The sequence below is a fragment of the Camellia sinensis genome, chromosome 3 (genome assembly GCF_055761805.1).
Source record: "Camellia sinensis isolate YWXY chromosome 3, ASM5576180v1, whole genome shotgun sequence".
NCBI lineage: Eukaryota > Viridiplantae > Streptophyta > Magnoliopsida > Ericales > Theaceae > Camellia > Camellia sinensis.
Genome location: NC_138963.1, coordinates 125,991,434 through 126,122,345, shown reverse-complemented (window position 1 = coordinate 126,122,345; position 130,912 = coordinate 125,991,434). Strand labels below are relative to the sequence as shown.

The 130,912-nt window shown below is 33.5% G+C and overlaps 1 protein-coding gene and 1 long non-coding RNA gene across 15 annotated transcripts; one reads left to right on the top strand and one right to left on the bottom strand.

The window, feature by feature from the left end:
* The first annotated feature begins 36,036 nt into the window (after nt 1-36,036).
* Nucleotides 36,037-106,940, top strand: LOC114302126 (calcium-transporting ATPase 10, plasma membrane-type). 14 transcript variants are annotated; one of them, XM_082920690.1, is made up of 37 exons: nt 36,037-36,284; nt 43,062-43,134; nt 52,323-52,389; nt 60,890-61,074; nt 74,345-74,458; nt 74,540-74,579; nt 77,830-77,939; nt 78,055-78,186; nt 78,329-78,418; nt 80,580-80,649; nt 81,677-81,747; nt 81,852-81,935; nt 82,025-82,102; nt 82,188-82,259; nt 86,275-86,358; nt 86,450-86,532; nt 86,631-86,739; nt 86,825-86,880; nt 87,596-87,638; nt 87,746-87,829; nt 88,412-88,549; nt 93,282-93,347; nt 93,440-93,538; nt 95,687-95,797; nt 96,090-96,257; nt 97,429-97,488; nt 99,532-99,696; nt 99,820-99,936; nt 100,678-100,776; nt 103,605-103,742; nt 103,837-103,937; nt 105,105-105,150; nt 105,271-105,405; nt 105,767-105,874; nt 105,956-106,047; nt 106,412-106,497; nt 106,600-106,940. In XM_082920690.1, the coding sequence occupies exons 4-37, from the start codon at nt 60,910-60,912 to the stop codon at nt 106,632-106,634; spliced, it is 3,249 nt and encodes a 1,082-aa protein (XP_082776816.1). In that variant the 5' UTR covers nt 36,037-36,284; nt 43,062-43,134; nt 52,323-52,389; nt 60,890-60,909; the 3' UTR covers nt 106,635-106,940. The 14 variants fall into 14 exon arrangements, with proteins under 14 accessions (XP_082776816.1, XP_028102902.2, XP_082776814.1 ...); XM_028247101.2 differs by having other exon boundaries at nt 77,824-77,939; XM_082920688.1 differs by having other exon boundaries at nt 60,822-61,074.
* A 21,610-nt stretch (nt 106,941-128,550) lies between these two features.
* Nucleotides 128,551-129,074, bottom strand: LOC145822766 (uncharacterized). Its single transcript, XR_014364470.1, has 2 exons — nt 128,982-129,074; nt 128,551-128,888 (listed from the first exon to the last, which is right to left on the bottom strand). It is a non-coding gene; the product is annotated as an uncharacterized LOC145822766 (long non-coding RNA).
* Between the last annotated feature and the right edge of the window lie 1,838 nt (nt 129,075-130,912).

Below are 130,912 nucleotides of genomic sequence, written 5' to 3'. Positions count from 1 at the left end.
CGATAAAAGTACATTCTTTATTTTACCTAATTACTTTAGCTATGGTGTTCTCCAAGCACACTCTTTATTTTAGCTAATCATTCAAACTAACTAACTTAATTTTTAAAACAAAAAATACTAATTGCTAATATTTTACTAATATAAATTTGCAATAATAATAAATTTGTCCATACAAACATACCAAACCCGTAGAATGAGGAGAAAAAAAAATACAAAATACAAAATAAGTTATTCTGAATTCATCAAACAAAATTAAAAGAACACAAAATTGCTACATACACATATACATATATAAAATATATAAAATCTCAAATCCAAGACACAAATATACAAAAATCCAAGATATATACATACATACATATTTATTTGGAGAGTCTCTTGAGCTCTTCAATTGTAGCCACCAAAAAAGTAAGATGGTAAAGTAACTAGCCCAATAGTCAGCTCATTGGAACTCAAAATTAGAGTTATATTGGCTAAAATACCTAACAAATATTTTTTAACTATCCCCTTAGAGATGCTCTATATTCATTCTACTAGTCAAACAATGACATTTTTTTGATGTAGGCAGATGTTTAATGAGGGAGTAAGTCAATCAATTTTGGCTAGTAGAGAAAGTGGAGCTGGTAAAACAGAAAGCACAAAAATGCTTGTTATACAGACTGTGGAGCAGCAAGTTCTAGAGATATTGTAAAATTTTAGTTTATTTGTTAAGGTGTAACATTGAAGGTGATGCTTCTAATTTTGAATTCGACAATGCAATGACTTTGCTTAGAAATTTAGCTTTCATTTTGTATTTATTTTTAATTTATCATTACCTCTTTGTTTGTTGGCAGTCCAATCATGTTCAAGAAGCAATTTGGTACTGCAAAGACTCTCAGCAAAGCAACAATAATTTAAGGTGGCCCCCTCGGAGTGGGTACAATGGATAGGATAGGACTCAATAAACAACAATGATTCATCCCACTAAAAACATCACCACTAATAGCACTAATGCATTAAAAAAATAAAAAATAAATAAAAAAATACAACTCCAAGACCAAAACATCACATCATTACTGGCGGGACCCACTGCCACCTAATTAGTGGGAGCACTAATTAGTGCTCCCAAGCATTATTCCTCAATAAAAAATGCTTTAACCCATGCTCGAGTCCCCATTGTCCCTCCGTGTGGTGCCCTTGCGTCCCCCTGTTCCAGGCCTTGCCTAGGGTTGGGGTCTGGCTAAAGCTTGAGCCACCCCTTTTCTTGTACCCAAAGATAATAATTTAAGGTGGAAAGCCTTCTATTCAAAAAATCCCAAAACACCATGTTTGGTTCCAGTTTTTTAAAAATACTTTTCAAAAAATTTTATTTTTTTATTTTTTGTATTTTTTTGTTTTTTACTGAATTTTTTTAATATTTTAAGCAATTTTTTTAATTTTTAGGACACACCTAACATAAATACCCTTAAAAATTATAATTTTCATAAAAAAAAACTTTAAAAAATTTACTAAATACCAAAAATATAAAAATATATATATATAATTCAGTATATTTTTCGTATTTTTGTGTATTTATTAATTGTTTAAAATATTTTTTCACAAATTTTACTTTTTAGATATATCTAAGTAAAGTGCATATAAAAAAAGTAAAAAGAAAAATGCTTAAAATTTAAAAAATATTCACTAAAAGCAAAAAAACACGAAAAACAAAAAATTAAATTTTCAAAAAACTAAATTCAAAATAAATTCAAAAAATTAAAACCAAACAACTTAACTATTCAATAAATACTACGGTTTTTCATTTTTTTTTTTTTTTTTTGGGTTATAGATTGATGTCGGCAGAGGCATGTGGACATTTATATATATATATATATATATATATAAAAGACATTTGTATTTGAATATTTTGTTATTTAGATTTTCTTTTCTTTTCTTTGGATTTAATTGTATAGTTGGATTGTATTATATTATATATTAAGCGGTGTTTGGGAAGGAAATTTTTTGATTTTTTTTTTGTTTTTTTCACTAAAAGACAAATTGGTTACAAAATAAAAAAAAAACAAATCAAACCAAAATATCACATCAAATCTCATAATCATTTCACTTTTTCTCTCACAAACATCACATCCAACCACAAAATAATCCAATTATCTTCCCAAACACAAATTTTTTTTTCTCCAACTACAATTAAAAAAACTTACAAAAAAAACTCACTTCACAAACACCTACAGTTGAATTTTTATTTTCTTTGGAATTTGAGGTTGATATAGTTAAACTTTGAGATGGTTGAGGATAGAATGACAACATGTGTATTACATGACACAGGTTGTTGAAAATATATTTTGAATCGTTGAGAATTATAGATAGATGTATTATTATCTATATGAACAAATTACAAACTGTGGGCAAAAAAAATTTCTGAATAATTCACAATTGAATGGATAGATATAATTATGAATGGGACTTTTTGGTGACTAAAAATAACTAAATTTTGATTTTTACCTACTAAATTTTTAATCACCCTACTGAATTTTTACTCTTCACAGGTGAAAAATTAATTATTTGGTTACTAAAGTTTTTTGTCACCAATTGTAACAATAAATGCCGACCAAATATTTTAGTCACTAAAAGTTAAAAAATGTATTTAACTTTTAATAAATATATGACAACTAAATTTAAAATATATGGCGTTATACTTTAGCTACTTAAAATATTTTAGTCGGCAAATCTCATGCCTTCGAAGCGCTGCTAACAAACATGGCGACTAATGTTTTTAGTAGGCAAAAAATTTTGGCAACCAAAATAATACTTTTAGCGAGGCCTTATTTGGGAACAGGCTTTTTTAGTAATTTTTTTATTTTTTGGTTAAAATATGATGTAAAAAAAATTAGTATGTTTGTGATGGCTTTTTGATTTTTTACGAAAAGATGTGCAAAAAGTAGAGTACAAAAAGTGGAAAAAAAAATCTTTGATTTTTTAATATAAGTTGTTGGCTTTTTAATTTTTTTGTGACTTTATGACTAAAAAAATAACTTGCCAAACGAGGCAATGTAACATGGTGTGAATTCAACCAAGAAAAAGAAAGGAACCAACGTAGTCACCACGCAGCCCAAAACAGGAACAAACCATCAACCAATCCACCCCAAAAGTCACCACACAACAGGAAGAATGAAAGATCAGCAGCTCCACTCCAACTGTACAGTAGCATCACTGTTCAAGATGCTGGAAACTCCAAAAGTAACCAAGCAATTGTGCAAATTGGGTCAACACTCATGCAATTAACTACTGTCACACAGTCGCAAAAAATGTTCTCTCCAAAACACTTCAAATCAGCCTAAATTTTGTTATTACAAACCCCTTAGACATTGAATAGTATGCACAAATATTGGCATAAGTTGTCATCCATAACGCCACTTGAACCTTATTAACTATCCCAGCCTCCTCACTCCAAGCCATTAAAAACCTTATCATTCCTAGTTTTCCACATTGTCCAAATAATAGTAAAAGGGATAGCCTCCCAAACAAGTTTCTTTACACCTTTTTTTTTTTAACTGAACCATACCACCAGCAAAGTAACTGCTTAAAGTTTGGAGGAGTGACTCACTCTAAATTCCATCCTCTGAGACAATCACACCACACATTCATGAATACTCACACTAAATACAAAAGAATGAGAAGAATTATTTGACTTACCAATCAATGAGGTAGAGGCCATATATATATAATATATTCATCATACACTTTAGGAAATAATATCACAAGGTAAGATTCCTCTTTAGGAAACAATATACACTCAGTAAGATTCCTATAATCAAAATAATTCATATTCTAATTTCCATGTTAAAACATAATATTTTGATTTCTATATTCAACACTCCCCCTCAAACTGGCGTGAAAATATTCAACAAACGTAGATTGTGAATGGAAGACTGGAGCAAAGTTGGTCCCACAGATTTTGTGAACATATCTGCCAACTACTAAGAAGAAGAGACAAAGGATGGACAGCACAATGCCAGTTTGAAACTTTTCTCAAATAAAATATATGTCAACCTTGATATACTTGGTACGCTCATGAAATACAGAATTAGAGGATAACATAATGGCAGATTTATTATCACAAATAAAAAGGAAGGAATAATCTCCTCAAAACCCAACTCTGCTAGAATAGAACGAATCCAAAGAATCTCACATGTCCCATGTGCTATAGCCCGATACTCAGATTTTGCAGAAGATCTAGAAACCACCACTTGCTTCCTATTTTTCCATAAGATAAGATGATCACCGTAGAAAGTACGTAAGCCAAAAGTGGAATGTCGATCAGTCCTAGATCCTGCATAATTGTATCGGTGAAACAAGAGAGCCCAGATTGGAGACCAGCTATAAAGGACAATCCCAAGCCATGAGAAGTTTTTAAATACCTCAAAATATGATGAACCGTGTCAAGGTGCTCTTTATGAGGTGCATGTAAACACTAACTGCAAATGTCAAATTAGGTCTAGTATTGGTCAAATACATGAGACGTCCAACAAGACGTTGATACATGTCTGAGTCATCCAGCAACTCGCCAGACACTGATATGAGTTTGACATTAGGATCCATAAGAGTAGAAGCGGGTTTACACACTAACATATCAGTATCCTAAAGCAAGTCAATGGTGTACTTTCTTTGAGATAAGGAGATTCCTCCCTTGAGCGAACCACCTCAATTCCCAGAAAATATTTGAGGCATCCCAAATCCTTAATATCTAAAGTTTAGCCCAAGTCCTTCTTTACTTGACCAATACCGACAGAGTCATCACATGTGAGAATAATATCATCCATATAAACTAACAAGACTATACACTGACCTGTAGAATTTCAGCGAATGAAACAAGTGTGATCGGAGTGCCACTGAACAAAGCCCATAGATATAATAACAAAACTGAAGCGACCACACCATACTCGTGGAGACTATTGCAAACCATACAAGGATTTGCGTAACCGACACACTTTACCCAAATACTTCCCCTCATCTTGAAAACCAGGTAGAGGAGCCATATAAATTGTCTCAAGAAAGATCTCCATGGACAAAATGCATTCTTGACATCAAGCTGATTAAAAGGCCAAGAATGAGATGCTGCAAGGGAAATAAAGAGACATACAAAAGTAAGCTTGGCGACAGGGGCAAAAGTGGCACCAAAATCCTTACCAGGAATCTGTATAAAACCTTTGGCCACCAAACGGGCTTGGTAACGGTCAACTGAGCCATCAATGAGGTACTTTATAATGAACACCCAATTGCAACCAATTGTGCTTTCTCCAGGAGGTAAAGGTACAAGATCCCAAGTGTGATTCTATTCTAAGGTCGCCATCTCAGTCTGCATAGCCACTACCCATTTGGGATTTTGAAAGACTGCACATACAGAACGAGGAATAGACTCCGACTCAAGCTTGCCAAGAAAAGAACGGTAAGAAAGGGAAACCTTGTCATAGGAAAGATACTAAGAAATAAGATGATCAGTACTACTCAAATAACTCAAACGATTTGGAAGATGTGGATCCCGATGTGGGTTATAATGAGGATGTGAATGAGAAGCTAAAGGAAAAGAGTTACCTGACCCAGAGATCAGAGAGGCGGCATGGGGGGCTGAGTACGTGGGTGATAGGAGTATACTTGCAATAGAGAAGGAAATAAAGGTTGAGAATGGGGAGGGGGACAACCTCATTCTCAACCTCGTCCAAAATGGTCACTGGGCGAACAGTGGGAGTAACAGGAGGAGAAGCCTACAAAGAAAGTTTAGTACCAAAAGAACAGAAGATCCTCACAAAACGTAATATTTAAAGTGTGGTGAAAGTGATGAGACACAAAGTCATAACACCTATACCCTTTGGACATGGAAGAGTACCTTAAGAAGATATAATGAAAAGATTTGTCAGCTAACTTTCTGTAAGTGAGACTCCGATTTTGAACAAAACAGGTACACCCAAAGACACGAGGTAAAAGTGGAAACAGAGTGATGGTGTGCATAAGGGCAAGAAACGAAGTGAGTCCATGCAATACATGACTAAAGGTCCTATTAATGAGGTAAACAGTAGTAAGGACAGCCATATGCGAATAAGACTTGAGAACACCCATACCTCGAAGAAGACACCGAACAACAAACATAATATGACGATTTTTGCATTCAGCAACACAATTTTGTTCAGGAGTCCAAGTACAAGTAAGTTGTTGAAAAATACTAGTTTGATTAAGATAGGAACGAAATGCATTAGAAATATATTCCCCAGCATTATCAGAACGGATAGTCCTAACAATTGCATGAAACTGAATTTTAACCATCTGTAAAAATTGGACAAAAATGGAAAAGACATCAGACTTACAACGAATTAGACAAACCCAAGTGTACCTAGTGTGATCATCAATAAACGTCACATAATATCTATGACCAGAAAAAGCAGTGACAGGGAAAAGGCCCAGACATCATAATGTATAAGATCAAAAGCATTAGGAGCACAAGTCATATGAAGGATATAGCTAGTATGGGTATGCTTAGACAACTCACAAACCACACAGTGAAACTTAGAATCTTTGCAAGCTTTATTAAATGAAGGAAAAAGTTAACATAAACACAGAAAATTAACATGACCCATACGATGGTGCCATAATTCTAATGTTTGACTATTAAAAACACAAGACATGGAAGCAGGCAAAACAGAGGCTTGAAAACTAGCTAAAGAAGAAGAGGTAGGCTCGTCCAGTGGATCCCCAAAGTAGTACAACCGGTCACGCTCATAGCCCTTGCCAAAAATCATCTTCGAACTCAGGTCTTGTAAAAGGCAAGAGGAGGGTAAGAAGACGATAGCACAATTAAATTGTTTGGCAAGACGACTAACATATAAGAGATTATATGCAAAATTTGAAACGTGTAAAATCGATGATAAAGTAATGGCAGGGTATAAAGACACTACACCCTTATGACGAACAAGGGATAACGAACCATCAGTAAGACATACAGATTGGGCAATAGTAGTAGGGACTAGCGAAGAAAGAAAGGAAAACTCACCCATCATATGATCATTAGCCCCAGAATCTAGAACCCATAAGGGACTAGTAGATCGAACATGGAATACAGTAGAAGTACCTATTGCAAGGGTGGCATAGTAGTAGATGATGGGCCAAGAGAACTGATAGTAAGAGATCCAAAAAAATTTCCATTCAACACCACACTCGTAATACGATAAACAGGAGTGTGATGAGAAAGATAAAAATCAAAACTAACTGGAACAAGCTTGGTGGGTACATCAGCAAAAGATAAATCAATCATTGTGGAAGAAGAGGTGTTGAAAAACACACAAAGATAGCAACACAGTCCAAGAAAAAATAGAAGCCGGAAAAAACTCAACGTCTTATCTAAATAGATGTTATTGAATAAACCCGATAGCCCAAATGAATAAAAGGCAGTCGGTGGTGATGGGTGGTTGAGAGAAAGACGATTAGGGAGGCTCTGATACCAAAAAGAATGAAGAGAATTATTTAGCTTACCAATCAATGAGGTAGAGGCCACGTATATATAATATATTCATGATACACTTTAGGAAACAATATACACAAGGTAAGATTCCTCTTTAGGAAACAATATACACAAGGAAATATTCCTATAAGGAAACAATATACACAAAGTAAGATTCCTATAATCAAAATAATTCATATTCTAATTTCCATATTCAAACATAATATTTTGATTTATATATTCAACAAATACAATTACATGGCAAACCCTTTTGTGATTTGATAGACCTTAAGTTACAACTTATTATAAAAATATATGCTCTTTGCTCATTTTACAATATCATTGTGCAAGACAAATAAATTTTTGAAAAAAATAAATGAAGAAGAAGAAGACAAATGATCTCATACAATTTTTTCAGTTATTATTGTTATTACATATGAACATATTTTTGGGCATGATGTTGGGCTAAGTAAGGTGTTTCTAAATTCTAATTATGCATAACTTACAAGTTTGAGTGAGTTTTGGTTGTGTTGGGAGAGTGGAGCACAACTTATTGTAGCCCTAATTTAACATGAGTAAATTATGATCAAATTACCCATAAGTCCTAATATAAAGATTTGTATTCCATTTAGTCGCACAACGTCTTGTGTAGACTTAAAGTCCTAAGATTCCTTCTTTCTTCTCTTTCTCTTTTTGATATACACTTATCGATGACGGACAATCACTATCGATTGGGGTGTACCGGCAACCACCGACCACCGACTCCTTTCTTCTACTTCACCGATAACGAATGAGATAAGTTTTCGGCAATATTCTTGACTTAGATCTACTCAAATCTACTCAGATCTGGCCAAAATCACAAGACAAGACTCACCAGAATATTTAGATTTAGCATATTTGAGTAGATCTACATCAGATCTAGCTAGATCTAAACAAAAAAATAGTTGTCAGCCAGAGTACAATCCTCTCTCTATGTCTATCTTTCTCCTTCGATCTTTCAGTTTTTCTTCTTTTTCTCTGCTGCACACTTTTCTTTTCCTGTTTTGATAAAAAAAAAAAAAATCAAATTCTGAACAAATATTTTTTGAGTTTTAGTTACAAATGGTGAAAACTGCAAAATTTTATAGTTTCATTTTTTTCAAGTGTTGAAATGAATCATGCTTTAAAACTGTTAAATTTTTGCAGTTTCATAACATTCCATTATTGTTGTTTCTTGTTGTTACTTTTTTTTTTCCCTTTCCGTTTGCTAATATTAGCAAATTTTTCTATGTTTTTTCACTCAAATTTCTCCATTTATTTATTTTTTTTAGAAAATATTATGGACATTTCAGTGAGTCTCCAGTGATGTTCAGAACACTCCGATGATACTCCAGCGAATTATTGACAGTACTCTGACGACTTCTCAGCAATATTGAATATTCTAGCAAGCCTTTAGGGACTGTTTGACGAATGTCTGACATAGGTCAGACGGTGGTAAGATGTGTAACATCCTTAAATTTTTTATAATAAAAAAAAATTAAATAAGATTTTTTGCATCAATTAAAAATATATGTGGCTAATTGGTACAAGTGTTTTTTTTTGAGATTAGATGAGTTTTGAACTATGCAAAGACGACCTGCAGGTCAATGCCACCTACTTATAGAAAATTATCAAATATGTTTGGAATAATATGTAGGTCTATGGAGTCCGTATCCTCTGTAGTGTTTCCTTGTGATAGTAGTGCACCAAAATGATGTCGTTTCGATGCCCAAAAAAAAAAAAAATAGAGATCAACAACAGAAAGGAAGAGTCGCTCCTAACCCCACCAACCACTCTTATCTACCTCAATCTTGCCATCACAATGCCCTCTATTCCCTTCCCTCGTACCAACACCAACCCCTTATCCCCAGTCACATAAAGTGGCTTCTATTTTTACCCACAATTCACTACTGCAAAGTCACCCCTTCTCTTCTTCACCCCTTCCCTTCTTTCTTTTTCTCTTATTCTCTATTGTATCAGATCATTCAACCTCTACAGACTCAAATAGTAAGAACTCAACCCATCACTACCTCTCCACCCACTAAATCCGAACCCAGATTCAAAACCCCAAAACAGAGACCCATCAATTTTTCAACAAATCCAATTTGAAGAAAACGATTCAGAATAAGTCTGCGTTTGCACATTTATCATTACTCTTATGCTCTATTTGGTTTACTAGAATAAGTTGGAATGAAATGGAATGACTGTTCCTTAAGCTCTCCTATGAAATGATCATTCCATCATAATGGTGAATGATGATTGCATTTTTATTGTATTTTTATTTATTTTTATTTATTTTTTTAGTTGATTAAACACATGAATGAATATTTTGATGGAATAATTATTTAATTCCACTCAATTCCAATGAATCAAACACTAACTTAGAATGAATAATATTTAGAAAAAGTCCAGCAAATAAGGGTATATTCTCTGTGTATTTGATGATTGAAGGCCCAAAATATAATTAACAAAACAAAAAAGATTTGAGGATTGAAGATTTGAAGTTTCAAAGATTTATGGAGTCAATAATGGTTAAGATCTATGGGAGTAGGGTGGAAAAGAGTGAGGATTTGGGTTCAAAGTAGGATTTGTGTTGAATATAATTCCTAAGATTTTGAAAAGGAATAAGATAATAAAATAAATAGAGAGATGGGTTGTAATGGTGATTGTCATAGGATCTAAGGAAAAGAAATGAGGTGCTGCCGGTGAATCCCTAATCCATCATTATTCTGGTTTTTTCTCATTTTATCGAGCAATTATTCATCGGAGAATGGTCCGCCGAGTTGAGGGCAACTCCTCTGTCGAACTCTGCTATTTCATTTTTTTATTTTTTTAGCATTAAAACGACAACATTTTGGTACACTACAGGAAAGCACTACAGATGATCCGGACTCATTGTGTATGTGGTATTTTCGACAAATTATTTTTTTCCTCCTAATTACCTAATAAAAGTGAATCAATGGCCCTGTTTGGGAACTTAACTATCTTAGTTGACTTTTTGACTATTTAGCAATTTTAACCTGGCTAAAAAAAATTATATTTGAGATGATAATTGATTTTTTTTATAGTTGATTTGATGGTTGTGAGAGAAACTATGAGATGATTATAATTTTAATGTGACATTTTATCTTGTTAATTATTTTAATATTTTTTATTTTTATTGACTATTTTAACCAAATTTTTGTAAGAATGGTTTTGGAAAAAATGGTTTTTCTTAAACTTTGATTTATTTTTTAAGTGGGACCATGCGCAAAATGGTTTTTCTTAAACTTTGATTTATTTTTTAAGTGGCACCCATGCGCCATGGTTGGCGGGTATTGGTGGTAGTGCATTCTATGCCACGTTGTGATTCACGTAATATATTTGGTTGTTCAAAACCATTATCGGGTGAATGGAAAATTGAGGCCAAAGTAAGCTCCATGAAAATGGTGTTTTGGTGGGTTTCCCAAAACTAGAGAAAGGAAAGCTTGTACCACATTGCTTGGCTAGGCTAGCATTGTTGGGTTTATAAGCCTTGGGTTTATAACTTGGGGAGGGCCCCAAGAGGTATCCAAGTTTTGTGGAAAGGTGAGGTAATGGGCAAAGTGGGTTAGACCCATTGGACCCAAAACAAACACACGCGCGCGCGCTGCCACCACTGTTAGTCCGATTGGTCGGTTGGGCTTGGGCGCGGGTGCATGATGTGAGGTTGGATTGGGCTTGTCTGGACCAATGCTTATCTTTTTGGGCCAAAAATATTTGAATTTTATTTTTTTCAAAATTAAATTCTTACCATTTGGAATTTGAATTTCGGTTTGAAATTCAAATTTAATTTCAAATTGACCCCAACATATTGAAACATTGGCAGTTTGGTCCACACACCTATCTAGATTTTCTTCTAACCGAACATGTCTGTTACCTGTTCAAAGTTCAACCTAAACAGGTTCTATCTGTCCAAACAAGATTCTATCTATTCAATATTGTCCCGAACAGGTTTCTTACCTGTTGAAACCTATTCTGAAAAGCCACCAGTTCTCCTAAAAATAGTTAGTCCCTCATTTGGATTTTGCACTCAATTATTTTCATTCTTGTTTCTGCTATTGCTCTCTGCATTTTGATGCGTTTATTTTCTGTAAGAAAGAGTATAAACACAAAGTGTGTTCGTTGTTGAAACAATTTGGTAGTACTGCTACTATTTGTTGTAGATCATTTCATCCTGGTAGATAGACATCCATAATCTGTGAGCAACCTAGAGATGACGAATCTGTCTTAAGGAGACAGTGTAAAACACTGGACTTGATCATCCTCAGAAAATATTTTCGGTAAGTATTTTCTTATTCTTATTTTGTTTCCTTCCTCCTACTCTATTTCCAATTTCTATTTGGTTTCTATAATTAAACAGATTTTGGAAAATCTTTCTTTTAAATTTATTCTTTTTGTGATCTGTTTGTTGTTGAGTACACAAATAGAAATTTAATTAATACAGTGAAGATTGTCTAATAATTTTAAGACATATTTGTTTCTTTTAATAAGTCTTCATTGTATTAATAAATTCGTTTTATAAACTTGTTTTATTTGAATCTAGTAAAATAATTTTTTGGTTTTTGTAACAAGAAAATTATTGTGTCATGTTTTATTTTTTTGGTTTTAGTAACTAGAAAAGTAAAATTATTTTGTGTTATAACTTATTTTCTGGTTTTAGTAACTAGAAAATTAATTTATGTTTTGGTTTTGGCTTTTTTGATTTTTGTAATCAGATATTATGGCTTCTACAATTGAAAGTAGTACTCCAAATCTGATTGTAACAACAACTTCGGTCCCTATCCAAAACCATGTTCAAGCTCCAATAAGTCATGGAGAAAAATCAAAAAAATTTAATGGCACAGAGTTTAAGAGATGGTAGCAGAAAATGTTGTTCTATCTTACAACTCTTAATCTTGCATAGTTTCTCCATGAAGAGTCTCTAATATTGAAAGAGGGTGAAAGTGATCAGCAAATTGTTGCCGCTGTGGACGCCTAGAAACATTCTGATTTTCTGTGCATAAATTACATCCTCAATGGCCTAAACAACATGCTGTATAATGTTTACAGTCCTTTGAAAACGACAAAAGAATTGTAGGATTCTTTAGAGAAGAAAATATAAGACAGAGAATGCCGGCACAAAAAAAATTGTTGTTGGTAAATTTTTAGATTTTGTTATAGAAGACTCCCAAACGGTAATTTCTCAAGTTCAAAGTTTTCAATTAATTTTGCATGATATTCATGTTGAAGGTATGTCTCTTAGTCGCTGTATTAGTGGAAAAATTACCACCTACTTAGAAAGATTTAAAAAATTATTTAAAACATAAACGCAAAGAGAAGACCATGGATGAACTTATTATAAGATTGAGAATTGAGGGAGATAACCATAAGGCTGAAAAGAGAAATGGTAAAAATCCCAGTAAGTCCAAGGCTACTATAGTGGAATAAGTGCCCAAACCACATAACAAAAAGAGGAAGTTTACTGGAGATGATCCTAAACAAGGCGACAACAATGGCAATAAAAAGTTCAAAGGAAAATGCTATAACTTTGGCAAGACCAAACATCGTTCCTCTGATTGTCCCCGCCCTAAGAAAGATCGCAGAAGTACAAGCAAAAAGACCACCAATCGAAGCCAATGTGACAGAAATTGATTATATTTCTGACGGGGTAAATGACATCAATCTCTCTACTGTGGTGTCTGAGGCTAATTTGGTTGGAAATCCCAAAGAGTGATGGGTCGACACTGGGGAAACTCGGCACATTTGCGCGGACAAAAAGATGTTCACTACTTATAATAAGGCTGCAAATGGTGAACAACTATTCATGAAAAATTCGTCTACTTCTGTTGTGGCTGGACAAGGGAAAGTTATCTTGAAGATGACATCGAGGAAGGAACTTACCCTCAACAACGTGCTGCATATTCTAGACATCCGGCAGAATTTAGTTTCTGGTTCTTTATTAAGTAAAAATAGTTTTAGACTTGTATTTGAATCTGATAAGTTTGTATTAACAAATAGTGGTATATATGTGGGTAAGGGATACATGAGCGATGGTCTTTTCAAGTTGAATGTAATGACTGTTGTACCAAAATCTATTATTAATAAGAGTAACACATCTTTTGCTTACATTCTTGAGTCAAATTTATGGCATGGTAGATTAGGACATGTGAATTTTGATGCTTTGCGTAGACTAAGTAGTTTGGATTATATACCAAAGTTTGAAATTAATCCTAATCACAAATGTGAGATATGTGTAGAAGCAAAACTAACTAAGACTCTATTTAAATCGGTTTAAAGAAAAATCGAACCTCTATAATTAATTCATATTGATATGTGCGATCTTAAATTTGTTCAAACTAGAGGAGGCAAAAAGTATTTCCTAACATTTATCAATGATTGCACAAAATATTGTTATGTATATTTATTTAGAAGTAAAGATGAAGCTTTAGAAATGTTTAAGCTCTATAAAATTGAAGTTGAAAATCAACTTGGTAAAACCATTAAAATAGTTAGAAGTGATAGGGGTGGTGAATATGATGCACCTTTAAATGAATTTTGTGCACAACATGGCATTATTCACCAAACTACAGCACCCTATTCTCCATAGCAAAATGGAATTGCTGAAAATAATAATAGAACCCTTAAAGAAATGATGAATGTCATGTTACTAAGTTTAGGCTTACCATGGAACTTGTTGGGGGGGGCAATTTTGTCTGCTAATTATGTCCTCAATAGGATACCTCATAAGAAAACTAATAGCACTCCTTATGAATTATGAAAAAATCGACCACCTTCCTACAAATACTTAAAAGTGTGTAGGTGTTTGGAAAAGGTAGAAGTTCTTATTCTGAAAAAGACTAAGATAGGATCAAAAACAATGGATTGTGTGTTTATTGGTTATGCGCATAATAGTAGTGCATATCGGTTTCTGACTTATAAATAAAAAATACCTTATATACATGTGAACACTATTATAGAGTCAAGGAATACTGTATTTTTTGAACATGTTTTTCCTTACAAGAAATGACAGGAATTAAGTTCACAGAAAAGAACTTATAATTATACACAAAGTCAAGAGACTAATGACAATCAAACGCAAGAGACTAGTAATGATCTCGACCGACAGGATTTAATTAATAATGAATCAAGACGAAGTAAAAGAGCAAGACTATCAAAATCCTTTGATCCAGATTTTCTAACATACCTGTTAGAAAATGAGCCTCAGAGCTTTGAGGAAGCAATGTCAGGTCCTGGCGCACCTTTGTAAGAGGATGTTAATAATAAAATTGAATCCATTATGCAAAATCATACTTGGGAATTGGTGGATCTTCCACCCGATTCTAAACCTCTTAGGTATAAACGGATATTCATGAGAAAAATGAAGGTAAATGGGTCAATAAACAAGTATAAAGCAAGACTTGTGGTAAAATGTTACAAACAAAATGAAGGTATGCACTATTTTGACATATATTTCCCTGTGACAAGAATAACATCCATCTGCATGCTTTTTGCTATAGCAGCGTTGTATAATTTAGAGATACATCAAATGGATGTTAAGACAGCTTTCTTAAACGGTGATCTAAATGAAGAGATCTATATGAAGCAACCCGAAGGGACTGTAGTGCCAGGGCAAGAAAAAAAAGTTTGTCGGCTTGTAAAATCTTTTTATAGATTGAAACATACTCCTAAGCAATGGTATGAAAAATTTGATCATGCTATGCTTACTAACGGGTTTAAGATAAATGAATGTAACAAGTGCGTCTATGTTAAAAACACTAACAAAGGTTATGTCATCATTTGTCTTTATGTAGATGACATGCTTATCATTGGAAACAGTCAAAACATGATCAAATCAACCAAACAAATGTTGAACAAAATATTTGATATGAAAGATATGGGAGTCGCAGATATTATATTAGGAATGAAAATTACTAAAACATCTGATGGATATACATTATCACAATCTCATTATATTGAGAAAATTCTTGGTAAATATATCAAGGATGATGTGAATATAGCAAGAACACCCATAGACATCAGCTTTTATTTATCGAAAAATAAAGGTGATGCTATGTCTCGGTTAAAATACTCCCAAATCATTGGAAGCCTAATGTACCTAATGAATTGTACTCATCCTGATATACCTTATGCAGTTAGTAAATTGAGTAGGTACACTAGTAACCTCGGAGAAGATCATTAGAAATCGATCATTCGGGTTCTTAGATATCTAAGATTTACACGTGATTATGGTTTAAACTCAATATCCCACAGTATTGGAAGGTTATTGTGATGCCAATTAGATATCCAATACTAAAGATTCAAACTCCACTAGTGGATATGTCTTTACTCTGGGGGGCGCTGTTGTTTCTTGAAAATCCACGAAACAAATATGCATCGCACGATCCACAATGGAATCCGAGTTCATTGCTTTAGACAAAGCAGATAAAGAAATAGAATGGCTTCGCCACTTCTTAGAAGACATTCTAATGTGGCCAAAACTTGTGCAAGCTATTTGCATTCATTATGACAGCCAATTTGCAATAGGTATAGCACAGAGTCATATGTATAATGGTAAGTCATGACATATTCGTCTTCGACATAATACCGTAAGGCAATTTCTCTCAAGTGGAATAATCTCAATAGATTATACAAAATTTAAAGAGAATATTGCAGATCCGTTAATGAAAGGTTTGACAAAAGAGCAAGTGTATAGTTCATCGAAGGGGATGGAATTAAAGCCTGTTACATAAGAGTCATCATAATGGTATCCCGACTTAGATGACTGGAGATCCCAAGAACTAAGTTCAAAGGGACAACGAAGTTATGTGTGGCTCGCCAAAAATCACCAAAGGATTAAAATTCCCTACCAATTCTTATGGTGAGAGTGATATCTGCAACATATGTTGTATGTAGGGGTTTAATGATAAGCTTTTCTTTTAATGATTACTTATATCTTGATTTAGGCATAAAAATCAAAACGAGTATAAGAGATACTACAATAAGAAATACCTATATGAGTGTCGAACTGGGTCCGCTTCTATGAGAATAAAGAGGCTAAATTCTTTGGAAGCACTCATGAACAACCAGGAGCATTTAAGGCCAAAATGAACATAATAGTGAAAACCATGATGTGTTAGAAAATATTTTATGTGAAACCTATTGTCTTGGCTTACACTAACAGTTGAACAATTCAAGGCATCACATCCATTGGTTAGCTAGTAAGTCCAATAGGTTATCATTAGGGAAGGTTCAAGGCCGAAAGCTACCTATCCTGATGCAAGATATTTTCGATTTATACTCTCTCAGCAAATTCTGCATGTTGTTGTATTTGCATTGTCATCAAATTCCATTCATGTGGGGATTATAAGAATGGTTTTGGAAAAAATGGTTTTTCTTAAACTTTGGTCAATTTTTCAAGTGGGACCCTTGTGTAGACATCCCATTTTTGACCGACCTTAAGACTCAGACGTCATCGTCTGTGCACTCAGTGATTGTGCATGTTTGTGCTCGTTTTGAGTTTTTGGGGCCTTTGGCTGAGCACCTTGTCTCGGGACTTTTTAACTGTCTCCTCTTGGCCTAGTTTTTGGACTATGCCTCGTTGCCTTTGCCTAGAGGGAGACAAGGGCCTGTAGGCCACTTTTTGTAGCCGTAGGCTACCTTTCCTTCTCGTAGGCCACTTGTAGTGGGCCGTAGACTAGTTTTCGGGGCTTCCGACTAAGTGCCTTGCCTTGCGGACTCTTCTCTTTCTTCCTTTTGGTTTGTTTTTGAACCAAACCTTATTACCCTTTGCCTGGAGGGTGGAATAGGGACATAGACCAGTTTTTCCCCTGTAGACCACTTTTCTTCCCTGCCAGCCACTTTTGGTGGTCGGTTAGCTAGGGTGGGTGGTTTGTGGACCACCTAAGGTGGTCGGCAGCCTGCCATCACCTTCTACTCTCTCTGTAGACCCTCTTTCTCCCTTACCGACCAGTTTTATTCCCTGTAGGCCACTTTTGGTGGTCGGTTGACTAGGAGAGGTGGTCGGTCGACCACTTTAACTGGTCGGCGGCCTTTCTGCACTTTCTGCAGATATTGTGGGTGCTAGCTATGCCAGTTGGTGAGCACAAATTGCATCCTCCATACACGTGTATGGAGGGATTGCACCAAGCTTTTAACTTCTTCAAGAAGCTTGAAGCTTAGAATTCTATAAGAGGGAGGCTCTCTCTCCCTTTTCCAGGTTGACAAAATTTCCAGAGCTGAAGTTTACTATTTCTATATATTCCTCTCTCTATATATATATATATTTGTGCCTTAAAGTGCATTTTCTTCACATTTGTGCACACAACCTCCTAGCCAAACACTCTTACCTTGTTGCTGAGGTGCTGAAGGGTCTTGTGGGAGCTTCAAAAAGCTAGTTTTGAGCTCAAGAAGTTGCTATTATTGTTGTTCTTCAAGGGTGAGTCATATTCCCCCTTTTAAGCTTTATTTTGATTGCATATTTGGCCATCTTTGCATACTACTTTTGGCTTAACTTTCAACTACAAAAACCTTTGTTTTGAAGTGTTTAAAAAGGTTGTTTGAGTTAGGGGTGTCTCTCACTCTTTTGTGCCTTATTTGCTTTGCTTTGTGCTACCTTTTAAAGCTCTTGAAACTATCTCTATTTGGCCTTCCTACCACTGAATTCCAGGGGAATCTCAGTGGTGGAAATGTGGTTTTGAGGTCCCATATGGGTGGGGGTTGTCCTCCCCTCCTCTTCTCTTGTTTGCATGTGTTAATGGCTCATCATAGGAACATGTGTTTCTACTTCTTAGTGGCTTTGTTTAGGCTCATTTTTGTGACTTTTCAGACCTGCCATAACTCTTTTTCTAGCTGTCTTGGTTGTCTCTTGCATGCTTCACACACTTATAGTGCAATCTTGCATGCTAGCCTAGCCCACTTGATGTTTTGGTCTATCATTTTAGCATGTTTTGGCTTTGCTCCAGCAAGCTTTTACTCATGTTTTGCAATGCATAAGCTCTTTTTAAGTGGTTTTGGTCATGCATGCCTTACTTTGTATAGCCATGGTGTAATCTTGCTCACTAGCTTTGAGTTTCAAAGTCTCTAGTATGCTTTACTTGAGTTGTTTGCATGCTTTGGCCTCATCTCTCACATGATTTCAGTGCATGTAGTGTAGACATACTCTCACATGTTTCACTCTTTCAATGCTTTCGGAGAGTTGTGCCTTATGCTTCACTTATGAGCCAATTTGTATGCATGCTTGCCTAAGCTTTTGGGCTACCATCTCAGCATGTTTTTGGTGTTATTTTTCCATGTTATAACTCTGATTTTTGTTGGTGAAGTCACCTCATGCTTGGTTTTGGTATGTGTAGTGTAATCTCACTCATTGGCCTTGCATGCGTCATGCTTTATGCCTCCCATTCTAGCATGTGTTAGCTCTACTCCATGCGTGTTTTGGCATTGTTTTGACCTGCCTTAGAACTGTTTTGAGTCATCTTGGCCCTTTGGGGCTTGCTTGATATGGCTATGGTGAAAGTACCTTAGTTGGTCTTGAGTTTTGAGCATCCTACTATGCTATATTTGTGATGGTTGCATGTTTGGGCATCGTTTAACATGCTATTTCAGAGCATGTATGTGTGTCATGTTCTCACTTCTTTCATTCCTTGAGAGCTTTTGAGAGTTGTGTCTTTGTGCATTGTTAATGAGCCATCATATGAGCATGTTCTCCTTGTGTTGCATGCCTTGATCTTAGCATATTTCAGCCACTGTTTTGGCATGTTCGACCTATGTCCGGGTTTAGTTCGACCATTTGAGATTGATAGTGCATGCGTCATGTGTAGTATGTTTCATTAGCTTTGATTGCCTTAGCTTTTAAACATGCCATGCATGCATTGCTTACATGATAGAGTCTTGTGCATGTCACTTTAGCATTGAAGGTTGATTATCTTGTTTGCATTGCATGTGTTTGGATTGGACGTTAATCAAAACACGAGGAATGTCGCACGTTTCATACTCAAAGTGATGAAGCGTGTAGCGTTTCTCGATCGCCGACCCTCTTGATCAAGCATGATAGAGGTAGAGGCCCTTATGTGTTATTTGTGTGCATTCATTGACATTGACTTGTGCAAACTTGGCTTCTCGGCCATCGTGCATTGCGATGCTCGGTTGGTGGCCCGAGAGTTGAGTACCGCACTCCCTTGAGCTTGAGAAATGATAGGGAGGGTGGTTGTGCACACATATCTTGCAAATACACTGTTGTGCCCCTTGTTGTTCTCTGCTGCAACAAAGCTGGAGTTTGTAAAATCCACTGGTCGACCGACCAGTAGGAGTGGTCGACCGGCCACTTTTACTGGTCTACAACTAGTTTTTCTAGTCTACAACCCCCTTTTCTGGTCAGCAGCCCACCAAGAGGTCCCCATGTTGGAACAGAAGCAATCTGGAAGTCAGTACACTTTTCAGAGATCAAATCAAATGCAAACAGAGGCAATTATGGGCAATGCAATGGATTTCGAGCGAGACAATCGAGCATGCATGCACCCCTCGCCCCGAGGACCTCTTTTAACTACTTTAGCTGCTTTACTTAGTTAGCTAATTCGTCGGTTTTGTACTTAATTAGTTAACGTGCTTAATTAATTGATTTGTTTTGTAATAATTAGTTTAATTAGCGTAGCTAGTTAGCTTATTATTCGGACCCTCCGTAGAGAGGGTACAATGTTGTAATAAGTGTGCGTGAGTGTGATGCATGTCTTCCAACCCTACGTCTTTCTCCCTTTTATTTACCAGCTTTTGATGGTTAGTTTTAGGGCATGTTTCAATTAGCATGCTTATGTTTTGCATGCGTGCATCATTCATTTGTCTTGCATGCACCGGGCTCGGCGCATCATTCAAACTGCATTGTATTTCAATACACTTTCTTGAATACGTGTTTCAAAGCATGTTATCAAGTGTTGCATCCATATGCCATCTTAGATAGTCGAGCCCACTTAGTTATATTTTTGCATGTGTTACATTAGGCATCTTAACATAGCTAGGATCATGCATAATTTCTAACTAGCTTCTATTTTGGCTCGGAGTACACTGTGAGTATTTACGCTTTAGCATCCTTGCATGTGTGTAAGTGACTGCCATGATAGCATGCTTGCCATGAGGCTGTTTGTTTAAGTGTTTAACTGCATAAATGCCTGTGGGTGAAGGCTTTATTGTTTGAATTGGAACAATTCATCGAAATGTGAGTTTTAAGCCCACTTGAAGTGACAAATCATCATGTTTTAAGCCCACTTGAGGGTGGCAAATCGGCGCTTTAGCCTACTTGCGAATAGCACTTTCAAACCATTTTCTAAAACAAACATGAGATGTTTTGTTCCAAATTAAGTGATTTAGTCTATACTTGTATGTTGTGCACATCACATAGTAAGTTAGATTAATAACCGGAATAAGAACACATGTGTTTTCAAAACAACATATCATGATTAGTAGAGGCCGATCCTTTGATCGGGCGAGCGTGGGTGCTCATTTCATAACCTTCCCTCCTTGTACCCACGTTCCCGAGCCGAGGCAACTTTGGTGATTACGGACACGTGGCCTTTGGCACGAGTCAGAGTTTCCTAAATTTTCCAAAAACAAAATATTTAAGTGGCGACTCTGTAATCTGGTAAAACAGTCAATGTTTGGCACTTCTTAATTGAAATCGATTTTCCAAAACGATTTTTCGGATTTGGACTCTTTGGTGATTTATCAGTCTTACATTGCACTTTGTGAGACTAGATATAGAACCGTGACAAAAGTCCGAACTGTAGTAACTAGAACCAAATTCGCGCCCTCTTCGAAATGAGGGGCGCGCAGAGCGAGTTCGGGGTGGTCTACACCATGCGCAAAATGGTTTTTTTTAAACTTTGGTCTATTTTTTAAGTGGGACCCATGCGCCGAGGTTGGCGGGTATTGGTAGTAATGCGTTCTATGCCGCGTTGTGATTCACGTAGTATATTTGGTTGTTCAAAACTATTATCGGATAAATGGGGAATTGAAGCCAAAGTAAGCTCCATGAAAATGGTGTTTTGGTGGGTTTCCCAAAATTGAAGGAAGGAAAGCTTGTCCCACATTGCTTGGCTGGGCTGACATTGTTGGGTTTATAAGCCTTGGGTTTACAACTTGGGAATGGCCTAAGGGGTACCCAAGTTTTGTGGAATTGTGAGATTATAGGCAAAGTGGGCTAGATCCATTGGACCCAAAACAAACACGCGCGCGCGCGCATCGCTGCAGCCATCTATCCGATCGGTCAGGCGGGCTAGGCTGGGTTTGGGCGCGGGTACGTGATGTGAGGTTGGGTTAGACTTGTCCGGCCCAATGCATATCTTTTTAGGCTAAAAGCATTTAAATTTTATCTTTTCCTAAAATTAAATTCTTACCATTTGAAATTTGAATTTTAGTTTAATTTTGAATTGACCCTAACATATTGAAACATTGGCAATTTGGTCCAACACACCTGTCTAGATTTTCTTCCGACCGAACAGGTCTGTTATTTGTTCAAAATTTAACTTGAACAGGTTCTATCTGTTCGAAGAGGTTTTACTTGTTCAATACTATCCTGAACAGGTTTTTTACCTGTTGAAACCTATTTTGAAAAGCCACCAGTTCTCCTATAAATAGTCAGTCCCTCATTTGGATTTTGCACTCAATTATTTTCGTTCTTGTTTCTACTATTGCTCTCTGCATTTTGCTGCATTTATTTTCTGTAAGAAAGAGTATAAACACAAAGTGTGTTCATTGTGCGAACAATTGGTAGTGCTGCTACTATTCGTTATAGATCATTTCATCTTGGGAGATAGACGTCCATAATTTGTGAGCACCCTAGAGAGGACGAATCTATCTTAAGGAGACAGTGTAAAACACTGAACTTGATCATCCTCAGAAAATATTTTCGTTAAGTATTTTCCTATTCTTATTTTGTTTCCTTCCTCCTACTCTATTTCCAATTTCTGCTTGGTTTTTGTAATTAAACAAATTTTGAAAAATATTTCTTTTAAATTTATTCTTTTGGTGTTCTGTTTGTTGTGGAGTACAAACAAAAATTTAATTAATATAGTGAAAATTGTTTAACAATTTTGGCATTCCAAACAGAGCCAGACTGTCTCACGGGTAAATTAGGTGAATAATTTGATATTTCACATGGACAATATTAAACGAGTAAATAACTACTCTTTATTTAACACTATGTTTGGTTGGGAGATTTGGGAAGCGATTTGAAAAGGAAAAGAGAAAATATATGAAATTAGGTGAAATGTAGGTATATTTTATTTATATTTCACCTAAATTTTCTATTTTTCTATCGTAATCTCTTCCCAAATTACCCAACCAAACACAACGTAAAGGTTCTCAAACTAACTTATAATATAAAAAGTGTAAGGATTACTAGACAGAGATTTAGAATCTTGTATTTTTTTTATTTTACTAATAATTTAATAAACAAGTCCGATCCATCTATAGCTAATTTTGTAGAGTAATTTGTAAAATAACATTTTGATTGATCAACTGTATTCACTTGGATATCAATGGATAAACTTACGGTAAGATTTGTGAAACCAGTTAACTGGGTTGTTGGATGCAATTCATTGCTTATAATTTATTTATGTTGATAGTTTGTATCAAATTGTTTGGTGCAATTTCTATGTATAATTTATTAAATATAAATAACTTATGGGTTTGACTACTTCGTCAATTTGGTCATCTTAACTTGATAGTGTATTTAGGCTTGGTAGACCCATTTTGAAATCTATTTTCGTAATCTGAATCATTTATTTTTCAAGACTCATTGAGTAAAATTATTAATGGAAAAAATAAAGATGATCGAACATTATTAACTATATTTTTTAATCAAATTTGCATTAAAACATGGATGGTTATTGTTTAAAATAAATAATAAAAAAAAAATTGTTAAAAAGTTCAATCTAAAAAGGGTACAAGGCATTACGTCAAATAGATATTTTTTATTAATAAGAGGTTCACCATTTGCGAAATAGTTTGGTGAGAAATCATTTTGTTGGTTTTGAAGGACATTTTGTTTTCAATTTTACCCCTTAATTTATCTACTAACTTTTTCTTTTAGTCGTTCACTTTTTTTATTATCTGGTCAAATTTATATCTATCTATTCAAATTTTTTTGACTATATGTTCAAATTTATATCTATCTATTGAATTTTTTTCCCCATCTGTTCAATTTTTTCCCTATCTATTCAAAATCTATGAATTTCTCTCTCTATCTGTTTAAAATCTATCTCTATCTGTTTAAAATCTGGTGGTGGTATTATTTTTTTATCTATTGCAATCATCAACGACAACAAAGAGTAAATAGAAATCTATTTGTTTCTCTCTCTATCAGTTTCAAAAAAATTGAACAAAATTTGTTTATCTCAACCTATCTGTTAAATTTTTTGAATGGATCTCAAATTTTATATGTGTAATTTTTAGCTGCTGTAACAAACTACAAAACAAAATCCCAATCAATTCAAATCCATTTACATCCAAACGTGACGTGGAAGAAGCCTACATGTTTATGCTGTTGTTCATACTACCAACCATGTACTTGAGGTCCTTGGTTTTGGTACTAAGAACCTCACTGTTGGTCGTTCCAAGCTTTGCAGGATTACCTTAGGATACGGCCGTCGCGCACAGTGACGATCCACCGTGACCCCATCGAGGTCTGCTTATGTTGGGACTAGATCTACAATCGTGTTTTCAACACCGCCATGGTTCTTGCGCTAATCTTTGGGCAACGGCAACGACAACGACAACGGATCTGTAGATTTGAGGAGAGAGAGTAAGTCAAACATTATATTCCTCATCGTCATCGACGACCGTTAATGCTCTCGAAGTCGTCATTAGAGATGAGAGCTTAAAGATCAAATATTTGAACACCTCCGGCATACATATACGCACCTCTGATGTTGCTCAAATCTGATGTCACCACCCAGAAGAGATGAGAGAAAGAGAGAGAAAAATGCAGGCTCTTGGCTCTTACGGAGGATGAGATCGCCGCCCGCCGGCGCCATTGATGGATCCTACTGGTGTCGATGAGATGGGTTGATTTTCTTCCAGATCTATACTGTACAGATCCCAATTTTTGTAATTTCTTTTCAAACCCTAACCTTGAGATTATTCAATTGAGACCCTGCATTCTCAACTTATCACAAATTTAACCCTAAAACCAAAAAAACATCGCGGACAAATCAGTACAAACCCTTATCGATCCCAAAAGCTTAGTAATCAATTCTGACACTCTAGTATTAATTATTTAACTCTTTAATTATAGATTAATCTCTCGAAATCCTGATTTTCGATTTTCACCATTTTCGTGCGGTTATTCACTTTTTAATTCAAAGCGAGATGATACAAACTGAATTATTTTTTCTATCATTATTTTAATTAATTCTACATCTAGAATAGATATTTAATTAAACTCATGCCCTCACACTTTATTAAAATTTCACTTTAGCCCCAAATCATTCTTTATATTTATATATATATAATAAGTACAATCCATTATTATAATAATTTTTTCACCAAAATATCTACAATATATATGTATATATATATGATTTTATACACGAAAATAAATTGAAAAATCTCTCAAAATCACCCCCCACATGGCTGGCCATATAGATATAGGTGTATTGATGTGTGCTTTTAGGAACAACTAGCTTGAATTCAGGAAGATTTTTTACAAAGACCATTGATTCTTGGAGCCTTGCCTTATACCACCTCCCAATCTAGTTCTAACCTAGCTAAATGAGAACTAGATCATGTTTCAAACCATAATTAACTCTCTTGAGTAACCTATATTCCATTACTCCCCAACTAAATCAAAAACTTTTCCATTCCATCACAACCAAGGATATTTAGGACCTTTTACCATATTTTTACTGTAAATAGACCACCCCACTCCTTGCATATTCTACACACTTAAACCCATATACACACTATATTTCAGTAGGGGAGAGAGAGAGAGAGAGAGCTTTGGAAGGAGGAGGAAGAAAAAGTGAGCAAGTTTGCACAACACCGCCCTTAGGCAAACGAGTAAACCACAACACAACCTTCTCTTTTATTTTCTTATTCAAATACATGATCTTAGAGGTTTAATGTATCATTTTCATATGTGTATTCATATTATTCTTGTTTGAATAAAATAATTTGAGTCTTGCTCCTTTCTTACTTGTATTTTCACTTAATGGGAGTAAAACTATCTTTTTCTACCCACTTCTCACATGATTTCCAAAAGCATATGTTCATTCTAAAAATATGAGTTATTTATATACTATTTAGCATGTTTTCATCATAAGAGAAGTGAAAAATTACCCGTGGTTGCCCTCTTTTTCTATTACTCTTCGTATTTTAAGCTTTGCGCTAGAAAAATTAGTATTTTCAGCCCACATTAAAAAATTCTAGAAAAATGTAGAAAAATCCTATTGTCTCATTTCTATACCAAATCTTTCCTTAAAGTGTTATCTTTCAAGTAAAAATGATTTTTTTGAAAAAGAGTGAGTGGTTTAAGAGAAAATTTGATTTTTGTAACAGTTGACAAATTTGGACAGTACTGGAGTATTTCTTAAGTAACTAAAAATTTAGAAAAGATATACCATTTTCAAAAGATGATCTAGAAATTAGATAAAATTCTCTACAAACCATAGAAAGGCCGAGTTCAGAAGAAGAAAAAAAATCTGGAAATGTCTCTTAGATTGTGATCTTTAAGATTGTATCTAATTTGTAAATTTATGTTTGTTGATGATTTCATACTTTTAATTTCATGAATGTACTTCTTATCACTTATTTAGGCCTTCGTGTGATTTTTACATTGTTATGTCTATATTTGTTTACCATTGTGCTTTGATGATGCTCATAAGTGTATAGAAATTATTGTTTCAATAACTTGTTATAACATTAACTTAAAATATCTAACTCAACAAAAAACTTAATAGGGGCGGTATTGAGTTTTCGATCACTTTAATAATTTTTTGAGATAATGTTGTATGGATTGATGGAATGCATTCCCTAATTAAAGATAAAAGTCTTACACAAGTTGTGTCACGACACTTGAGTTGGCTTAGGTTTTAAATGTGGTTCTTTATGTCAGTCGTACGGTGGTCTTGCTGAACACAAATAAGAATGCTTGTGGCACAGATGAGAATTCTTGTGGCAAATTGTGTGACGACCCCGACCTTCGTATTATTTTTACATATTATTTTGTTGAGTATAATTGCATGATTATGTGTTTATTTGATATTTATCTGTTTATTTGTGATTTATCTGTTTAAATACTGACTTAGAATTCAAAATTGAAGGCCCAAACGGATTCAAAAACCAAAATTGATTAATTCAATAGGCTAGTTGGAATATCTAGAATCATATGGTAAATTTAATTAAAATTTGATTTGAATCAAAATAATTAGAATAAATTAATTATAATTGATTCACTTAAGCCCAATTGATTAATCTTAATCACATGTAATTAGTGAAGCCTTAATCAACCTATATATTGAACTAATTAAGCTTAAGACTTCATTTCGACAACACTTTGAGCTAAAAATTTGAGTTAGAGAGTGAGAGCTCAACACTTGTAGAGAGAGAGAAGAGGAATTCAAGGGAGTTTGAAGGAGTTTAACTAATCTAAGGCCAAAATCAAGCTCTAGGTAAGATCTTTACCCTTTATTCATGAGAATAATTCATGTAAGCAGATGAATTCACCAAGTTGTAGGGCTATTTGCATGAATTTGGAAGAAAAGAGTTAGAATCACTATGAATACGGTGAATTAGTGAATTGTGTACATACATGTATAAATCTTCATCTTCTAACTTGGTTTTCTCCAAATTCATACATGCATAAGACTTACATGAGTTATTTCTTAAGGTTCTTCATGGTTTTGCACTCAACATCTCATATAAATATGCTTTGTAGAGAGAAGAGTTGAGTTTTCTACATGCATGTCAAGAACATGGTATTTTGAGCTTTGTTTTGAAGAACTAAAAGAGGATTTTAGATCATGGTTTCATAATTTCCAACAAGTCATGTTTTATAAAGTGTTTCTAAGCTTTTGAGACCAACCATGCAAGCTTGGAACAAGAAAAGAATGATTTTGAACTTCAAACACAAATCTGGAAAACCCAAAATTCTTCCAGTTCGTTCGAGCGAAGGATCCTTCACTCGAGTGAAAAACGAAGGCATTCAGTACTTTTACTAACATTTGGCCGTTGGATCGAGCGACCAAGTGTGTGCTCAAGCGAACTTACTTTTGTTTAGCACTTGGCTCGAGCGGCCATCGAGCGTAAATTTTGAGCATCTAGTATTTTTGCAGACAGGCCACACCGCTCGAGCAACCAAATGTGCACTCAAGCGAAGACCCTATTTTTACCAATTTTGACTAACACTTGTAAGTGCATAATTGCATCCTCATGCCCATTTAGGCATTCTTTTGCATCATTTGAACATCCTTAATCATGGGATAAGGTAGAAACACACATAAGAGAATCAAATTAATATGCGCTACTTGTTTCAAACATGTGTTCAATGTATATTGTGCAGGTGAACGTCCGAAGCCTAGCGTCGATCTAACCCACTGTGAGTAATGTCTTTATAAAGCTATGTTCAAAATGTATTTGGACATTGTTCGAGATTGGTGTTTTAAATCCTATTTTGTTATTTATGAATGAATGTTCTTTTTGAAATGTATTCGTGGCATTCTTTAATGAGGCCCTCTATCACGACTCTAACCCGTCGCTAGAGGTTTAAGTGGTGACCAGCTAGTAATCCTAGATTACCTCTAGCCTCACAGACAAATCTAATATATAATAATAATAATAATAATAAAAGAGCACTGCGGAAGCAATATTAAAATATAGGGTTAATTACATCAATTGTCCTATTTTTCTCAAAATTCCAGTTTGGTCCTTATTCTTTGAATTTTGTCAATTTGATCCTTGAACTTTCTTATTTGTTCCAATTTGATCCTTACAACCTTTCTAAGGTTTTGGTTATTATACTCTTTCCCCTTAAGTTATGATGTATTATAAAATTGTTTGTTTGTTTGTTTGTTTTTTTTCTTTCAAAATATGTAATTACAAGTATTGATTTGTAATTTTAATAATAGCTTTGTTATTGTAATATTTTTAAGTTGTTTGATCTTACGCCCACTATATATGCTTCCAAATGTAGACTAATTTATTAATAAATCTTGTTATGCTCTTTGGAATTCTACACTTGCCTTTTTCTAAGGCTATTTGCAATTTTCAGGCTATTTGCAATTTTCTAACTATAAATCACTATGTACTGTCCAAATAGATAAAAGAAAATTTAATATGTTTAACTAATTTTTTATTTCAAAAATATATGCTAAACTACTATTTATTTCAGCTCTTATTTATGCAATTAAAAGCATACGGAGGATTGAAACAAGCATAACCTAACATTTTAAGACTCAATACATTAACTACAAAATAGTTAAAGCCTTTCGGTAATTAATCAGACTTTTGTGATGATAGGTTATTTATATTATAGGCTTAGGGACTAAATTGATTTGAAATTGAAACTTGAGGGACTTAATTGACACAATTGGAACTACGGGGACTAAAATGAAACATATGTCAAATTTGAAAGACTATGACTATAATTTACCCTAAAATATAAACATGTCCATCGAGTGATGCATACATGAAAATCAAACAAATTTAAAACCTCAACTCCTTCATAGATGTAATACAAAAGTACATCATAGCATCTTAACACTTATATAGATTGTCCACCCATTCATATTCCAAAAGAAAAGAACTAAACAAAGAAACAAAATAAACAAAACAAGTTCCCTGATTCATAAGGTTGAGACACTTGGCTCCGCATAAGACCAAGTTCACCCCATCACGGAGGCACTCCACAACGGCTGACAAAAGGGTGGACTCCCCAAGTTGCCTTATGCTTGACTCTCCATTTGCTCACCTACATATATATAGAGGAAATGGGTGAACTAAAGCCCAGTGAGTAATACTAGCATAAAGAGGTTAAATTAATGATGTCTATCATTGTTCAAAATCATATCACGTGAGTTCGAATCATATCATAAGCGATTACATGTCATATCGAAGTTCACAAATCATATCCACATGTGCACAGTGGGACCATATAGGTCTAACATACATAGGGACCCCTTGGGTCTACATCAGAGATCTCTATAACGATGGACCACAGTATTGTTACCTCCAAACGAGGGTCATATAGCATAGGTCATAGTATTGTTACCCCCGGGCAAAGGTCGTAAGATGTGGTATTGTTACCCCCGGGCGAGGGTCGTAGGCCATGGTATTAGTACTCCCAGGTGAGGTCTATGCTAAGGATGCCACAATTACGTTTCGAAAGAGACAATCATTCATTGTAACGAAATATCATTTCAAAATAATGAACTTGTTGTAAACCAAAACACACCTTAATAACATATCTTTACAAAAGTACTACTATAATGGGCTGGTACTGACAATAGACCTTGGTTGACTACCTACACAAAGCACATAGCACAAATACACATTGAACACATATTCGAAACAAGTAACGTATCTTAATTCACTTCCTTTATGTGTGTTTCTAGCTTATTTCTTGATTAAGGATGTTCAAATGAGGCTTAAGAATGCCTAAATGGTCATGAGGATGCAAATATGAACTTAGAAAAGTTAGTCAAAAATTGTTGAAAACAGGGTCTTTGCTCAAGCGCACACTTGGTCGCTCGAGCGGTGTGGCTTGACTACAAAAGTACTAGATGCTTAATTTTTATGCTCGACGGTTGCTCGAGCCAAGTGCTGGATAAAAGTGAGTTCGCTCAAGCGCACACTTGGTCACTTGAGCCAACAGCCAAATGTCTGTAAAAATACTAAATGCCTTCGTTTTTTGCTCGAGCGAACTGAACGAATTTTGGGTTTTCCAGATTTGTGTTTGAAGTTCAAAACCAAAGCTTTCATATTCAAAACTTGCATGGTTGGTCTCAAAAACATAGAAACTTATTACAAAGCATGAATTGTTGGGAATTATGGAACCATGATCTCAAATACTCTTTCAATTCTTCGAAACAAAGCTCAAAACATCTTGTTCTTGACATGCATGTAACAAACTCTGTAAGGCTCGGAAATTTCATAACAAATTATTAAATAAAAATTATCTTTTTCATGAAGAGTTATTCTAATTTAATGCATAAGATATAAAAGTTTGGCACACTTTAAATTAATCTTTGGTTAGAGGCCTTGATTAAACTAAATCCTAACTAATCCTCACAATTAGATTAAGGAAGCTTCTTAAAGCAATCTATAATTTTGTCCTCATTTGATTGTCTTATTCATGAGTGTGTATATATATTTTTAAAAAAATAAAAAATAAAAAGAAAAAAGAGAAAAGTAGGCCGGCCAAGTCAATCTTCATTGGGAAGAGTTGATTTTATCTTATATGTAGATTCATCTCAAAAAAATGCAACCCTCTTAGCATGCTTAATCAGCCTTACCTTTGAGTGAAGAAATGAGTTGTCATAAGTGTGCTTGTTGGGTAGACAACCTCCCAATGGCCATTCATGCAAGGACTCTTTTACCAAGCATTTTCTCCAAGCTCTTCCTCTCATTTTAGTCTATAAATGTAACACAAGCTCCCCCAACTCCCCACTTAAAAATTTCTGTTAGAGCTAGAGAGTAGAGAAGGAGAGGAAAAAGAATGAAGGAAGGAAAAGAAAGACTCATCACTTGAAAGCTCCTCAAAGATTCAATAAGGTGGGATACTTGGAAATACTCCACTTCTTTAAGTTTTGGAAAATGAATGCATAACAATCTGATATATCTTATAATACATGAAAGAAGTAAGAACAGAAACTGCACTATGCAGAATCTGTTTTCACTTCAAAACCATGCAATAAATCACTTATTTATTCTTTCAAAAATCTGAAGCTACTGGAATTACTTTAGGGTCTTATTTATATGTGGAAATTTTACGAGAATTCTTTGACACTATTTTATAGCCAAAAATATGTTTATCATTCACCCATGTTGTTAAGACAGCATCAAGGCCTACTTTACATGGCCATGGTTTCTTCCAAAGCATGAATTTTTGAGTGATTCAAATTGACAATGTGAGGTTTTTAAGTTATCTTTCCAATGCCACAAGTTTCAACTCATTTCATTAAGTATGAAGTGAGATATGTCTGTTTTTTTTAAAAAAAAAGCAATGAATCTGAAGCTACCTACTGCTTTTAATTTATTTGGACATCTTCTAGTAGCCAAATGACTTCGAGCCCTCTCAAAATTGTTCCCAAATTAATAATCTATAACTCCACTAAAAATCAAAATTTTTAGATATCATTTACTATCATTTCTTTATTTTTATTTGAGGGGACAGTTTGCTGGAAAACCGTTCAGAATCTGGAATCAAATTAGTGATGGCTTAAACCCTTTTTGTATTGTCTCGTTCTTATATATTTTGTCTTGCATGCACTTAAATATGCCTGATCAGTTGGAATGAATCATGATATGTGTATTTTCATCAAAAGCAATTATGACCACAACAAGGGAAAAATGAAATGGGTGGTTTGGACTATACACACGTGGATAAATATAAGGAAGAGGTATATCGATGTTTTGTTGGTGCAAGGTGCGCCATGGTTCTAAGGAAACATGATTATTTAGCTTGTGAAGCCTTGACATGGCCCAAATAGTATTCTGACCTCACGGATTTGGTTTTGGGATAAAGGTGGTAATGAGGGTCTCACACAGAGAGAGTACCTCTAAAAGGCCAGTTCTCTTGAGGTAGACTACAGATGATACACTTTAAGTATCTAACTCAGCACGTAACATGCTTAGGTCCAGTGCCTCGCGATCAAGAGGAGGTGCAAAATAGTCCCTGGCCAGGGTCAATGATTGGGTAGGACAGCACTCCACGGGGAGTCACCGTAGGCTCACCAAATTTACAATTAATTGAGATTACGTTATGAACTCTATGATAACCTAACTTGAGCAAGGCTCATGCATGTGTGAATTTGACCAAACCAAGTTTAAAAAATGAAGAATTATGCATGCATGTACACAATGCACTCAAATTCACCAAACTCTTGTTGAATTATGGTCATTTCTTTTAATTACATGCAAATGGTACTACAAAGTGATGAATTCGTCTTCCAACATGGATTAACTTCTTGAATTAAGGGTAAGAATCTTACCTAGAGTTTGAATTTGGCCTTAGTTAAGCTAAACCTCTACAATCTGCCTTGGTTTCTCTTGAATTCTTCTCTCTCTCTCTCTCTCTCTCTCTCTAAAGTGTTGAATTCTCTCTCTAGCTCTCAATTTTCAGCACAAGGTTGATGTAAAATGAAGTCTAAACATGTTTAACAAATATATATATAGGGTGATTAAGGTCTCACTAATCACCTATGCTTAAGACTAATCAAGTGGGTTTAAATATAATCAATTATGATTATTTTATTCTAATTATCTTGATCCAAATTAAATTTTAATCAAACTTACCATATGATTCTAAAAATTCCAACTAGCCTATTGAATTAACCAATTTTGGTTTCTAAAGTCGTTTAGGCTTTCAATTTCAAATTCTAAGTCGACAATTAAACAGATAATTCAAATACAAACAGATAAGTTTCTAATACACACATAATTATGCAATTTATGTCCAATCAAATACTATATAAAAATAATATGGAGGTAAGGGTCGTTACACCCTCACTCGAGGAAAACAATAATGTGGTCCATTGATTAATAAGCCCTTACTTGGGAGAAACAATACCATGGCCCATTGACTCTCACCTAGGGGAAACAATATCGTGCTCCATTGATTAATAAGCCCTTGCTTGGGGGAAACAATACCATAGCCCATTGGATTAATTGAAACACAGAGATCTCTGATGTTAGACCTTAATGGTCCACATTGAATTATTGAATGACCTATCATGGTCCCATTGGATTGACCCATGTGGTCCTATTGGCTTCGGCACATTGTCTATTGAAAACTATATTAGATGTACCACGTAAATTGAATGATTGAATATTGTTATTGCAAATAAGAGATTGAAATGATTGAATTCTATTGAATTGCTTATTGACATGAATCGTTTCGAAAATGGAAGATATAATTGTATCATGTTGGACTTCATTCATATAAAAACTTTATACTGATATTACTCACTAGGCTTCAGCTCACCCCTCTCCCTTATATATATATATATATATATATATGTGTGTGTGTGTGTGTGTGCGCGTGTGTGTGTGTGTAGGTGAACAAGTAGAACGTCAAGTTTAAGGCTGCCTCGGTATCTACTCCTTTGAAGTCGTTTTAGAAAGTGCCTCTGTGAAGGGGCGAGCTTGGACTCGAGAGGAGTCAGGCTTTGTCAACCCAACTTTTGTTTCTTTGGATATTTTTGCAACTTGTATTAATGATGTAGGGTGAAAAGTCTAACTTTGAAATATTGTATATAAGTTGTTGGAGTTGAAAGTTTTTAATATTTATGATATCGGCATGTATGCACTGCTCAACAGTCTATTTTTATATTATACTATTACTTCCGCTAAGCCCCATTCTTATAAGATGATTGATTTTGTCATTGAGGTCGAAGGTAATCCTGGATTATTGGCCGGTCATGACTTAAACCTATAGGGACAGGTTTGGGTCATGACAGATTGGGTCTTGCATAACACAAATGAGAATACTTGTCGCACATATGAGAATTCCTGTGGCAGACCAAAACACAAATGAGAATCTTTGTGGCCGCGACAGGTTGTAACTATCTTGTATTCCAAAATGACACGACCTGGGTATATAACCCTAAGAGTGGGGCATCTGGAATGGTGAGCAGGAAAGGATACCATTTCGTGGGGAGTTGCCTAGAACTAACTTGATTAATTGTTATTCTTAAGAACTGAAAATTATTATAAGTTCTGCTTGATTATTATTTCCGCTATATGATATGACCATGCCATTGTTGTAATTGTGTATTGGATTAGAAGAAAGTGATGGGATATGTTTGCGATTACTGGGCATCCTAAGCTCATGGCATTTCATGCCAGGTAGTGAAGACGATCATTCGGGCAAAGACGAAACCAAAACATTTGAAGTCATTTAGCTATCATCGAAGAAGCTAGGGATTATCTTTGTTTTAGGTCCATCTGTGATCTTATTTTTGTTTTGGAAATGTAAAATTGATGGAACTTCATGTTTTGTAACTAAGTTATAACATTGTAATTATTATTTGCTTATATATACGTATATCATTTGGTAAACTTATCATTATCTTTATCATTCCATCAACTTATGTAGATTTTGTATTAATAATTTGTTAAAATCTGTCAAAAATGTAATTTTGCTATCTAAAGAGATTGGATTTTGAAGGGGGCTATATTGACTCCCCGATCTTTCTTGGGATCTTATTTGGTTATTGACCAAATGACTCATTAGTGACGTTTCCTTGACTCGTAACTTTAGAAAAATCTTGTATTTATTTGTTAATATAGATGTCCCTAATTTTTGGAGCATCACATATACGCACTGATCACCGTGAAGTCCAGTGGTGACGTCAGTTGTACCAAGAATGGAGCAGTTGAACTACCCATTACATGATCATGCAAACGCATAATAAAAATTAATTTAGTAAAATAAATAAATAAATGCGCAAAAAATTTATCAGTTTTACATAATTTTATCTTTGGTAGGTAGAAATAATTTTTTAAATAAAAAATATTTTTTTTGACATTTATTTTTGTCAAATTAATTTATGTTTTATCAAATTGACGACTTTGCCTTTGAAATTGAACAATGGTTTTCAATTGTCCTTATTTGAAATAAGATTCAAAATTCAGAATCAAATGTGTCACAATTGAAAAGGCAGAGACCAAAGTGACACGCGCCCCAAACTATAGGGACTGTTAGTGTAATTTGTCCATAAATAAATCATGTTTAAATATGATTTTAAATTACATATTTGGTTCAGTAATAAGCTTATGCGTATTGTACAAAATAAAATTATTCAAGTTTGACTTATTAAAATTTTTATTAAAAAGCCAAAATAAGCTATATGCCCAAGTTTTTAAATCAAATGTAAACAACTACTTACCTCCCAGCTTGTTTACTACCCAATAATCTAATGAATTAGATAGTTTTTTTTTATTGAGCCTAATGTATAGATTCAAATCAATGGGTCATTTAGAAAATTGATTATTTTAGTTAATTTTTTAAAATATTTTATAAGATAAAATAAAAATAAAAATAAAAAAGTTATGTTTGAAATGATTTGTGAATTCTTTTATAAAAAATATATATATATTATTATTAATTGATGTGTAAGATGTAATATTTTATCTTATTAATTATTTTAATATTTTTTATTTATTTTTATTAGACTATTTTAAACAAAATCCTAGTTGCTAAACAAGCCGGTAATATCTCCATTTTCCTAATCTGCTCCTACTTACAATTGTAATTAAAAAAACAAAACAAATCAAACAAAACAAAACGATGATGAGGCAACGGAACATGCGTAGCCCTCCCATGATTTCCTGGAAGTTTCGTGGTTAGGTTTATGCAATGTCAACACTCTTCAAAGGCTCTTCTTCAACACTCTTCACCTGCTAAGTGCATTTGCCGTAGGAGTGAAGTGGCTTCATCTTCCACCTCCACATCATGCAGAAATCAAAAGATTACATGCTTCGGAATCAAGATTTGCTTTGTTCACGCCACTTTCTTTGTTTTTGTTGTCGCTTTTGACGCATATTGAGCAGCATATCTTCTTTTTTGCAATTCCGAGGAAGACTCCTAATTCAGGTGAGATTCTCATTTTTGCTTGTCGGTTCAATGCAAGCCTTAAGGCTGCTGAGGGCCGGTTCACAAACCTTTCTATTTTAATTGATTTTTTAGTTATTTTATAAGATAAAAAAAATTATCTTTGAAATGATTTGTGAATTTTTTTGTAATTAAGATAGATTGTTGTGAGAAAAAAAGTAATTAATTGATATATAAGATGTAATATTTTTATTTTATTGATTATTTTAATTTTTTTTACCTTTATTGACTATTTTAGTATCAACCCTTGTCCCAAAAAAAAAGTTCTGGATCTTAAAAATATTTAAGAATATTTTATAATTGGTAATACTACCTGCACCAATTAGTGTACGAACTAATGTACTAATACTAGTTCTGATATCATTATTGACCCTCACTTATTATACAAATTATAAATATTAAAAATATCTTAAATTATGTCGCATCATCAATCGATACACTAATTAACACATATAACATTATTCTTTTATAATACATATCTCAAGGTGTGAATTATCAAGGATGGATTCGGAGGGAGACAACAGGGGGCAATCGCCACCCCATAATTTTAAACAATTCTTCTATATACTAGTAATAGCTATTAATTATTTTTCAATTATACATAATTGCCCCCTCTAGGTTTTGAAAAAGATTAAGTAATTGCACATCTTAGACCTTTATATCTATAAACCATAGGGTTTAAAGTATAAAATTTAACAATTTAGACAAAATATAGCCAAAAAAATTAGACTCTCATGACTAGTATAGATAGATTGTCTTATAATAGTTATCCTTTGTAATCCAACATCAATATACGAAAATATTTCTTTTTTATATTTTTTAAGGTTATTTTTTACTTTTTTTTATTGGTAGAAATTGATATTATAGTCTATACTGTTTCAAGTTTTTTTGTTAATGTACATATTCACCCTCTCTATGTTAGAATCATGATCTATTCCTGTGCATTATATACTAGGGGTGGGCACAGGTCGGATGCGCCCACGGAACTTTCAATTCGCCATCTGTCCGCCAGATTGGTGAATGGATGCGAATCGATTTGGCGATTTAAAATTTTATAAATTTTTAACACAATTCAACTTGTGTGCTTCCTCAAAAAAAAAAAAAAGGTATTACAGTCAATAACTTAAAAAAGTATTATAATCACTACATGTCTCATTTAAAGAAAGAAATTTTGAAATTTTAGAATATTACAATCACTGCATGCCTCATCCACATATTACAATCATAGCATGCATCATCTATAAAGTATTACAATTTGTGATTCTTAAAGAAAAATGCTTCAGGCCTCGACAATTCAAGGCGCGAATTGGCTCGAATCGTCCTCTCTCTCTACTCTCATCCCTCTCACTCTCTTTCCCTCTAGCTCACCAATGGCACCATGGCCCCCCTACTCTCTCTTTCTCTCCTCACTCACCTCCTCTCTCTTTCTCCTCCTAGCACCACCACCACTACCATCTCCCCAACCCAATTCCCCTCATCATCTCCATTCCCACCTTCCATCCTCTCATCCTCCTCAACCCTTGACCCAAAAGGACTCACAGCCCTCCAATCTCTCAACATCCCCACCTCCACCATTCCCTGCTCTCAACCACCCTCCCTCCACAGCGCCACCAACTGCGACGCCGCCAAACTCTTCCCTCCCTCCCTCCAGCTCCCCAACTGCTCCACCGACCTCTCTCTCTCCATCACCGCCCTATCTTCTCTCTTTCTCTGATTTGTTAATTACTAATTTGATTTATCTTGATTTTATTTTATTTTTAATTTCAGATTTTGAACTTTGATTCAATTCATGGAAGAACTTGCAATTCTTGGTGGTTCTGTGTGTGTGTGTGTGTGCGCGCGCGTTCTTGAATGGATTGACAGGGGACACCAAAGCCATCACCAGTTCTGCTGCTTTTCTTTTCTTCTCTTTTTTTGAAATTTTGCCCCAAAACGACATCGTTTTGGGGCTCGAGCCATTCGCGGCAGATCTCATTCGAGGTCTATAGCAGAACTGATTCTTAAAATATAAAAACAATTCAAACTACTAAAACCATGAACAGAGCAGTAGTAGCAAATTGTATGTCTCTGTATTGTTACATCTATATCTGTTTTTTAAAACAAAAACAAACCAGCATATATCATCTTTTTTATTTACTATTTTTAGAGTTAGATTTAAAAACTAAAAAATATAGATAAATAATATATTTATTTTTTTCAATTCAAAAAATATATTCAAGTTGAAAACTCTTTTTCAACAGAATATATTTAACAGAATATTTAAACTCTTTTTTAATTAAAAATACAAACAGAATATCTAAACAAATTGAAAACACAAAATCTTACAAATTATTAAGGGTGCTCGCGGTTTAACGGTTCGGTTGCTTCCAAAGGAATCTCAAATCCTTCATTCATCCAAAACTAGGCGGATTGGAAAAATCAATCTGCAACCGTCCGCTCATCATCACACATTTATCCAAAATGCGGCGGATCAATTCAGTTTGATCGGTTTAGTCGGATCGATATATCCGTTGCTCACCCCTCTTATATACTCATATATAATATGTGTAGTCTTTGTTTATGATCATTAGTTATGACTCATTGATTATTATTTAGTTATAATTGAAAATGTCTTTAATTATATCTTACTAATAACTTAAAGTAATTTCGTTATGAAATTTGTAGTGATCAATACTATAAATATTATAACTTACATAGTACATATTTTTTTAGAGGTGTGTATTATGATCTCAAATCCTTGTTTGGTTTGATTTGTTTTTCTAAAAATTGTTTTTTGTTTTTCTTAGTGAATTTTTTTAATAATTTACGTAATTTTTTTAAAAAAAAAATTAGATACACCTAATATATCTATATATATATTTAAAAAGGATAATATTTATGAAAAAAACTTTAAAAATTTCACCAAATACAAAAAATACAAAAAATATATATATAAAAATTCAAAACATCTTCGTATTTTGTTGTATTCAATGAATTTTTTAAATATTTTTATACAAATTTTATACTTTTTAAGTATATCAAGATTAAGTGGATCCAAAAAGTTTTTAAAATTCTGATTAAAATATTTAAAAAATCACTAAAAATACAAAAATACGAATTAAAAACTCATAAAGCTATTTTTAAAAACTCCAAACAAAACAGACATATCTCAAAATATTAGTGTCGTTTTGGGAAGAGCACAAAAATGCAAGCGTTTTGTTGATGTGAAAAAAAAGCTAGGCCAGCCGAAAACGCAATTGTTGCATTTGGGATGTGACAAGAACGTTGTCCCGTGAAATTACCTAAATACCCTCTATGTTAACAAATTACCTAAAATTCTAAAGTTTGGCAAGGGTATTTTGATCATTTTATTTTGATTTGATGTCATAAATAAATATTAACCCAAAAAGCCAAAAATTAGTTTTTTACCAACTTCCCAAATCACTTTTTAAATAAGTCAAAAAGCTTAGTAAAAAATCAAAAGTTAACTTTTTACCAACTTCTCAAAACACCCTTATACTCGTACACATTTTTTCAACACTAATAATAACTCTGAAAGTTGTTTTTAGTATTTTTCTTACTTGTTCTCTTTCTTTCTTTTAACTCGCCATCTTTTTATTTGCATAAATTATATCATTTACACTTGAATTTATATTCAAATTTTATTTTTGGTCTCTTAATTTTTAAAGTATAACAATTAATTTTTCAGAGTTTAAACATTACAATTTGATTTTTTTGTCACCTTATCATTTTAGATTTTATTGAAAATTGAAACATGAGCGACTAAAATAAAATTTGAATAAAATTTGAATGAAATTTAGAAGGGAAAAATTATAATTTGCCAAATATATATTCCAGCATTGTCCTTTCTTGGTAAGGACTTTCCATCTAAATTTTAATAAATAATGAAATAACCACGTTGCAATTTGAGTTAAAATTTAGAATAAATTATAAATACACTCCTCAGGTTTGATTAAAATATAAATTATTTTCTGTGATTTAAAAACTTATAAATTTCCTTCTGTTAAATTTTTTTCTTTAATAGAATTAATTGAAAAAATAAAATTCCTAACTATTATTTTATACAGTAATAAAATTACTTGAATTATTAATTAAAATATATTTTTAATATCATTAAATATTGTTAATTGACTCAATAATTTATTAATAAAAGAGATTATTTGTTATAAAATTAAAATTTTTAAAGAATGAAATGTAATTTTCAAAATCACTAAGAACAATTCGTATTTTTAAAATAAAGAGGTTTATTTGTAATTTATCCTGAAATTTAAATGCTTAAAATATGAAGTATCAAACATAAACTCTAGTAAAAATTTACGAGAAAAAAAGTGAACCATTGTTGGCAAAGACTTGTTCACCATAGGATTGTTTTGGAAAATTTAGTTAAAAGTTAATTTTTTTATTTTTCAATATATATATATATAAATAAAAAAGATAATATGGCCCAAAATAAATTAAAAACTAAAAATTAACTTTTAATCATATTTTCAAATTCACCCATAATCCACCCATAATCCACCCTTTCCATTTCTTCTCAAGTCACACAAAGCAAATTCCTTCCCTCACACACCACTCCAAAGTGAGAAGGTTGTCTAAGAGATAAAAATTGACACATTGAGGTCAAGTTTGGCATACCTCAAATAATTCATCTTTTTATCTTTTTATCTTTTTTTTCATTACATCACCTCTCTACTTTTCTGCACATCTTTTCGTAAAAAGGCAAAAAGTGCACTTATTTAGTTCATCCCAAACAACCCCTGATAGTCATTTGCTTTTTGAAATAAATTATGCTTTACTCCATCTATATTTTTCTCATTTTAACATTTGAATTTTTTTTCCCTACTTTCGCCGTTTGTAATTTAAATTTTTTTTCAATTTACTTCAAAAGTTAATTTGTATCCAAAATTACATAAAAATTGACACATTGATAATCATATGGTATAAAAATATTTTATTATTTATAATTCACACTTTTAACACAAACTCAAATACCAATATAATAATATATTTTTTGTCATTTGGTAGTTAACCTAATATTTTCTAGCATATGATTTGGTAGCCCTCGTAGTGCCAACCTTGTTGAGATGGCGTAGGTTTACTGTAATGCTTTTTACACTTTTCCCTCTTTATTGATGTATCTTCTTTAGTTGTTTGAATATTCATCAATAAAGTCTTTTTTTGGCTGATGAAAAAAAAAATGTAATATTTTTTGTCTAATTTTAAACAGAAATTAGCTTTAGAAATAAATTAAGAAAAATATAAAAATGAAGAGCTAAATTTAAAAAAAAATTAAAATTAAAAACTAAAGTGAAAAAATAGTGTGTAATTTAGGCCTAGTTTGGCATGTCTTAAATAAGATAAAAAGTCAAAAAATTACTAAAAAATCAAAAAAATATTACTATTCACAAAAAAATATATATAAAAAATCATAACAGTGCTGTTACACAGGACAGTGTACAGTGATGGTACACTGTCAACTGATGCTACAAATTTTACCCCGCGGTGCACAAAAAAGTTGCATAGGACAGTGTTGTTTGGTCCGTGGGGGCTCATCACGGGTCTCGTTTTGATAATATAAACCTTTTAATATGTAGAATTAGTTGGTTACTATATATGCTTGTAAAAAATCATATTGGTTGGATATCGATAGCTATATGATCAAATCAGTTTTGTATAACAAAATGGACGATGAAGAAATTAATGGTTGACAAAAAAACTAATCTGATTAGATAGCTATCGATATTCAATCAATGTGGTTTTATATAAGTATATAATACTCGACGAGTTCTACACATTGAACAATTCTGATTATTAAAACGGGACCCATGGTGCACCACACGGGCCAAATAGTACTGTCCAGTCCGATCTTGGACTATAGGCAATCTACTCCTATAATGTTTGCCACCAACCGATTGGTTTCCAGTACAATCCAAGTCAGTAGGTATTTACATATAGTAGGGGTAAAATGATAATTTTGTTATTTTATATAATATTTTAATACACATTTTTTCGTAAAAAATTAAAAAGCTATCCCAAACAATCATTTTTTCTCTATTTTTTAGTCCAAAAGTAAAAAATGTACTTATTTAGAACATTCCAAACAACTTCTTACTTTACTTCTTGTACAAGTCCTTTATTAAGAGGGCGAGTTAATTTCTAATAGGGGAAATAACAAATCACCAGTTGAAAGTTGAAAAAAAAAAATTCAAAAAAATTATAAAATTTATAAATTTTAATTATTAAAATCATAAACTTATATATATATATATATGTGTGTAATTATTTTTTACAAACTCACCTGATTTGTAATTTCTCAGTCATAATCAAAGGAGACAAACCCATCACTTCATAGACCCTAATAATTCTCAAAAACATCATTGTAAAAAAAATATCTATCTAGAAAATTATTTTAAAAAGTGTATTTATGAACATCTTATTATTTTTAAATCTACAATATCTATTTTATTTTTAGAGTAAGGTCAAGTTTGACATCCTTTAAAAAATTTAAAAAGTCAAAAAGTCACTATCCTATTTAAATCACATCATCTTATTTAAGTCACATCACTTCTCTAACACATCACTTCAAATCCAACCCATATTTCATAAAAAAATCAAAAAGTACACTTATTTAATCTTCTCAAACTTGACTTGAAGATACAATTTCATGGTGGTACATAGCATTTTCTCTTTCCTTTGCCTATGCTCATCTCTTCATTCTCATACTCATTCTCATTCTCATTTTCCTATCTTATCTACAAGGCGGTGGATTCGCGATCCAAAGGCAGAAACTTTTCTCAGTGACTTTTGGTTGTGATTTGGTTACTTCAACAAGGTTAGAATCATTTGCCTATTGTTTAAATAAAAATATCTTTAGCATCTTTCTTCATTCTATCTTTGGTATTTCTTCTTCTACTCTATTTTCTTCAAGCATCAGATCTTTTTCCTCTCTAGTTGTAGATCAAATATAGTGAAAAAGGCTTTATTATTATCGAATCCACATCATATTCTTCATCACTTTAGAATCATATCTTGATTAGAAACTTGGCTACACAAATTTCCACAGCTTTTACGTACGATGATTTTGAATTCAAGTTAGTTATTGATGTTTACTTTTTAAATATGGCTCATTTTTTCATATTCCTTAATCAGGCAAGTTCTCTGTTCTCTCTCTAAAAAAATAAAAAAAATAAAAAAGTTGATAGTGTTAAAAATAAAGAATAATTATTTTTTATGTATCTATAATTATTTTTTAAAAGTAGGTTGGATTGTAATTTTTCCTATGAGAATTCAGCAACCTCTCAAGTGTGAGTACATTTACATAAGAATAATATTTGGATCCTTAAAATTTGTCCCTCGCAATCTCTAATTAATTTATGGCCATTTATTATTTATTTATTTATTTTCCTTTTTCTTCTCCCTCCTTCCCCTCTCTCTCTCTCTCTCTCAAATGTGTGTGGGGTGGGAGTTATGAGAGTCCCTATCTATCACCCATGTTTTCATTAGGATTTGGCTTATGTCCAGTCTGATATCAAATTGAATGGTGTTGTTGGATCTGTGAGGATCTATCACGGATCTCATTTTGATAATCTGAATTGTTCAATATGTAAAACTTGTTGAGTACTAAATATCTGTAAAAAATCACGTTGATCGGATATCGATAGCTATATGATCAAAACAGTTTTTTTGTCAATCGTTAATTTATTCACCGTCTATTTTTTATACAAAATTGATTTGATTACATAGTTATCGATATCCAATCAACATAATTTTTCATAAATATATAACACATGAAGAGTTTTACATATTGAACGGTTCAAATTTTCAAAACGTGATAGACTCTCACAGCCAACAACACCGTCCAGTTCGATGGACACAAGCCATACCCTTCCCATAAAAAGAGAGAGAACAAATTGTGCTGATTTGACTCATAGATATAAGATAAATTCTATGGTACACACTAAGGTCAAGTTTGGCTAAACTAAAAAAGTGTACTTATTTCATCTTTTTATCTTTTTTAAGTCACATCAATCAACATCTCCTCTCTACTTTTTCTACACATAATATAAAAAAAATAAAAAATACACTTATTTAGTCTTTCCAAACTTGACCTTAGACAATATAGGGACTCAGACCAACATATTCCTTTGCCGACAATACCATGGTTGAGTGGAGATATTAAGTTGGTTCCATAACAAACGCTGTTGTACTGGAATTAGTGTTTCTTATTTTTTTTTACTTATATTTTAGACAAAATAATTAGATGTTCTAAAGTGAATACACAGGGACAATTCAGAAACTTACTAAAAAAATTAATTTTTTAACTTTTTATCAAGTTCTTTCAAAAAAAAATTACAAAAAATTTATTAAAAAAATTAAACTCAAAAAATTAATTTTTTACACACTTCTCAAAACTAGTCACATCGAGAAAATATATCTACCAGTTAAAAGGAATGTTTTAGAAAGTTGGTAAAAAATTAATTTTTAAAATTTTTTAATTTATTGTCTTTTTGTGAATAAATTATGTGAGAGGTAATGTAACACAAAATTGATAAAAAGTTAAAAATTGACTTTTTTTTTCAGCTCCCAAAAAGCAATGAGTTAGAATAGTTAAAAAAAAAAACTAATGAGTCAGACGTCAAATAAATGTTGTCTTATTATAAAGTGAACATACAACTACATGACAAACTTGGACTAAGGGATGTCGATGTAACTGACAATAGTGATTTGTGGTGTATCTGTAGGTATTTTTTCTAATTTTTTTTTTATAATTTAAATTGTTTATATTATAATATTTATTCAATAGATCACCTATGTAAAAAAATTAAATTAATTAAAAATTTATAACTTCATAAGAGCATTTTTTTTAAAAAATAAAAAATAAATAATTAGCATGATCTTTATAATTTTTTTAAAATAATTTGAATCAGATCATGATTACTAATTTTTAATTAATTTAATTTTTTATATGAAAAGTATATTTATCTAATCTTATAATATAAATAATTTAAATTATCAAAAAAAAAATAAGAAAATATTTCACAAAAAATGCCTCCGACCCCCAGTGGGGTACTAGGGTCACCTATGATTGGTGAAAAAAAAAACTATTATTTTTTTTATTTTTATTTTTTTCGATCAATGTAGAGGCGATACCTCACTGGGTTGTTAGTGGGCCCGCCCCACTGGGTGTGGAATCACAGCCCAATATCCCACCGAACACATATTCCTGCTTCCCAAATCGGACAAAGCCACCATACAAGTCAGACAGCAGATGCGTTTTATCTTTTTGTTTTTTTTGCTTTTTTTATTTTTTTACATTGCCAGCTCAATAAAACTATTTTTAGAGCAGTTCCACTAGATCTGTCTATCATATCTCAGAAGAAAAGGCAAAGTGATCTGTCAGAGTTGAAAAATTACGAAATATAATTTAATAATTAAAAAACTACTATTTAGATGTCTACCTAATGGGGAAGCACGTGGGTCTTTACTTCTGGGCAGGCAGATGTTTTTCTCTTTTCTTTTTTTTTTTTTAAATTAAATGTCAGAAACTTGCACCAAACTCAAAAATTACTTAAATCACATAATATAATATTAGTGTAATTATAAATAAAAAAATAGAATTGGATCATTTTAATAAAATAAATTTTTATTTTTAATTTTATTAATTTAAATTTTAATATTTTAATTTATTTTTAATTTAAATTATTACTTATTTTCATTAAGTGAAACTGACAAAAAAATTAATTTTATCTGATAAACTCAATGTAAGTTACATCAATTATTTAAAATATTTTTTTTTATTGAATTTAATGATTAAAATATTATTTTTTTCAGCTAATTTTACTTAACAAAAATAGATAAATAGTTTAAATTGAAAACAAATTAAAATATTAGAATTTAAATTAATAATACTAAGTCCTCGTTTGAGAACAGGCTAATTTAGTAACTTTTTAGCTATTTCGCTAAAATATGAACTAAAAAAAAATAGTATGTTTGAGATGATTTTTTAGCTTTTTACGAAAAGATGTGTGAAAAGCAGAGAGAAAAAAGAATCTTTGACTTTTTGGTATGGGTTGTTGACTTTTTAACTAATTTAATAACTTTTTGGCTTTTCTTCTAAAAGGAAGGGTTTCCAAACGAGGCCTAAAATTTTAATTTTTATTTTATTACTAAGATCAAATTCTATACATTTTTTTTTTTTTGGTATAATTACCCCTAAATTTTTTTAAACAACCAAGCATAATCGTGTGAAACTGCTAGCCATAGGCCCATAGTCTGGTTGCATATGCCTGTTTAATGTTTTGGTGTTCCTTTTTTCTTTTTCTTTTTTTAAGTCAAAAACATGTGTCTATCTAATTTGAGAAAATTAGTTTTTAAAATTTATTTAAAATATTTTTACTTAATAAGTTGTAAACAAAAATTATACTAAAATATAAATATATCAAAAAAAATTAATATAAACAATTTGAATAGAATAATACCATATATATTAATTAATGTACTAACGAGTATACTAACAGATGATGTAACAAAATGTTAAAAGTTTTGGATATTTGTAATTTGTATAATAGGTGGGTCAGTAATAATGACACAACACTAATTGATAAATTAATATATATATATACTATTAATTAGTATATGTAACACCACCAATTTGAATAAGCTACACCGTAGTCCTACAAGCTACTAAGCAACAAATTAAAAGCATATTAGATATTTATGAAGTAATTACAGCATAAATCCACCCAATCGTTATGTAAAAGTAATTGCATAATAATAAATCATGAAAGTTGCCATTTAACACCATAATCAAGATATGTAACGGACATTTTGAAAATTATTGTATTAATTGAATAAAATAATTTATTAAAAAAAATGTAGTTTGAACGTTAATAAAAATAATAATAATAAAAATATAAAAAGTTGTAATTTAAAATGGATAATTCTATTTATACAGTACCAAAGTTCTCCGTACACACCATGTTCTCAATACACACCACACACGTTTTCAGTTGAAATTTTACTATACATATCTTTTGAAGGGAATGTATTATATGCATTTTTATTTATGTCATTTTTGTCTTTAATTATGACCAAATTTTTTCTTTAATTATGATAATATTTTAGTTATGATTGATAAGATATTTAGTTATGTCTTATGTGATATTTTGTTATAATTTTTTATTTTATTTTAATTATAACTCAAAAAGTATAAAATTATACATTTTTTTTTTAATTATAAGGTGTATGGTAAAGAGTGTACAATAGGGGATGTTTGCTAACATAATTCAGTACTTAAAACCAAATATATTAAGTGATAATCAATTAAACCATAATTGATATTATTTAAAAATTTAAGTGTATCTTAAAATGTAAACTAAAACTTCTAAAAATTTTAAATCATATGAAACTTACTTAATTCTGATTGAATTTATAAATAACAAACATAAATATCAATATATACTATTATAAATTCACCACCACCACCACCACCGCTACCACCATCATAATGCCACCGCCACCACTACAACTACCACCACGACTATCAGTACTATTACCACCACTACCATTCCATTACCACCACCAACCACTACAACTACCATCATTATGCCACCACCACTACTACTACACTTTCATCACTAATGTCATCATTTCCATAAACACTATCATCATTTTATTATCACAACAATCATTATCGTTACTGTTACCATGACACCGCTATCATTAATGATACTATCACCCCACTATCATAATATGAAAATTAAAATATATAGTTTAAAAATAATATATTTTAAATTTAATTTTATACGTATCAAACAAATTATTTTTAATTTAACATTTAAATTTTTATCAAATAATTTTTTAACTTAAAAATTTTAATATTTAATTTTTAATTTTCAATATCAAATGCCATCATCAGTCTTTCCCTTAATTTTGTCAAAATATCTCAAAACACTGTAATGATAAGTCACAAATGAGATATGACAGGTCAGTTAATGTCGGTAATCACTCCAGGTCTAGATTTGTGTTGTGTGGACAAAAACATACGAAAAACATATGGTGCAGTAATTAGGGGTGGGCATATGTCGGCACGGCCGGATTAAGTGGGATCCGCATTTGTATTTATTTAAACTCGGCCTGGGTCGAACATTAGGTCTGTATATTTGTGCAAAATTCATTAAAAAAATAATTATAAATCTCAAATTTATTTATCTGATTATATGTTTTTTTTAAATCTATAATTAAATTTAGGGGGATGCACCAATAAATCCCAAATTAATAACTTATGCACTGTTTAGTCCTAAAAGTTTTCTTATAGACTGAAAGGTCCCATTACAATGTTAATAACATCAGATACAATGTTAATAACATCAGAGTCATGTTACAAACATTGGATTTTAAACATCTAATGTTCATCAAATTTCAATAATGTTTGAAAATATAGGATGAAAAACATCTAATGTTCATCAGATTTCAATAAATTTTGAAATTATAGAATGAAACATCAGATTATTTACATCATTCACATCATGTTGATGTAAAAATGGGACTAAATAGTACATAAAAAAACTTTTAAGACTAAATGGTTCAACGTTTCAAAAACTAGGACTTATGGGTAAATTTTCCTTAAATTTAATTACACATTATATTTCTTAAATAAATATGTGATAATATTATAAATTGATTTTTTTTTAAATAAATTCAATCAACTATCACTACAAATGTGAATTTTAATAAAATTAACAAAAATAAAGTTTAGATCCTAAAAAAAATTTAGATTTTAATATATTATAATTAATTAATTAATTAATTTAATAACTGACTGAACTAGGTCTAGTTGAGTTGAAAATATAAATTTCATAGCTAGTTCATTAATATATTGGGCCAAAAATATTGACCCAATCCGATTCTATGATCTAAAATAATTTTTCCCAACCCTAAAAAAACACTATTTAGTAACTTAAATCTATAATTCAATAGGTACACTAAATAGATTAACAATTTCTGATTAAAATTATAGTCTATAATCTATTAAACTATCATCTATAACTTATTTTAACAGTTGCATCAAACAAGACCCTTGGCCACATCTTTCGAAGTTATCAGTAGTTATCAGTCCCCCCCCTCCCAATGAAATGGTGTAACCTTCACTAACATAGGTGCAGAAAAAAAAAAGAATAAAATATTTAGTGGGTTTGATTTCAATTTTTTTAAAATTAATTTTTTTATTTTTCTTATTTTTTTAATTCTTAGTAAATATTTTTAAAATTTCAAACAATTTTTTTATTTTGTTAGATGCATTAGATATATTTAAATAGTAAAATATTTGTGAAAAAATATTTTAAAAAATTAATAAATATATAAAAATACAAAAAATGTACTGATTTTTTTGGTTTGTATTTTTAGTATTCAGTAAATTTTTTAAAGATTTTTTTTCACAAATATTATAATTTTTAAGTGTATTTATGTTAGGTGTGTTTAAAAATTAAAAAATTACTTAAAATATTAAAAAACTTAACTGAAAACAAAAAAAAATACGAAAAACGAAAAAATAAAATTTTTTGAAAAGTGAATTCTGAAAACTGAAACCAAACAGAGTAATTTTAACGAATTTTGCATGCATGAGAACATGAGGCAGGAGAAACTAGAGTCAGATTTTGAGAAAAAAATAAGATTAAATCAATTGAAGTAATTCTTGATAAAAGCACAAATCAAATCTTCTTGATATAGAACAAATTTTGCATGCATGAAAAATAAATGAAAGAATAACTTGTATTAATAGTTTTTTTTTTTGTTTTTTTTATTGACATTATCTTCTTTTTTTTGTTTGTTTTTTTCATGTACTTAACAATGTACAATCCAATGTTATGAAATTGGATTTGGTTTCCTCCATTAGAAAACCTCCCTATTAATTAATACCCAATGTCATTAATTTTCAAATAACACGATGCTAATTAAGAAAAATTATTGAGCAATTCCAATTCCATATTGTGATGTAAATTTTTTATAGAGTTACGGTAATTTGTGATTAAAAAATAAAGTTACGTATTTTTATTATAATATTACACAATTTTTTGATAATGTTTCATATTTTGTAGTAATGTTACACATTTTATAATTCTAAAAATTTTTGAGAAAAAAATGTGTTATCTTACTTAAAAAATTCGTAATATTACTGTAAAATGTGCCATTTCATTTCTCTAAATCATAAAACTTGTAAGTAGTGTGTGCGTACACCCATACAAGTAATTTTCTATGTTGCCATACACCACAGAAGTTGATGGATCCCACTTTTTAAATCAATTAAAATGGAGGGAGAAATCGGATCAAGGAATACTGTTGTGACCAAGTGATAGTAGCGCATCATGTGCTCGGTGAGGGCTTTTTTTTTTCTCTCTTTTTTAATAATTCAAACTGTTCATATTATAGAGTTCATTGAGTAAATTATCCATGTAAAAAAATCAGGTTAATTGAACATCTATAACTCCGTAACAAAAATACATTTGTTTTTTAAAAATTAAACGGTTAATATGATCTTGATAATTTTTTTAAAATACTATAATCTCATCATAAAATTGTAGATTTCTGTGTAATTTAATTTTTTACATAAATAATATGCCCAGTAAATTTTATAATATCAACGATTCAAATTATAAAAATAAAAAAAAAAACTACTGGAGGAAACATTACGAACCGCAAATCCGGATGGACACTTTTTTTTCTTTTTTTTTTTTAAAGCAAGGGAGGGACCAAAAAAAACAAAAAAATCTTGCCACCGACCCGACGGATCTGGGGATGCTCTGCTGTGACGGGCTTTTCCTAATTTTTTTTTTTTATGTTCTGAACCGTTTGTATTGTAGAGTTTGTTTAATAGATCATCTGTGCAAAAAATTAAATTGATTGAAAATCTATAACTTTATAATAAGAGCACATTTATTTTTTAAAAAATAAACGGTTGACATTATCTTGATAATTTTTGTATAACAATTTGAGTCTGATCATTGGATTATGGATTTCTGATTAATTTGATTTTTTGTATGGATGATAAACTCGACGAATTCTGTAATATGAACACTTCAGATTATCGAAAATACTCGGAAAAAGCCTCCATGGGCTCACAACAGATTGTTGCTGTGACAGCATCTTCAGATCCCCGACGTCACTGCCACATTCTATACTTTATACTTTACTTCGAATCAAATTAATGCTTTTCACATCTTGAAAAAAAAGAAAAAGAAAAAGAAAAAAAAAAGAGTGAAATTTGGAATAAAGAAAAATTTTAAAAGGGTAAACTACACCGACCTTGAGATTTGAAAAAAAAAATATAACAAGTTTATAATTTTGATATAATTACATTAATTAACTTTTTAATAAGGTGAAATAGACCAACTAATAAATGATACGAAGACACATAGTTTAGTGTAATAAAAGGAGGAGCAAATGTTAAATAAATTAAAATCATAACAAAGTTTAGTATAATTACGTCAAATTTGTGGGAGTTATTATATTTTTTTCAAATTTCAAATAAAGAGGTGAGTAAAATTTATCCAATTAATTAAATAAAAATGTGTACTATATGTACTTATATGTGAGATAGTGTGAAAAGTGCTTTTAGATAGGCAAATTTAAGCTGAAGATATTCCTCATATAAAATGCAATATGTACACACTGAAATTCTTTCCAACCATCCAAGAGTTTTTGGTAGTGAGCGCAGAGTGCATTGTGGGAAGCTCTTGATTTTCAGCATTCACATTCTCGTGCCATGCATGTACTACCTATATTACTTGTTTTTTTATTTTATTATTGCCATTATTTCTTCCATTGGTTTTCATTATCTATCACCTTAAAAAGTCTTTAATTAATTAAATTTTTGTATTAAAAAATCTTTGCAAGATGAAATTTTAACCCCAAAGATCTGTATAATTGAGTGAATTTACATTTGTTGTTTACCATATTAAGAAAGAGCGATCGTTTGTTTATTTGAGGTTTCATTTTTTTTGCTTGACTTGTTTGTTTTAACAGATAGACAACAATTTCAAAAATCGTATTCAAGATCAAGACTCAATTGCCAAGATTATAGTTTGAAGAGGTATGTATCTCAACAACACATCCATATCTTTTGTTGTAATTCATTCTTAGTGAAAAATTTACTATATTTATGAGAATTGCAACTTGGTGTATTGTTAAATCATAAATTACAAATCATGTTCATATATATATAGCTAGATTGCTTTCTATGGGTTTTATTATATTTTTATTTTCTATATCTGTGAAAGCATGCATACAAACATTCTTTCATTTAAAATTGCAAACATTGTAACAAGTCAGTATGAAATACATCAGATGAGCAGCAGATTCCTTCGTGTTTTTACTGAGATGCCATACTAGCAAAGATTATATAATTTTCAATTTTGATGTCAATACTATTTTACACTTCCACCATACAAAAAAGATAATGACTATGGCTTCGTTTAGAAGTTGACTAATTTAGGAAGCTGTTTTAGTTTTTGACTATTGTAGTAGGCTAAAATTATTGTGTTTAGGAAGAAAATTGAATTTTTTTATAGTTGGATATGATATTTACGAGAGAAAAAGTAAAATAATTATAGGCTTGATGTGTTATTTTGTCTTATTGACTATTTTAATCAATTGTGTTTCTTTGTTAATTTTAGCCCAAAAAAAGCCCAAACCCAACTTGCCAAACAAGGCTTATATATGCCAGGCAATATACATATATATATATATATATATATATATCCTTTATTGTATTTCTTTGAACTTTTTCAAGTGCAGCTAAGGGAATGAAGATTTACCAATAGTGTTTATTTTTTTATTTTTTTTATTTTTAATTTTTATTTATTGTGTCATGGTTTTTCAAAACTCTTCATTCTAAACAATATATGTATTAGTATTTGTAATTCCTTATAGATTTTATTTACGCATCTATTAATTTTTTTAATAAGAGTAAAATAGGCATTTTAAAAAATTAATTTATTATATTAGTTTTTTGGTAAATTACAAATATACTTCCTAAAGTTTACTTAAAGTATAGATTGTCCTTTGTGATTTGAAAAATTAAAAATATCCCTTTGTCAGAATTTTTTACTTAATAGAATTAACTAAAAATAAATAAAATTTATAATTGCTTACTTTACCTAAATAATTAATTGAAACATATTTCAAACATTATTAAAAATTGTTAATTGACTTGATAATTTATTAATAAAAGTGACAATTTGTTATGAAATCAAAAACCTTAAAGGGTGGAATATAATTTCTAAAAGTATAAGCGCGATTTGTATGTTAATCAAACATAGGGGATGTATTTGTAATATATCTTAATTTTTACGTTAGTTGACTTAACAAAATGATTAAAATAAAAATTTAAATTTTAAAAAGAGAAATATAATTTCTTAAATGTGAAAAAGTTACTTGTATTAAAAATAAATTAATAAATTCAAAAAAGTGTTAGTGTAATTTACCTAAGAGTAAAATATCAACTTAGTTATGCAACATCACAGCTTTTTGCATATGGCCCAACTGTCGATACCTAAATGCGACATTTGGTATTTATTTGATAGAAAATTTAGGATTTTTAACATTTTTCATAGTCTATGAGTAATGCGAGGGACGTTAAATTTTTTACTAAACAAATGACCTAAGAGTAAAATATCAACATAGTTATGCAACATCACAGCTTTTTGCATATGGCCCAACTGTCGATACCTAAATGAGACATTTGGTATTTATTTGATAGAAAATTTAAGATTTTTAACATTTTTCATAGTATATGAATAATGCTAGGGACGCTAAATTTTTTACTAAACAAATGACTAAGGCCAAGTTTGGGAAGACTAAAAAAGTGCACTTTTTGTCTTTTTGGACTAAACAATTGAGGTTGAAAATATGGATGTTTGGGTTAACTTTTTGACTTTTTATTGAAAAATGTGTAATAAAAAATTGTAAAAATTGATTTGTAGGGAAAATTTTGAATTGAGAGTTGTGCAGCCATAATTGTTGACTTTTGATGAATAGTGTTAACTTTTTAGCTTTTTGAGTAACTTTTTAGCTTTTTAGCTTTTTTAGATATTCCCAAACTTGGCCTAAATGTTTCATATAAGTGTGGGATCCGCAATTTTATAGACTCTACACCCATATAAGATATTTAATCATTTATTTCTAACATTTTTCATAGGCTATAGTTGTTGCAATAAAACAAATGCCACATAAAGAAACACCTTGCGTGCCGCCACAACCTTCTAACGTGTCAACCTTTAACCCCCTTGCGTGGCACCACAACCTCCTAACGTGTCAACCTTTACCCCGCCCCTCCACCGCCTCCCACAAAAAAATATAAAATAATTAATTAATTAAAAAAATCATAAACTGCTACTGTTTCTTCAATTTTATCCTCACAATCCCCTATAAAGATAAAGAATAATTTCTTTACTAATTTTTCTCACAAAAATTTAAAATAGTGTTGCTATTTATATTATTTCTTAAAATAATATATGTATTTTTTTATTATATAATTTTTGTAAAAAATAATAAAATTGCCCTCTTCAGAATTGAAAGGAAAAAAAAAAAGTGTAAAAGTTTAGTAAGGGCCAATTTAAATAATTGAAAAGGTGTAAAGAGATTTATTAACTTTATATAATATAATAAATAAATAAATAATGTATTTGGTTAATAAAGAGTGTAAATAACGCCATCCTTCTTAAAAATAAAAAAATAAAAAAAACTTTAATCACTTTAACCAATGCCTTATGTATTAATTGGACGACTAAACCAAATCAAATCAAATTAAGTCTGAAATTTCATTAAATGGGGTTAGTTATATGAATTTTTCTTTTCTACTCGACTCTATCAACGGTCATTTGATTAGTTAAATTAAGAAGATTCATATTTATATTTATTATATTAGCCCACGTCAATTTATGTCTACCCCTTCCCCTAACACTTCTATCTATTGTCACTGTATCGCATCTCTTTACTACTGTATCTATTAGTTTCCGTTGTATATGACCAAATCATCTCAATCTATTTTCTCTCAACTTATCTTCTATCGATACTACTCCTATTCATTCACGAATATACTCATTCCTAATTCTTTTTTTTCTAATCTTGATACATATTCACCTTAACATTCTCATGTCAGCAACATTTATCTTGTCTATATGTTGTTGTTTCTTAGTTGCTCAACATTCAGTTTCATACAATATCGTTGGTCTAATAGTCGTTTTATAGAAATTTCTTTTTAGTCTAATGGATACTTGTTTATCATACAGCATCCCAGACGCACTTTTCAACTTAAGCCATATCGTCTTAATTCTATAGACCACATTCACTCCAATCTCCCCAGCTGTCGTGATAATTGATCATAAATATCGAAAATATTTACTCATAGGTAGTTCTTGATTCTTAATCTTCACTTTTCCTCTCAAGTCCATTGTTACTATTACTAAAATTATACTCCATGTACTCTGTCTTAGTTCTGCTTATCCTAAATCTTATAGATTCAAGTGTTTCTCTCCAATTCTCCAATTTAATGTTAACTTATTCTCTAGTCGCATCCACTAACACGAAAGCATACACCATGACACATCGTACTGAATATTTCTTATCAACAATTGGGTGAGAAAAGAAATAGCTAAATTTTATTATATTTACACCGCAGAACAAAAATTCTTATACCTATTTTCTTATTGCAGCCTCCTTCAAATTAGGATTTTTCACTTTATCTCATCACTCTCCTTATTCCCAAAATTATTCCCATCTCTAGCTTCTTATTTTCACTTACCTCAATCTTCCAAACCTTTAGCTCTATAGCCACTACCACTCTTCCGTCCTCAACCCACCACCACTTCTCTTCTACTTTTGACCACCTCCGCAACCTTCTTCTTCCTTCCAGCATCTCCCAACCCCCTCAACAATTTCGCCTGCAGTTCTCAAACCATTACGACCACCATTCCCACAACCGTCAACCATTACGACCTTACTTCAACTTGCCATCTCAATCCCTTCAATCTTAGAACTAACCTTTTATTAGCCCTTCCATACTCCCGTAGGCACCACCCCACAGCCTCCTTAGTCCTATCAAATTTAGGGTTTTTAGAAATGGGAGAAGATCTAGGGTTTACACAAAAAAAAAAAAAAAGAAAAGAAAAAGGAAGAATAAGAAGGAAAGTCTAGACAACTATAGCTAAAACACAATGGATTTTTGTTTCGTTACATGGCGTTGACTTAATGCCCAACGTTTGGATTCAAACAATCGAAATCAAACCAAAGGCTTCCATTCAATTCTTTAATGTCTAACCGAAGGTGTTTGTTTAGAGACCAACAACTTAACTTCTTATTCTTCTAGATCTAAAACCCTAAAATCATGAGGATGTGGATCACAAGGTGGTATAACGACTGAGGGGAGGCTATCGATAGGAGAGGGCTAGAGAGGGTGTCATATTGTGATGGGAAATGTTGGTCTTTAGGCCAAGTTTGGCATCTACTAAATAATACAAAAAGTCAAAAAGTCACTATCCTATTTAAGTCACATCATCTTATTTAAATCACATTACCTCTGTAACACATCACATCAAACCCAACTCAAACCCAACCCATATATGCCAATAAGTCAAAAAGTATACTTTTTTAGAACATCCCAAACCAACCCTTAGTGAGGAAGATGGCTAGGTGTCAAAAAAAAAAATGGGGGTTGAGATGGGAAGGTGAGTTTCCAATGTATGGAGGAATGAGTGGTAGAACAATTGTGATGCTAACGATGGGTTGATGAAGGTTGGAAGGAAGAGAGGGCGGGTATTATTATTATTATTATGTAATTTTAGTAATTTTATATAGGTATAGAATTGTAATAAAAATAAAACAAGGGTAGCATGAAAAAAAAATTTCTTGTGTAAATAGAAGCTCCCTATTCTAGCACACCCAGTAGGTAATGTCAAAAGAAAAATTCTATTAATATATAAAATTCATATAAAAAAAATTCTATTTATATATAAAATTCATATAAAAAAACTTGATAAGAATAATGTGACAATATTATTATTGTAAATAAATTACTTTTAATGGTGTTTTGTTTGAAAATTATGTATGAATTTTTTGTTTGTATAACATTATTTTTGTCAAAATAAAAATAATAAAACATTATAATTTGGTAATCATGCTTCAATGGTAAAAATATTGTTTATTCTATATTTCTTATAAAATGCTAAATTAAAATGATATTTATGGATATTATCATGAGAGAGTTGGAGAAAAAGAGTTGTCCAATTTTGGCAAATGCCATTCTTCATGTTAAATTTGATATAAAATTGGGACAAGAATTAAAAAAAAAAAAAAAACTTAATTTGGATTGTTTTGGAAACTAGTGATTTTAGTTGATTATTTATTTATTTTGAAAAGACATAGAAAATAATTAAGAGAATAGTTATGAGTTTTTAATTAGTTTCCAAACTCAGAGCTAATAAATAGCACCCTACTTGGTAACTGCTCTACATTTTGGAAACAAAAATACTAGAGACCTTAAAAATTCTATCAAAAATTTTATCAAATGTCTCACATGCAGTTTGTTTTAGTTTAATTTATTATTATTATTATTATTTTTATAGTGATGCAAATCAAATTGATTAAATATTATGTTTAAATATTTTTAAATTTTAATTTTTTTAGCATTATAAGATAAGTGACTAATAGAATACATTTTTGTGATAAAAATTAGGAGAAAAATATTTGTAAAACAATTTTCATACATTTTTTTTTATTTTCAATGTGAAATATTTTAAATTTTTATAAAACCCTTTAAAATCTCACATCAATCACTCTTTTACATTAAATCAACAAAATTAATAAAATCAAGCCGTAACGTATACTATCTATTGATTCGTATAAAATTTGAAAGGTTTAATTTGATGTTAAATTTACTTTCAATATTGATCAAATCAAATCGTTTGTACCTTTAACTGCCTGATTTGTTTTGCATTGTGTAATTTCTCCTCAAGGTGGTGGTAGGAAGTCTTTCTCACTTTAGGGTAGACCTGACCTAACCTAACCAATAAGCCGAACTAACATGATCGGGGTAAAAGGAGATGCTGTTGGCCTCGTTTGGGAAGTGACTATTTTAGAAATTTTTTGACTTTTTGATTTTTAAGTTATTTTAATAGGTTATTTTAGTTTTTATGTTTAGAAAGATGAGATGAATTTTTATTTGAGTTGTTGTATTGAAAAATGTGTTGAAATGATGTTTGAAATTAAAATGACAAATTTGTCCCTAAGATTACAATTTTTTAAATTGATATAAAGGGGCAAAATCGTAAATAACCAAGTGATGGAACATTTTGTCAATGTGACAATGTAGGCTGTGCCTACACTGTCTGACAGCTGTAGCTATTTTTTTTTTTTTTTTGAAAAACTTTGATTTAGAGGCTTTTTGGCTTATTTCACAAATGAGACTATAATAGCCTCAACTCTTTCTTCTCAAACAGCGCCAATGTTATATATATGGGAACGCCTATGGTAGGTATCTTAAAAAGATATGTATTATATGTATTTTACAATTAAAAAAAAAATAGTATAATTTTATATTTTTGAGTCATAATTAAAAAAAAAGAAGTCATAACTAAACAACACATGAGGTATAATAAAAAATTTTGTAAGTTATAGCTAAAAAAGAAAATTAGTCATAATTAAAAAAAAAAAAACATAATTAAGGATAGATATGATATACCCTTCAAATGGCGTGTATGTTAAAATTTCTGTATATATGTGTGACACACATGGGGGACACTTGCCTAATTTTCTTTTTAAAAAATAGCATAAAATGATAAATTTCAAGGTAAATAACACCTAAACCTCTTAAAAAATAAATTTTTATTTTTTAAATATAATTTATTTTAAACTTTTTAACTCTAAGAAAATCTATCATATATGCCTCATATTATATGTGATTTTTGTTACGTAATTTTTTTCTTTAGTTATGTCTAATTTTTTTTTTAATTATAACACTATTTTAAGATATTTGATTATGTCTAATTTGTGTTTGGTTATGATTTTTTTTAATTATAACTAAAAAATATATAATTATATCATTTTCTTGTTCTACAACTATAAAGTGTATAATATTCTACCCACTATTTGAGGGATGATGCCTACCATAGTCATTCCCATTAAGCTATTACCCAAATCTTCAAATGCAAAAACCACCTCTAATTTGAAAAGCAGGAAAAAAAATCATGTTTGGTTTCATTTTTTTAAATTTATTTTTTTGAAAATTTTGAAATTTTTGTTTGGTTATTTTGAAAATGGGTTAAAGTTTTTAGAATCATAGTATTACTTTTGGAGGGAAATTTGACAACTTTTCAAAATCTTTTTTAGAATGTGACAATTTTTTTATTTATTTAATTGATCAATGTATCTAGTCCCGTCTCTCAACTTTTGGAGGGAAATTTAAAATTGCATAGTGTTTTTTTTGAAAACCAAATATATCCATTTTCAAAATAAAAGTTTTCAAATCATTTTTTTTTAAAAATAATTCAAAAAAACGAAACTAAATATAGTTAATTTTTTAACTTTTAACTTATAAAAAAAAATTGTAAAATGATAGAATTAATATGATCGAAATAAATCAATAAAGTAGTGACTTTTACCAAAGTAGGCCTCAGCTCTGCAATCTCTGGTATTGTCTACAGCAGTGTATATAAGGGGAAAGTTAATTATTTTAATAAACTAATTAAAATTTTTGTATTTAAAAAAATGATTGAATTTTTTTTATAACTGGATAGAATAATTGTGAAGAAAAAAGTGAAATGATTGTGTGCCCTTTTGAGAACTTGGTAAAAATTAATTTTTTGACTTTTTACCAAGTTTTCCAAAAAAAGTCAGTTTTTTGTCCAAAAAAAGCTACCAAAAAAGTCAAAAAAGCTAAAATATCAACATTAAGGCCAAGTTTGGGTACTTCCAAAAAAGTCAAAAAGTCAAAAAGTTACTTAAAAAGTTAAAAAGTTAATACTATTCACCAAAAGTCAACAATTACGGCTGCATAATTCCCAATTCAAAATTTTCCCTACAAATCAATTTTTACAATTTTTTATTACACATTTTTCAATAAAAAGTTAAAAAGTTAACCCAAACATCCATATTTTCAACCTCAATTTTTTTTAGTCTAAAAAGACAAAAAGTACACTTTTTTAATGTTCCCAAACTTGACCTAACTTTCCAAAACATTCCTATAAATTTGGTGTGATATTTTCTTTTATTGACAATTTTAACTTATGGTATCTTTTTATGAATTTTGTTAAAAAAAGAAAAAAAAAAGAAAAAAAAAGGAAAGTAAAAACCCAACTTGCCAAACACGGCCAAGAGGAAATTGCATTAAAGTTTCCGTTTTAGATACATTTCTGGCTAGTCTACTCTAGACTGTTGTGAGGGAGAGAAAGAGAGGCATATGTTGCTTGGTTTATCCTTGATAAAATCTTGAAGATTATTGATTTTGGTGTTATGTATGAATATGCACAGAGATTGATTGATCGGTGACGGTGAGTAGATAGAGATTAATAAACGGTGTCATCTCTCCTGCGTTACAGAAAAAGGAGAAGTAGTTTTCATGGATGAGACATTCAAGACTTCGCCGTACCGGCGTCACCGCAATGATGTGGAGGCTGGTGATGTGCATGGGGAGGAGGAGGAGGAGGAGGCGGCGGCATGTTCCAGTCCCTTCAATATCTACAGAACAAAGGATGCTTCATTACAACGCCTCCGAAGATGGCGGGTATATTTCCTTCCATTTCTCCTTCTACACTACATTCTTTCTTCTTCCTCTATTGTAAATTTGTATTTGCAACCCCATTCTTCACACTCATGCTCTTACTCTGAATCTATGTATTTGTATTTGTATTTGCATTCTGATTTGTTTTGTTTTGTTTTGTTTGGGGTAAATTAACCCTAAAACCCTTTGTGTTGTCGTGTTTGGTTGGGAGATTTGAAAAGAGATTTAAAAAGGGAAAGGGAAAGGGAAGAAAAAAAAAAAGTTTCATATTTTTTTTCCAATCCCTTTTCAAATCACTTTCTAAATCCCCAACCAAACAAAAGCGTAATGTATTTGCACTTTGCTCTGAATTTCAAAACTTACTAGATAATAGTATTATTATCCTAAAACAACAATAATAATAATAATAATAATAATAATAATAATAATAATAATAATGGGTATTATTGTCCTAAAAATTTAATAAATGTGTCACATGATTTGATTTTCTATAAATTTCTAACAAATCTTAACAAAAAAGATTAATTGTAATATTATAAATATTTTGAGGGGTTAACTATTGAGTATTGAAGTTCAAGGGGCAAAGTGCAAATAAGTCATAATTTAAGGGCAATTTACCATTTGTTTTTTGTGCTTTCTATTATGCTATTTTCTGTGTATACATCAGTTTTAATTTCACGATTTGATGTGGGATTGCTTGATTGCTGGTTTATTGTCTGGAAAAGAATGCTTCATTGTCGATACTTCTTTTTGGATTCAACAATGCTCCAGGGACAACTAAAACTCTACACACTCTTTGTACTTTAGGGGGTAGTTTAATTTTAATGTGTAGATTTTTAGGTGTTCAATTCTTTTGGATTATCAAACCAAACCAAATCTTATCTTGCCTTGTTTCTCAATTACACACAAATATATATATATATATATATATATATATTAGATTATTTTGGATTTAAAAGAAAAATAAATTATTGGTATGTGCACAAGATGTATATTTTATCTGGTGTAACCTGAGCAATCACAAACCTTGCAGATTTCTTGGATGGAAGTGTAGGTTTAGTTTAAGAAAGAGTGTACCAGAGTTGTATCTGGCAAAACCGGCTTCTCTTGATGAAGAGATTTGGGAAATGTTAGAGAGAAAAAACTCGCGCAAGTGTTGCATGAAGCACTTTTAGATGCTAAATAGCTCACAGCCAGAGAAATGGAATTGCACTTTAACAAAAGACAATCCATGACAAATAATGCAGTTACGAGTATATAAATTGAGCATGATTTTGATGTAGGGACAATCCATGACAAATAATGCAGTTATGAGTATATAAATTGAGCATGATTTTGATGTAGGGTATTGTGTCCGGTTTTGCTGTGCAAATTTACAAACTAACATCTCATTCGGTGTTAAGCTCTGAATAAATGTTAATAGCAATAAGTCCTTTGTCTATTTATTATCCAAAACATTAAATACTTAACAATAATAATAATTTTTTACCGTGTTGGAGGATTTGGGCTGATGCTTATGTGTCTTCCATGGTCAGTATTGCTGATATATAGCTCTTGTCTGAAGTTCAAATATTGTTGGTAACTGATTGTGGCATGACTCTTATCTTGGTTTCTTTGGTGGTGTATAAAAATGTCAATAAATGTTCCTATTATTGGCTACGAATAGTGACAACTTAGCTGTGATGCTCAATAACTAGTATTAGTTGGATCACCTGTGTACATCCTTTATCTGTAGCATCCAATGAATTGGAAATGAGAGAGAAAAGTGAGACAAGATAGAGATACAATAAACAGCTAACCTGAGAAGAACCCAAAATTAAACAATAAACGGCTAATCTGAGAAAAATCCAAAATTAAGGCTCTGTTTGGAAGAACTTTGGAATTGTAATTCCACCTTTTCGTTTGCACGCGGTGTTTGGTTGTAGTTTTCAAAAATTAAATTTCACACACACTTTTGAAAACTCCTTTACAGGAGGAAAAATTTGGCTAAACCGGTCGTTCCCCCTGACTTCCGGCCAGTTGATAGGAACAGTGTACATTTTTTTTTTGGCACTTGTTATGTTTATATTTTAAATAAAAAATATTTCAGGATTTTTTTAAATTTTTTTTTGAGTTTTGAATAGGATTTTGGATTGTGTATTTGGTTATGAGTTGTAAGTTTTTGAATTAAATATCATATGTCACATCATTCATTTCAAATTCAATTCAAAACTCTTTTCAAAATTCTTTCCAAAACTCATAACCAAACAAATTTTTCACACTCAAATCATAATTAAAAAACTCACAAACTCAAAATACAATTCCTATTCTTAAATCATATTTAGAAAACTTTACCAAATGCTACTAAAGATTTTCTCCTATAAACACATGTATTTGTATTAAAAGAGAGTTGCTATTAGCACCAACACAATTTCTTTGGAACCCCATCTTTCCAATTTTATTTATTTTTATTACATTTTCATCCTCCTTCAAAATTTCATTTCTACCCCTTGTTCCTACCATCCAAACCCTAACCCTAATTTCCCCGACTCAACCATCACCACCTTTAGCCGCCCCTCCCTAGTTTTGGCTGCCACTCTTCCATCCCTGACAGCTCCATCCCAGCTACTCCCACCTGTTATAGCCCTTTCCAGCCTTCAACTCCCTAGTTTCTTATGCTGCAGTCTAACTCCTTCCACGCCATCACCGCCTTCCGCTGCCACACCTTGCAAAACCCTAAACACCACCACCCATGTGAAACTTTAATCACCATAATGCACGTGTGTGTGTGTGTGTGAGAGAGAGAGAGAGAGAGAGAGAGAGAGAGAGAGGTGCTGGTGGTGGTGGGGTTTGGATGGGTGGCGGAGTGACAGGGTGAGGTTAGGTTGGGGAGGGAGATTCATTGAATGGTGGTGGGGAGGGGTTTGGAAACATCGGAGGTGGGAAGGGAATAGGTTTGTTGGGGAGGAAAAAGGGAGGCTAGAGAAGGAGGTCACCGGTGGAGAGAGTTATTATCAGGGGAGGAAGGTTGTAGTGGCGGGGTTGCAAGTGGTAGGGTTGGTATTATGGTGGGCTTTGAAAGAGAAAAGGAAAGGGAGCAATTTTGGTTGTGAGGTCTAAAGAAATAGGGGGTTCCATAGAAGAAATTGGGGGACAATTAGTAGCAGTCATATTAAAATGGTTCAAATTACATACATACCTTTCAAGTTACTAAAAACTAAACAAAGCATAAAATACATAACATGATATAGCACTCCCTTTCAAGTTAGTGTAAAAATATCTTTCATGCCCAACTTGCAAACTATAGGATGATTACCAAGACCTCTACGCTTTGTTTGGTTGGGAAATTTGGAAAGAGATTTGGAAATGGAAAGGGAAAAGGTAGGTGAAATGTGAATAAAATATACTTACATTTCACCTAGTTTCACACACATTTTCTCTTTTCTTTTGCAAATCCCTTCCCAAATTCCCTAACCAAATACAACATTAGTGAAAATATTAGCCAATTGATCTTTTGATTTCACAAAAGTGTTACAAATCAATCCTTTATTTAAACTTTTAATCAACTTCCTTGATGAAGTGTTTGCCAATCTTAAAATGTTTGGTTATATCATGCTAGACCAGATTATGAGGAATTTTAATAACACCTTTGCTGTCACAATAAAACTTTATGGGTACACTACACAAAAATAGACACCTGGATTTCCTAGTAAAGTATGAATCTAGATAAGCTCAGAAGTACCATGATCCATAGTCCCATACTTAACCTCTGTACTGGATCTAGCCACCACTGTCTACTTTTTACCATGCCAAGTAACCAATTTTTCCCTCCAAAGGTACAATATCCTAAATTAGACATTCTATCGTCAAATGAATATGCCTAATCTTTATCATTAGAAGTATCCAATCTCAAGTGAACATGGTTATAGAACAATATCTCTTTCCCAGAAACTGGCTTGGGATACCTCAAAATGCGATATACTACATCTAAATGCACGGAACAAGGATCATGCATAAATTGATTAATTTGGTCGAGCCTGGGACGAGTTTATGAATCTCTTCACAAGTCTCTGGTACCTCTCCTTACCTGCAATATTACGTCACTGCTAAGACGATGATTAGCCTCAATTAGTGATTCTGATAGCCTATGAGCCAACATGCTTGTTTTATTAATAAGATCACGAATGTACTTTTTACAACAACGATGCCTTTATATGATCAGGAAACTGCAATCCCAACCACAAATGGCTAAGTTCTTTGATCTTATATTCCTAAGCTAATCTCACCTTGAGTTGAGTCACTTTTTTCATATCATTTCCTGTCACCAATATGACATCCACATATACAATAAGAACAACAATCTTGCCTTTGTCCCATTTAATGAACGTAGTTGCTTTGGCTAGCCTTATGGAACATTGGAACCTAGCAAACAAAGCTCTAGGAGAGTGTTTCAAACCTGAGAGTCTTCTTCAATCTACAAACCTTTTCAATAGTAGATTGAGATGAGAATAGGTACACCCACATATACTTCTTCATTTAAATCACCATGAAGGAATGCATTTTTCACATCTAACTATTTTAATGGCTGCCAAATAAGAAAGGTATGAATGGAAGTTCATCTTTACAACAGGGGCAAAGGTCTCCTGATAGTCAATGCCGTAATTCTGAGTAAACCCCTCGGCTACCAGATTTGTCTTGTATCTCTCAATTGTTGCATCTGATTTTTTGCTCACTGCTGATCACCCACTTTCAGACCACTGGCCTTTTCCCATCAGGAATAGGAATTAACTCCCAAGTATCATTTTTGCTCAAAGCTTTTATCTCTTCTACTATAGCCTTTTTCTACTTAGGGTCAGTGATAGTTTCCTTCCAACCTTGTGGAATACACACAGGGGACAAAGAATGAAACAAAGGCATGGTAAAAAAAAAATAAAAATAAAAAATGAAGGAAACAATGAATCATAGGAAACAAATTTAGATATAAGGTGCTAAGTACAAGTCCTAGCCCCTTTTTTTTAAGTGCAATAGGAAGATAAGAATCATTATCATTTTGCTTATCCCTAACAGAATTAATAATATTCATTACGTACAAGGTTAGTGGGAAGATCTGAAACTAGTGTTGAGGATGACAATTGACTTGGTGGTACATTAGAGGTCTGTCCTTTCTAATGCCGTGAATAGCTCTTAAGATCCGTCCTATCCAAACGCCCAAGGAATATTAAATTGAAGAACATTGGAAGACATGCGATTAATAAGGTGCAACCGTAAGAAGAACATCACCCCAAAAAGACTCGGGAAGAATTTATGGTAAAAATGAGAGAGTGAGCAGCTTCAAGATGGCAGTTTTTACGTTCAACTGATTTGATAAAGAATTCTATTCTCCTCAAGATATGCTGAAAAATTCCCATCAGTATATTCAGTCTCATTGTCATTGCTAAAGGTTTGATTTTTGCATCAGATTGGATTGGTCACCATCTTACGAAAGGATTAAAAGCAAGTGAAAACCTCATTTTTAGAATGAAGTAAATAAACCAAGTGACACAAGAATAACAATCAACAAAAGTGACAGACCAACAATAGCGGGAAAGCAAAAGAACAAGAGAAGGGTACACATCAGTATGAATAAGTGTAAAAGAAATAGCTCTTATTTTATTTTTTATTTTTTATTAACTGAAGGATATTAAGAACATTTATGCTTGGCAAGCTTACAAGCATCATAAATAAAATTATTCCTATGAAAATATTTCACAAACTAAGCAAAAAAGCTTTTCTAAAATGCTTAACACAAGGTGACCCAAATGTCGATACCACAGATGTAAGATATGTAGAGATGATACACTAGCAGCCTGAAGAACCTGATCGATTAGATGACAAAGTTAAAGAAGGGGATGCAACATCTAGAAAGTATTGCCAAATATTCTCCTTGTGCCTAGTTCCTGAAAAGCACAATGTGTAGGAAAAAAGGTGACGGAACAATTTGAAGTAGTTAGACTACTCACTGAGAGTAAGTTGAAAATTTTGGAACATGAAGAATAGGTAAGAGAGAAGTTGATGAAGAGCAATGAATAGAACCTTTGCTAGATATAGGGAAGTATGGGCATCAACAGCTCTTACCTTATCCTTGTAAGAACAAGGAGTTTAAGAATAGAAAAGACTAGAATAACTTATCATATGGTCAGTGGTTCCTCAATCTATAATTTAAGAGGAAGAAGAGGCATTAAGTGCCTAGCAAGAATACTTTTGTGTGCAAAGTTAGAAGATAAAGCAGAGGACGACGATGCTATGGTAGTCAAAAGTATCAAGTTGATCCAATGGACTCCTAAGGGTTTGCAACTCATCCTGAGGAAGAACATCAGTGTCACTAGAAGTGCTAGTTGAGGCTTTTGACACATGCTCTAGGGTAGTGTGGTGAAAGGCGCGCCCAGGCGCAAGGCGCAACAGTTGCGCCAGCAAGTACCCAAGGCGAGGTGACTTGAAAGAGGCATGCACCTTATGCGCGACTTGTTGAGGCGAGAAAAGGCGTAAGTTGCACGCCTAGGCGCGACTTTTGTTCTTGGATCTTTGAACGAATCTAATGGCTCAAATTGTGCTTTTAAAGGCTCGAATTACAGAGGATTACAACTCTGAGCTATATGCGAGAGTACCCAACCCCAAATCGATCGAAATGCCCTAATCTCCATTCGTATTTGCTTGAAAGCTTGCTGTGTGTCTCTCTTCCACTCTTCCATTCGGCTCGTCTGGGACCAAGTGAGTTCTTCTTCTCTTCTTCTTTTTCGACTTTGCTCTCTGTTTTTTTTTTCTTCTACTTGGAGTCTTGACTCTCTCTCTTCTTCTTCTTCTTTGCTCTCCTTTTTTTTTTCCTGCTTCTTCGACTCAATTTCTCTCTCTTTTCTTCTTCTTCTTCTTCTTCGCTCTCTATTTTTTGTCTTGCTTCTTCGACTTAGTTTCTCTCTCTCTCTCTCTCTCTCTCTCTCTCTTTTCCTGCTGGGCAGAGTTCTTCTTCTTCTTCTTCTTTGCTGCTGGGCAAGGTTTTTTTTCCTTCCCCTCCCCCCCTGCTTCTCTGTTTTCTTTTTTGCTTCATACATGGAATAATGCAAAAATGAGAATAGCAGCTGTTTGTATAAGCAAGCACATGTCTTCTTCTTCTTCTCTGTTTTTTTTTTTCGGGGGGGCTCCTCTTCCATGCTTTTGTGTGTGTGTGTGTGTGTGTTTTTTTGGTTGCAATTATGTCGTTGTCTTTGTTTTGAGTCTCTGTTAGAAGAAAAAAAAAATACAAATAATTAATTCACGACATCACACATTACGTTATGAATTATTAGTCTATGTTAACTTATCTATTTTTTACTAATACTGTGTGCCTTACTTCAATAAAGCCTGCGCCTTGCCTTGTGCCTTGCGCTTAGGCCCCAAGAGACCTTCAGCACCTTGGTGCGCCTCGAGCCTTTAAAAACACTGCTCTAGGGAACACGCTATACCATTGTGACCACCATCATGCTCCAAGTGGGGCGACCATTAAACTTCCAACAGTGCTCCTTGGCATGCTGTTCTTTCCCTCACAATAATCACAATTAAATAGATCTCTATCAACTGAGTTGCCATTACCCTGAAACTTAGGCTGACCTGATTTGCCATCCTATAATCAAAGCAAAGCGGTCCTAACTAGAGCTGTGCACCATTGCAATACATTAGCTCTCTTTTTGCTAAACTATTGTATAAACCTCTCTCACAATGGGAAAAGGATCCTGGCCTAATGCCTGTACTTGTCTGATCATACTTCATATTAAGGCTAACGAGAAATCATGAATTTACTCCTCCATTGCTGAAACATGACTGCATTCTTAGCACAGACAACTTGAAAACTCTGATAATATCATAATAATCAAACTCCCACCACAAAGTACTCAGCTCAGCATAATACTCAGGTATTGTTGATAGTTGATGGTTGCATGGAATTAATCAACCAAGTCCTCACCAAAGCATGCTCTAAATGCCACTTACTACGGGTTGGTCCATCTTGATTTAATGGCTCAATAGCAGAGATTAAATTTATAAAATCAACTTTAAAAAAACACGTGAAGAATCGAAAAATGCTGAAAAAACTGAAGAAGATACTGCTATACAAAGATAGAAAAAAAAATGCATTGTTGAACCCTTTGGTTGCCAAAAACCATCCAAAAGAAGAAAAGGATGTTGGGTACCGATTCTAGTGTGCTAGCCGGTCCCCATGGGTAGAACTCCAAGCATCAAACTGATCCAAAATAGACTCCATTGACGATTTAGAGAAAGAATTCCTTTGTTTCCGAAAATCATATACAATCGAGAGTCACATCTAACCATCTTAGAAATTCTGCCAAAAAAATAGTGCACTAACCTCCTTTAGTCGAACAAACTAGTATTTATATATATATATATATATTTAAATTTACAGTGATGCTAAACAATGAAACAGTTGCAGTGAGCAGCACGATTAATAGTAACCAAGTCTTCAAAACTGAAGATGAAGCTTTGGTACCATGTTAATTTACAGTTAGACTGGAGAGGAAATGGTAAAGAGAAAAGAGAGAGAAGATAGAGATACAGTGACCAGTTAATGTGAGAATCTGGTTTGAGAGCTCTGAGCTCAAATATGTATTTTCTTTAGCAAATAGTTCCTTTCTCTGCATAACAACCCCCTTTATAGAAAGTGAAGAGGCTTCTTGAAGCCAATTTAAAACTTGCATGTAAACCCCCTAAAGACAAAATATATCTTTTTAACACCCAAAAATATTATGTACATAGCAAAACACCCCAAAGGCCCAAAACCCCTCACATAGGTTCACCTAAGCCTCTCTAGGTTTAAAACCTTGAAATGACAAAAACACTTGTAACTCAAAAATATTATGTACATAGCAAAACACCCCAAAGGCCCAAAACCCCTCACATAGGTTCACCTAAGCCTCTCTAGGTTTAAAACCTTGAAATGACGAAAACACTTGTAACTGAAGCTACTCATAATTATTATCCTATATATGTGTTTACAAGTTTGTGTCACTTTTACCCCATTGATATCCATGTGCCCAAATAAGTTTCTGTGGGATGTTTGGAGATGATCAGATGGGTGCAAGCCTCAAGCCCAACTATCTCCATTTTGGGGAAGCATCCGATATGAAGAATAATTGAAACAACATAAATATAAATCTCTACTTCTTTAAAAGGTGGAAGAATGTTTTCTACATCTTACTTTCCAGAAATGCCCTCGCCAATAAAATATAGTTACTTACTTACCCTACCTACCTCTATTGAAAAACATAGGCAACATTCCATTTTCATTAGGCAGAAACTCTGTTTCAAGCATGTGACTGTTCCATTCAAGAAAGGAACTGTTTGACATTTATCCGCTGTTTTATATATTATTTTATTTATTTATTTAGTTTATCACATTTAAAATTGAAACAACGTTTGATTTTATAAAGGATAGATGTGTCTATTCTAAATAGGCAAAAAAGAGTCCATATATGTAGGATTCTTACTCAGGTAAAACACAACAAGGTATTATGATTTTTCTCTCTTTCTTCTATTAAACAGTGTTTCATTTCAAAAGGGTTAGATGTGTCTATTCCAAATAGACACCAAAGAGTCTATATATTACTCAGGCAAAACACAACAATGCATTCTAATTTTTTTCTATTTCTTCTCCTCCTATTCTCTATATACTTCGGGATTTGAAATATTTTCTGTATTTATTTTTTTTGATGCAACTGTGCATTGTGTCAAATTTCTATGAGTTTTGGGTTGTATCTTGGAGTCGTTTGTAATTGTTAGAACCTACACGGAGGAAGCACATAACCGCTTTATGATAGTGTATTTGATCTGCCTCTCACAATTATAAATACTATTTTTTAAACCTTTTTCTTTTGTATCTATGTGATTGTGAATTTTGATTTTGTGAAATTGTATGAAATTTGGATTGAATGTGGATATGATTGGATGATTCTATTCGGAATTGTGTAATTCATGGATCATATCATAGATCTCAATGTTGATTTTACATGTATGATTTTATTGATCCTTGAGGAAACGGGGCTATTTTTTGTATTGCAAATTAAGTTTTCTATAATGATTATTTATTGGGGCTTGTTTGACTTTCCTCCCTAATATTTGGTTGTGTTTGGTTGAATAGGAATTGGTGAATTGGGAGAACCCAACTTCATTTCTGTGGTTTGTTTGACAGATTTGACAGACATCAGTGGACAAAGCAATTCCACTTAACAAGTTTTTGAGAGATAAAAAGTTCTAGAATTGTTCACTTTCAATTCAAAATTTTGAACAAACTTGTTAGTTTTTAGTTGATACATGCATAACAGTTATATATCACCGAATTTATTTCATCATTTTACTTCATCTCCTATATGTTTTTATTGCATGTGTGTTTATGAGAATTGGATGTAGGTGTGTGAAAAAGCATCGGACTTATAAATAATCTTAGGATATTAAAATATGTATCCAAAAATTGGATATAATTACAAGGACTCATCAATATAGATAAATACTATTTTTAGATAAAATGTTATAAATTATGTAAAAATGTAGTTTAAATTAAATAGAAATTTTAAAAAATATATAGAATTTTTATCTCTTATCCATATGAGAGATTAGAAATATTTCTTTATTAAGTGTATAAAATTTATTTTTTAAAATCTGTTTTATTTAATATTTTTTTATTCTGCAAAATTAAGTTTAAAGTAATTTTTGCAGAAATTCCCAAACAGCAAAAACATCTTTTTTGGAAAATAAATTTTTTTTTTTCTGGTTGTATCATGCATTCTCTCAACTGATGAAGAGTTCTTAGACAGTTTTTTCTCATCATAAAGTATGTACCCACAAATAGTTTTTTTTTATTTTTTTTTCAAAAAAAAGTGCAAGTACCGACAAATAAATCTTTTAGTGTTTGTAATGTCATTGAGAAAGAAATACATGAGACTCTAATCTTATTTAAAGATAGACTTCTATTTTTGTTTAATTTGGTGAAAAGAATTAGGGTAAATTATACTTTGTCCCCTTTATATTTTATCATTTTTTTACTTTGGTCTTCAAAGTTTTTTTTTTTGTGCTCACTTTGTTTTTTCACTTTGACAGCTTTTGTCTAATTTTGGACAAAAGTTAACTTTATGAGTAAATTGGAAAACTTGAAACGTGAACGGCCAAACTACGAAAAAGAAAAGAAAAATTTAAAGGCCAAAGTAGTGATAAAATGGTATAACATAAAGGGACAAAGAATAATTTACCCAAAAGTAGTGTTTGGTTTATTAGAATTTAGGTAGAATTGAATGATGATTCCATTAAAATGTCAATCTTCATGTTTGGTTGATTAAGAAATGTTGAAAGTACATTATAAATGCGATTATCATTCAATTTTATTTCACTTTCATTCCAATAAACCAAACATAATATCCTCTTGCTTTTGCTGGCTTACACAAACACTGATAAAGATGTTTCTACTCTACTTTATTTTTTTTTTAATTGTGACAAATTTTGAAAAACTGTCTCAAACCCAATGGAGAATTCATGGAAATATAAGATTTTGTCTGGAGAATGATTTCCATATAAAGAACTCCACTTTTCACTGTGAATATTGCAATGGAGTTTGCTTGCAATATGTAGGTAAAGTAGTTATATTGTATGTTTGTTATAATTTATATTTATTAATTGATCTGAGATCTTAAGAATTTATTTAAAAGTGAAGTTTTCTTTAATTGAAAGGTTTTGGGGGGCAATAAAAAAGGGAATTTCCCTAGAATAACCACACACACACACAAAAAAAAAAGTTTTCATGTGCAACGCACGTGCATCATTGCTAGTGTAATATAAAAATAAGACTTAAAATTTTGTTTTTCCCTGTCCCTTTCATGTTGCTCCCTACTTTTGTTTTTGTTTTTTTTTTCTTCTTGGAAAATTGAGGTGTTAGTATGTTTATGTCATGTCCTATGCATGTCACATGTTCGTGTTTCTTTAGACGAACACATTAAGGGAAGGAATAAGAGCTTGTGCAAGCCTGCCATCTAGTTATTCTCCACAAAACATACTTTTTTTTTAAAGTTAATTTTGTGGATTACTCTTTCTTTTAGTAAAAGGTGTCCGTCTAGGTGGCTTAGTGCTACATATATAATTGGTTTAAGTACGGTCGTTATTTAGGTAAAATTTTTCACCAAACTGATAATGGCGGTTTTATTATTTTGAGCATCGATATAGACCGTTTCTCTCATCAAACTGCACCAATTGAAACAGTTCGGTTTGGTGCGGTTTAATCGGTTTAGTATTTTTCAAATTTAAGCCATTTTTTAGTATAGTCACTCATTTATATAAAAATATTGAATCAGCCATTTGTCAACCATTTCAAACATATCTTATCCATTCATTTAATAAATATTTTACAATTTATAGATTAACAAAAATACAAACAAAAACTAATAATAATTACTAAGGCTTCAAGAATAGTGAGTTTGAGTTAAGATTACATATAATAAGGGTATACTAAATCCTCGTTTGGGAACAAATTATTTTAGTAACTTTTTGACTTTTTATGAAAAGATGTGTAGAAAAGTAAAGAGTGGTGGGGATAATTTATAGTGACTTTTTGGCTTTTTGGCTAATATGTATAGTTGACAAATGAGGCCGAACTTAGGTTGTAGGGATGATAGGGTTAATTGATTGAGATTAATAATTTATTTTACTTATTTAATATTATTATATTATTAAATTATATATATGTATATTATAAATACAATATATGTTGAAGCAGTCGGTTTTGGTTTAGTTTGGTGCATAAGGTGCTTAAACTGATACCGAACTGAAAATTGAAAAAAAACAAATTTAAAATCCACAGTGACCAATTCTTGTTAAAAAACTGACCAAATACGAATGGTTTGGTTCAGTTCAATTGGTTTGGTCCGTTTTTTTGGTTTTTCTTACATCCTTATTTAGTGCTATGGAACTTTTTAGTATAGATTTTTTTTGGTTATATGTCAATTTTGAGATTTGAGTAGCTGATGTACACTCTTTTTTTAGTAGGTAAAACATTTTGCTTCTTTGATTTCTGATAATAAGATTGGCTTAGTGTCATATTTTTATTCTTCCATTAATGCACTTAACTTTTGGCCATAGTTATCTTACTGTTATGCCAGCGAGGCAACGTCTAATTTTTGCATTCATAGATCATGTATATGACAACAAAACATTTGCCATCATAACTTGTTCAGTTTGTCTTTATTTGAAGACAACCGTAATGCTTGGACTAATTGGATCCTATCTTTCTTAGCAAGCGGCACTTGTGTTAAATGCTACTCGCCGATTTCGATACACCTTGGACTTGAAAAGAGAAGAGAAGACGGAAACGATGAGAAAGATTAGAATGCATGCTCAAGTCATACGAGTAATGTTATCTCTTGAATTGTAAATTTTTTTAAAAGTCAATTGGATTTATTCTCTGATCTATTGTCTCTTGATCTATTAGGCAGCCTTACTTTTCAAAGATGCAGGCCTACAAGTTAAAGGTAATTTTGTCTTTTTATTTTGTTGTGTTAAATTTACACTGAACAAAAATAAAAGGGAAAAGGTTACTTGCATTGAATCATGGTAATTATTTAATCAAGGATCAAAGTTTGTTTAAGTGTGTTGTTCTAGTCTGCTTGGAAACGAAAATGTTTTTGAAATGTTTTATAAATATAAGGGAAATGACCCAAAAAAAAAAAAAAAAAAGAAAGAAAAAAAGAGAGATATGTATTGAAATGTTTGGAAACTGAAACTAAAGCCTATATAAATGTTTATATAAGCTCAATAATTAAATATTTGAACATGTTTGAGGTCTGCACTTTTTTTTTACATATATGGCACACAATCTAGAAGTAAATTTTTGCGGACCTAAAATTGTTAAATTAATGTCAAACAAATCATTATTAAAACCACAAGTGTATACTGTTTTACATGTGCATACGATTCCAACCGAAAGGGATTTACAAAAATATAAAAATTAACGATAATAATGATCTTAATAGTAAAAAAAAGGCGTAAGTGCTTCCAAGGCATAGTGCTTCATTGGGTAAACAAGATACATATTTCTTTTCTTCGCAAAATTAAGAATAACATTCAATAAAGTTCAAATATTAAAAGCTTATAAAGAAAAGGTTAAAGGGTTAGTTGGGGAATGGGGTTTGCCATTGTAAGAGTAAAGCTAAGGAATGCTGGATTCTAGCTATGGTAGGGATGAATGAAAAATCACAAAAAAATAGTACTAGTGATAATATTTTAAAAGAAACGGTGCTTGTAGCAACAAAGAGAATAAATGAATTTATTCATATCCATTGTTCTTTATTCTTCTCTTCGTTTCTCCTTTCTATTTTCTTTGATTTTCGAATAATATTTGTTATGAAATATTTTCCTTTGACAAAAAGAGACAAATAGAAATAACTCTTGTTAAATAGTTTAATAGGCTTGTTTTGGTAGAATGGAATTTCAGTTTCCACTAATGTTTTGTATCTAAAATAGGCGCACTGAGGCAGCAAGGTCTCCTAAGGCCTAGGTGCGAGATGAGGTGCAAGCTTTGTCGAAGCGAGAATCATATTTTAGATATTGCATAGTTTTTTTACGAGTATTTGAACTTTATTTTGATTTATCTATTATTTACCACTAATGAAATATTGATTATTATATGAGATTGTTATCGCCCAACACTTTACATTGTGCTTAATAACTTGGACCACATCAACAATTTCAAATGAAGCATATTTAAATCAAACAATTAGAAGTAATAGAGCAATTATGCATTCTAGCAATTAAGCAATATTTAGTTAATTTAGAAATTAAATATTTAAAATAATTGAGTCATTGAACAATAAACATTTGGTTTGCAAATTAAAATTTGACCACTGTTAATTGTTACTGTTCAGAGGGAAAAAAATTGTAAAACCAAAAAAATTTTATGTACGCCAAAATATAGAAGTTTAAGTATTTATCTTCAATTTGTTGACTAGGGTTTTATTTGAGGGGCTTTGATGGGATGTGGCAAATACATAAAATCAAAATGAGCTTCATTATGTTAAAAGGTTGATGTTAAATGTTTAACAATTTGGGCACTATTAAAAGAGGCACCCGCAGCTGTGCACATTGCGCTTTAGGGCACTTCGCATGCTTCTCACTCCTTGGTTGTGCTTTATTAAAGTTGCCTTGTCTCAGGGGTGTTGAGGCACCTCAAGTGCACCTAAATGCGCCTCGTGCCTAGGCGCTTGCCTTTTATATCACTGTGAAAATGTTTCGACCATTTTGATGAAATGAAATAAAGTTTTATTTATTGAATTTAATTAATTTGACTTTTTGTTGTGTTGGCCCTTGATCACATTTCATTATTGGAATTCTGTTTTGATTTTGCATGATTTTGGTTTTATATGTATTATTGGGAAATTTTATTCATTCGTTTTAAATTTTGATCTTTCATCTAGGATAGGTCTTTTAGTTTTGCTTTTTAGCTTTCATTAACCATTTGTAAATGAATTCTCACTTATCCATGACTCTTGAGGCTATTCAAATCTCTGAACATGTTTGTTCGCATTGGTTTGTCAGCATTGGATCTTAGCTTTTTTAAACATACTGCACCTACAGGCTACGATTATGTTCTCTCCGTTGCTTTTTGTCTAGTGGGACACTGTTGATATTTGAGCTTTAACTAATTAACAATTCTGAGGGTTATTTCAACTCTTTATACACATTCACATTGTGTTTTTAATGTATGATTCATATAGGGTCTACGTAGTCTCTATTATCATTTTTTTTTGGGACTACTTTTTGATATTTACAAGTGCATCATTGGTTAGTCACTATATTACCTAGAATGCAGATTGTTCTCTTACGAGGAATGGAAACGTGATACACCACATGCTCTAAAATGTGGTACAACAGGGGTGACACATTATAGTGTATTTTTCTTCAAATTAATCATCCAACAACACAGTCCTATGAGCTTATTATGACCCATTGTTTTACATTTTGTCAATCCAAAACTCTACTCCATCTAGATTTTAGTTCATTTTATTTGACCTTTTCCCTATTAAGGGAAACTTTTAATGAAAAACATAGAAAAAATTATGGGATCATTTTGAATTGTTAAATTTACTGTTTTGAAACGAAATGTCATGTTTTGGAACGTGCGTTCGAGAATGTAAATTGCTATTGTGCTAGCATTTTTTTGTTAATTAACACTGGTTAGTCATATAAGCAGGGTAATAGTGGATTCCTATAAGTTGCAAAACATTTTCTTTTGTTGCTAAATATTTTGTTTTTAAACTTAGCCTGTTTGTTTGTTTGTTAGCCTTAAATGAGGTTGGTAGTTGTTGGTTAAAATATTCAATGATTCTACGAAACTGGAATATCATTTGATCAGAATTCTATTGCTAGAACGATGCAAAAAGGAAATATACACATGTTGAGCAAAATTTTGCATTGATGTACAATTGTTATTGCAATAGTATTATGTGATTTACAATAATATTTTGATAGAAAGCAATCATAGTCTTTTTGGTCTAGTGGTAGGGGTCTTGAGGCTAATCTTTGGAATATTTCAGATTTAGCAATATTCAATGACATGGATTTTTTTGGTCATGCTTCATTCTCATCTATCATGGACATCATCATTATTGTTTCGAAAATTATTCTTTGTTGTTATGTAGGTTTTGTTCAGGCTTTCCTTATGATCATTAAAGCTGTCGTAGTTACAACGCTTCATTAATTTACTTTTTTTCTTCTTAGCGTCAGGAACGCCAAGACCACCTACAACCTCAGCTGGTGATTATGGTATTGATCAGGAGTGCCTTGCTTCAGTGACAAGGGATCATGATTTTTCTGCTCTAGAGCAATATGGAGGGGCAAGTCTATTCGCCGATCATCATCTTTTTTATTTCTTTTTTCTTTCTTCTTAATGCTATAATTGTCAGCCCCATGGTTCTTTTGCATATTTGAATGTTTGTGTGTCCACATCAGGTTAAAGGATTGGCTGATGTGTTGAAAACAAATGTAGAGAAGGGAATAGATGGAGATGATGTCGATTTATTAAAACGAACGAATGCATTTGGATCTAACACCTATCCCCGGAAAAAAGGACGGAGTTTTTGGGTATATGTTGCTAAGATTTCAATTTATGGGCGTTGTTTCATTCTTTATGAATTTTCTAGTACAAGATATACAATATATTTGTGTGTGTGTGTGTGTGAATGAAAAATGGTGCTGCTATATTATTTTTGTGCATGTCTTGCAGAGCTTTGTTTGGGATGCTTGCCGAGATACAACCCTGATAATCTTGATCATAGCTGCAGCTGCTTCTTTGGGGCTAGGTATAAAGTCAGAGGTGAGCACAAAGTGGAGTCATTAAATAAATAAAAGACTGCAAATTGTAGTAGAATGTTGTATTCACTCTAGAGTTGTGTTTCATCACACAGTCTAAATTATTGATCAATGGAGTTGGCCCCTATATTTCCTTGTCTTAAGCGTGGACTTCCTTTCTGGGCTGGTCAAAAGTTGTTCAACAAAACAAAATAATTGGGAAGTCAGGGATACCTTGGAGCACTTAGTTAATTATTGTGTAATTGTGTTAATTCTTATCATAAATCTGGTATGTTCTGACTTCTGAGTGTTGGGATAAAGATGCATTCATATTTGTTCACAGAACGAAGCATCTTGCTGTTTGGTTTCTTCTTTTTGGAGAATCTATTTTTGTAAGATCTTTTGCAAGGAGTTCATATTATTATGTTTAAAACAATATGGAGAGAAAAAGAAATGAACTTTTGTCTCTTCTCTCGTCTAATTTACTGTGTAGTTGTAGAGATAAATGATGGTGGTGTATGTTCAATGGAAAAGATGGCAGTGTTAGTTCATTGAAACATTATGGTGTATATTGAACTGTATCTATGCATATTTAGGTTTTAACCATGAAGTTGACAAATAGAAGTGCAGTTGCTACAAAATTTGTATTGATTGCATAATAAGTGTTCTGGATGGTTTAGTTAGTTCAGTATATAGATAGTCTGAAAGGGATAAATTAAACTTAATATTGGCTTGGATTTTTGTCCATCATTTCAGAAAAGTTCTAACTGAGTTCATTATAGTGCTTCATGAACTTTGTTTTGGTTTCAAGTGTTTTTGATAGTACCTTTGTCTTGTTCGAATTTGGGAAGTGCTCCCATGGTATACTATTCCAATGTTTTACTGATAACCTACTTTTTCATGTGATTTAGTTGTATCTCATCATCTTTAATTTTTAATTTTTGTTTGATAAGCAATTCATTTGTGAAATTCTAAGAAGCAAAGACACTTTTGAGAATGTGCCGTGTTTGTGTGAGGCATTCCCTGAAACATGTAGGACATGTCTAAATGTGCCGTCATTTTTTTAACTTTTTAGAACCAGACATGCTCACTGGGACACACATGAACATGTTGCATGTTTGAAGAAAATAACATGTGTTCCAAAATAACTTGTGTTCCAATTCTTCTACCAGTTTGAAGAAAACATCACGTTGCAAGATACTTTCTTTCTTTAAGTGAAAATGTTTTGGTCTCTTGAGACTTTGAAATCTTGTTTTGTCTTTAGTAAGGCTTAGTCGAACCTTTATTAGATCAAATAGTATCTAACTTTTTTTTGAGAAATACCTTCATAAGATATGTAGCCTTTTGAAGAAATATTGGCACGAAAAGTAAGTTTAATATTATAAATGTCTAATTGAAGATTTAATGTTTTCTCCAAATGATATGAGTTTGTTTTTAGTCTTGGTTATTAGTTCACGTGTATTGTAAATTTGGTTTGAGGATTAAAGTCTCTATCAAGGACTTGTAGTCTTTCGGGTTACTTTATTGAACCTCAAAAATTTAGATAGAAGAGTAAATCTATAAATGTATGTGCATTTTCTTCTGAGTAGCCTTTAAGACAATTTGTTTTTTGTTTTTTGTTTCCTCATCTAAAAGGTTAAGGTTGGTGGCCTGGATGTGTCACCCTTGTTTATACTGTTATGTATTTTGGTGGAATCACACATTTTTTTAGCTATGTGGCTGTGGTGAAAGTTCAGTTATACTATTTGAAGAAAAATAGATTATGCTATTTAAATTCTCATTCTACAAATTGCAATTTTAAGTCCTAAAAATCACATTCTAGTAAGTTACATGGTTGAGATTAAATTTAAAACAGGGAAGGTAACAATAACTTTTCATTGTTGTTCTACATGTGCATATTTTCATAGACGTGGGCTCTTAGGATGTACCTGTACTTGAAAATTTGAATTAATTGAGCAATTAATAAGTCTAGGTTGGCAAACATTCAATCTACCAGATCGTATATATGTTTGATGTCTTATTGTTCGTAATTATTATTATTATTTTTTAATTGTAAACATGCTTTCATTTCACTTTTTGTCCCACTGGTCTTCTAAGATTACTTGTTTTTTGACACATATATTTGTATTATAGCCTTTTCAATTCATATCAGTTCATTTTTCCTATTTAACCTTTTTTTTTTGTAGGGTTTGAAAGAAGGATGGTATGATGGGGGAAGCATTGCATTGGCTGTCATTATTGTTATAGTTGTTACAGGTATTGGATAATATATACTGATGTTATATAGGCCAGATTTGTGCTTGCTTGTGCCATAATAATATTCTGTTGCTTGTGGGGTAATATTTCTGCTTTTTGTTTGATAAAATTCCCTGTTAAATCTGGATGAGTTCTTTAACTATCGGATTATTTTCTCATGTTTGTATAACATGATTCAGAATTTATCTCATATCTTTGAAGATTGAGATGAGAGCTGAGATGATAGTAATTGCAGTGCAATTGCTTGACCAAAAAGCAAATAAGAAAGAAAAAATATTATAGTACACTCTCTCTCTCTCTCTCTCTCATGCCAATCTGAAGGCTATGATGATTAACATAGACATTCGTCTATCTTCTAGCAAAGAGAATTGACATGTATGTATATATATTGCACTGACTAAAAAGTTAAAACTACATTGTGCTCTAAGTATTCATTCATGATAAAATAATTTTGTAAAGTTATTTGAGGTTTATTAATGTTATGAGTTAATTGATGATGGACTTCCCTCAATGTGCTTCTCTTGGTGCTTGTCGGAGATCAATGTCCTTATAATGTCTGTTCTTTTTCCTCCTGTGAAAATTTCGACAGTTCATCCAAGAAATGAAAAAAAAAAAAAAAAAAATAATCCAAATGTATGATTTTGAAGGTGAGAAGGGTAAGGTGATAGTTAGTGAACATTGAAGGGGTGTCTGTGATTAACCCAAAAATGTAATAATAAAGCTCCAATTTTTTGTTGTAGTGAGGGTAAACGATTTTCCTTAACATCTAATAAAATAAATAATCGAAGGTAGTGAAAAGTATGGTTAGTAAATAAGGATTCTGGTCAGCATTTTCCATGGTGATTCTAGTTTTGATGTGCTTAGTGGATGTTTATACAATACGATGGTTTATACATTCCTTTTGGTAATGTCAAAATTTGACTTTCATAGAAAAAATATCGTTTGGTTTACTGAACTGAAGGCAGTATGTTTTCTTAACTTTTTTTTTTCTTTTCTTCTTGCTTTTGTATTTTCCCCACTTTTGCAGCTATAAGTGATTACAAGCAATCCCTTCAGTTCCAAAATTTAAATGAGGAGAAGAAGAATATACATTTGGAGGTTTATCAATTTGGAAATCTTTTTCATCACCTAAATTGTTGTGTTGTTTTTGTTTTTTGCTCGCGGGTTTTTTCCTCTTTAACTGAAGATAACCATGCAACCAGGTCATTAGAGGTGGTAGAAGGTTGGACGTATCAATATTTGACCTTGTTGTTGGTGATGTTGTACCTCTGAAAATTGGTGATCAGGTGATGGCATGAATTTCTTAGTCTTGTTGCGTTTGCAATATCACTTTTTAATGCATCTATTGATTCCCATACTTCAAGTCTTGTCCCAGGTCCCAGCTGATGGAATTTTCATTTCTGGTCACTCTCTCGCAATTGATGAATCAAGCATGACGGGGGAGAGCAAGATTGTAATACGTCACCTATTTTATAGTGCAATATGGTTGTCCTAATTTTTGTTTTCTTAATTCATTAGCATGATCCCTTTTTTGACAGGTTCAGAAGGGCTCGAAAGATCCATTTCTGATGTCTGGCTGCAAAGTTGCAGATGGTTATGGCACCATGCTGGTAAATTTTGTTTCTCTTTCCTTTTTGTTAACCGTTTCTGTTCCAACTCCACCACAGTGGCGGTATGATTTGATTCCAGACTGAGATTGTACTGTTATATAATTCAAAATATTTTTGCAAACTGTATAGTCTATGGAGAATAGAATACAGCATAATATCATACAATTGTACAATATGATGAAATCAACAATCATAAAGAGAGAGCCTACGCAAAAACAAGTAAATGAGTATACTACCCTTAATATAAAATAGACAAAAAATACATGTATCTGAAAATAACATGTCAAGTACATACCAAATTAAAATAAACATGTCACTAAGTTAGCACAATTGTTAATTAAGACTAAAAATATCGGTTCTCTGTAGTTGAATTAGGCAACCATATATAGGGTCGTAAAATGAGCCAAGATATTCAAGCTCAACTTGTGTTTGGCTCATTAAGTGTGTTTGAGATCAACTATTATGTAAACAAGTCGAGCTTTAACACATTTTGAAGCTCGTTATGTAAGCAATTCGTTTTATGATATGTTGACATTATATTTTGGAACTTAAAGATCTTGTATCTCTAATTGAGATTTTCTCTCTAATGAAATTTCATTCCTAAATCGTTTTCATCATCGGCTCAAAAGGTAAACAAGTGAAACTTGAACACATTTTGAAACTCCTTAAGTTTTAAATCCATGCTTGAAACACTTACTACTCTGCTTGATTCCTTAAGAGTCCTAACTGTGTAGCTAAGTTAGGTTTCATAGCTATCATGTTTCTTGTAAATATTGTGGAGCCATCTTGGATTACTTTTTTCTAGGGCTGTTTGGTTATGCCTGGACATGTGGCATGATCTGATAGGTTGAAGTATACATATATGATTATATGGTCTAGTTGGGCTCTAGATGATCTGACCTCTGAATTTTGTACGGTTGCTGATGTGGCTGGGCTTGAAGGGCCTACTGCCAGAGGTCACTGAGATGGCACCATAGGGCTGATCTAACATATTGGATGCCACGTGGTCAGTTGGTGCTTCTCATGTAGAGTGTCTAATGGTATTCTAGAAGCCTGAGAGGCTTGCCAAATGCCTTTGGGATGCAACGGAGTTACTGCTAGAAAAATTCTCTCTGCTTCAGTTGGAGTCGAGCATGGCACTTAAAATGTTAGGGGTTGTGTCCGACCTTTGACATCCTTCGTTTGCATCTACAAAATATGCTGAGATCTATTACGATTTAATATGTTAAAATAAACGTATGTACAAAATAAAGCCACAAGAATAATACTTCCCTTGTGTTCTGAGCTTGCTGGGTGGGCTGAAGATTCAATCTAAGCCGGTACAAACTGATATGGGCTTTGGAAGCCCATTCTTGTTAAACCGAAATAGTGGGGGGAAACACTTGGGAGTGTGCTCAAGGGAGAGAGAGTGTAAGGTGGTCGCACACCTCATGGAATTTGAGTAAGGCAGTGATCAGAACTGAAAATAGCAGAACATGGACAGACTCAGCAAAAAATTGCGGGTATGGTGCACTGTTAAGTGGATGAGTGCAGATTCTGTTACTGCTGGAGGCAGCAGTATAGTAGCAGAGTTGTATTCGTGTAAAGCTCTTATGGGAGCAGTGAGACTGAGTTTAGAGAGAAAACTGATGTAGAAGAAGGCTGGAGCCTTTGGTTTGCTTTAAAAGAGCTTTGAGAGCTAAGTTTGTGAGAAACTTGACCTTCTTCCATGAAGGTTTTAAGAGAAAGAGCTTGCAAAGCTTGAGAGCCCCCCTCAAATGGAGGAGGAGACTATATATAGAGAAAGAGAGCCTATTATATTTTGACAAGTGTCTAGACTCTAGAGCAGTACACTGCTACTTGGGTAATGCTTTTTATTTAGTAATGTGTTTACATGCTCCCAAGTAAGAAAGTTGCTTTTAGCTAGGGTTGCAAACGAGCCAAGTTTTGCCAAGCTCGAGCTCGGCTTGTTTGCTTATCGAGCTCGAGCTCAGCATAAGTAATTGTGCTCGAGCTTGGCTCGGCTCGATAAGATTTTTTTAATATTATTTATATTATTTAAATAAAAAATATTATTAATATTATTTTACTATTATTTATATATTATGTAATATATAAATAATATATTTATTATATAATTTAAATAAAGATAAACGAGCCGAGCTTATTGAAGCTCGAGCTTGGTTCGTTAACTAAACGAGCCTAATATTTGAGCTCAAGCTTGGCTCGTTTACTAAACGAGCCGAGCCGAGCTTGTTCATCAACAACTCGGTTCATTTGCAGCCCTACTTTCAGCTGAGATAGAACTCTTAAACATACAAAATCTCAAAGAAGCAAAAGAAAACTAACTGAAACATATTATAATACTTTCTATTTACATTATAATTATTTGTACTTGACAAAGACAATTTATAGTTGACATCAATCTCAAATATTTATTCATAATTTAACACATTACAACGAAGCAGAAAAAAAGTAAATGTTAGGATATATTTATATATTTAATATATATATAAATGTATACGATTCCATAGGCGCTCCCAACTTTAAAAACTTCTTTGTGCAACTAAGGTCTAGAGCATTAAATGCTCAGAAAGATAGATTTGATATAGATCTGGGGTTGTAGAGGTTGTTTCCCGAAATGGAAAGAGAGTCTGACAAAAAATAGTAATTTTTAGTAGTGACAGTTGTCGGCCACTGCTGCTGAACCGACTGAAAGAAAGCTGAAAGTGACTGATTATGCATCTACCAATGAGAGGTTGTGAAACCTGTCCAAACAAGTATCCAAAGGTCTAAAGGAGTCTCCAAGTACAACTAGTTCTTTGTAGTTCGCACTCACTGCTGGAGTATACAAGTTTGGATGCTTTGGACACTCTTATACCCGCCATGCCACTGGTCCCAAGAGTTCCCCTGCAGGATTGGGCTGGCCACATGTCAAACAGTTCGAAGATCCCAAGATCAGGCTTGTCCTTTTTTCTAAAAGGTTTCCTATGCCTTGGGCAAGGGTGGGCAGTGCTTTGCTGCTGGAGTATTGGGTCCTAATGCTGGATTTTGGGCTAAAAGGGACTTTTCTTCACTTTGGGTTCAGCTCTTGGGTTGTTAATTGTGCCAAGCCTTTGAGGTGCTTGGGCTTTGCTGTAGAAGCTGTCCATATTGTTTTTATTGCTGTTTGCTGCTGAAGAGTGTCCAAAATGGACTATGTTGAATGTTTAAGCCATCTGAAGGTGTCAAGCCACTCTAGGGGTCTTGAGCTTTTTTTTATAAACAAAGTCAATCTATTTTGAAGGCTGAAATTGATAAGAACCACTTGTTGAGATCCCAAAAGGGTTAAAATGCTGAAATGGACTTTTGACCAAGTTAACTGAAGTTACAAGTCATAGAAGACCTTGGGCTTATTTCTGAAGATGAGCCCAACTATTTTAAAGGCTATAGATAACTGAACTTTGTTGATTTGCCGATTCCAAGTGGATAAAGGCTGAATGGACCTATTCTGGGCCTAATTTGCTGAGTTGCCAAGTCACATGTGAACTTAGACTTAATTGGCCCAAAATTGTGGTCTTATGTACTAAAAATTTGGTGCCGAAATGCATCATCAACAACTTCAACACAGGATTATAAGAATCATAATTTTGTTTCTATTAAAGAATCATATTTTTTTCTTTCTAATTTGTTTCTGGAGAGGGATCCTTTTTGCTTTTATTTTCCCGAATTCTTAAATATGAATAATCTTCTGTTTTTTGGTTTCATGCCAAAACCAATTGGAACCAGAAATAAAACAAGACATGCATGCGTACACACAAATAATATTGCCTCCATTTATTCATGTGTGTGCAGAGGTATGTCTTGATATATTTTTTCAACTTTCTGTTTCTTTATTAAAGTCATTGGGTAAGAAGTGCAAGCTTCCACTTTTTCCACTTTTAGAAAGAGAAAAACCTTGTTTATATATTTAAGGTGTAACTACACACACATATCTTGTATTTCCTTCTCCCAACCATCTAACATGCTTGTTGCTAACTCACATTTTTATTTTAAGGTAACAAGTGTTGGTATAAATACGGAGTGGGGATTGCTCATGGCGAGCATTTCAGAAGATACTGGTGAAGAAACACCATTACAGGTTACTTTGTTCATATATGTTTTTTATTACGGTGATTACCAACGATAGTTTATTATTTACACTCTGTATATCTGCGAATGATTTACAATAGGTACGGTTGAATGGGGTTGCAACTTTTATTGGTTTCGTTGGACTCTCAGTAGCTGTACTTGTTTTAGTTGTCCTTTTGATCAGGTACTTGCAATTTTTGTTGTTGAGTTCTCTCCTCATGTTTCTCTCTCTCTAGAAAACAATGTTTGATTGGTGAAATTAATAAACTTGAGTATCTGCAGATACTTTACTGGGCATACCAAAAACGCAGATGGAACTGTTCCATTTAAGGCTGGCAGGACTAAGTTTAGTACTGCCATAGATGGAGTTATTAAGATTTTCACTGTTGCAGTATGTGCCATTTACAGAACTGATTGGTATATATATTTATATATATGCATTTCGAGTAGTTGACTAATACCTGAAGAACTTTTAGGTCACTATCGTGGTTGTTGCAGTTCCTGAAGGGCTTCCATTGGCTGTTACGTTGACGTAAGTTTGACCTTCATTGTGTCATTTTAATATCATTGTAGTCTGGCTCAACATAACTCATATCAATTGATCAAAGCATTGTCAATTAGCTGAGATTGGTTGTGCAAAATTGGTGTGAAGTAGGGATTCCTCTCTCTTTCTCTCTCTCTAAACTTTATTGGAGATCATGTCCTTGTTTCCTAGTTTTACTCACGTTTTCATGTTGGTTACTTTAGTCCTTTTATCTTCAATGTGGGCTGTATCTGATGTGGAACCTGCATGGAGATTTATTTTAAAAATTTATTTATTTATTTTCTTTTAATTATAGTTTAATTAAGAGTTTTATTTTGTTTAGAAATTTTATCTATGCTTGTTTCATTTTCTATTAGGATTTGATTTCCTATTTTGAATTAGGGTTTTAAGCGCTATAACTTTTTGGTCATTGCATTATAATTGTTAGCTTTGGATTATTGATATTAAGTATAAGGCTGTGGCAGTTTGTGTTAGGGATGTGGCCTTCTTCTTCTTCTCTTTCTTATTTTCTCTTCTTTTCCCCTACTGCGTACGACATCACTATCATTGCCTGCTGGTGCCATCATTAATTCTTGCATATTTACTGCTTGTTCCAGCCTGCTTTTAATATCTAGTTCAAAGATAATGCTATTTCTAATCTTTTTTAAAGTACACTAGTTGTATTTTCCCCTTGTACTATCTGTGCTCCATACTTGTATTATAGGCTTGCCTACTCAATGAAGAAAATGATGGCAGACAAGGCCTTGGTATGCGTGTTTTATCTTTTTCCTAGTCTCACTTCTTATTATATTGATATACATGTATTCACACATAATGTCATATGTTTAATGGGTTTACAATTATTGAACTTCAGGTCAGGAGGCTTTCTGCTTGTGAAACCATGGGTTCTGCTACTACAATTTGCAGTGACAAAACTGGAACCTTGACGTTGAATAAGGTGGGTGATAATGTTGTTACCTTGGAAAATCTTGTGTTCTATATTCTAATTCTGCTGGCCCATTCAGAGTATTATTTTCTGGTTAATGACTTTAATTTTTGGAGTCCACCAGACGTAGGATCTTTTCCACATTTAATTGCTTACTTCTTTAGTTAATTGCTTTAATGCTTTAACATTACAAAAGTAGGAATGATGCTAGGAGGATTAAAATTGCATATAAGATATTTATAGACCCTTATGGTGTAAGTGGAAGTCGATGTCGCATGAATATTGTTTTTGTATTATTCTGTTTTATTTATTATTTTTTCTATCTTCTATTAAGGGTTGCCTGTTGAGTTGAATAGCATTGAGTGATAGAAACTGGAAGTCATAGTTGTGGGTTTCTTCTTCTTTATTTTTTATTTTTTTCATTTCTTCTTTTTTGTCTTTTTTGTGGGGGCTGGGGAGGGGAGGGGAGGGGAGGGGAGGATAGGATTCAGATAACAAAATCAAATCAAACCCTTGTGTCTAATCAATTGAGGTTGGTTACAAGAATACTTTATTTTCCCATTGTCAATTTGTAACATTTTTCTTCATTTACAGATGACTGTGGTTGAGGCCTACATTGGTGGAAAGAAATATGAGCATGTGGACAATGGGTCAGTGTTGCCCCCAATGGTCAAATCTCTGCTTATTGAAGGTATTGCACAGAATACTACTGGCAGTGTATTTGTGCCCAAGGTGAGTGAAAGAAATATATATCTAGTTTGTTTCTGAGGAGCTTATTTTCACTAGGCTTTTCATCTTGATTACTGATAGCTAGATACTTTATGTTAATAATTGAAACAGAAATTTACCATTCCATGGTGATATTTTTATTCTCACTAATTTAGATCATATTCTGATATTTGTGCTGACAACTCTTACTACATGTTGAAACTATAGCTAATCCAGGCTTCCATGGGTTTCTTCTACTTCATTTGAAATCCTCTTGATATGTTTTCATTTAGTTTCAACAGAATTCTTGGTTTGCAAAATTGCTGCTATTTTTCTTTGTCCAGAGACTTTGGACAGGATCATCCTTGCAGCCTAAGCTGCCTCTAAATATGGTCCGTTCTAGGTTGACCTCCATTTAAAATTTTATTGGATGATATTCTATTAAAATATTTCAGCAATCCAAATATATTCAAAATCATTCAGATGTTTTTGTGATAAACTGAGAATTAAATAAAACAGACATTATATGGAGATGTAGCAGGATGGGAGAAAGTGCGGCTATGGTTTGTGTTAATCTTGACATTGAGTACTTGTAAAATATTTGGAAGAGTGTTGCTGGGGAGAGTTGGTTTACAGTTTTAATTTTGAAAGTGTCGTTGCAGTTAACTTCAAATTTGCAAATAAATTGTGTCAAAGTCTTACAAAAAACATAGAAATTATAAGTTTAGCAAATTTCACTTTACCCGCTTATGATTTGGCTTATGTGCATGTAACCCTGTCATTTGGAAATAAGCACATAGCCCCCTTGTGATTTGTGGACTAAAGTGCACTGTTAGGTCCGTTAAAGACTAAAGTGAAAAGATTGAAATTCCTTTGTATATAAGTAACTTCATTGTGCAAATCATGGACATTTTCATCATTTTTTAGGAGGTAAGATAAAATTCATTTAAACCCTCATGTGTTTTACTCTTAGTTGCGCGAAGCGAGAGCGGGAATGGGAGCAGGAGCATGGAATCATAGGCATTTCAAGAATCATTGGTTGGGAGTGTTTGTATATATTTTAAATAATATATAAAAATATATTGTAAGATTATATTTTTTTTCTCTAATGATAATGGAAATATATATGTTATAAATTAAAAAAAAAAGTATAAAAAATCATATGTTAAAATATTCTAATTATATACTTTTATTAGATTTTTTTTTTCATTTATTCTAAAATATTTTTATTACTTTTTTATCTATTTATTCTAAAATGTTTTTGTTCAAAATTATTTATTTTAATTATTGTCTTAACAAAATAAAATAAAAGAAGAGAGAGAGGAGAAGAAGATAGGCGGAATAGACAAAAGAAGAGGAAAGAGAGAGAAGAAGACAGAGAGAAAAGGAGGAGGAGGAGATCGATTGATCTCGAGAGGAGACGAGATCGAGAAACGAATCAATCAAGAGAGAGAGGAGAGAAGATTGATCGATCGATCGAAACACGATGAAGATCGAGAGAAGGCAAATAGGCGATCAACAGAGAGATCGAGGTCAAGAGTGAGGATGATAGATCCAGATCAGCTCCTTTTCTTCTCAGATTTGCGTTTCTCTCGCATCAGACTCGGGATTTTTCTCCGATTATTCTTCCTCAGAGTTGCAGAATCATGCTTCTTCAACTGATTCGTGAGCAACATCAATGATTCCTGCTACTAAGGTTTTACTCGATGTGCGATTTACCCTCTTGACATTTGGAAATGAGCACACAACCTCCTTATGTCTTGGCACGTGTTTTGCACTTGTTAACTTGGATGAAATTTCTAATGGTGCACTTCAGTTCACAAATAAGGGGTTTATGTGGTTATTTTCAATTTCCAAATGATAGAGGGGTAATCCGCACATGAGCCAAACTATAAGCCAGTAAAGTGAAATTTTCCCTATTAAGTTTTAGTACTCAAAAAAGGGATATGTCATGAGATTGCTGCATTGAAGTGAGAAGTCTTTGGAGGAGAACCTTTTTATGCTAGCTACATCTGACAAAACTTAAGAAAGATAAATGCTTTCATTTTTATCTTTTAAGTTTACTTCATTGGTGATTATGACTAGGTTGAATGCATCATGCCTGTAGCGAAATATGGTTATGATATTGCTGTATAATTTGTTTAACATAGATACTTTCAGATGTGCAGTTAACTTGCCTGGTGATAGAAATTTTATTTTATGCAAGCTGTTACCTTGTAAAAGATGCTGTCACACAAGACATCTGAAGAAATTATTGGAGAAAAACTTTGGTTGCATGTTTCTCTTTTAGGTTTTTTAGTTCAAATGGTTGAATCAATAGCCACATGCTAGGAAGCAACGACACACCCGATAGGCTTGTGTGTGTGTGTTTGTCATTGACAACCAACGAACCTATCCCAACATGTGTAAATTTTTTTTTTTTTTTGGTATTTAAAATTGAACACACTTTGGACATGTGAGGAACTCACTTGTGTCACTGAGACAAGTGGCACCAATATGGGTCTCTTTGCACAAGTTTGAAGGAAAATTTGGGGCGAATGAGTAAAATCAAAACAATGCATTTATGGCTATTAAATCTTTATTTATTTGTGAACCCTGCCATGCACTTGTCTTGATATTTTGGAATTGTCATGTTGATGTATTGTATTGTATCCTTGTTGTGTTTCCACATTTGTGCTTCTTAAAAGTTTAGGAGACATGACCCTTTTAGTAGCAGTATGAGATGGGTTTGATTCATACACACACAACACATTTAATCATTCATTCGAAACATTTCCAAAGCATAGAGATTTAAGACTCTACACTAACTGTCATACATCCATAGTGCATCCTTTAAGACTAGACTAACACACTATAATTACTGGGTTGTTTTATGGATTTTATTTAGGTCTAGAATAATTTAGTTGTCGAAGACTAAAAAATTCTTAATCTTTTAAGTAATAGTCCTAATAGAATTAGGAGAGCCAACAACCTATAAATTTTTATGTGATCATGTTATTCTTGATTGATGATTTCGTGGCTGTTAAGTGTTGCTTTGTGCAGTCTTACCTTAGGATTTAACTTCTGAATACACTATTCTTGGGGTAAATACACTATTCTTGGGGTAAGCTTGTCTTTTAATTCCAAACTCTATCTAGTTACACTCAATCAACCCGAACCACTTCTTCTACCTATAGCCCTTCAGCTGAACCACTAAACTATAATTTACTCACTGTTTAGGCCCTTAAAAAGACTGTTATCAAAATTCAGCAAGCTGACACTTTCGAAAATCAAGTTAAAACTCATCTTTCTTTAGAAACTTTAGAGAATTCTTTTACATTGTAGAACCGTAACCCTAGAAGCTTATTATAACAAAATACCACTACAATTTATTTTGTAAGCTGTTTTAGGTCCCAATTTTCTAGTCAGTTCAATATCAATAGTTACAGATGCAAGCTTGTCTTTTTATCTTGTGTTTGGTTAGCTCTGTTATCAGAATTTACGATTCGCGATTCGATACGCAATTTTTGTAAAATCGATACGAATCTATGAGTGAATCTATTTTGGAAGTGAATCTCTAGTGAATCGCATGATTCACAATCGATTCACGATTCGATTCACTTTTTACGATTCATGCAATTTTTAAAATTATTGTGTTCGACATATTTTCGACTCATTTTTTTCATCTTTTTAGTGAAAATGACATAATACAACTTCTAATAACATTTAATACCAAAATAATCAACATATATATATGATTTGTTGTTATTTTAGTGATCATGGAGTTTTTTATAAGATCCAATCAGATTCAGTCAGACCTAACATATTTTTAACATTTCTTCTCATTTTTTTCCTCTTCAAAAAATTGTAATATATCTTCTAAAGATGTTTAAGATTAAAGTTATACTATGAATAATCTATTATTATTTTATTAAATTGAATATTACATATGTGAGGTCAGTTATACCTTTTAAAATGTTTTAGGCTTTAACATAAAATATCCTAAATAATCCTTTCTTATTATTTGCTCACTCTTACTTAGAAAAGTATATATGCTTATTATCCAAATATCAATATCATTGTTAACTATTGTTACTTTAGAAATTAATAGTTTGTCTATTTGATTTTTATCTTTATTAAGAATGGTTGATAAAAAATATCTAAAAAATAAAAAAAAAAGGTAAGATTGTGATTTTACATAGGAATCTTTGTTAACTTCTTACCTATTAAATTACGTGATTATCTTTCAAAATAACAATTTTGTTGATTTAAGTCTTAACTATTTTATATTTATAAGATATATTTAACATCTAAATGTGTAGATATATATTTTTAAGTAATTTAGAAAAAGTGACCGAATCTTTACGATTCACGATTCGATTCGATTCGCGATTCGGTACGAGACCATTTCGATTCGCGATACGAATCTCGATTTGACAACTATGTTGGTTAGTTTCTAAGGGCTCACATTTTTCAGAGGCTAAATTGTTAGGTGCAGTGTTGCAAAGATTTTTATGTCTTTGTGCAGACATATATATTGGTAACTTTTTGGTTTTAATCGGTCTTGGTAGCGCGATTATCTGTTAGCTGTCTTGTCTTGTCTCATTGTTGAGGTCTGTTGTAAGCATCATCTTGCTGCTATAGTTCCTTCTGTCACATGTTCTTGCCTTTCCCAATATGATAATTACAAGATTGTTTATTTTGAATATTTTTATTGACTAAACTTGGGTTTTTAGGTCTTTCATTCTATATCCTTCAATGTGTTTATTATTTACAGGGTGGAGGAAAGACCGAGGTTTCTGGCTCACCAACAGAAAAGGCCATTCTCGAGTGGGCAGTCAATGTACCTTGTTATTTTTCCTAGTTAGTTATTTGAATTTTATTTATTTATTTCTGTTGGAAGAATATATTTAATCGTTAATATGGCTTCGGCAGCTGGGAATGGATTTTGATGCCATCAGATCAACTTGTTCAATCATCCATGCCTTTCCATTCAACTCAGAGAAAAAACGAGGCGGCATTGCATTAAAACTGGTAATAAGGGCTGCATATATTTCATTCAAAGTATTTATTTCTTTATGTTGATTGTTTTCTCTTTTCATTTATTTGTTTTTTAAAAATGTTGGTCATAGTGCTTTAAATTTGCATGCAGTATTTTTCCCTTTTGTCCCATTTGAACTAAGATATATTGGTGTCATGTGTTCAGTCTCATAAGTTTGTTTCAAGCACTGAGGAGACTGGTTAAAAACTAAATATAGATGAAGAGGGTGTAGGAGATTGTGAGCGCAAGCCTTGGGTAACCAATGGGATAAGCTGTGAATCAGGACAGGTAGTCGTATTTTTTTTATCATGGTTTTAAATTGCATTATTGGCTGGTGTAATGGTATCAGGAGTATCGGTCAATGTGTAATGAGAATTGAAAACTGTACTCAGTATTATTTTCAAACACTGTAAAATGCGAAAAAAGGGGTCATTGATAAGCATCAACTGACCCTATTTATCACAATTTGAATGTTTCTAATTATTTTTGACTAACATTGTGGCACCTAAAAACATGGTTTATAATTTATATTGAATGCTGCTTTGAAGGAAAATAGTGGAGAATTTCATCTGGAATAAAAATTTCACTATTTAGATTTATTGGAAATGCAAGTTGATTGGATTATTACTCTATCTCCCTTCGGCTTTTTCTGGTGGCATGTTCACCTTCAGCCACATATTTTAATAAACATAGGGAAGTTTGTTTTACACCAAGAACCACAACCTTAGATCCCGTGATCACACTTGAACCTTCAAGTTTTATGCCCCAAATGAGTAGACAGTAGATCTAAATATTTTACAAGTGGGGAGAAGCAGCAGTGAGAGAAAGAAAAATGGTGTAAAATGTGACCCAATTTATGTTTGGGTGTGTTTTATGCCGACAAAGGCTGTAACGACCATATCGGTCCATAACGCCTGATACATGGTTCAAATTCTAGAACTTAGAAGAGTTTGTACATGATTTAAGGCCGGTTTTGATCCATTAAGGGATGAGATGAGACACTTGTTTAGAGTGTTATCTCATTCACAAGGAGTGGTTAATCCTTCAATTCCTATTATAAGTACTCCAATCCAATCCACTCTTCAGCTGCTAATATTACATAAAGAACCATTCATAGACATACGTTAGGATTGCTGGGTTGACAACTTAACAGTGCATCTCCTCTCTTTCTGCATCACAGCTGTGTCCGGAGTTTTTACTGTCATGCCAACCATCACAGTAAAGAAGCCATTGTATTCTGGTTCTTCGCAGTCAATAGTTCTGGTTCATTGCTCGTTTTAGGTCATTTTAAGGGTTGTAATGCGAGGCTGTGTTTGGGGAGCTCCATCGATTAACAATGTAGAAGCTCCATCAATTCCAGTAGATCTCGTGGGGTGAGATATTCTGGTTTGTTGCAGTCGAATATGGGGTGGAGCATAGGGTTGTCTTTTGTGGCAACTGATGCAATATTATCATGATTATTTTGACATCTTGAATTATTCTAAGATATTTAGAGGCTTGATATTACCCAATAAGTAGATTAATTTTCTTCTCTTTTCTTGTTTCTAAACCTAATGACTGGAAGAAAGGAAGCAGTAATTATTGTTTGTCCCTTGTGTTTACCGCCCAAGACTTGATTCAATTTGATAATGTTAGAAACAAAACCACTTAACTGGTTTTGGGTACTATAACCAGAAAGTTAGGTGTCCATTTGCACCTCTACGTATACATTTCTTTGGTGTTTAAAATGTTGGTGAACTATTATTGTGTTTATGCATTTAGATTTTATCAAATCACAAACTATCTGACAAGCATCTAGCATGTGAAAGTAGGATCAATGCATGGTCATCTTAACTGTTATGCATGATGAGCTTGATAATTTTAAGGTTGTACACATTGTCATTCGGTTTGAAAGTCACATTCAAAATGCCACGAGATATCTGTGCAGTGATGCCATGATTTTCTGTTCTAACATGTTTTCAATGCTGCTTGATCTGAAATATGCAATTATATCATTGAAACATCATGTGGGAACACTGGATTTATCTAAAGAATAATCATATCATTTGCATTCTTCTGTGCCAGCGGTAGTAGAATGTTGTTCCTTATAAATTCTAAAATAGTTCTTCTTCTTGTTTTTTTTGGGGGGTTAATGTTTACAGGCTGACTCCAAAGTTCACATACATTGGAAAGGTGCTGCTGAAATAGTCTTAGATTCGTGTACAAGATACATTGATTCAAACGATCATATCATACCAATGGATGAAGATAAGGTTTGAGATAGTAGTCCTTTTTTCCTATTGATAGTGTGAGGCATTAATAGTTACACAGTTGAGGCCTGTTTGTTTAGTCAAAATGATATTTTTCTCCTTTTTTTCCCGTTTCTGTTTGGGCGAAGGTGATCTGTTGAAATATGAGAATCATAGAGTACCTTGTTTCAAAACTTTAAAAAATTATAAAAACAGAATGTGCTTGCATTCAAAATTGTAAGTATTTGCGGATCATGTAGTCATCTTAACAATTTTTAAATCTGAGGTTCATTTTGTTATTGCGGCTTGTCTGCAGATGACATTATATAAAAGAGCTATTGAAGAAATGGCTGCAGGAAGTTTGCGTTGTGTTGCTATTGCTTATAGATCTTGTGAAATGGATGTTCCAACTGATGAGGAGGACCTGGCTAATTGGGAAATACCTGAGAATGATCTTGTATTGCTAGCTATTGTTGGTTTGAAGGTATAATTGTTTTTTGCTGTAATTGTATATTCCTGCCTCTGTTTCATACCTATTAGACGACGACTTCTTTATCCAAATCACAGTTTCTGAGTTCAAAATAGAAAAAAAATCAGACACATTTGTGATAGTTTCTAATTCTAACTAGTGCATTATAATGGGGCAAGGACATAATTGAAGGATGTGAAGCACTATTTATCCTTATTTGTTTCTTGTAATCAGAAATGTTATGTACCTAGAAAATGTACCCAGAAAGGTGCCTAGAATTTGAATGTATGGTGTGGGTTTAAACTTGTGTGGTGTAGGCCATACACCGGATGAGTCTGATCCTTACATTTAAAATTCTGGGCACTTTTTTGTGTATGTAATTAGTTTACAAGATGATTCCTTTTGTGAATATACTTGTATGACTATGAGTTGCTATTGTGCCACTCAATTTATGATTTTCTCATCATTGCGTGCATTTGTGGGGTAACCAAGACAATTTGCAATATTATGATGCAGGGTAACCAAATGGGTTGGCTCCCTAGGGTAAACAAAATAACTTCAAATAAGAAACAACTCTATGAAAATTGGAGTTCACAGTAGGGATCGTCTCTATATACCATGGTTACTACTTACTATTTTCTTGGAGTCCTGGAATGCAGAACTACCATAATATACAAATAGATATTATTCTTTATTAATTTTCAGTTTGGCAGAACCATTTTTGGTGTTTTGGAAGTTTGATGTGATTTACATAGAATGTACCCATTGTTTTATTCCTGATTCTAGTTTTCTGAATTTATCTCTCATTATTACATTAAAATAAATTGAATTTTTTGGATTTGTTGTGTGGATGATATTTTTAGTATTAGATTTTGTACTTAGAATACCTCATTCTTTACTTGATGCGTACTTTATGTTAACTGTATCTACCAATATTCAGAAGTTCTATTTTATTTCAACTTTTGTTGTCACCGATCCAATGTATGGATATATTAAAATTAATTGCACTGGACTAATTATTTTAATGAAGTCAGCACTGGTCTTGCTCAGTGGTTCTTTTATTTATGGTTTCATGTGAATTTTGTGGTACTTTTCATTTCTTATGGTATTATTTGAACTTTTCTCTTTTATTTTCAGTAATACTAGACAAGCTTCCTACTTTCACATTAGCATATATATTTTGTAGGATCCTTGTCGACCAGGTGTGAAAGATGCAGTTCAGTTATGCACAAATGCAGGCGTTAAGGTATTTTTTATGGTTTTCATCCTTGTTATTTATTCATCGTGTGTAAAGTTTGTCATTGTGTACTTTTTGTATGAATTAATATTATAATTTTCAAGAGATCTGTTGTTTTTCTATTGCAGTAAAGTTTTAAAGCTAAGTAACAAATATTTTCCGTTTTCTTTTTATTTTTTAAATTTTTTTATGGAGAACCAAAAGGTTTGCGTTTCTGGTCTTGTTTAGTGCAACACGACCACTGCAGCTTTTTCTTTTTGTCTTAAGTTGGTGTATGAAACAATTTTTTTGTGTCGGCCTCCTTGACGCATGGCTTACCAATGTTTAAGGTTTTTTCATATAGATACAACCAAGTGGAAAAATTCTATTCAAACTGAGATGGTATTGAACAGACCTTTTATGTTCTTGTTAGTCTATAATGTCTGATCTCATGGCTGGATAAGGTGTGAGTTGTCTTCTATATTCTTCTGTTATTTGGTCTGTTTGGTCCTGATTCTTCATTTGACCTCGTATTTTGCGAGTTTTGGCAAGTATCTCTGTTGGAAGTTATTCAGATTTTAAATTTTATGAATTTAATTTAAAGTTTGAATGTTGCCAATCCAATCTTACCCTAGTGAAGAATGGAACAGGAAAACTGTTTGAGATGATATAGCATTTGGTATCAATAGTGTATGATTTTCTATGATTTATCGTGTTGTATATTTTTCTGCCCTATGATTGACCATTTCCTAAGTTTTTATTTTAGGCTTTCATTGAGCTTTTAACAAAAAAAATTTTTATGACATGATGTGGTAAGGTTGTGAACTTTGTTCAGATGAAAAGTACATTGCACTGGTAGATCAGTTATGGCACCAACTAATTGCCAAATTTTTGGTTGTGGTTGGGTAGATATTTATTTCAGTATATGTCATGCCTTGATTTTAATAATTTTATGTACTGCACTATTTAACCAAATAAAATATAAAAATTATCATACAACAGGCAGGGTCACACTATAAACTGACCACCCCTAAGTTTTAGAAAAATTACAAGAAGCTCTACAAGTCTGGCATAATTACATCGATTTCTCTTTTAGTAAAGATAGAACGACCAAAATTAATGTAGATGGTTTGTAGACCAATGTTTTAAATACCGGACTGGACTAGCCGGTTAAACCAGTTGGCTCGTGAACCAGTTGGAAAACCGGTATCTTTTATGAAAACTGCAGTTGAGCCAGCACTTCGTTCAAACCAGACATGGATCAGTTGAACTGGTTGGGTCATTTTTCTTCTCCTTATTTGTTTTAATATTTTCTTTTCTTTCTTTCTTCCTGCCTTCCTTCCTTCCTTCCTTCCTTCCTTTGTTTCTTATCTATCTATCTATCTATATATATATGTTAAAATTTTGACTAGAAGCTGTCTTCAATGATCTCCTCTTTGAGGAATCCTGTTGAGAGTTTGAAAATATTGTAAAAGACTCTTCATATTTTTAAGAAGAAATTTCTTCAAAAAGAACCCAAGAACCCATGTGGGATTCAATTAAATTGTTTGAATAAAATTTATTGGAGGGAGAGTTGATATCTTGATATCCCTCCAAAATTAATGCTACACCTTCAATATTGTTTGAAGGGAACATTGAACATTTGGTTTGCCTCCAAAATTAAAACTAATGGCCTTTTAAAATATTTATGATGCTTTTTATTTTATAAATAAGGAAAACATTAGAAGAAATATTTAAAATAAATTAACATTTTTAGGTAATTTTTTTATTTAAAATTTTAATACCTATATTTATTTATTTATATATAATTTTTAATATATTTATGACATCATAGTTCGATTCTAATTGATGTGATAGTTGAACTAGTAAGCCATGACTTGGTCCTTTTTTTGATTCTCGTGGAGCATTTGTTTTGAGATGCTTTCTTAGATGTGATACGTATTATTCAGTTGAAAGAATAGTTTTCAAATATGGAATGTGTTGAATATCATGTTGATGTTTGTATATACCTTGCAGTTTTTATATTGTTTTTTCTGGCTCAATTGGTTGAAAATAAAAATTTTATTTGAATAGGTGCGTATGGTCACTGGTGACAATATCCAAACAGCTAAAGCAATAGCTTTAGAATGTGGGATTTTAAAGTCAAATGTAGATGCTACCGAGCCAAATCTCATAGAAGGGAAGGTATTCCGCGCATTGTCAGAAGTTGAAAGACAAGAAATTGCTAACAAGATATCGGTATGATTTGAAGACATTGTGCAACAATATCTGTAAATTATGTTGTTGTGTGCTTGCGCGTTATAACTGAAGTGAAAATTTGCTAATTTGGCAAAGAATAATGACAAGCCATTTGACTCATAGGTAATGGGAAGGTCTTCTCCTAATGACAAGCTGCTGCTTGTGCAAGCATTGAGAAAAAGGGGCCATGTTGTTGCAGTCACTGGAGATGGCACTAATGATGCTCCTGCACTACATGAGGTATGACAGAATCTTTATGATCTGATTGATGGTAGAGCTCTGTGGATTGATCTATGCCATAGATGAACTTGTATTTAGGTAGCATGTGTTCCACTGTCGATATATTCCACTCAGATCTACCCTACATTGGAAGTTGGAACTAATGACACTCAAATTTGATTATCTGGTCCATTTGAATTTAATGAATGGACCACCATAAAAATAGTATGTCAAGGTTTTTTTTTTTGAACACACTTAAGTGGTGGGTGTTTGCAGGGTTTCTGATATGTGTGTTGATCTTGTTGATAAACCTTTATTGCCCATCTATTCTAGTCTATATTAAATGGACTCTTCAAAGTAAATCAAATACTTGTATCAAACACCCAACACTTGGACAAGGTTGTGGGATATGCCAGACTTTCTGTCGACACTTATATATTTGTATTTGACACTACTATTATATTTATATATTGTAGTATAATTGCTATAAAATGAGTAAAATATAGCACCATTTCATTTCACATAACAAATTAAAAATATAAAATATGACATTTTTATGCCAAGTTTGCGTACCTTTAAATTTGAGGTTTGGTGGGTCTGACATCTAGATGTGCATCCAACACTCATACGCGAGTCAATGTAACATAGGTTTTGGCCTCAGTTTTTTTGCACTCCAGTTTCTTAATTTATTATGCTGGGTATTAATTTGTCAATTTTAATAATTTTCTATTCACATGATTTGGTAATTGTTTTGGAATGTAGGCTGACATCGGTCTTGCCATGGGTATCCAAGGCACAGAAGTTGCTAAAGAGAGCTCGGATATAATAATTTTAGATGACAATTTTGCCACTGTTGTAAAGGTTAGTTGTTGTGCATTGCAAGCATTCTAGTTTTGATTACCAAACCAAACCAAACCGAACTAAGCCTTGTGTGCCACTCAAGTGTGGTCGGCTACATGAACTATTTTTTGCCATTTTACTGTGTCAAGGGCTATATGCTTAGTTACATTAAATAAATTTATATGTTTTTTAAATACGACGTTCCATATTAGTTTAGGTCTTTCCCTCCCCATAATTTTCATTTGTGGTTGATTATATTGCTCTTCCTTACCATTGATGCTATAGGTCTTCATTGTACATGATCAAATCATCTTAGTCTATTCTTTATTAACTTATATTCAACTGGTGCTACTCCTATTATTTCACGAAAATAGTTGTTCCTAATACTATCTTTCCTAATCTTACCACAAATCCATCTACGCATTCTCATCTCAGTTACAATAATTTTATGAACTTGTTGTTTCTTAGTTATCCATAATTTTGTCCCATGAAGCATCATTGGCCTTATTGTTGTTCTATAAAAATTTTCATTTAATTTTTTTGGCCTTCATCGATCACATGATATGCCAGACACACTCTTGCACTTGAGCCAACCCACTTTGATTTTATGGATTACATCTTCTCCAACCTCACCATCCTTATTAATAATAAAAAACCTAAGTAAGGAAAATGTTGATTGTTTGCTTTCTCTTGATTTTCAATTTTCACTTCTTTATTTCTACCTATCACTAAAATTTCATTCTATAAATTCAGTTTCATTTTTACAAATTTTAAATGTTTTTTAGTTTAGTGGTAATTTCTTCCTTAATTTCATTTGCAAATAACATACACCATGGAATATCATTCTGAATATATTTAGTTAATTCATTCATAACTAAGGCTAATGGGGAAGGACTCAAAGCTGACTCATGATGCAACAATGATTGGAAATTCATTAGTTATCATAGTCACAACTCCATCACACTTGTATTTTATTGCATCAATATACCCTTTGGTCATATCCATTTTCTATAAAACCCACCATCTTATATCTCTAGATACCTTATCATAAATTTTTTATAAATATATGAAAACTATATGTAGATCTCTCATTTTCTTTCTGTACTTTTCTAGTAATCTTTTTAGTAAAAATATTGCATCCATAGTTGATCCAACGGGCATAAATCCAAACTAAATCTCTTAACACTATTGTTATAACCCTTAAGTGATGCTCGATCGCTTTCACTCACAATTTTATTGTACGACTCATTAATTTATTTCCTCTATAGACATTGCAATTTTGGATGTTTCTTACATATAAATATAGGTATTAAAATAGTTTTTCTTCACTCATTAGGCATTTTCCCAGTTATTAGAATCTTATTAAAGAATTTTGTTAACCAAGACATCCCCTCCTTACTTTAGCTTTTCCAAGCCTTAATTGGGATACGATCTAGTCTTAATGCTCACCTGATTTCATTTTCTTGATTGCAAATTCCACCTCAAACTCCTTTAATTGACTATTTTTTAGTTCCATCCATGCTATTATATCCCTCTCTTTCTAAGTTTTCTAAATGTTTTTCATTTATCAGTTTCTCAAAATAAATTTTCTGCCTTTTCTTAATATCTCCATCTTTCACTTACACCCTCAAATCCCCAATTTTTATACACTTAAGTAAAATCTCTTGTTTTCCTTTCTCTCAATTTATACTTTTCTCTATCTTTACTGTCTAGTCTAGCATAAAATCATCGCAGGATTTTAACTTAGCATCTCTAATTGTCCTTTTAACCTCCTTTTTAGCGAACTTGTCGAACTCTTAAAATTTTCCTCATTTTGCCACTTTCTAAAACAATCCCCCCTCCCCTTTTTTCACTACAGCTTGTATCACACTATTAAACCACTAATTATCTGGGGTCTTTTTCCCTTTGGCATTTTAAGGACTTCTTTCGACATTCTTTAATGCATTTTGCCATTAAATTTCACATCTTATTAACATCTCTTTCCATGCTCCACATTGCTTCTTTAAATATTTGTAATTTCTCACCTTTCCGTTTCCACGATCTAGTTCATGAGTTTTTAATATCTTTTCTAATTTGATTTTGCCCTTTAATGTATATATATAATGAAATGAAAATCTCTAAAAATCTTGTTGACTGCCTTTTTATGCTTCCTTTCTTTTCTTAAACTGATGACTACACTAACTTTTTTTTGAAAAATATTTTCTTCTGGATTGTAGCATGTGAGAATATGCTGATTTCTGCCGTTTTGAACTGAAAAAATCTCAGCAGTTCCATTGATACAGCAGAACAGAAACAAAGCTTTATTAATTTATTTTGTTGCTTCAAATGAAAAAGGATGTGAACATGATTGGCTCTAGCAGTTTTAAATCCTTTTTTTTTATAATTATTTTATAGTTTCACTAGAACGATGGCTTACAGCACCTTGTCGATCCCAAAAGCTGGATCTGCTGAAACCCAAATCCACCTGAAAAGGTTACAGTACATTTGTAACATAACTCTATAAAGTTTATTGGGTTATTTTTCTAATCTTTGGACAATTAATTTGCTAGAAGAGCATATTATAATAGGTTGGTTAAATGAAGGCCTGACAATTGTCCTTCGATCTGCCACAGGAATTTAGGACCTAACCATTCATCTTTTAATTTGTAGTTCCCCAATATTTTGTCATGTATGATATTCGTAGGAGTGTAATTGGGACCTAAGAAACCAATCACTCGACCTTAATTTTTTCTTGATATGCCATGCACAGCATCTTAATCTATATGGATAAGTGGGATGGCACCAGAAGTAATAATAAAATTAGAGTTAATAAATATAAAATCGACAACTTTACTGTCTGTGCAATGCAGGTAGTCCGTTGGGGCAGGTCTGTTTATGCGAATATTCAGAAATTTATCCAGTTTCAGCTCACAGTTAATGTTGCAGCTCTTGTAATTAATGTTGTGGCGGCAGTTTCAGCTGGAGATGTCCCATTGAATGCTGTACAGGTTTGTTAAGACTCTCTCTCTCTCTCTCTCTCTCTCTCCATGATAAAGTGTCTGTTGGTTGATGTATTTTTTCCTTTTGGTTTTCTTTGTACAGCTTCTTTGGGTCAATCTTATTATGGATACTCTTGGAGCACTTGCGTTGGCCACTGAACCACCAACTGATCACCTCATGGATAGGCCTCCTGTTGGTCGAAGGTTTGGCTTCTGTTTTTGATATGTATCATATTTACAAGAAGCACCATGGAAATACATCAATCTAAATCAATTGCCCTACAAAATCCAAAACTTCGTTCTAGATTGATACCACCCGAGAACCACCTATACAAAATGGCCAAAATTCTACTCTTCCAACAAAAATAGGAGTCTCTCAACTGCATCAATGTTCTCCTATTGCGCTTCCTCCAGATGCTCCACATAACACCAATTCATAAAGTCATATAACCTTAATCCAACCTTTTTTAAAATACCCTCACACTTCAAGTTTACTAAAATACCAATTCTTCCAATTTTTGTAATACTAACATATCATAAATAGGAAGCTAATCCAATTTCAACCAACCAACAAATTTGATATAAAATTCATAAAATTATATAGGAACGTATGGCATGAAATTATTTTTGAGAAGCTACTATATGCCTCAAATTCAAGTACTAGACTTAAAAATCACATAATTTACTTAAGGTAGATGTATTCCTCCAACTTTTTGAGTCATTATCACATTTCACTTGGAAGATCACATTGTTCATACACTAACTATTTTGCCAATTCTCACATTTCCTTCTACACCGGCATGCATACTATTCCAACATAATAAGTTACAAGTGTTTCCTCCTTTACTCTCCATTCTTGATTAAAAAATAGATGAACTTCTAGCCAAAGGTTGACTTATTGGGGCAGGCATTGGTAGATGGTTAAAAGCCTTACACTCATGACTCACTACCCCAATTTTGAGGTTTCCATAGAACCTCAACTCTAACCTCAAATGACACAACATAACTGAGTTAGATCATAAAAGATTTAGGAATTTCTCTATCTGCTGGCGCACATCTACTCTTGCCCTCGAAAGAGTGATGTAAAGAGAAGGTTGGCTTGTCTTCATAAAGAGTATCAATAATAATTGCAATGTTACCGAATCCATCCTCGGTCCAAAGCTAAAGGATATTGTATAATGCCATTGTTTGACAACAATAAAACTTCCCCAAAAGTTGTGTGGTCCATCATATAGAGATGAATATTGTGAAATAATGATATCGTCCTTTGCATTTTTTTTTCCTCTAGTTTTATCGTTGGTCTTCTCATCATATTGTTTGTGCTTGATTTTTGTACTGCACCAATTCCTTTGTCTTCTGCTCTTTTCTCAGGGAACCTCTTATAACAAATATCATGTGGAGGAACTTACTAATACAGGTGTTTTTTGATTTCTTTTAGATTTACCGCAGCTAATCTGTTATGAATTTCAAAAACTCTTGTCCTTTGGTTCTCCTTTTCCATAAATGCTAATTGTCATTTGTGGTCGAAAAATTACAGGCTCTATATCAAGTCACAGTTCTTCTTATCCTCAATTTCCAAGGCAGAAGTATCCTGAATTTAAAGCATTACAACCTTGACCACGCTACTAAAGTGAAGAATACGTTGATATTCAATGCATTTGTTTTTTGTCAGGTAGATGTACTGACCCAAATAAAAGAGATGAAAATGGATTGCAAGCTGTGATTATGAGCATGCGGAGCACTTGACTACATGCATTATTATTTTTATTTATATCTTCCTCTCTGGTCAAATGATCCCATAATTGGGACTTCAATTAAGCTACAATATGTGTCCATAGTGAACTGATATGCCCATTACTATGGAAAAAGTGTTTCCTTCCTTTCACTATGGAAATATATCTAATGTGATTGCATGGCCATTTTATTTGTCTTTCTGTTCTGTTTTTGTTTTTGTTTTTGTTTTTGTTTTTGTTTTTGTTTTTTTAATTAAGAAAAATACTCGCACATAAAAGAGCTAACCATTGAGATTGCAGATTTTCAATGAGTTTAATGCTCGGAAGCCAGATCAATTTAATGTATTCAAAGGGGTGACCAAAAACTATCTTTTCATGGGGATAGTTGGTCTAACGCTTGTGTTTCAGGTCTCTCTCTCTCTCTCTCTCTCAGTAAGTTATGCTGCATACATGTATGGCTTTGTGTGTCTAATTCCTGTTCTTTATCAGATCCTTATAATCATGTTCCTCGGAAAGTTTACCACTACTGTCAGGCTCAGCTGGAAACTGTGGCTTATTTCTGTTGTTATTGGCCTTATCAGGTAAGTCTGTTTAATGGTGATGAAATGTTGAAGTACAAATAACTGATGCTTCCAAGACATTTGTGATTGGTTATAATATAGATGTCAACCTCTTCCATGGCTCCCTTCCCCCCACCACCGATGTACACACACGCCATCCTGGCCTCCGCATGGGAGCGAGTGTGAACAAGCTTTTTCTTTTTCTTTTTATTTTTTCTCTCAAATGATATGAGATTCATTTGAAAGATAATTTATTTTTTCACATTTAAGTTTCAATTTAATCGCATTTAATTGCTAAACCAATTTTAATTATGAGGGAGTTGGGTGTGAAATTATTTTACAAAAATTAATGATTTGTTTTTCACCACCACTTTTCTTCAACCAGTTGGCCTCTTGCAGTAGTTGGGAAGTTCATTCCTGTTCCCGAGAAGCCGTTCAGCAAAATGTTGCGTCGACGAAGAGCTTCACGAGGTAAAAAAAAAAAAAAATCAATTTTCTCATTGGTTTGGTTATCAAGATGCAATGATTTGCTTGCTTGCTTGATTAATTTGACATAAATTCCTTTGATTTCAGGTTCAATCAACAAGAGGCAAGATGATAATGGATGAAAATAGAACACTTCCAGTTTCTGTTGCCCCTCTCAGTTAACAGGGTGATACAAGGGTTATACACAAAGATGTAAAAATGCAGATCCACGAAAGCTTAGTGAAACTCGTGGTACTTTATATTAATATTAAAAAAATAAAAAGAATCTGCCGGCTTTCTAGTTGTTTCTTGCTTATTTCCGTCCCTTTGTTTTGGATAAATTTGTAATTTCATCTTGTTCTTTTGCTGAAAATCTGTATCAAATGCAGTTGTGAAACTAAATAATGATTGCAATGAGCTTACTTGAACCGATCTCGGTTTCATGTTAATTTGCATTCTACATTCGCTGAAGAATGATCTGAGTTCTCAATCCAATGAAAAATGTGTTTGCTAAGTATTTTTGAAAGCGCATTTAATAGACAGGCTTTCAAGCTATTTAGCCGGATTAAAGTAATAATTTTTTTTTAGCACTATTGTTAAATATTCTTGAAAAACATGTTTACTAAACACGTCGTTATGATTAATTAGTTAATTAAAAGCTTGTAAATGCTTTTAAAATGTGAGCTTGTTTGCTAAAAATGCTGAAAATTATTTTTTAACGAAAAAACAACCTAAGTTATTAGTCTTGGCCAAGGTAGCATAACTTGCTACTTGGAGCTCTGTTTGGAGGGATGATGAATGAATGATTTTTGCCTCACAAAATCAAGTTTTCCACCTTTTTAACTAAATTGTCAAACAAACTCAAATTTTGCTCATAACTTGTTATCCGGAGTAATGTTTCTGAGTTATGTTTTTTCTTGCAAGTTTCTATGCTCAAGAGGAAGCTGCTTGCCCAGTTTAATTTACAAAGGATATTAGGTCCCTTTTTAGTGAAAAGGACAGTCTAAAGTTTTTTACTTCATAAACTTCCTGAACAAGAGATGCCTACTTCATGGAGGACAAACAAATTTGTTTTATTTATTTGTTTTTTAACAATCTTGCCCTTTCATGTATATATGCGAGATTTGAAAAGTTCTCTTTTATCGATTGTGGTCCATGTAGTTTGTAGTTGCAAGTTTGCAAAGCATGAGAGCTTGATCGAGTTTGCAAAGTTTCATTTGATCATTGTTCGAGCTAGAGTTGAAGTTTTGTTCGATCACTTCATTTGATTAGTATTCGTGTTAGAGTTGAAATTTTGTTCAATCATGATTTGATTGTTGATCATATTAGTGATTGAACTGTCATTTATTAGATTGATGTTACTTTGATTTGCCTTGATAATATACGTCGAGTGTTTTATTTTGTTGATGCTCTGTTTAAAATAGTAAAATTTTATGGTTTATGTAATTTTGACAGTAATTTTTTTTTTATTCTAAAAAAAGAATTTTATAGTAAACGCGGATATTATTTGATAAATCTTGATGAGAGAATTTTAAAATACCAATTTTATTAAAAAATAACATTTAGATCAAAAGTTATATTATTTTAAAATTTAAATTATTAAATAGAGAAGGCTCTCTCTTTTGTGAACTAAAGTTGCCTCGCATACCTAACTTACTTTTGGGGGCTCCATTTCAATTTTCAAAATTTCTCAAGAGATATTTTGACAGTAATTTTTTTTTTATTCTAAAAAAGGAATTTTATAGTAACCATGGATATTATTTGATAAATCTTGATGAGAGAATTTTAAAATACCAATTTTATTAAAAAATAATATTTAGATCAAAAGTTATATTATTTTAAAATTTAAATTATTAAATACAGAAGGCTCTCTCTTTTGTGAACTAAAGTTGCCTCGCATACCTAACTTGCTTTTGGGGGCTCCATTTCAATTTTCAAAATTTCTCAAGAGATATTTTGACAGTAATTTTTTTTTTATTCTAAAAAAGGAATTTTATAGTAACCGTGGATATTATTTGATAAATCTTGATGAGAGAATTTTAAAATACCAATTTTATTAAAAAATAATATTTAGATCAAAAGTTATATTATTTTAAAATTTAAATTATTAAATAGAGAAGGCTTTCTCTCTTGTGAACTAAAGTTGCCTGGCATACCTAACTTGCTTTTGGGGGCTCCATTTCAATTTTCAAAATTTCTCAAGAGATATTATGCTCAAGACCGGTTTAGTGTAGTACCGAACATGTTTGAACTAATGTTACGAATTTTGTCCCGTACCAGTAAATACTATTCGAAATGTAACCATTTCAGATGCAGAATGAGGGTAGTTTTATTTCATCTCATTTCGGGAAATTTTGACCCATTCTTGAAATTTTGCTTGTTTCGTTTACATAATGACTTGAGAGTATGATTGACGTGAACAAGAGTAATGATAGAAATCTCAAATGAATTATCATATTTTACTCAATATTTATATAAGTGTAGAACTTGCACTTAATAAGACCAACATGAGTCTCACACTCCCGTAATATTTGATAAAATATTTAATAATTTATTTAAAATTTCTAACATTTTTTTATGTAAAGTTTGTTAATACTACTTTTTAAGATTTTGCTTCACACTGTCCAATTCACTATGATGGAGAAAGTCTCAAAATAAGTTTACACTTACGTGGTTTGCAAGACAATAATTTTACACTTATGGCACTACAAAATATAAGGTAGCGTTTAGTAGAGCTTTATAAATGTGATTTGAGAGTATGAGTTGTATTTTAAGTTTGTGTGTTGTTGAATTATGATTTGAGTGTAGAAAATTTGTTTGGTTATGGTTTTTAAATAGAGTGTTGAAATGTGTTTTGAAGATGTATTTTAAATTAAGTTTTGAAAGTTTGATGTGACATGTGAAATAAGAAAATTTGTTTGGTGATGTGTTTTGGAAATAGTTTTCATAACTTAATTCAATCAATAATTTATAATCAAACACACAACTCATATATCGATATCCACATTTTTTATCAACAGTAATAACCAAACTATTTTTAAAATACTGAAATTAAAAATTGATTTTTTTTTCAATTAATTTTTTTTCAGTAATTTTTTTTGAATAATTTTTTTTCAAATTATTTTTTCATTTTAAAATAAATCTATGTCAATTATTTGTGTCAATTAAATTTTCTATCTATTCATTTTTTATGCCTGTACAAACATCTTCTACAATACGTTTTTTATTTTTTTCTAAAATTTTGTTAAAGTTAACAACTTTGGAAAATACATATTAATAAAAATTAACATAAATACACTAAGTTTAATATTTTAAAATAGAAATCATAACGTAAACCTTACAAAACATTATCAATTTTTTTTCTCATTTATTACACGTTATTAATTTAGTAATAAAGTCGTAATAGATTGTTCAGTATACGGATGTAATATTATTAAAAAATTATTAATATTATAAAAAAATAATAGATAAGAATAAAAAGTAAAAAAAAAAAAAAAAATAACCTGAACCTTCTGAACCTTCAGAGTAGCATCAGATAGTCGAACACCAGGAAGTCGGACCGGGACAACCGGCTAGTCAACCGGCCGGTCATCCCATCTCACACCAATTCCCACTCAATGGAAGCTTTTCAGAGAAGAAATATGAGGTTCACATGATACAGAGAAGAAATATGAGGTTCACGTTAAATTTTTAGAGACGATGGAGAAGGACATGGAAGCTTTTCAGATCAAAAGAGAAATAAAGATGAGGTTCACGTGAAATTTTAGAGACGATGGAGTAGGATATGGAAGCTTTTCAGATCAAAAGAGGAAGAAGGCAGAAACGTTAAAAGTGGAGAACTGAAGTACAAGCTGCCAAACGGGTGTTCAAACTGTAATTTGAATTAACACGCGGAATTATATTTTGAATGTCCTATCCAAACGTGAAGCGGGAGTTAACGTGTTGAAAGTTAATATAAAATTACAAACAAACAGAGGCTAGAATATTTTGCACCACCTGGGCCTCAGCCAAGGTAAAACCAGACAAGAAAACATCCTCATCGCCATGTACAATCTCCAGTACGGGTGTAGTGACCTCAAGCGAAGGATGTATAGATAAATTTTTGAACACAATAGCCACCCCCTTCTCATGGGGGTACTTCAACATTTGATGCAAGGTGGAAGAAACAGCCTTCACTTGGTGCAGCCACGGCCGTCCAAGGAGTAAGTTGAAAGTGGCCGGAACATCCAGGATGTGAAACTCAATATCCTGTTGTGCTGGGCCAACTTGTACTCTAACTTGCACTATTCCCGTCACTTCTCTGCTTGTGTTGTCGTGAGCTCGGATCACCTAGGCCGTAGGTACAAAATCCACTGGCTTCAAACCAATAGCATAGGCCGTGCGAGATGGACAAACATTGATCGCAGACCCGGTGTCGACTAATACAACAGGCACCCACTTCTCTTTACACTCAACTGAGATGTAGTGCACTTTGTTATGTGCAGAGCCCTCGAGCAGCAATTCCTTATCCGAGAAGGTTAAAGTTGGTGAAGCACCTCCCGAGAAGACAAGTCCCACTAATTGCTCTAGAGTTGTATCAATAGACAGCTTGGCTTTATCTATTACTGATAGTACTGCTTGCCTGTGTACCCGCAAAGCCATGAGCAAACCCCAGATGGATATATCAGCTTGGATCTTTTTCAGCTGCTTTAGTACAGCTTCTTCCTCTAACTGCCTGTCCTTCTGTTTTTCAGCCTCTTTGTCCTTTCCAGATGCTTCGAGTTGGTCCAAGTGTGAGGGGTTGAAGTACCGCCCACTTCGAGTCATATGATCCACTTCCTCAGAATACCAAGTGTCGTCTGGAAGGTCTCGACCCCAATCTTCATCAGTGTGGGCAAGATGCAAATCATCATCTTCCCACCATATTCCTTTGGCAACCAACAAACAATTGTCCAGTTCCGTTGCAATCACTCTTACACTGCAATCATCCCTTGCAAGGTGTTCGACTTTTCCAGGTTTTTGACTGTTCTCATCCCTTTCCTATTCAAACCACCTCATTGCGACTTCTTGTTCTGTATCAGCAGTACTGATGATGCCCAATTCCTGAGCGAAATTCTTAGTATCGGCGCTCTCCGGCAATTTACCCTTGTCCTCGGCCGTTTCGGTACTTGTAGCAGTTCCCACCTCTTGTTTTTCTAGCTTCGGTTCAAGTTTCTCATCTACATCAGGCTCATCACTTTGCCACCCCGAATTGTCCGTAGACTCATCCAGATTAAACCAGTCAATGTGCACATCCCCCGAATCTTGCTCATCGAAGAACTGCAGATTATTGATATCTTTCTCCAGATCGGCTAGATCATCTAATCCATGCCTTGGTCCATTCTCCTGGACTACACTGACTTCTATCCTTGTTGGCAACTCCACCTCTGGTTTAACCTAATTGCTCAGCAGAATGTAGCGGCATGGGTTGTACTCCTCCTCAGATAAGTTCACGGAGCCTTTAGGCAGTGAACCAGCATTTCCATCCTCTACCAAGGCTAACTTGCCTGTATCTACCACAGTCACCACCATATGTTTGGGTTGGGATGTGGATGCGCTCATCATGCACAAATTTGTGCTTTCTGGGATGAACAACGCTGGCTTGCGTAGGTGGACAGGGGTGATAAATATACTGGGGTCATAAGAGATGGCCAATATTTGGATGAGGTTTGTATGTTGAGGTGGAGGGACCTATTTATGCGGTGGGAGAGGATTTGTAGTGAAATTTGGCTTCTGGGGAGGCGCTATCACTTTATTGTCAATGAGATCCTGAATCTCATGACGAAGTCTAAAGCATAGATCAGTATCATGACCATGCTGTTGGTGAAAAGCGCAATACTTGGCCGGGTTGTGTTTCGGGGAAAGAAGATCAGGTAAAGGCCGAGGCTCTAGAGGTTTAAGGTGCCCTTTTTTGATCAAGACCCCTAAGGCTTTAGATAGAGACATGTAAAACGGGGTGAAGACCCTTTGGCCTCGGGGTTGGTGCTTCAAGGTTTGTGAGGTTGTATCGGAAGTACTGGCAAAGGGGTAGGCAGTTTTCGGTGTGGTGGTGACCATACTCACATCGGAAGGCCTTGCAGCTACATTACCACTCATAGTCGCATTGTAACTGCGTGTGAAAGCCTTCTTGGGCTGCTCCTTCTCGTGGTCTATCGGACCCTGCTTCATTGTATCCTCTATCTGCACCCCTATTTCGTGGAGGTCAGCAAAAGTAGACAGAGGTAGGACTATCATCTTCTATAGCAGTCTTGGTTGCAAATTACGGACCAAAATTCTGATTTGGTCCTTTTCGGCTGGCCGGACAGTCATCATAAAGGCCTTGGCCCTCCACCGAGTGACAAAATCGGAGAAGCGCTCCTTTGATTCCTGGTGAGTTGCTTCGAGATCACGAGTAGTGACCTCGATTTGAGTGTCGTACGAGTACTTCACTATGAAGGCCTCAGCTATTTCCTCTCAGCTTCTCTTCACGGAGTCTTCAAGCTTAGCATACCAGATAGCTGCTATACCAGACATGGTTCGATCAAAGAGCGTAAGCTTTTGTAGCCTGGTGAGACCCATGGGTTGTAAAATGTCAGAGAATAGCCGTAGATGGACCATAGGATCCTCAGAACCATCAAACCGGTCTATGTTCGGCATCTTAAATCCGTTTGGCAACGTCACCGCCGACTCAGTATAGCCATCCTCTATATCTGGGATCGAGTTAATGTCTTGTGCCCGCTTGAAGAGCTTTTCTAGCTTGCTAACCTTCAAAGCGGTAGGATTGACCTCAAACTTAAATGGCACCTCTGTCTGGTTGACTAGTGCCTTAGAGGTCTGAGGTGAATTGGCTCTGCCGGAATATTTGCATTTTCCTGGACATTAGTTGCGACCCCGGGTATTGGAATCCTGGCTGGGGGTGGGTGAGAAGCAGAAGCTACTGTGTGTTGTGTCTGCTGCTGCTATAACCTAGCAATCAACTCAGCCTGTTTGGCTGCAATCTCTGCTTGGCGGGCGGCGACCTCAGCATGGGGAGCAACATCTAGTTGCATAGCCTTAATGGTCTGCTGGAGCTGACGAAGCATATCTTCCATGTTGACTGAGGAATGCTGAGATATCAGAACTGGTGAATACTCTCTTTCCGGAGTAGAAGTAGAAGACTGGGCCTAACTGGGCACAGATGAAATAATTGATGATTGCTGTACTGGTGAATTATGCCTGATCCTCCTCCGTCTTGTAACTGGTGGGAGTGAAGCAAACACTGGTTGTCCCCTAACTAGATCCTCGGATCGGTAAAGTCTCCTTACTCAGGTCTAGAGTGCTTGGGGGGTAACAGACTCGTCTGACGCAATGGTGAAACACTACCTTGCAAAAAGAAAACAAAGCAAAAAGAAACAAAAATCAGAAACCGCACAGCACCTCGGCTCAGACAGAAACAACACGCAGTTGCAACCATAAGCTGGACAACTGTACTCAAACACAGATTTCTGCCCAAAACTGATACCTCAAATTGATTCCCAGACTTGCAACTGATACATACATTCCTGCAGAGTTTCACTCTAAAAGCACGTATCAAGCAAGTAAGAGCCAAAACACCCCTATGATGGGGTAGGGTTACCCTGTCCTAATTTCGTCAGGAACTAGGGATAACTACGCAAACAAGTGGTTTCAAACAATTCCTACGTTTGGGTGAGCAACCTGTCCTAGTTCGGAACGGTCTCTACGGCTTCTAATATGCAACTAGGTTGATTGGTCGAAAGGGTACCTCAGTAAGACCACCTAATATACCTCTCACACCTACCACCGAGAAGTGAAAGGAGGATCAAACGGTATAGCGGTAGTCCAGACCCAAGGGTTGTGTTCCCATCGTGGCAGAGCCCGCAACCGGTCAAGCTTATGGCAAGCTTTTCCAAGCAAGCCTTCGGCAAACCGCTCAGGAATAGCAGATGGCAAACACTGTGACTTAAGCGCATCGATGCAAATGCAAAATGCAAAGAAACACATAAGTGTAGATAAAATAACATATCATGAGTTTGAGTCAAGTTCTATAAATCCCCAACAGAGTCGCCAGAAACTGTAGCTTGACTTTTTCGCGCCGCCTTTCGAAAGCTTGAAAGAAGCCCTACAGTTTGGACTACCACGGTTCTGAATCTATTCTCACAAAGTGCAATATGAAACTGATAATCACCAAAAAGTCCAAATCCGGCAAATCTTTTTGGAAAATCGATTTTAAATCAAATACTGCCAAAATTGGACTACTTTGCTAGATACAGAGTCGTCACCTAAATATTTTTGTTTTGGGGAAATTTAGGAAACCCTGACTCGTGCCAAAGGCCACGTGTTCGTCATCACCAAAGTTGCCTCGGCTCGGGAACTTGGGTACGAGAGGGGAAGGTCCTTAATTGAACACCCCCACTCGCCCGATCAAAGATCGGCCTTTACTAATCATGATATGCTTTTTACAAACATTATGTGTTCTTGTTCCGGTTATTAGACTAACATTACTATGTGATGCGTACGCATACAAGTATAGACTATATCACAAGAATTAGAACATTTCAAGTCATGTTTGTTTGCGAAAATGGTTTGAATTTGCCACCCTTAAGTGGGCTTAAAGATGTGGATTTTCCACCAAACATAGTGGGCTTAAAATATGATTTTGCCACAACGAAGTGGGCTTAAAACATACATTCATTAAGTTGTTCCAATTCAAACAATCAAGCCTTCATCCACAGGCATTCAAGCAGTTTAGCAATTAAGCATTCAACCTCATGGCAAGCATGCTAATCATGGCAACATTCACACTTATGCAAGTATGCTAAAGCGTAAAACTCACCTAGTACTCCAAGCTAAAACAAAAACTAGTTAGAAAGATACATGATCTTAACTATACAAAATGCCTAATGTAACACATGCAATAATGCAATTAATAGGCTCGACTACTAATATGGCATATGATTGATTTGATAACATGCGTTTAAACATGTATTCAAAGAAATGTATTGAAATGGCAATGCAGTTTGAATGATGAACTGAGCCTCGGTGCATGCAATACGAATGAATGGATGCAAACATGCAAGCATAAGGTATGCTAATTGAAAATGTCCCTAATCTAACCATCAAAAGCGATTAAATAAAAGGGAGAAAGACGTGGGGTTGGAAGACATACAGACACACACGCACATTTATTACAACATTATGCCCTCGCGAAGGAGGGCCCGAATGAATAAGGCGAAAACTAATTAGCTAAGCTAAGCTAATTAAAACTAATCTAATTAAGCTAATTAGACTAATTATTACAAATCAAACAAATAACTAGTAAACTAATTACTAATTATTACAACACTTTAATCAACTAGCTACCTAAGCTAATTAAATATTACTAGTCCAAATAATTAGCTACAACTAATTAGACTAATTAAAATACAACAACAAAATTCATTATGCTAATAAAACAATTAAATAACAAAGCATTTAATATGAACTCCAAGGAAGATGGATGGAGAGTGCATGCGCATCGCCTGAAAGCTACTCTGTCTGCTCAGCCGCCTCTGTTTCACCTGCAGCCACTGCTTCTGTTTCTGCAAAATTGCACTGTTGACCAAACACCAAGGGCCGACCGTGCATCACTGAAGCCTGGCCAGGCCTACAGAGGGCCGGCCGTGCATTGATTTGGTGCAAAATTCTGCTTCTGTGCTCTGAGGTGAAACAGTGCAGATAGAGCATTTTCAAGCTCTGTTTGCCCTTCCTCTCTTCTCTGTCATGGGAAGGCCTGAAGAGAAGAGCGGAATCATTTCTAAAGACATCAATGAGCAATTGATTGCTTGATGCTCTAGAACATGAATATGGACAAAATCCAATAAATGTAATGCAAATGACCACCCCTCCCTTTTTGTCATGAAATGAACTCAAAAAGTAAAGTTGAGACGCTTCAAGGACATCAAAAACATCATGAATATGCATGATGACACTTGACACAAGAAGCTTGGCATAACGTCCAGCCAAGTTCAAGCTTTTCAAGCCATTTTCTTTAAGTGTGTTAAACCAAATTTTAAGCCAATTTGCTTTAGTCATATCCATTCATTAGTCCATTTGTCCATGGCGATGTTAAAGTCCTCTAAACAAGAAGTGATGTCAAAGAAGAGGTCCCTCAAAACATGAAAGAGGGATTACACCATTGACAGTGAAACCCTGAAGAGATTAAGACATTAGGTGTAAATCTCTCTTACATGTATTGAATGACCTTAATCGGTTGAGATCATTCTCAAGAATAAAATACATGAGATGGTTGATTGATTGGTTAGAGTGAGACACTTAACATGAAAATAAAGCAAAGAAAGCATAACAACGAGTTATGTAGGCCAACTTGTGAGACAACACATGAACTAACCAAAGCATGAGATAATTTTAAGGGCCATGGAAACACCAAAACAGCCCCTAAAAGGGTAAAAATAGTGGTTAAGAATGCATGAAAAGAGGCTAGAAAAGCTAGGCAATGAAGATGAGAATTGAAGCTAAGAAACAAGGATGAGGAGGGATGGCCAACCCCTCTATTTTGAAGCTTCAAAGCATGGTTTTTAGCCTTTTCAAACCTCTAAAAATCAGTGTAAATACCCAAGAAAAAGAGTGAAAAGAAGAAGAGTTTGGGTTATGAAATAAAGGTGTAGAAAGAGCAAGCTCTTTCTACCCTTTTGGTATCCTTTCAAACTCAACTCCAACACTTTAAGCAAGCTCAAAAGCAACCAAAATAGCAAGAGCGATGGAGTAAAGAATCAAAATGAAAGCAAGAAAAGAACAAGCAAGCTTATACCTTTCAAGAAGAAAACTTGTTCTTGGAGCTTCAAACTTGATTCCTATGCACTCTCTAGTTTGAATTACACTTTCTCAAGATCAACCAAGGCTCTAGGGTGGTGAAACCAGGTTGTGTATGGTATGTATGCTGGAAATAAACAAGCTAGGTTAGCTCAAAAGCTTGCTTGCTAAGGAAGAAGGAAGAGAGAAAGCTCTCTATGTGTATATATCTCTTCTAGATTTTTTGTCCAACCCTCAAAACAATCCCAGAGCCTTTCTTTTATAGAATTCGAGCTCAGGAGGTGGGAAATATCTTCAAAAATGGACAGTTGGTGGCCTCCACCTAGAACAGTGTTTAATACCATCGAAGGCCGGCCAGCCATCACCAATGCACGGCTGGGCCTTGATGGCCTCCCCTGTTTTTTGGTTCAAACTCAGCTCATGGAGGGAAAAGGTCCAAAAATAAAGTTCACGGGTTCAAACAAAGTAAATGTTGAAGATTTGAGGTTATTTCGGGAGCCTGATTGATTCTGAATCGCTGCGAATTCATAATTCAACTTTCATCATTGAGTACATTGAATCAAGCGTCTAAGTCTTGCGGGCGATCAAAAATGGGGTGTCTACACCTATCTAGTCCATCCAACCAAACATTGGATTTACAAAAAATAGTCCTTTCTAGACATCTAATCCCATGAGAAAATAAACACGGGACACACATCTAATCCAATCAAATAGTCCGGGAGATTCACAGTCCCAGGATTTAAGTCTGATGGATTCTAACCCTCCCTTATCCAGTCTGTCCAATCAAACACACCCTTAGAATCAGTGGTGTTGACCCTAAATTTCAAATTGCACCCAGAACAAATCAGCAAGGGAAGGGTCGACCCTAGGAACTCAGGTGTTGACCCTAAAAACCAGCAGAGGCACTAAGAGTAAGGCAACAAAGTGGTGTCGACCCCCTAAAAGGCAAGTGTCGACCCCAGAACAAATTTTCCAAGTTTCCAAAGAACTTTTCAACTTCAACAAGCGTGAACAAACGATCCTATTGTCAAAACCAAAATACAACAACTCTAAAGACTCCCAAAGTGAAAATAAAGGAATTAAATACACTCTCCAATAGTTTAAAGGATATAAAGAGGAAGAGAGCGTTGTATTAGGTTTGGGGATTGAAAGAGGAAGAATAGGACGTTGATCTTAGGGTTTCTAATTTGCGTGTATGGTGAACATATCGATTGATCTAGATGGAGGATTGAGGAGCCATCAATGGAAGAGAGAACTGATCTCAAATCGGTAAGGGAGAGAAGATGAAGATGAAGATGAAGATGAAGATGAGGAGAGAGACAAGGCTGAGGGAGTGAAGGTGACACTGCTAGCGAATGGGGAGGGAGGCAGTGGTATCGGAGAAAACATCGGCGGAGAAAGCAACGCCGGGAGAGAGAGAGAGAGAGAGAGAGAGAGAGAGAGAGAGGCTAGGGTTTGGAAAGGATGAGAGAGCATGTGTGACTTGAACCGTGTGTATATGATATTTACAAGGGTTTTTTAGTCATTTTGCTTAAGCTTGTCATTTTGGACAAAATATTTTAATGCCTAGACCTTTGGGCAAACAAAATCGATATTTAGATTTATTGTAATGCCCTGAAATAATTACGATAAACCATCTACAATAGTAATAAATAATGACAATGTATATATATATATATATATATGTAATTCTTCCATTAATTCCAATTACTTGTCCAAAAGAGTAACATATGCAGATATACATTCACAAGCCTAACCCTGAATCTATAACATATCTCACTTAATAGAGAAATGGATTGAAAAGTAAACAAATAAGATAACGCCCCAATGGCTACAATTTTCCAAGTCAATGCTTGGTTATAACAAAATGGATTTAAATCCAATACAATTAAAACCGTAGGCTTGTACAAATTAAATACAACAATTAACAAAAAAAGAATCTTTCAGCTCCAAGTTCCTCCCATGCTATGTGTCCTTGGCGGTGGCATATCATCAGCACTTAAAAATGGTTTTTCCCATATAGGGTGAGCCAAAGCCTAGTAGAAACACTCTAACACAGTTTATGAATCTTAACAAAGATATAAGGTAAATGCATATGCAATGTTCATGCTGTAGACACCCCATTTTTGACCGCCCTTATGACTTGGATGTCATTGCTTGCACACCCAATGATGAGTGTGTAGGCTCGTCAAGTACTTGAAGTCCTTAGCGGAATGCCACAGCTTTGAGCCTTTCAAACCTTTCACCCCTGTTACCTTGTTTTTGGACCAAAACCTTGGATTTTCAAGCTTGCAACCTTTGGTGGCCTGCTGGCCACTGCTATGGGCTGCCGGCCACAACTCTTGGCTACTGGCCACTGATGTGGCCTGCCGACCACCATTAGTAGCCTGCCGGCCACCAGTGTGTTTTACAGATATTTTGTGACAGCTGCGCCAGCTGTTTGCACAGATGCATGCATCTGCTCCCACGTGTATATCTTGATATTTTTGGGGGAGTTGCTTGGTTTTTTATATATAGAGGGCCTCCCCTCTTGCTTTGGGGTAAGAAAAATTTTGGAGCAAAATTTCTTCCTCTATCTCTACAATTCTCTCTCTCTCTCTCTTGGAAATTTCTTAACCTTTGCCTATACACTCTTAACCAAACCTCTCCATCTTTGAGCTGAGGTATCTTTGAGCCTTGTTTGAGCTCTTGAGGGTGTGTTTGCCTTGTTTTATTGCATGAAAGTGATCTCCTTTTCAAGAGTTTTAAAGCTTTGTCTCTTTACTTGTTGTATTCACTCTTTTTCTTACTATTTTCCAACTGTTTTTGGGCTGTGAAAACTCTGTATTTTTGGGCTGAAACTTGCGTTTTATGGCTAATAAAGGTTGAGGGGTGGTTCACCCTTCTTTACACCTTACTCTTAAGGCCTCTCAAGGCCTTTACCCTTGTGTTTCCAACGTTCACACTATCTTTTTTTTGAGCTTTTAAACACTGATTTTTAGAGTTATTTCAGTGGCTAAAATCATGTTTGAAGTCCAAAATTGGAGGGGTTAGCCTCCTTTCCTTGTGATTTGCTTAGTAGCCTAGTATGATCTATGTTTTAGCTTATTATTCTAGCTATTGTTGTCTTAATTCCAGCATATTTTAGGACTTGTTTAGGACTGTTTTAGGACTTTTTTTTAAGTGTTTGTTGCATTTGAGCTTTGTTTTGTATGCTTGTAGTGTAATTGTCCTCATGAGTTTGGTGTTTTAGGTCTTAGACACCATCTTATTTGAGTTGATTGCATTTGTTTATAGCTTTCCATACTTGTGATCACTCTTAATCACCTCTGCAACCTCCCTCCTTTCTTGGCTTTTGTTTTGCTTTGAAAGTGGTTTCACACTACTTGTTTGTTTAAGCATAAGATTGAGCTGTCATGCTTAATGGTTTAATCCCTTTGGGGGGGGGGGTTCATTACCAACAGTATGATGTCTCTTTCATGCCCAAAGTAACTCTTGGTTTGAGCCCTCTTTCTATTAGAGGACTTAAATTCACCTTTGGACTCAATTGACTGAAGAATGGATGGCAATCTAAAATGGAGTAATAAAATTGGTGATTAAAAAGGGTGTAAGATAATAATTTGGTTTGGGTTCAATTGGACTTTAATTGAACCCTTGAGTCTTGAGTTGCTTCATACTCATTAGTGATGAAAATGGTTCAAGATTCATTGTCAACTACTTCCCTTGATCTTTCATGATAGGGAGGTGGTCTTGAGAGTCTTGTTTTGTTGCATTCATTGAATTTGCATACTTGATTCATAAGCCATCATGCAATGAAATTGCATCCATTGGTGGTTTGTGAATCAAACTTACAACTCCTTTGAACTATTTACTGATAAGGAGGGTTAAGTTGTGCAAACAACCCTTGAGAATACACTGTCTTTGCTCTATGTGCTCTCTGTTACAGCAGGACTATCCAGTCAGCAGTGGCTGGGAGGCCATCATCAGTAGACGGCAGGCCCTCTGCTGGCCACCAGTGCAAAATCTAACAGTATACTTCCCTAGCAGAACAAAGTTGGTCTGGAAGTGGAAATCAGTGCAAATGTTTTACTGTGCAACAGAGGCATTCAACAGCAGAAACAATGGCTTTTTTAGGTGAAAACCGCATTCATGCATGAGCCCTCAGGATCCGTGTTGTAAATATATTATTGTTGTGCTTAGCATAATGGCTTTGTAATTAATTAGTTAGAATAACTAATTCATTTTGTGTTGTAATTATTTTAATTAGTTAATTAAGTAGTTCATTCGTTAATTTATTCGGTGTGTAATAATTAGTTAAGTAGTTTAGCTAAACTATTCATTTCATTTTGTAATAGCTAGTTAATTAGTTTAGCTCGTTAGTTTATTCGAACCCTCCTGCATGAGGGCAATCAACTTGTAATGCTGTGTATATCTTCTAACCCCACGTCTTTCTCCCTTTTATTTACTAGCTTACGATGGTTAGTTTAGGGCATCATGTTTTGTTTAGCATTTTCCATGTTTGTATTCACTTGTACTGCACACATTAAGGCTTGATTCATCAAACTAACTTACATTGTTAGTTTAATACGTGCTTGGACCGCATGCTATCAAAATTGATTCACATGTTATGTTAAGTAGCCGAGCCTAGTAATTGCATATCGCATGTTGTAGCTCGACTTTTTCGTGCCCCCTTTTGGAAGCTCGAATGAAAGCCCTACAGTTCAGACTCCTGCGGTTCTGAATCTAATCTCACAAAGTGCAATGTGAAACTAATAATCACCAAAGAGTCCAAATCCAGCAAACCTTTTTGGAAAATCAATTTTATATCAAATAATGCCAAAATTGGACTGCTTTGCCAGATTACAGAGTTGCCACGTAAATATTTTATTTTAGAAAAATTTAGGAAACCCTGAATCGTGCCAAAGGCCACGTGTCCGTCATCACCAAAGTTGCCTCAGCTTGGGAACTTGGGTACGAGAGGGAAAGGTCATGAATTGAGCACCCCCGCTCGCCCGATCAAAGATCGACCTCTACTAATCATGATATGATTTTTATAAACATTATGTGCTCTTATTCCGATTATTAATCTAACCTTACTATGTGATGCGCAAAATCAAGTATAGACTAGTTTGCTTAATTTAGAACAATTCAACTCATGCTTGTTTGCGAAAATGGTTTGAATTTGCCACCTCAAGTGGGCTTAAAGATGCGGTTTTGCCACCAAACATAGTTGGCTGAAAACATGATTTGCCACTCAATAAAGTGGGCTTAAAACACACATTCGTTGAATTATTCCAATTTAAACAACAAGCCTTCATCCATAGGCATTCAAGCAGTTTAGCAAGTAAGCATATAGCCTCATGGAAAGCATGCTAGACATGGCAACATCAACATGCATGCGATATGCTAAAGCGTAAAACTCACCTAGTACTCCAAGCAAGGAAAGAAAACAAAGTTAGAAAAATGCATGATTTGTAACTATGTTAAATGACTAATGCAACACATGCAATAATGCAACTAAATAGGATCGGCTATTTAATCATGGTATTTGTAACACTTTAATAGCATGCTTTGAAACACGTATTCAAAGAAGTATTGAAATGATAATGCAGTTTGAATGATGCGCCGAGCCTCGGTGCATACAAGACAAATGAATGGATGCAAACATGAGAGCTTAAGGTATGCTAATTGAAAATGTTCCTAATCTAACCATCAAAAGCGATTAAATAAAAGGGAGAAAGACGTGGGGTTGGAAGATATACACACACGCACGCACACTTATTACAACATTATGCTCTCGCGAAGGAGGGTCCGAATAAATAAAGCGAAAACTAATTAGCTAAGCTAAGCTAATTAAGCTAATTATTACAAAACTTGAATAAATAGCTAAACTAATTAACTAGTTATTACAACACTTGAAATTAATAATTAATTAACTATCTAAGCTAATTAAAAGAAATTAACTAGACTAGACTAATTAAATATTACAACTCTAAATAATTAGCCACAACTAATTAGACTAATTAAAATACAACAACTCAATTCATTATGCTAATGAAATAATTAAATAACAACGCATTTAATATGAACTCCAAGGAAGATGGATGGAGAGCGCATGTGCATTGCCTGAAAGCTGCTCTGTCTGCCCCAAACTGCCTCTGTTCCACCTTCAGCCATTGCCTCTGTTTCTGCAAAATTGCATTGCTGACCAAACACCAAGGGCTGGCCGTGCATCACTGAAGCCTGGCTGGGCTTATAGTGGGCCAGCCGTGCATTGATTTTGTGTACAGTTCTGTTCTGTGCTCTGAGGTGAAACAGGGCAGATAGAGCATTTTCAAGCTCTGTTTGCCCTTCATCCCTTCTCTGTCATAGGGAGATCTCAAGAGAAGAGTGGAATCATTTCTAAAGATGTCAATGAGCAATTGATTGCTTGATGCTTTAGGACATGATTTTGGACAAAATCAATAAATGTAATGCAAATGGCCACCCCTCCCTTTTTGTTATGAAATGAACTCAAAAAGGGAAGTTGAGACGTTCTAAGGACATCAAAATACCATGGATTGATGCCTGATGGCACTTGGCACAAGAAGCTTGGCATAACGTCCGGCCAGGTTCAAGCTATTCAAGCCATTTTCTTTAAGTGTGTTGAGCCAAGTTTTAAACCAATTGATTTAGTCATTGCCATTCATTAGTCCATTTGTCCAAATGTGATGTTAAGTCCTCTAATCAAGAAATAACGTCAAACAAGAGGTCTCTCTAAAACATGAGAGAAAGGCTACCCCGTTGACAATGAATCTCCTAAGAGATTAAGCCATTAAGTGTAGGCCATTCTTACATGTTTTGAGCAACCTCGATCGGTTGAAATCATTGTCAAATACAAGTGATAGATGGTTGATTGATTATTACACTCAGGCTTGGAAATGAATAAAGAAAGCATAACAAGCAACAAGTATGCCAACTTATGAGATCACAAATGTACTAAACAAGGCATAAACCAATGGAAAAGGTTTGGACAACCTCAAAGCAGCCGTTAATACATGAAAAACAGAGGTAGAACATGCATGAAATGAGCTTGAAAAGCTAAACAATAAAGAAGAAAAAACAAAGCTAATAAAGAAGAACAATGAGGGGGTGGCTAAACCCCCCCCCCCCGCCCAAAAAAAAAAAAAAATTTTTGAAGCTTCAAAACATGACTTTTGGCCTTGTTTTAACTTTGAAAATTAGTTTGAAAACAAGGAAGAAAGGTGTAAAAACACAAGGTTTTGAGCTACAAGAATAGATACAAGTGAGGGTATTAAACCTCGCTACGTTTGTTGGCTTATACAAAACTAAGATTCAACACTTGTAATAAGCACAAAACAGTCCAAGAGTATGAGAAATAAAGATAAATGAGGCAAATAAGAGCAAAGGTAAGAAATGCAAGCTTATACCTCTCAAAGATGGTGGAAGCTTTTGGTGATATTCAAACTTGATCTTTACACACTCTCAAGCTTGAATTATGGTATTCAAGACTCAACCAAGGCTCTAGGGTGGTAAAACTAGGTTGTGTATGGTGGAAATAAACAAGGTAGGTTAGCACAAAGCTTGCTTGCAATGGAAGAAGGAGGAGACAAGGCTCTCTATGTATATATCTCTTCTAGATTTTTTGTTCAACCCTCAAAACAATCCCAGAGCTTCTGTTTTATAGAATTCAAGCTCAGGAGTTGGTAAATATCGTCAAAAATGGATAGTTGGCGGCCTCCTGCCCAGAACAGTGTTTAATACGATCGAAGGCCGGCCGACCATCAATACCCACAGCCGGCCATCACTGATGCACGGCCGGGCCTTGATGGCCTCCCCTATTTTTTTGGTCCAAACTCAGCTCATGAAGGGAAAAGGTCCAAAAATAAAGCTCGCAGGTTCCAATAAGGTAAATGTTGAAGATTTGAGGTTATTTTGGGAGCCTGATTAATTCCGAATCACTGCGAATTCATAATTCAACTTTCATCATTGATTGCATTAAATCAAGCGTCTAAGTCTTGCGGACGATCAAAAATGGGGTGTCTACAGTTGCCTCTCTTTGACAGAACTTGGAAGCCATGAAATGATGGGAGTGAATGTCAAAGCCCAGAGACGACCCATTTTGACAAGGCCATAAGACTTGGACAAGAAAGCAAGACAAAAACTAAAATGGTTGCGCCCACAGGCTGCCTACGTATCCCTTTGCAAGGAATCAAACTAGTGAAGTTTTAGGGCAAGATGCAAGTGATATGCATGATGCAGGAACACAACTTATGATCATGCAATGAGGCTGTGATGAAACATTTAAATGCAAATGCTGTGCAAAGAAATGCCACATTCAAACAAACCGAAGTAAGGCACACCAATCTCATAAACGAAAAGAAGTAAGTAAATAAACACGCCACGCGTGGGAATCACAAGCCAAACCATATTTAATGCAGAAAGGATGTAAGAAAATTATGCAAGCTTAACTACGTGACGCGGAGGAAAGGTGAGAAGTGACACAACCATCGGGCACCCCCGAGGCGTCAAACAAGACTCTAACGCGTTGCACGCGAGACGAGAAGAGGAAGGTGTGAACACCGGGATGCACCTGAATGTTTTTAACTGAAGTGTCCTAACGCATTGCACGCGAGAGGAAAAGGGATAGTGAGAACACCGGGACGCACCTGAATGTCTCTAGACGAAAGCGTCCTAACGCGTCGTATGCAAGAGGAGAAAGGGTAGTGAGAACACCGAGACGCACCCAAATGTCTCTTAAATGAAAGACGTCCTAACACGTTGCATGTGAGAGGAAAAAGAGTGAGAACACTGGGACGCACCCAAATGTCTCTTAAACCAAAGACGTTCTAACATGTTGTCCACGAGGGGAGAAAGAGTAGTGGACGCACCCAAATGTCTCTTAAACCAAAGACGTCCTAACGCGCCGCACGCGAGAGGAGAAAGAGTGGTGAGAACACCGGGACGCACCCAAATGTCTCTTAAACCAAAGACGTCCTAACGCGTTGCACGCGAGAGGAGAAAGAGTGAGAACACCGAGACGCACCCAAATGTCTCTTAAACCAAAGATGTCCTAACGCGTCGCACACGAGAGGAGAAAAAGTGGGAGTTTATCCAGAATTCCTCTGAATGAACCGTACATACAATACCGTGCCTGTAAAGAAAGAAACTTAACAAGTGTGACACAGTAAGAATGCATGTTCTATGCAGGATAAATAACCGAGATACAATGGCAATGGCATATTCTATGCGAAATCGAAAGCATGTTCTATGCATGAGACAGGAGCATTTTCTATGCAAAATTGAAAGCAGGAGCATACTCTATGCAACAAAGGAGAAGTGTACATTCTGTCCTATAATAGAGATGTACATATTCTATGGCAAGGCAAAATGCATGTTCTATGCTAAATACCAAATGTATATTCTATGCAAGATTGAAAGCATACTTTATGAACAAGAGCCTTTCTATGCAATGGAAGGGAATCAAATATATATTTTGGTGCCTCCGACTTACCTCTCAAAAGACTTTGCAACATGTTTAACTCAAAAGAATACATCTTGTTCATACCGGCAAAGGGGTAAAACCTGCATGCTATTTTAATTGCCATTCTGACAATCTTGGGGTTGAGATGCATTCACACTTCAAAGAAATGGTGAGGTTCGGGAAGGTACACCTGAAATGCAGGCTCGGCATTTATTGAAGTTGAAACACATTAAAATGCTCCAAATTTTCCTTCTTTTCTTTTGCAATTTTATTTCTTTTTCTTTCTCGTCCATTTTTCCTCTTTCATTTTTCTTTTTTTTTGTTATTGTCTTTCTACACTCAAAAACTCAAAACAAACTGAAAATTAAAATTCCAAATAAAACTGGAATTATAACTTAGAATTAAAATAATGACGACCAGCAATACACACAAACAAAACAAATTGACAAAACAGAAGGAAAGCAACAGAAGCAGAATTGAAACCACCAAAGGTTGGCCGAGCCTCTGGTGATGCACGGTCGGGGTTAGATAGATCCGGCTGGCCTTCAACAGCGGCAAAGGATAGTTCGGTAAAAGTCAAATCCATGGCTACATGTAACACAAAATAAGCCCCATTTGGTCACAACCTAGGTCGAAAGAACAACCCACTCCCTCTCTAAAGTCCCTCTCTCTAGATTTTCACTCCCCTTGAATTACCTAACAATTCTTGCGAAAATTTTCTTGAAAACCCTCTTGATCCTCTAACTTTTGAACTGATTAAAAACTATTTTGGTTGAAGTTTGAGCTTTCTCTTTGTTTTCACTCACTTTCTCACCTCTTTTCCCAAACTTTTCTTGTTTCCCTTTTGATTTTTCACAATTTCTTCAATTTCTCCCTCTCTTAGGGTTTGGAATTTAGGAATTCATCCATTTTCGCTCACCCCTTTCACTTTTCTTCAACTTTCCATGGCTAGTGACGAGGTCCCCATTCCAGTGCCTGCCATAGATGTTGGTGCTACCCTCAGTGCAGACACAGAGGCGGAGGAAGTCGCTGCATTGCTTCCTCTTGCCGAGAGGCCTTTCGATGCGGCCACATACCAGCGGCGTACACACGTGCCACCTCTTGGTGGCATTTTGAGATTCGAGGGCTTTATTCTAGGGTCAAATGAGAAGACTCTACTGTGAGAGCCCATGGAGCATATATCTGCCGACACTTCCACAGTACACAACTCTTCCCTATTTTACTTTGCCTTTTACTCTATACATATATTGACATGTTGAACTCCATGAACAAATCTCTTATCCTTACTACACGTATACTAACAAAAACTTCCAACTGACAGGTGGTGGCCAGCAAGATAGGCGACTATAGCTCTATTTTTGGCCCTTGACGTTGGTTAGGAATGGCAACGGGGCGGGGCGGGGCCGGGGACTACCCCCCCGTCCCCGATCCCCGAAAATAATACCCCCCCCGTCCCCGATCCCCAACGGGGACCCATCGCCCGGCCCCATCCCCGCCCCCGATCGGGGATCGGGGATCCCCGGCCCCGGAAAATCCCCGATTTTTTTTTTTTTTGGTAAAAATCTGTAAACATTAATAAACATTGTCAATCATCCTGGATGTATCAATTTTAGAATTTTTCAGTTGGAATATCAACCCCTAATAGCTTCATTTTTTTAATTAATTAAAACTCAGCCACAACAAAACAAAACAAAAAAAAGAAAGAGAATAATTATTGATAAACACCCTGTAGCAAAACATCCTGTGATTGTAAAGATTGAGAACATCCATAACTAATTGAGAACATCCTGTAGCAAAAATAGTTAATCACTGATTGTAAACTAAAAATGTAAAGATTGGGTGTACATCCTGTGAATCACAACTACCTAATCACTGATTGAGAACATCCTGTAGCAAAAATCCAGCAGCCCATAAACAAAATATCTGTCCAGCAGCCCACACACAAGAAAATTCAACAAGTAGCAAAGAGAATAATTAATCCCAAGCACAACCCGCAAAGGATAGGTTATCCAAAAATTAAAATTAAAAATAAAAAAAAATATCCATTACAACATAAAAAAGCAAATCCATTGTTTCTTCAAACCCATACAAACCACACAACTTCCATCATCTCCTTCAACTTGAATTCCTGTTAAATAACAAAAGAAAAAAAAAACAAATAATTAATATTAATAATAAAATGTAAAAAATGTGAATTAAAACAAAAAAGATGACAACTAACACAAAAGTGGCACATGACTGATCTGAATCGATCTCATCATCATCATATATAGTTGCATAGCCCACCAATTCCAATGTTGAATTTCCTAAAAAGTAAAGAATATAAATTCAATATGAAATTATTCCATGATAATTTAAATAATAAAAAGTGAAATAATAATATGTAAATTGGATGAAATAATACCTTTCATCTCTTCACCCCACAACCAACTTTGTGCACACATTAATGCTTCTAATGTGTTTGGATGAAGTCTACTACGATGTGGACTCACCAACCTTCCACTAGTACTAAATGCTGACTCAGAAGCAACAGTGGATACAGGAATAGCTAAAATGTCCCTAGCTATTGCCTGTAAGGTCGGATATTTTGGTCCACTAGCTTTCCACCAATTCAAAACATCAAAACCTGAAGTTCTTGGCAAAACATCATCTTCTAGATAATGGTCCAACTCTGATCTTACATTCTTCATTTTTTTACTTCTCTTTCTACTAACAAACAAATCAAATTCTGAAAGGGTCTCTGTAACAATTTCTGGATGAGCAGAAGAGTCACCACCAACATCGGTCTCCATACCAACTCGGTGCTGATACTCTTGCAACAAATCATAACAAATATGACGAACCCTATCAACTTCATCTTCAGCTTTGTCTCCATAAAGTTTTTCAAAATAAAACTCCAATACAGTCATCCTATACCTAGGATCAAGTACAACTGCAACCCCAATAACACCATGTATCACTAACCAATATTTATCAAAATTTTCCACCATTTTTGATGCCATTGTTTTGATCACTTCAATTTCACAAGAGAGCCATTGAGACAGTGTCATCCTAATCTCACATAAGGCTGGGAAACAAACATTGGCTGTGGGATACTTTGTACCAGAAAACAACTCGGTAATAGAAAAAAAAATCTTAAACCTCCCACTAATCTCTCTAGCAAACTCCCATTCTTGCTCAGTTGGCACAGTCTTATATTGGGGCTCTCTAATTTTCAACCTAGAAAAGACATCCTTATACAATAAGGCTGTCTGAAGCATCAAGTACGTTGAATTCCACCTAGTTGCACAATCAAGTCCTAATTTCTTGGTATGTGGAATACGCAATTGGTTGACTGTTTCTTCAAATTTTTCTACTCTTTTTGGTGTTGCTGTCCAATAAGCTACACTCTCTCGAATTTTCTCCACACCAACTCGTATGACATCCAATCCATCTTTCACTATCAAATTCAAAATATGCGCACAGCAACGCATATGAAACAAAGTATCACCCAACAAAAGCGATGAATTACTTAACTTATCCATCAACATGGTAATCATGGCATCATTTGTGGAGCAATTATCAACAGTAACAGTCGAGATTTTTCTATCAATATTCCAATCCATCATACACTCAAGCAAAGTATCACAAAGAACGTCTTTTGTGTGTGGACATGGAACATAAATAAACCTAAAATATGATATTCATAAACAAGTATTAATAACATGCAAATTGAACTGAATAAGATTGAATTTTTAAATGATTTGCAAATTTACAAAAATATACCTCAAAATGCGACTTTGCAATGTCCATGAATCATCAATAAAGTGTGCAGTGACAGCCATGAATCCTTTCTTTTGATTGCTAGCAGTCCACATATCAGTTGTGATTGCTACCCTACTTTTATTATGCTCCACCAAACTCAATGTCTTCACCCTCTCATAATCATAAATCTTTAAAATATCACTCTTTATCGTATTTCGAGAAGGCACTTTAAACAATGGTTGAAGTGCTGCTGAATATCGTTTAAAACCAACATGGTCTACGATAGAGAGGGGATATTCATGCAAGATTATGGCATGTGACAACTCTTTCCTAGCAAAATCTTGATCAAAGATATAAGAATTCATTTTTGGAATCTCTCTACTAAAGTTGTTAGTTAACACTTTTTGC

Bases quoted from the DNA above. Each gene is read 5' to 3' on its own strand.
- LOC114302126 (XM_028247101.2), top strand. From the start codon at position 60,910: ATGGATGAGACATTCAAGACTTCGCCGTACCGGCGTCACCGCAATGAT. The intron at 97,489-99,531 runs GTATTTTTTATG...TTATTTGAATAG, and splicing joins GCACAAATGCAGGCGTTAAG to GTGCGTATGGTCACTGGTGA. The intron at 106,048-106,411 runs GTAAGTCTGTTT...TTCTTCAACCAG, and splicing joins GTTGTTATTGGCCTTATCAG to TTGGCCTCTTGCAGTAGTTG.